We start from the raw sequence: 144,179 nt of genomic DNA on the forward strand, positions 1-144,179 counted from the left end.
ATTTGCTTATTTGAGCTGTTCTTGCCATAATATGGACATGGTCTTTTACCAAATAGGGCTATCTTCTGTATACCACCCCTACCTTGTCACAACACAACTGATTGGCTCAAACGCATGAAAAAGGAAATCAATTCCACAAATGTACTTTTAACAAGGCATACCTTTTAATTGAAATGCATTCCAGGTGACTACCTGATGAAGCTGGTTGAGAGAATGCCAAGAGTGTGCAAAGCTGTCATCAAGGCAAAGGGTGGCTACTTTGAAGAATCTCAAATATTTTTTGGCTACTACATGATTCCATGTGCTATTTCATAGTTTTTATGTGTTCACTATTATTCTACAATGTAGAAAATAGTAAAAAATTAAGAAAATCCCTGGAATGAGTAGGTGTGTCCAAACTTTTGACTGGTACTGTACGTTATACCAACGTTTTGATCCAACTATACAGAAAACAACGGTTTGATTTGATATCTTGAATTAATCAATTGTCCGTATAGGGACATTTATCAGAAGAACGTATTGCAAAACATAAATATTTGAATAGATCTCAAACAAAAATAGGGTTGGTGTAACGGCTGTCGTCTGAAGAAGTGGACCAAGGTGCAGCGGAGTTAGTGTTCATTATTAGAATTTAATGTAAACAACGTGAACACTATACAAAACAAGAAAATGAGCAAACCGACAGCAAACAGTCCTGTCTGGAACAAAACACTGACAGAAACAATTACCCACAAACCCAAAGGAAAAACATGCTCCTTATGTGTGACTCCCAATCAGCAGCAACGAGCTTCAGCTGTGCCTGATTGGGAGCCACACACACGGCCCAAAACAAAGAAATACAAAAACATAGAAAAAGGAACATGGAACGCCCACCCAATGTAACACCCTGGCCTAACCAAAATAAAGAACAAAAACCCCTCTCTCTGGCCAGGGCGTTACAGTACCCCCCCCCAAAGGTGCGGACTCCGGCCGCAAAACCTGACTCTGAAGGGGAGGGTCCGGGTGGGCCTTCTTACGGCGGCGGCTCAGGTGCGGGACGTGGCCTCTGCTCCACCCTTGACGTCGCCCTCTTCGGTGGCGCACCTGGCCGCGCCGAAGGTCTGGTGGGCGACACTGACTGCACCCGGCTGGCGGCCGGCGATGGTTGCGCCCGGCTGGCGCGCGGTGATGGTTGCGCCCGGCTGGCGGGCGGCGATGGTTGCGCCTGGCTGGCGGGCGGCGATGGTTGCGCCCGGCTGGCGGGCGGCGATGGTTGCGCCTGGCTGGCGGGCGACCCTTGTTGCGCCCGGCTGGCGGGCGACCCTGGCTGCGCCCGGCTGGCGGGCGGCGATGGTTGCGCCTGGCTGGCGGGCGACCCTGGCTGCTCTGACGGCACTGACCCAGGATTCACCAGGCTGGGGAGACATGACAGAGGCCTAGCCCTAGGCGTAGGCACAGGACTCACCGGGCTGGCGGGCGTCCCTGGCCACTCCGGCAGTTCGGGGCAGTCTGGCCACTCCGGCAGGTCGGGGCAGCCTGGCCACTCCGGCAGGTCGGGGCAGCCTGGCCACTCCGGCAGGTCGGGGCAGCCTGGCCACTCCGGCAGGTCGGGGCAGTCTGGCCACTCCGGCAGGTCGGGGCAGCCCGGCCACTCCGGCAGGTCGGGGCAGCCTGGCCACTCCGGCAGTTCCGCGCAGTCTGGCCACTCCGGCAGTTCCGCGCAGTCTGGCCACTCCGGCAGTTCCGCGCAGTCTGGCCACTCCGGCAGTTCAGCGCAGTCTGGCCACTCCGGCAGTTCAGCGCAGTCTGGCCACTCCGGCAGTTCAGCGCAGTCTGGCCACTCCGGCAGTTCAGCGCAGTCTGACCTCTCTGGCGACTGTTGACTGGCGGGCAGCTCTGACGACTGTTGACTGGCGGGCAGCTCTGACGACTGTTGACTGGCGGGCAGCTCTGACGACTGTTGACTGGCGGGCAGCTCTGACGACTGTTGACTGGCGGGCAGCTCTGACGACTGTTGACTGGCGGGCAGCTCTGACGACTGTTGACTGGCGGGCAGCTCTGACGACTGTTGACTGGCGGGCAGCTCTGACGACTGTTGACTGGCGGGCAGCTCTGACGACTGTTGACTGGCGGGCAGCTCTGACGACTGTTGACTGGCGGGCAGCTCTGACGACTGTTGACTGGCAGGGCTGGGGACACGCACCTTGGGCTTGGTGCGGGGAGCAGGGACGGGCCGGACAGGACTGTGGACACGCACCTTGGGCCTGGTGCGGGGAGCAGGGACGGACCGGACAGGACTGGGAACATGCACTGTGGACTTGGTGCGGGGAGCAGGGACGGGCCAGACAGGACTGTGAACACGCACTGGTGAACTGAAGCGTGGAGCCGGTTTTGCCACTCGTCCTGGCTGGATGCCCTTCCTAGCACGGCATGTGCTGGGCATGTCCACCGGACGCACCGGGCTGTGCGGACGCACTGGCGACACAGCGCGCAACTCCGCATACCAAGGCTCCTCCAGATCATCCATCTGCAGGTCCTCAATCAACTGCCTCATCATCTTCCTCTCTTCCTCTGCCGTTATCCCCCACGAGAGCAGTGGTCTGGGCTCCTCCTCTGCCCTTCCGGACCACCCCATTAGCCCCCCCCCAAAATTTTCTTGGGGGTGTCTTCCGGGCTTCCTCGACCGACGCCAGCGACCCCGTCTGCTGGCCGGCGTCTCCTCCATTGACCGGACCTCCCTCTTCCGCTGCTTGGTCCCTTGGTGGTGGGTAATTCTGTAACGGCTGTCGTCTGAAGAAGTGGACCAAGGTGCAGCGGAGTTAGTGTTCATTATTAGAATTTAATGTAAACAACGTGAACACTATACAAAACAAGAAAATGAGCAAACCGACAGCAAACAGTCCTGTCTGGAACAAAACACTGACAGAAACAATTACCCACAAACCCAAAGGAAAAACATGCTCCTTATGTGTGACTCCCAATCAGCAGCAACGAGCTTCAGCTGTGCCTGATTGGGAGCCACACACACGGCCCAAAACAAAGAAATACAAAAACATAGAAAAAGGAACATGGAACGCCCACCCAATGTAACACCCTGGCCTAACCAAAATAAAGAACAAAAACCCCTCTCTCTGGCCAGGGCGTTACAGTTGGTATCAAAAGTGGTTAAACAATAGCAGTTCAAAGACTACATGAAAAACAGTGGTCACGGTGAGAGTATGGTCTCTAGCGCCACCTGGCGGAATAAGACGGTCTCTCCTCCCTGTCCCTGGCCTGTCTGTCTCACCAGTGGTGTGCTTCTCTGTGTGTGCAGAGGGAATCCAATCTCTATTTTCAATGTTATGACTGTCCGTTCCTCCAGCACGTACCTGCCTGGTAGGTGGCACCAGCCTGCCCAATGCAGCACTCCGGTCCTGTCTATGGAATGAAAGCCCGGTGCTGAAGCAGGTCTGGGTTTGAGTTCTGAGATCAGGTTTCTGATGTCACTCTGTGGCCCGAACACTGTGGTCTGGAAGGCAGGCCAGGGCCTGGGAGAAGACAGGTGGTTCTATCAGGGGTTTTTGTTTTGGTTCTTGGCTGGTTCCTGATCTGAATCTGGTTCTGGCTGTGTGGAGGGTCTTGTTGGATGGGGCTGACAGGGATCTGATTACGGAGGGGTCCAGAGGGGTGTGTGTGGTGCCCCTGTACCAGGCCAGGTGGGAGTGAGGGGTACGGCTGTGTTGGGTCTGGTCCCACTGCTTAGACTCCTAGTGGAGAGGTGGGAGAGGGGTCTGGACCTGGGGACACAAGGGATCAAAGGTCACCTGGATTCTGTGTTTAAAACCCTAAAAGGACAAAGTTCAACTCTATTAGTTTAAGATTCTTTACTTGAGGTCCTGGGACACAACAAGCAACTCCAGTCTAGACCCCATGTTTTGCAGTTTGCTGTAGTTTATGTTCAATGAGTAGAGTGTTTATCATTTGGCAAGCGATTGCATCGGTCAGATATTCCCTTACCAATCCAGTTTCTGTTTGAGGTGTGGCTGAACTTTCAATCCTGCACTGGGTCTTACTGTTGTAAGTCTCTGGTCAGTGTGTGATCAGACCCCAGGAAGCACATGTACAAGTCCAGAGCTCTCTGCAGCAGTTCAACAGCCTCTCTACTCTTTGTATTACTGGGGTCCTGACACAGAAGCCTGCCCCCATTGGGATATTTAAATAGACACAATCGCAAGTCCACAGCACAGAGCAAAAAACACACAATCACATGGATCCAAAAACACACAGCAAAGGCAGACACAGATGGACAAACAACCTACTACTGATTTTATCCTGTGGATTAATGCTGAAGGACAAATAACATTTAGAATTAAAGTGTGAAAGGGGGTGGTAGCACTCCTAATTAGAAGCTGAGATAATGATCAAGTTTTTCTGTTTAGTTTCTTGTGGGCTTTTTACAATTTTTTCTCCCCAATTGGTAGTTACAGTCTTGTCCCATCGCTGCAACTCCCGTACGGACTCGGGAGAGGCGAAGGTCGAGAGCCATGCGTCCTCTGAAACACGACCCTGCCAAGCCATACTGCTACTTGACACACTGCTCGCTTAACCCGAAAGCCAGCCGCACCAATGTGTCGTAAGTAACACCGTACACCTGGCGCCCAGCCCGCCACAGGAGTCGCTAGAGCACGAAGGGACAAGGACATTTGTTGTGATGCCTCAAGCACTGCAGAGCCTTAGACCGCTGCGCCACTGGGGAGCCCGTTATTTTGGAAGTTATATCACAGGAGGCTGCTGAGGGGAGGACGGCTCATAATAATGGCTGGAATGGAGTGAATGGAATGGTATCAAACACATGAAAACCATGTGTTTGCTGTGTTCGATACCATTCAATTTTTTTCTGTTCCAGCCATTACTATGACCCGTCCTCCCTAAGTAAGGTGCCACTAGCCAGCCGCCTGTGCTGTATATACTGGGAACTATTGAGGCGAGATGGAGGAAGGAAGAGAATGCATAGACTAAATAACAGGACAAAATGATGTCCTCAATTTGAATGGATTCCTATTAGTGGGGTTATGGTAAAGAAGGAGTTAGAAGAACCAGAAGCAGAGGAGAGGTAGGAGGACAGGACATCCGTCTCACCCTGCTGTGTCAGCACTGGTGTCGGCCCAGACGTCTGCCAGGCATTCCTCCACCTCCACCACTAGAGGGTGTTCTCTACCATACCAGCGCCTCCTGGTCTTCAAGGCAACATGGAGGTGCTTCAGCACCATGCGAGTCATGCAGGCTATGTTGAACACAGAAGTCACCATGATCATTTAAGATTGTCTAGGTTGAGTAATAGCATATGTCATTCACATGGGTTTCACATCTTACTGATGGGAAGCAGGTTATGACTACTATAACAAGCAATCATGGGTGGGAGATGGATATGGCCTGCTTTAAGCCTTTAGTAAAACATAATTTAACTCCTGTAATCACACTTAAATCCCTGGACTTTTGTGAGGAAACAAATGTGGGAGACCTAGAGGCTCAAAGCCCTGGCAAATCAGCAGCAGTCATTTTCTCTGTAGTAACAAAATGGTTTACTGTTTTTTGGGGAACTACAGAATCAATGGTGGTGTGGCAACTTCAACATTAGGTCTCATGTGATTGGGAAACACACTTGCATCTCTCTCTGAATGTATGAAAGCTACAGTTCCATGATGCCACATACCTCGTATGTCTGGCCATGTTCACTACCCAGCTGGCACATAATGTTCTGAGAACCATATGCTTTTTACAGCTTGGTGAGAGTATGGTTGTCCTATGGTTATTTTGCATATAACCTTCCCACCTTCCTACACACAATACCCCATAATGTCAAAGTGGAATTCTGTTTTTCAAATTTTGGACAAATTCATAAAAAATGAAAAGCTGAAATGTCTTCAGTCAATAAGTATTCAACCCCTTTGTCATGGCAAAGCTACATGTTCAGGAGTAAAAATGTGCTTAACAAGTAAAATAATAAGTTGCATAGACTCACTCTGTGTGAAATAATAGTGTTTAACATGATTTTTGAATGACTACCTCATCTCTGTACCCCACAGATGCAAATATCTGTACGTCCCTCAGTCGAGCAGTGAATTTCTAACACACATTCAACCACAAGGACCAGGAGGGTTTACCAATGCCTCGCAAAGAAGGGAACCTATTGGTAGATGGGAAGAAAAAGAGCAGACATTGAATGTCTTGAGTCAATAAGTATTCAACACCTTTGTTATCCCATTGAGCATGGTGAAGTTATTAATTACACTTTGGATGGTGTGTCAATACACCCAGTAACTACACAATACAGGCATCTTTCCTAACTCAGTTACTGGAGAGGAAGGAAACCGCTCAGGGATTTCACCACGAGACCAATGGTCACTTTAAAACAGTTTCAACATTGTAGTTACTCTACAATACTAACCTAATTGACAGAGTGAAAAGAAGAGTGAAAAGAAATATTGCATACTGTTTGCAACAAGACACTAAAGTAATACTGAAAACAATGTGGCAAAGCAATTCACTTTTTGTCCTGTATACAAAGTGTTATGTTTGGGGCAAATCCAATACAACATATTACTGAGTACCACTTCATATTTTCAAGCATAGTGATGGCTGCATCATGTTATGGGTATACTTGTAATCAGGATAAAAAAGAAATGGAATGGAGCTAAGCACAAGCAAAATCCTAGAGGAAAACCTGGTTAAGTCTGCTTTCCACCAGATACTAGGAGATTAATTAACCTTTCAGGAGGACAATAACCTAAAACACAAGACCAAATCTACACTGGAGTTGCTTACCAAGAGGACAGTGAATGTTCCTAAGTCGTCGAGTTACAGTTTTGACTTAAACGTACTTGAATTTCTATGGCAAGACCTGAAAATGGTTGTCTAGCAATGATCAACAACCAGTTTGACAGAACTAGTGCTAGCTGGGTAAGTACTGTAACACCCTCTGGGCCATGTTCACTAACTACTGTAACATCCTCTGGGTAGCAGGGAGGTAACTTACTAGACTAGATCATAGTTGCCTCAGATTCCTGCAGGACAGAAAGATGATTGACTGTAATGTGTGGGTGGTGTCAATTTAGAAGTACAGTGTGTGCCGCATTGAAGTTTCCAATATTTTAAAACACATAGGCTCGTCCACATTGAAGTTGTCATTACATTTAAGTATGGGGTCATTGGAATCTGGTGTCATATTTTAACTTCAAGGAAAAATACACTCAAATACAATATTTTGGAATTTTTGTCATTAGTCCACTGTTGATACAGTACCAAAATGTTTTGCAAGACAAGTTTTCTTAGTTGACCCTCGAATCCCGATCGGTTGGTCTGAAATTCTTAGTTGACCCTTGGATCCCAGGTCGGATCCTGCTCGGTGGCCATGGACCTTGGGTCTGTGTGAAAATGTGAAATACGGACCAGTTTCAAAATTATATTTGAAGAGTTTGAATGCTGTATGAATGGTTGTACAACACTTTTGAATGTGGGTCAAAAGGGAAATAAAATGTTTTTTCGCCCATCTACCGGTTGTCCTCCCACAGCAGGTGGGAGGCTGGGGCGTCAGCGTGCACTAGCTAGATTGATAGTTAGCGACACCGTGTGCTAGCTTGAAAGTTAGCTATCACCCGGTGTCGCCTCCCGTCTGCTGTGTAACGGAGTCCTCTTTAGGACTAGCTGGCTCCCTTACAATAAAAGATTGCAGTTTTGAAACAGCAGTAAAAGTGCAGTATCTGCAGTCGACTGTGGTATTTTGGATGCAGCATAATTACTGCATAATTACTGCAGTAAAAAAAACGGTATTATTTTGGACGCAGTATTTGCAGCATACTGCAGTTATACTGCAGTGTACTGCAGTTATACTGCACTATGACTGCAATCTTTTTTGTAAGGGCAAAGTTACCACACAGTGTCCTTCGCTACCCGCCTGCCGAACACCTGCTTTCACCGTTGTTAACAGAACTGCGGGAAAACAGCGCGAAGGACACTGTCTACCGGTGTACAGCTAGCTAGCTATCATTGTTGCCCCCGCCAATTCTTCTGTGGGGTTTATAGGCTGTTGGCATCCAACATTATTGTGCATTAATTTTAGGGCTAGGCATTCCACTAGCGGGACAACTTCTGGTGAAACTGGAGGGCGCACAATTCAAATAAATAATCATAAAAATTATGGATATTAAACATTTAGGTACATATGTGTCTTACATCGGTTGAAAGCTTAAATTCTTGTTAATCTAACTGCACTGTCCAATTTAGAGTAGCTATTACAGTGAAACATGCCATGCGATTGTTTCAGGACGGCGCCCCACATAAAAATATTTTTCCACCTGCACAGGTTTCATAAATTCATAAATAGCGATTAAATATTCACTTACTTTTTGAAACTCTTCCTCTGATTTGTCATCCAAATGGTCCCAGCTATAACATGTAGTGTCGTTTTGTTAGATAAAATCCTTCTTTATATCCCAAAAAGTCAGTTTAGTTGGCGCCATCGATTTGAGTAATCCACTCGTTCAACATGCAGAGAAAGGAATCCGAAAGTCTACCCCTAAACTTTGTTTCAACTAGTCAAAATATGTTTCTATTTACTCCTCAGATACCCTGAAATGTAATTAAACTATAATATTTCTTACGGAAAGAAGTATGTTCAATAGTAAACCGATTTTAGCAAGTGGGTCCCGTCTTCATGGCTCGCGCAAACACGAATTTCCAAGACTGTGTCTCTGTACTAAAACGGATATTTCTTATTTGTTTTTGAAGTTACAAGCCTGCAACCTTGAACATAGACTGCTGACACCCTGTGGAAGCCATAGGAATTGCATCCAGGGAGCTAATTTTCAGTATGACCAAAAACTTGCCATTCTAAGAGGATGGACTCTCGCAAAAAAAGTTCTGGTTGGTTTTTCTTTGGATTTTCTCCTACTATATCTATTGTGTTATATTCTCCTACATTATTTTAACATTTCTACAAACTTCAAAGTTTTAACATTTGTACAAACTTCAAAGTGTTTTCTTTCCAATAGTACCAATTACATGCATATCCTGGCTTCAGGGCCTGAGCAACAGTCAGTTTACTTTGGCACGTCATTCAGACGGAAATTGAGAAAAAAGGGGCCTAGCCCTAAGTTAACAGCACCTTCTGTACTGGAGCACCCCCACCTCCCACCAGTCCTAACTTAAAAATTGACCAATAGAAGTATAAAGAGGGTTTCCTGCAGATGCAGGAATGCCCACATGCAGGAATCACCCGAAATGCGGGCTGCGATTGCACCATTCTCAATTGTTGTGGGATAGGAGGAGGATGCAGCAGAAAGGAGTGATAGTAGGCTTTGTAACATGAGTTTCTGAAACATGAAGTCGTTCTTTGCCTTTATGAAGTATAAACTGAATGAAAGAAAGTACAGGGAGGAAAAACCGACAGCGAAATCGTCTATATAAATCTCCCCTGTGAGCGAAATGACCCCAAAAATTAGACGTCCATCGGAGTCGGGCGGTGCTCACATGGTCATTTATATACATTGGATACAGAGGGGCAAAAGGTCGGTGCTGCTCTTGGCTCATATTTTCAAGACCTGAGCTATTAATGACTTGAGTCAAGTGTGATATTTGTCAGCATAAAGCTGAGTGACTCACTCATACACTGGTTTTGTGGCTTTAGTCCAAAATAAATATGCTGTACTATAATGCAGAGTTACCGACACATTCTTTGCGATCATCTTTAATAAATACAATTGTTGACCAATTTAAACTGCCCATGTCGTGTGTGCGAGAGGTAGATTGATAGCCTATCTAGGCTAGAGAAAATATTGTATCCTAATGTTGAAAGGCTGCCAATGTATTGACTGTGCAAGTCAAGGTGGATAGGTATAAGAAATCTCAGGAAAACTTCTCTCTTCACTTACGAATCTTTAACTAACTCTCCAGATGGTAGGGTACATGTTCGCTAGTATTCAGACCTGACATCACACAGAGCACTGTGCGCTGTGGCATGGATTATTATTATCAAATCAATCAAAACCAATCTCAGGCTGTGTAGACTAATACTGTAAAGCATATCTACATTTACTTTAGAACAAAAATATAGGCTATTATAATGAGTTAGACCTGAGTTAGGCCTATAGAAATAGCATACCAAAATCTATTTATATCCCTCTATAACACACAACACTCATCGCTGTACTACGTAAGTCGTTTCTTTTTGTTGGTATCTGTACTTTACTTTAATATTTGTATTTTTGACAACTTTTACTTCACTACATTCATAAAGAAAATATTTTACTCCATACACTTTCCCTGACAACCAAAAGTACTCAGTACATGTTTAATGCTTAGCGGGACAGGAAAATTGTCAAATGCTGAAGTTTAACAAGAGAACACGTGCTCATCCCTACTACCTCTGGTCTGAATGACACGCTAAACACAAATATATATTTTGTAAATAATTTCTGAGTGTTGGAGTATGCCCCTGGCAAATTGTGCCATCTGCTTTGCATAAGGAATTTTAAATTATTTATAATTTTTCTTTTACTTTTGATACTTAAGTATATTTTAGCAATTACATTTACTTTTGATACTTAGGTATATTTAAAACCAAATACGTTTAGACTTTTACATTCACTTTTACTTGAGTGACTTAATATTAAGGCATCTATACTTTTACTCAAGTGTGACAATTGGGTACTTTTTCCACCACTGCATAGCGGGAATATTAATCTAGACCTACAAATCCTAATCGTTGGGAATGCAGATGGGAGACTCCTGATCAGAATACCAAGCAGGCAGCCATTGCGAGTGGAGTTTACCAGTCAAATTGCTAGGGTTAGAGGTTCCAAATTCGTTCAAATGTTATATTTCAATAGTACATCCACCACCACAGAGTGGCAGTAGCTAGCTTTGGTCACAGTCACACACACATAAATTGTTAACTTGCTAATGCCGAAGAAGAGATGTACCTTTCCGGCTGTGTCGTTTTGGTCGCAACGGTTCCACTTTCCACACGTGTTCAACCAGGTGCACTTGTTTTTCTTTACGAGTTTTATCATATTTGATTTACGTAGCCTGCTAGCTAGCAGGCTAGCTAGGCTATTTGGGTGAACTATCACATGTTATGTAGCCGCTAGCTAGCTAGCTATAGTAGCTAGCTAGTTATCCCAAAATTGATCACACTTGTGCGCGTATGTACGAAAAAGTCAACTTGTGTTTTCATATGCACGTATTTTGCTAATCGAATTATGGTAACTAGTTAACGTTACATAGCTGCTAACGTTCATGCCTATGCATGCTGTCACATTTTAGGAAACAATGGAAAGACATTAATATTGTCTTTCTGTTACAGATAGAGAAAACAGGTTATGCTGTAGCCACCATGCTGAGGACTTCAACATCCACCGAACAAGGGGCAAGTGAGAATTCCATATTGCTTGAGATGTCTCGAATATCCCCTCTTCTATTTGAAGACACTCCTGAATTAATCTCATCAGTGGCACCTGATACAGTCGAGGGATGCAAAAAAGCCAAAAGAAGAAGAAAAAGACTAAAGCACAATCTGAACAGGGACCAGAAGAACCAGCAATTGAGCATAATCAAAAGGATGGTCATCAGTTGACAGTAGAGAAAATGGGTGAAGAACCTAAACATAAAGAGCAAACGGTGACCGAGCTGGAAGTGGTGGAGAAAGAGAGGAAGAAACTCAAAAAAAGAAAGCAAGAGAAGCAGCTAAATGTTGTTCAAGATGAAATGGAGGTACCAGATCCTGAGGAACAAACTGCTGGGAAAACAAAGAAAAAGTCAAAGAATCTTCCAACACAACAGGTGGAAGCGGAGGGAGTGACTGCTGATGAGAAGAATATGAATAGCCGGAAGAAAAAGAGAAGACATAATGACATTGAGCCAGAACCGGGGATAGACTGTGTCCTCTCAAAGGCTGCAGTAGATGTTTCAGCTGTAACTGCACCAGATGAGGCCAGAAAGAGGAAGAAGAAGCACAAGAACAGACAAACAGAACTTGAAGAGGGAGCAGAAAGCCGGACAGTTTCAAGAACAGCAGATGATCCAGAAATCATAGAACTGCACACTGAAACAGTCAAGAGAGGTAAAAGTATGGTAACTGAGGCAGAGGAGAATGTAAAAGAGAAGAGGAAACGAAAGAAAAAACACAGAGAGAGTGAACTGAATGATTGTCCAGATAAAGCAGACCTTCCAGGTATAAAAGAACAAACTGAAAGAAAATTGAAGTCAAAGAGGTCGAAAACAGATGGAGGGTCTACAGCTGTGGAGGGCAGCGGGAGAAAGAAAAAACACAGCAGAGAGTCAGACAAGGGACTGGACAGTGTCCACTCTGCAGCAGATGGTTTGGATTTAGCTGTTCCAAATGACCACAGGACTCATGATGCTGGAACAAACGGTGAGACAGAGGAGGGTGCCCATTCAGTCATGGTTGAGACAGGGACCCAACACAACAAACCCAGCCTAAAGGAAGAAACTCTATGGTGAGTAGAAGGAAACCTGGTTCACTTGTATTGAAGTGTGAATCTAGCATATTTTGAAAGAGTGATTTCCTAAGTGAACACAACCATTGACAGTAGGGCAATTCCACAATAAGTGTGATGCTGAGACTCAGATTTTATTTTAATGTATGCTCAACAAAAAATAATGTTTGAGAAGTTAAACGAACCATACAACTCTAGGCACAATGATAACTTTTAACCATTTCCCCTGAACATTTTACAAACACTCATTTAAGCTACTTGTTGAACAGTGCAGATGCAAATATTGGTTACAGGAGGAGGGCACCAGGTGCACAAACCCTCATTCTGTTACCAAAATTTGAACCTGCACTGTTTTTCAACTAAATGTGTTTTTGTAAAATTTTCTGTGGAACTTTAACTTTGCAATCATTGGTTTTTGTTTGACATTTTAAAATTGAAATCTGAGTCCCCGCATCACTCTGTTACTGTGGAGTCGCCCAGAGGCATTTGCTGGTGAAAACCAGATGTTTTGTGAATGCGGTGTACCAGAATTTAATTTAGAATTTTCGCCCCTCACAATGCTACAGTGTGGACGACTGGCATGCTCTGAAGGATCTCAAAGAGTTCATTCCCAATGTTGAGTCAAAGTCGGTTGACGAGATCAATAAGATGATAAAGTATGATCTTGATCGATTCAAGGAATTCCGAAGACGAGGTAAGTCTATTCTTGAGTCACTCATGGTTCAATATTTTAGAGTGTTTATCACGCTGTTATGTAATATTGTAGCAATGATATGTAAGATTTTACTGTGTTTAGAGATGAGACTGAATTGTATCATTTGTTTTATCATTTTAGACCTAATCAGTTAAACCCATGTGGAATGTTCTGTTGTTCCTAGGCCTTTCCCTGCGAAGTGGAAGATTCAATGCACAGGAGAACGAACAACTCAAGAGTAACGTCTACGACTTCCTGGCTCTCACTGGGATTCAGAGTGGCTCTATGCTCTTCCATCCACAGCGCTTCAAAGGGGAAGAAGGAAATATCAAGAAATTGAAGCGGCAGCACAGATTCCATGAAAGAATAGGTGTGTCATCTTGTAGCCAGGTTCATTCGATTAGAGAACTTTATCTGACACAACAAGTTTTATCGACATTACATCCCTGTTCTTCAGCATTGTCTACAGTGGTCCAAAAAATATGCTTAGGAATTTCCCAGAAAACTGATCTCACCTCTTCCTAACCTGTTGTTCCAGCTGAAGGAATACCCAGGCCTTGGCATCAAGTCTATATACGTGGGAGGAAATTATTTGATGGCAGCAACTACAAGGGCAGGTGAGACGGGGCTAGTTACTATAAGGAAATAAACGGCTATGATGGCTATACATTATGTTGCCTCTATATACAGTGTACGAAAGTATAGTAATATTGAATTTACATTTTCTTTAGTGTTCACAACTGTGCTCTTGTTCTGATATGAACCACTTTATGGTTTGCTAACATTTGCAGACACATTGAGGCACTTTGAATGCTTATTTCCTTGATTTCCTTACCAAAGGTTCACCGAAGAAGAACTTCACTCTTTGAAGAAACTGCAGACGTTGCACGGCAACAAGTGGGCGACGATCTCGCAGTTGACTGGCCGGAGCGAATCGTCCCTAGAGAAACGTTTCGCTCAAATGTGTAAGTCGTTGGGAACTGGACTCCGCATAAGGTGACTGACTCATCGCCAGTGTCCGTCCCCCCCCCCCCAGCGCCTTAGTTATTGTTTTTGTCTTGTTGATGAAACGGAAGAGAGGAATATCCAGCATCGTGGTAAAATGTTTTATTACAGTACATATTCTGCAGTTCTATCACGCGTGCAATGATGGCCGAAGGAAAATAACTGTGGTGTGTTTGAAGTAACTTCTTTGTTGTTGTTGTAATATCCCAAACAAATGTGGCAGTTTCACCAAGTACTGATTACAGCTTTAATATATTGACTCTGACATCCTTGCCGGACATCCTGCTCCACTTATCTTTTTGGGGAAAATGGTTGTTAGCTTTGTATGACCTGGGGCAATGCTCCCGCTTCGTTTGGTGTGTATTTCTCAGCTGCAAACAAAGGTGCGTGGACCGAGGAAGAACTGAAAAGACTAATGGAAGCTGTGCGGAAGCACCTGGTGGGACAGGCAGAGCCTGGCAGTGGACCAGCCACCATCAGGAAAGAGAAGCTGTACAGCAACATCCCCTGGAGAGATGTGTGCCAGACGGTTGAAACGCGCCACTGGTTGCAGTGTCGAATAAAATGGTGGGCAGGGGGTTTGAGGAGTAATTTTACAAAATAAACAATTCTCATTGAATTGTTTACACAAACGTTCAGATTCAGAACTTTTGTCTGACTTTTTAGACTTTGTCTTTGATCCTATTTTTCCAGGTTGGCTGTTTTGAAGCACAAAATGGCGTATGGACAACCAGTATTCAATGGCGGCACAAATTCCTTACAGGGCAAAGTGGATTTGATCAAAGCGTAAGTGTGTTTATTTCCATTCAATCTATGCGATGGAGAATCTGTTTTTTGCTACTTTGTTTTAAGATTTATTAGCCCAGTCTAGTGACGTTGACTTGGACCTTTCTGAACTGTTGTGATACACAGGACAAAAGGTAGACTTTTGGGCCTGATATCTGCATGTGAAACTGATGCATGGTGAATTTTTAACCATGTCATTTTTGACCTTTCAGGTTGAATGCAATGCAGATAGAAGATGCTGCAGATATCGACTGGGAAGAAATTGCTTACATAATTGGGTAAGAGGTTATTAAACACAGATTGTTGTTTTAGACAATGTGTCATGGATGACCTTGTGTTTGACATTTTCACTGAGGGAGGTTTGTATGGTGTTAGTATTCACTTTTAGGATTGTTTAAGTCTCTGAAAACAACGCTGAGATCAATGCATGACAAAGCCTTTCCAAATGTTTTCCATCTTCTAGGAGTGTGATGTACGTTTTTGTAATGCAGTGCTATGTGCTAACATTTGTATGTATTTCATTTAAGGAATGTCACGCCGCGCTACGTACAGACACACTACTACAGGCTAAAGGTAGCCAACGTTCCGTTGTGGGAGAGCATGTCCTTCTGTGGTAGGTGTAAGCTACTGTCATAAACACACTTATTTTACAGAGTAGGGCAGTCCCACTCCTTTTGTATTTGTTGTTTATTGGACAGGACAGAAAGTGCGAAGTAGAGGAGCGCTAGAGGACTGGGTCAGATTCAAACCCAGGATCACAGCGGTAGTACACAGTACCTGGGAGCTCGAGGCAGCGGCTTAGACCACTGGACCGCCCAATAAGCTCTATCGCTAGGTTTTTAGCATTTTGTTAGAATAGTTACGTGTGAATCACTATGATCAGTGACGACATTGTTTACATTTTATTTTACCTTAATTTAACTAGGCAAGTCAGTTAAGAACAAATTCTTATTTTCAATGGCGGCCTAGGAACAGGGCCAGAAGGACAGATTTTTACCTTGTCAGCTCAGGGATTCGATCTTGCAACCTTTCTGTTACTGGCCCAACGCTCTAACCACTAGGCTACCTGCCGCCCCAGACATAAAGGGAGAGGAAATGTTGCTATGTCCCCCTTGACCGTACTATTTAAATATATTGATACTTTGGGGAAGAGAGCTTTGACATAGTCCCAAATCACACCTATTCCCTATAAAGTGCACTCCTTTTGACCATGGTCAAAAATAGCACACTATATAGGGACTAGAGTGCCGTTTGGCACGCACATGGTTTGCTGGAACCATTTAATCTCTTATGTATTTTCTTTTCAGAGATCATCGACTACCTCAACAGTAGAGTTCTCCCCAAATTTGAAGAGCGCCTCCAAGTTCGGGTAAAATCAGGAGAGGTGGTGTCCAGAAACGATCCTCAAGAGCTCTTCCTCCTCTCTGAGATCTTTGATAATGAGGACAGCGACTACTACAGCGAGGTTCAGAACAGTTGATGAAAACAAAGCACATGGACCTTGCTTAAGGTCCCTGTGGGGGTAGCTGTCTGCCCCTCTGTCCCAAAATTAAGGATTCAGCTCGTTCATTGTGGTTATTGACGATCAACTTATTTGTAATTAAATGTTAATTTGGTTTTCTGTAAGACATTACAATGTCATCACCCCATAACGATTCACTTAGAATTTTTGGAGGGGGGGGGGGATATGGTGACCAGTTGTAATTATTTTGTGCGTTTGCAAAATCTGACAATGCCATTTTTACAGGTTCTTTTCTATTTTTGAGAATAAATGGCTTCTAGTTGCTCAGTCTTGATTGGCCGGTCTTCATCCATTGCGAGCGTGTTTATGAAAATCACTAAACCAAAACCTCTTAGCTATTGACTAAAATGAACAGAGCTGACAACTGGTGTCGGGCATCATACATTCTATTTAGTTATGTGAATGTATTTGACTGCTTCCAGTTGTGCTTTGTTGAAGCTTTTCTGTTTCTGTCCACTGTCGGCATGTTTGATAGACATGACATACCCTTGGGGTCGTTATGGAAACCCAGTCTGCACAAGATTCTCAAACAGGAATATCTGAACTCTGCTCAACAGGGCATTGTACAGAAGCAAAGAAATCCATGTCCCATTAATTACAAATGTAGTAATGTACTGCTAAAGAAACATGGGCTAACAGTATTAAGTGTGTAAGAAAAGGAAATTACATGATTCTCTCTTCCAGAAACAGCAATAGTGTGAAGATATTATCTATCACAAATTGGTATCCATGGGCAGTCTAACAGTTGAAAGGGGATACCTAGTTAGTTGCACAAATGAGTCAAAGGCTTTGGGTGAAGTTGCCCCTAGGGGAAACCTCACCCTGGAGTGGTTCAGACACACAGATCAGCCATGGCCCGTTCAAGGGGATCACTGCTCCAGTACCCATGGTCCCAGCCCAAGAACCAGCCAGTGAATGTGGGAGGCTCATGACCTTGCTTTAACTTCACTATGGGTGTACTGCTATCCCGCTTGGTAGGGTCCGTCTCTATGTAACAAACCGCTGACCACAGAACAGGAAATATGCAAGAGGAGTGAGGAAAAAAAACATTTAATTTAACGGCACATTTAAGTTCACATCGGCACTTTTATCAGGTAATTATGTGATCTTGTTTTAAACCCACCATTGCTTACCTGAGGCTATACCCTCTGTCTTCTCATGAGCTTCACCTCCGATCCAAACAAAGATCTGAAGGGTACATGGAAAATGTTTAGCGAATCAACAGGGGTGCATTATTGGCAACAACAAAACAGGCACGTTCAGCAGGATGCAACGTCTCGGAACATTCAGATCTAAATATGCTATGTAGAACAAACAAGCCCCACTGACATGTGGAATAAGGAATCGCATTGGTTCTTTCATGGGATTTCTACAATGTTCGGCTATGGAACGTGGCCCTGGTTGCACCTTGACAATCCCTCTACTAGTCACCCGTTCCCAGGTGTCCAAGAGCATGACATCATCTGGGGCCAGGTCTTCTTGTGTCATCTCCCCAGGCACCTCTTCAATCTGTGGAAATAGTATTGTGGCATTTTGACAACGGGCCAGGTCAGTGCACATTCAGGAGGACAAGGAAATGGTTTCCCACACTTACGTATAAAATGTGGATCAAAGGCTATTTCATTCGCAGAGGAAACTGAATTTGTCCAAACGTATATTCAAATCATGTCAAAAATGTAAACAGGAATGCAGCAAAGTAAGCTGGAAAATGCTATACTACAGTTATAACAGGGCAGACTCGCAACGAACTGGCCAGTTTTGTTGGAGCAGGCAAACAGGCGGTGGACGAACGTCCATTTTGTTTTTCAGTCTGGCTGAGGTACGGTAGTCCGCTTTACCTCCCAGAGCATCCCAAAAGTCATCTTGACACACAAACACATACAATTGTGGATCTGGAAGAAGATGGAGCGGCTGGATAAGCTTTGTCTTGTATCCTCATAATCAGTAACATTCTGTGGCTATTGGCTAAACATTTCCTAGTGAATTCGACTGCTGACAGGGAACGTACCTGCTTCTTCACCCTCGGCCAGCTCTGAGGCTGAGACCCCTAGAAGGTCACTTAGCTTTTGAGCTCCATGTTTCTCACTGTCACTTGTCCCCTTTCCCACCCATATGAAGGAGGATGCCGGGGTCACCAGCACAAAGACATCGTTGGAGTTCAGATTTGAGGCAGCAGCATCAACCTTGAGTGGAGAGAGGAAGAGAGGAGGCAGTGAAAATACTGTACACTGGAGGTACTAACTACAGTTCTGCCATGGCAAACGGACTGTAGTCAGCTTCACCAAGAAACCAACCGTACATCACAATGGATAGCAACTCAACTATCTACTGGGGTGTATTAGTGTAGTTTTGGCTTGTTTGCCTCCATTTGGATCCTAGTGAATACACCAAGAGTAACCAAATAGGTGTACCTACGAAACATCCTTTATTGAGCTCTTCCCACCTCACCTTCCATCTCCTGTTACTCGCCTCTATGGCACGTGCAGCCAGCAGGGTTGGACCGCACCTGGAACAGCTGTGTGTCTGCAGCCTGGACCTGGCCACCCTCTCTGGAGGTACCACCCTGGTGGGGTGGGCGGGCTCCGTACCCTGGATCACCCGCACCTTCATCACGGTAGAAACAGACAGAAATCAGAGTGAGTCAGATACCTGGCTTTTAACCTTCCCTCATTTCATTTTACAGACCAATGCTCTGACCCTGTTGATATCCGTGTCTGAATCCTGGCTTAGGCAGGCCACCAAAAATTCTGAAATTTCCATCCCCAACTACAAGATTTTCCGTCAAAATAGAACCGCCAAAAGGGGGCGGAGTTGCAATCTACTGCAGAGATAGCCTGCAGAGTTCTGTCATATTATCCAGGTCTGTGCCCCAACAGTTCGAGCTTCTACTTTTAAAAATCCACCTTTCCAGAAATAAGTCTCTCACTGTTGCCGCTTGTTAGACCCCCCCTTCAGTCCCCTGCTGTGCCAAGGACACCATATATGAATTGATTGCCCCCCATCTATCTTCAGAGTTTGTACTGTTAGGTGACCTAAACTGGGATATGTTTAGCACCCCGGCCGTCCTACAATCTAAGCTAGATGCCCTCAATATCACACAAATTATCAATGAACCTACCAGGTACAACCCTAAATCCGTAAACATGGGCACCCTCATAGATATCATCCTGACCAACTTGCCCTCAAAATACACCTCTGCTGTCTTCAACCAGGATCTCAGCGATCACTGCCTCATTACCTGCATCCACAATGGGCCAGCAGTCAAATGACCACCCCTCATCACTGTCAAACGCTCCCTAAAACACTTCAGCGAGCAGGCCTTTCTAAACGACCTGGCCCGGGTATCCTGTAAGGATATTGACCTCATCCTGTCAGTAGAGGATGCCTAGTTGTTCTTTAAAAGTGCTTTCCCTACCATCTTAAATAAGCATGCCCCATTAAAAAAATGTAGAACTAAGAACAGATATAGCCCTTGGTTCACTCCAGACTTGACTGTCCTTGACCAGCACAAAAACATCCTGTGGTGTACTGCATTAGCATCGAATAGCCCCGAAATATGCAACTTTTCAGGGAAGTCAAGAACCAATATACACAGTCAGTTAGGAAAGCTAAGGCTAGCTTTTGCAAAAAGAAATTTGCATCCTGAAGCACTAATTCCAAAAAGTTTTGGGACACCGTAAAGTACATGGAGAATAAGAGCACCTCCTCCCAGCTGTCCACTGCACTGAGGCTAGGAAATACTGTTACCACCGATAAATCAACGATCATTTCAATAAGCATATTTCTACGGCTGGCCATGCTTTCCACCGGACTACCCGTACCCTGGCCAACAGCTCTGCACCCCCTGCAGCAACTTGCCCAAGCCCCCCCCCCCCTGCTTCTCCTTCACCCAAATTCAGATAGCTGATGTTCTGAAAGAGCTGCAAAATCTGGATCCCTAAAAATCAGCTGGGCTAGACAATCTGGACCCTCTCTTATTAAAATTATCTGCCGAAATTGTTACGACCCCTATTACTAGCCTGTTCAACCTCTCTTTCGTATCGTCTGAGATCCCTAAAGATTGGAAAGCTGCCACAGTCATCCCCCTCTTCAAAGGGGGAGACACTCTAGACCCAAACTGTTACAGACATATATCCATCCTGCCCTGTCTTTCTAAAGTCTTCGAAAGCCAAGTCAACAAACAGATCACCGACCATTTCGAATCCCACCGTACCTTCTCAACTATGCAATCTGGTTTCCGAGCTGGTCATGGATGCACCTCAGCCACGCTCAAGGTCCTAAATGATATTATAACCGCCATAGATAAAGAAGACAGTACTGTGCAGCCGTTTTCATCGACCTGGCCAAGGCTTTCGATTCTGTCAATCACCGCATTCTTATCGGCTGACTCAGCCTCGGTTTCTCAAATGACTGCCTCGCCGGGTTCACCAATTACTTCTCAGAGTTCAGTGTGTCAAATCGGAGGGCCTGTTGTCCAGACCTCTGGCAGTCTCTATGGGGGTGCCACAGGGTTCAATTCTCAGGCCTACTCTTTTCTAGCATCACTACTCTGGACTGTTCTGACTTAGAATATGTGGACAACTACAAATACCTAGGTGTCTGGTTAGACTGTAAACTCTCCTTCTAGACTCACATTAAGCATCTCCAATCCAAAATTAAATCTAGAATCAGCTTCCTATTTCACAACAAAGCCTCCTTCACTCATGCTGCCAAACATACCCTCGTAAAACTGACTATCCTACCGATCCTTGACTTCGGCGATGTCATTTACAAAATAGCCTCCAACACTCTACTCAGCAAATTGGATGTAGTCTATCACAGTGCCATCCATTTTGTCACCAAAGCCATCCATACTACCCACCACTGCGACCTGTATGCTCTCGTTGGCTGGCCCTCGCTACATATTCGTCACCAAACCCACTGGCTCCAGGTCATCTATAAGTCTTTGCTATGTAAAGCCCCGCCTTATCTCAGCTCACTGGTCACCATAGCAACACCCACCGGTAGCACACGCTCCAGCAGGTATATTTCACTGGTCATCCCCAAAGCCAACACCTCCTTTGGCCACCGTTCCTTCCAGTTCTCTGCTGCCAATGACTGGAACAAATTGCAAAAATCTCTGAAGCAGGAGACTTATATCTCCCTCACTAACTTTAAGCATCAGCTGTCAGAGCAGCTTACCGATCACTGTACCTGTACACAGCCCATCTGTAAATAGCACACCCAACTACCTCAACCCCATATTATTTATTTATTTTTGTTCTTTTGCACCCCAGTTTCTCTACTTGCACATCATCATCTGCACGTCTATCACTCCAGTGTTAATGCTTAATTGTAATTATTTCGCCACTATGGCCTATTTATTGCCTTACCTCCCTACATTTGCACACACTGTACATAGATTTTTCTTTTGTGTTTTTGACTGTATGTTTGTTTATCCCATGTCTTGATTAAAAATGATCTGGACCGTATTATCGGGGCCAGACAGCGGTAAATCAAAACGATCCAGTCACCTGTATTGCCCCTCCTCCCAACTCGTCATCCAGCTGAGCAGCCAAGATGGCCAAAGCGCCAATTTCATCCTGGCTAGAATCCACCCTTTGCCTGTGAAAAAGGAGTACTTTTCAAGTGCTATTCACATACATTTATGCTTAGGTTATATCATACAGTATATAGTTGGTTTAGATGTGTCTAATACAGTATGTAACAAAAGCCCTGGTACACATAAATGATGAAGCCTACAGTAACGATAGAAGGACGATAGCAGTTTTTGCTGTAAGACTATGTAATAACACATAAAGCTTCCAGAAGGATAATCTCCATTGTCTTTACCATATGTAGATGACCTGTCCATTACAGCCTCCATGCTGGTAGTTGTAGAGGATGATGTAGCTGTCTCCCCCATAGAATCGCTCAAAAGTGGAGGGCTCCACAGGCACCTTGTCAGCTCCCTCAATACGCCAGATCTACGGAGGTTAACAGGTAAACACAGTTCTTACTAGTAGTTGTCCATGAATGGAAAAAATGGTAACACCCCTTGCAGTTCTTTTCTCAAAGGCTTGTTTGTGAGATTGACACTTTTTTGGTGGGTGTGCAGGCCCACAGTTGTAACCCTTAGGGGCTGTAAGTATCCCTTTACTGAGGACACATAAATATTGTGTTTCAAGGTTTAGGGTAGTTAAGGTTAACTACCATCGTACTACATGGTGTTTACTTAGGAAACCCCAGTATCCCCGGCAAAAAAAAAAGTCCTTACCTGCTTGTCTCCATTCCCCTCGTCCACCATCCCATGCTGAGCCGCCATGGCGTCCGAGTGATGGAGAGTAGAGGCATCGAAGGGCACCTTCTTGATCTTGGCGATTTTGTTGGACACGTAGGCGGTTCCCAACCCCACTGTATGGTCCGCGTCACGCCAGATTTTGAAGAACTGCTTGAACAGAGGGGTCTCCCCATTCTCAGGTAGGATCTGGACCTGAGTGTTTCGGGTAGCCCATCTTTGTGATAAACTGTTCGGCAGCACTCATCACCGCACTTCTCTCCTCTTTGTTAGCGTCCTTACCCATTTTTATTCCAAATAAACTCATGATTAAACTGCAAATGCTGAAGAACTAAGTGACTTCCAGGCACAACAGTTTTCAAAAGAAGTGTCTAATCAAAGGGAAGATAAAAGCTTCTGGGTTTTACAGTCAAAATAAGTCATAGAGACCAGCTGCTGAGAAGAAACCAATACCTTTCCAGACAAAGATCATGCCATTGGGGCCATTGTCCAAGATAAAGCAGTCACTTGACTCCAGGGAATTCTGTGAAAACGGGTACTCTGATGCTACCATATCCATGCCCATATCCCCACTGGCATTTGACACCTTTCGGAAAAACATTTCAATGTAATATTGGTATTTGAAGGTCTGCTCAAAAACTGCTTATTACATAGTATTTAACGATTCAATTGTTTATTTCAAAAATGGATCTGACCTTGTACAATTTCGCCAGCTTCCTATTGGACACGTCTGTATTTGTCATCTGCATTTGCCTCTGGCAAATCGGGTTTGGGTCCAAGAATCTGGAACGAGACCACAAGTCAGGCGTCTCACAGCAAATTATCACCATTATGTTAAAAGGTAACCAACTATAGATGTTTATTGGAAACATAAGCAGTTGCATGACATGAAGTGTATAGAAATTAACAATTTTTTCCGTCCCTTTCTCCTCATTGAAAGACTCACCTCCAGCATCTTCTCACATTCTGCCCCCTCGTCACATATGTACAACTCAGCCCGCCCACATCGTTCATTGTCACGGATATCCTTTGACACCTGAGTGGCCTTCAGCTTCTCAAAGTTATTGGCCTTGGAACCACACCATTGATAAACCTCCTGTAATACAGACGAGTGAAGATTATCAGTACAGTGGACCAAGTGTACTACTGTAGCTCTAACTCCTCTGCCTGTTGACTATGTTAAAGCATACTGCAACGTATACAAATGATCTTTTACATTATTCATGTGGATTACTTACAATAACAGCTTACTAACATGGGCAATGTGTCACAGTCATTGTAGGAATGAGAGGACCAAGGTGCAGCGTGTGTGTCGTTCCACATTTTATTTACTCTGTGAAACTATGCAATACATAAACTGAATAAACAAAACAACAAACCATGACGCAGAGGTGAAACAAACACAACTCAAAAATAATCACCCACAAAACCCAGGTAGAAAAAAACCCTACTTAAGTATGATCTCCAATTAGAGACAAGGACCAGCTGCCTCTAATTGGAGATCATACCAAACCAACCAACATAGAAATACAAAAACTAGAACCTAACAACATAGAAATAGAACACATAGAATAAACCCCCCTGTCACGCCCTGACCTACCATAGAAAATAACAGCTTACCATGGTCAGGAGGTGACAGTACCCCCCCCCCAAAAGGTGCAGACTCCGAATGCAACTAAAAAACTAAAGGGAGGGTAACTAGTGTCAATGGCGGCTCTGGTGCAGTACCCAGAACCTTATCATCCAGCGCATCCTCCAGAGGAGAAGGCGGCTCTGGTTCGGGGCGTAACCCCCGCTCCGCCCGCTGATCCCTCTGCTTCTGTGTCACCGGACCGTAGATCATCGCCAGAGGTTCCGGGCTGCAGGCCGCCGCCTCTGGACTGGGAACTGTCGCCGGAAGCTCTGGACTGGGAACTGTCGCCGGAAGCTCTGGACTGGGAACTGTCGCCGGAAGCTCTGGACTGAGAATGCGCACTGGAGGCCTGATGTGTGGGGCTGGCACAGGTGACGCCAGACTAGTAACACGCACCTCAGGGTGAATGCGGGGAGCAGGAACAGGACACCCCGGAGTGGTCAGGCGCACTGGAGGCCTGATGCGTGGGGCTGGCATAGGTGGCGCCAGACTGGTAACACGCACCTCATGGCAAGTGCGGGGAGCAGGAACAGGGCGTACCAGGCTGGATAGACTCACTGGATGCCGGGTACGTGGAGCAGGCACAGGATATACTGGACCGTGGAGGCACACTGGAGGTCTCGAGCGTAGAGCTGGCACAACCCGTCCTGGCTGGATGCTCAACCTAGCACGGCAAATGTGGTGCACGGGCACAGATCGCACCGGGCTGTGAATACGCACTGGTGACAGTGCGCAGCGCCGGTGCAGGATATCCTGGACCGAGAAGGCGAACTGGAGACCAGGAGCGCTGAGCTAGCACCACCCTTCCTGGCTGAATGCTCAACCTAGCACGGCAAATGCGGGGCGCGGGCACAGATCGCACCGGGCTGTGAATGCGCACTGGCGACAGTGTGCATCACAGCATAACACGGTGCTTGCTTCTTCACCCCCTCCACATGGTAAGCACAGGGAGTTGGCTAAGGTCTCCACCCTGACTCTGCCAAACTCCCCGTGTGCCCGCCTCTCGTGCTTCCGTCGTTGCCGTGCTAGTTCCTCGTAACGTTGCCGTTCTGCTCTCGCTGCCTCCACCTGTTCCCATGGGAGGCGATCCCATCCAGCCTGGATCTCCTCCCACGTCCAGGATCCCTTTCCAGTCAAAATGTCCTCCCAGGTCCACTCCTGATCACGCTGCTTGGTCCTTTGGTGGTGGGTGATTCTGTCACGGCTGTCATAGGAATGAGAGGACCAAGGTGCAGCGTGTGTGTCGTTCCACATTTTATTTACTCTGTGAAACTATGCAATACATAAATAAACGGAATAAACAAAACAACAAACCGTGATGCAGAGGTGAAACAAACACTACTCAAAAATAATCACCCACAAAACCCTGTCACGGTTGTTATAAGGAGCGGACCAAGATGCAGCTTTTTCGTAGTTCCACATATTTATTAAAAGTGAAACTGAATGCAATACACTAATAACTTGAAAATAGGAAAACAACCCGTGACGCAGAGAGGACAACACACTACTCAAAAGACAATAACCCACAAACAACAATGAGAAAAACCCCTACTTAAATATGATCTCTAATCAGAGGCAATGAGGATCAGCTGCCTCCAATTAGAGATCAATCCCAACATAGAAATAGAAAACTAGAATTTAAACATAGAACTAGAAAACATAGATCAGACACAAAACACCCCCCTGTCATGACCTGACCACTCTACCATAGAAAATAACAACTTATCATTGGTCAGGACGTGACAAACCCAGGTAGAAAAAAACCCTACTTAAGTATGCTCTTCAATTAGAGACAACGAGGACCAGCTGCCTCTAATTGGAGATCATCCCAAACAAACCAACATAGAAATACAAAAACTAGAACCCAACTACATAGAAATAGAACACATAGAATAAACCCCCCTGTCACGCCCTGACCTACTCTACCATAGAAAATAACAGCTTACCATGGTCAGGACGTGACACTTATTGAATGTCTTTCAACATTCCAGTAAAAGCATTAGCTGACGCACACCCCAAAATGATAGTGGAGGTGCTGACTAACGGAATAGCAAACTTAGTAAAAAATAAATACATTATCGCGTACTCGAAACATACAGTATGATTCCAACAATTTAACAGGTAAACCAACGTTTTGGTCCACAGTACCTTCTACCCAGCACACAGTTCCTTCTTGGGTAGAAGGTACTGTGAACACTGAAGAAGAGACTGTGACAAAACGTTAGTTTACCCATTCAATTGTTAGTAGCATACGTAGACTGTGTGACTTCCTTTGTTTCTTTTTACACGCTTTTGAACATTACCATGTACTTCAGTCCAGTTTTGAAGTAGCCTGAAAATGTTCTTGACTCATAACCCTGCACCTCACGGTACTGAATAGGTTTGCCACCCAGGTAGTCATCCATTTGGATGGTAAAGATGGCGGATGCTCCACTCTCATCTTGTGTACAGTCATCTCCTGCAGGACCAGAGAAATAATGATCGTTCACATTTCAAACATTTTCACAAATAATGGAATGGATTTCAATTGTAAAAGTGCATAAACACACATCAGTGGACTGAAATGTATAAACACTGTGCAACATTTCAAGAAATACAGTAATTCCAAACAGGTCAAGTTTTACCATGCCAGAAGTGAAGGTCATACTGTAGATGCCCAGAACGTTGCTTGATGGTATTAAGTGAAATCTCCACCAAACCGAGGCACCCTGTCATGCAAAACACTGGCCCATTGTTTCAGCTGCCAACATTTTTTTTCTTGTCTGGCTACCAATCCGCATCACCCACTAACATTTCTTCTCCATGATGACCAATAGAGCAGTCAAATTAAATTCCGTATGTGTCACCCCCCCCCCCACAATAAAACCACCTTCTGCATGGATGATGTTCTCATGTCAGCTGATAAAAAATGATTTTGCTCTGGTTTAATTAACAGATAGTTATAGCCTTCGTGGGTTAACCTACTTTCCCTTTACACTTTTCAGAAAACGAATGGACACAGATTAAGCCTGGTCCTGGACTGAAAAACACTTTAAAATGGAGAATCTCCATTGAAGACCCTTCTTAGTCCAGGACTAAGCTTAATCTTTGTCCAGGAAACTGGCCCTATATCATGCCTAAGGCTTATCTTGCAGTATATAAACTGCCCAAGAAACCTCTCATGATTATTGTGCAAGGGAGTCATTAATCATGAGAGAAGGTAATACTTGAGGGAGTGCCTCATGACTACCCAACGTCTCAAATTAACATTTGAGAAGATAAGTAATTCAATTAAGAAATATTCTAATGTAGAAAACAACTGTATACAATTTAAATTGTAACATTTATTCAACATCCTATTAGAACATCTTAACTTTGTTTTAACAAAAACAAAAATCCACAACGACATTTCATTGTTATTTCTGACTTTCAATTAGGAAGGTAATCAAGAGAATTGGAGAACATAATAAGCTATTCTAAAGTTGTAAACTTTTAATGTCAAAACAAATCTTAATTCAAAACAAAGTAGCCTGGTGTGTACCTGGTGTGCAATAATAAATAAACGATTATGCTTGTCGTTAGCGGCTGGTATCAAGAGGTTGCTCAGCAATAGAGTGACACCGCGCTTCCGTAGATTGTGTGGGATAAAATGACTGTATGGGCGACTCCCTTCTGCACCAGGTACAGGTAACTGCCAAAATAAAGGAAACATCAACATAAATCGTCTTAATAGATCGTTTGGCCACCACGGCTGCGTTTAGACAGCCCAGTTCTGGTATTTTTTCAACGAATTGGTCTTTAAAACCAATCACAAAATGTGTTTTTCAAACCTGATCTGATTGGTCAAAATTTGGGCTGCATGTGTAAATGCAGCCGATGACCCAACAGCTTCAATGCACATTGGCATAGATTCGACAAGCGTCTGGAGCTATATTGAAGGGATGTTACACCATTCTTCCACAATTTGGTGTTTTGTCGATGGTGGAGGAAAAGGCTTTCTCAGGCGCTGCTCCAGAATCTCCTATAAGTGTTTAATTGGGTTGAGATCTGGTGACTGAGACGGCTATCCATAGTAAAAAATATATATAGTATTCCAATAAAACTATTCTATTAGAATCCACAAGAAAGATCTATCAGATCAGATTGTATCCTTTAGGAGTCCAATAAGACTGGTTCCAAAATCTGATCGGATTTTCTTTTGGATTCAGGATTTATTATTGGAATCCTATAGTGTAGTACCCCGTATCATCAGCATATTCAACAGCATTTAAAACCTCTCTGGGCTATGCGAAAGCATACCATTAGATTATGTTAGGACAGCACCTAGACAAGAAAAACCACACAGCCATTTTCCAAGCAAGGAGAGGCGTCACAAAAAAACAGAAATACAGCTAAAATTAATCACTAACCTTTAACGAGCTTCTTCAGATGACACTCCCAGGACTCAATGTTACACAATACATGTATGTTTTGCTCAATAAAGTTCATATTTATTTCCAAAAACCCCATTTTACATTGGCGTGTAATGTTCAGAAATGGTCCTGTGTGGCTCAGTTGGTAGAGCATGGTGTTTGCAACGCCAGGGTTGTGGGTTCAATTCCCACGGGGGACCAGTACAGGGGGAAAAAATTTATGAAATGTATGCATTCACTACTGTAAGTCGCTCTAGATAAGAGCGTCTGCTAAATGACTAAAATGTAAATGTTTTGCCTCCAAAACTTCCTGTGAATGAGCACATCAATTTACAAAAATACTCATCATAAACATTGATAAAATATACAACTGTTATGCATAGAATTAAAGATAAACTTCTCCTTAATGCAACCGCTGTGTCAGATTTCAAAAAAGCTTTACGGCGAAAGCACACTTTGCAATAATCTGAGTACAGTGCTCAGTCACCAAAACAAGCCATACAGATACCCGCAATGTTGTGGAGTCAACAAAAGTCAGAAATAGCATTATAAATATTCACTTACCTTTGATGATCTTCATTGGAATGCACTCCCAGGAATCCCAGTTCCACAATAAATGTTGGTTTTGTTTCGATAAAGTCCATATTTATGTCCAAATACCTCCTTTTTGTTTGCTCGTTCAGTTCACTATTCCAAATGCAGAAGGCGCATGCACTAAGTCCAGACGAAAAGTCAAAAAAGTTGCATTACAGTTTGTAGAAACATGTCAAACGATGTATAAAATCAATCTTTAGGATGTTTTTATCATAAATCTTCAATAATATTCCAACCGGACAATTCCTTTGTCTTTAGAAATGAAAAGGAACTCAGCTCGCTCCCACGGCCGCGCGTGACTGAGTTCATGGCCTACTGCCAGACACCTGATACAAACAGCTCTTATTCTCTCCCCATTCACAGTAGAAGCTTGAAACAACGTTCTAAAGACTGTTGACATCTAGTGGAAGCCTTAGGAAGTGCAATATGACCCCACAGACACTGTATATTGGATAGGCAATCACTTGAAAAACTACAAACCTCAGATTTCCCACTTCCTAGTTGGATTTTTCTCAGATTTTCGCCTGCCATATGAGTCTGTTATACTCACAGACATCATTCAAACAGTTTTAGAAACTTCAGAGTGTTTTCTATCCAAATCCACTAATAATATGCATATATCCTAGCTTCTGGGCCTGAGTTACAGGCAGTTTACTCTGGGCACGCTTTTCATCCGGACGTGAAAATACTGCCCCCTACCCCAAAGAAGTTTTAAGAAATATATTACCTTCAACAGTGTTATCTTGTGAACAATCCATAAATGTTTTTGAATTATTGGTGTCATAAAACATTTTGCTAACGGGTTAGCAATGATCATGTTTGACATTTCAGTGGAAATACTGCTAGGCCTACGATCAGCTTTTTGATACGCGGTTTAACAAAAAAATAGGTCCCGTATTATCGGCATACGGTCCCCAGTTATTGGCCACCTTACTATTTTGTTCAATTACAAGATATATCAGTTTAATTTTGTCCAAAAAAGAGATACCAAACTCGTATCCGAAATGTTTACTAGATATCTGGCTAGCCTTCCAGTAAAAAAAATAAAATGACTTGCCCGTCAACTTTTCATTGCGTAGCCCAGTGCGCATTTCTGTAGACTCTTAAAAATGGTTCTGCACCAACATCTTCTTCAGTGTTGTAAACAAACCATGTCTCATTATTTGTTTTACAGATGAATCTTATGTTTTGAGAAAGTAGATAACAGTTTAATACTAACATATGAGTATGAATAATTTAGGTAAAAAGTTTGATATTAAATGATGTGGTCTGTCGCTCAGTCGAATTTTACAATATACAGCGTGTCCCACAAAATGTGTATTACATTACTGAAAACTCAAAACCTAACTTAACCTACATAAATTGCAATGAAAATCGGTGGTCAGCTAGCTAGAAGGGTGTATTTAGTCGCAAAACGTACCGTTATTTTCCAGGTCATTTAAAGGTTGAGCTCGAGTTGATTTAATCCTCCAACCGCTAGTGTCCGAAGTGAGTTTTTTTACTAGGGTAAAATGTTGTTTTTTTTTTAAAGGGAATCAGAGTTATGTTATAGTTTTTTTCCAGCAAGACAAATAGATATAGAGACGGATACAGAAAGTGGTTAATTAATGGCACAGACAATTGGCTGAGCTGTGGCTCAAACCCCTGTCACCGAGGGGGCATATCTGTTCCGGAGCCAGGAGTTTAGACCGCTACACCAGAATCCAGCACACTGCTATGATTTTTCTATTAGATTATTGACTATACAATCCAATAGGATACGCATAATCCTATTGGATTCTAATTGGATCCTTGTATTGGAATCCTATAGGAGTTCAATGTCTGTTTGTGTACGTGTGTGTGCAAGCGAGAGAGAGAGACCAAATAATGCATGCAGAGCAGAATTAGGCTGATACCCGCTAATTATCAAAATCCAGAAAAGAGCCGTTAAATTCTACAACCACCTAAAAGGAAGCGATTCCCAAACCATCCATAACAAAGCCATCACCTACAGAGAGATGAACCTGGAGAAGAGTCCCCTAAGCAAGCTGGTCCTGGGGCTCTGTTCAAACAGACCCCACAGAGCCCCAGGACAGCAACACAATTAGACCCAACCAAATCATGAGAAAACAAAAATCTAATTACATGACACATTGGAAAGAATTAACAAAAAAACAGAGCAAACTAGAATGCTATTTGGTCCTAAACATAGAGTACACAGTGGCAGAATACCTGACCTCTGTGACTGACCCAAACTTAAGGAAAGCTTTCACTATGTACAGGCTCAGTGAGCATAGCCTTGCTATTGAGAAAGGCCGCTGTAGGCAGACCTGGCTCTCAAGAGAAGACAGGCCATGTGCACACTGCCCACAAAATGAGGTGGAAACTGAGCTGCACCTCCTAGCCTTCTGCCAAATGTATGACCATATTAGACACAAATTTCCCTCCGATTTCACAGATCCACAAAAAATGTGAAAACAAACTCGATTTTGATAAACTCCCACATCTACTGGGTGAAATACCATCACAGCAGCAAGATGTGTGACCTGTTGCCACAAGAAAAGGGCAACCAGTGAAGAACAAACACCATTGTAAATACACCCCATATTTATGTTGATTTATTTTCCCTTTTGTACTTCAACCATTTGCACATCGTTACAACACTAATATATATATATATATGCATAATATGAAATTTATTTTTTATACTTTCTATAGAAGAAACTTCACGTCAGGATAGGCAACCGAAATGAATAATTCATGTATGTGTGTTATATTAAACATAGAGGAGGGATTAAAATGTAGGCAAGCAATAAACATTTCAGAACAACTACTAGTTGAGTAAGACATGGGAGAGATGACACATTTTGGCAAAGAGATTTATTTCTAGACTAATACACTTGAAACAAATAGGCAAACCGAAAACTGCAGACATTACTAGTGAAATCTCAACTAGCAAGCAAGTCGCAGCAATGAAGAATTGAGTTTGTGCACATTCACGCGAAGGGAGGGGGGGAGAATTCCGGCAGGGGGGAGATTTTCGGCACAACACCTGTCGGGTTCCTATTGGTCAGTTACCCCGCTGCCTGCCCGCAGCATGAACCATTCCGATCGTATTGATGTATTTGATACCATTCCACTAATTCTGCTTCAGCCAGTACCACGAGCCCGTCCTCCCCTATTAAAGGTGACACACACACACTCAATTCTACACAAGCACACACCTTTGAACTCATGACCCAAACTCTACATTACATGGTAAGGTCCAAACCGGCTTAGTCCTACTTCACAGCATCTGTAACGTGTTGCTCAATTAATGCTTTCACTCACATCGTTTACTAGTGCTTACAATGGTTGATTACATCACCCACTTTTGGGTCCTAGAAATACTATAAGTATTGCCTTCTGAGAGAAAAGGTCAATGTTGTTGCACAACAGGATGAGAAGCTAAACCATCTTACAAAACATTTGATCAATATTTAGATGCAACCCTACAGAAAACAAAAAAGGATCGATTCATTTGACAACATGAAGTGAAGTCAAATAATTATTTTCTGTACAAAATAGGGGCCATTTCACTCCATTTTAAACATGCAAAAATGATATTTTAATTTATATGGGAAAAAAAATTATTTTGACAAATTTCAATATTGAAAAGAAAACAGCTGATTGGTATCAAAAGTGGTAAAAGAATAAACACTCAAACAGTTCAGTGGTCACCATGAGAGCAGTCTTCTCTAGATCCTTCTCTTCTCTCTAGTGCTTCTTGGCGGAATAAGACACTCTGTCTCTCCAGCTCTGTTCTCCTCCCTGTCCCTGGCCTGTCTGTCTGACCAGCGGTGTGCATCTCTGTGTGTGCAAAGGGGATCCAATCTCTCTGTTCAAAGCTGTTACTGTCCGTTCCTCCAGCATGTACCTGCCTGGTAGGTGGCACCAGCCTGCCCTATGCAGCACTCGGGTCCTGTCTATGGAACGAAAGCCCGGTGCTGAAGCAGGTCTGGGTTTGAGTTCCGAGATCAGGTTTCTGATGTCACTCTGTGGCCCGAACACTGTGGTCTGGAAGGCAGACCAGGGCTTGGGAGAAGAAGACAGTAGGTTCTGTCTGTTGTTGTGGTTCTGGTACTTCACTGATTCTGGTTCCAATTCTGGCTGTGTATTGCGGGACTTGTTGGATGGGGCTGACAGGGAACTGTTTACGGAGGGGTCCAGAGTGGTGTGTGTGGTTCCCCTGTACCAGGCCAGGTGGGAGTGGATGGGTGCAGCTGTGTTGGGTCTGGTTCCACTGCTTAGTCTCCTAGTGGAGAGGTGGGAGAGGGGTCTGGACCTGGGGACCCGAGGCGTAAGAGGTCTCCTGGATTCTGTGTTTAAAACCCTAAAAGGACAAAGTTCAACTCTGTTAGGTCCAATGACCTGTAACTTTCTCTTAGATCCTATGAAAATGCAAGAAGAAAATTAGCATTTTAAATTGTGTAGGAGCTAAAGAAGGCTTACTGTTGTAAGTCCCTGGTCAGTGTGTGATCAGACCCCAGGAAGCAGATGTACAGGTCCAGAGCTCTCTGCAGCAGTTCAACAGCCTCTCTACTCTCTGTCTTACCGGAGCCATGAAATATCTGCCTGGCTGCCATGACACACACAAGCTAAACATATTACACTCTGTGCAGTTGCTAACAGTCTAGGGAAAAAAAGTGTAAGAATGATTGAGAGTTGTGGTGCTTCTGTTTGAAAAATGAAATAATTACCAAGTTTGATCAAGGTGCCTGCGAGGCTGCATCCCTTCGCCTGAAGACGTGGCGATGTGGGCGAACAACGCTTCATGTCCTGGTCTTTGACGTGCACCGTGTGTCGATACAGCTCCACTGCTAGCCTCTGCCTGAACACGTCACTCTTCACCACACTGTAACATTCATATACTGTCACTGACTGAGTTAACTACTGAGGAGGGGATGGGAGGAGGAAGAGAGAGAAGAGGGAGAACAATGACAGAGAAGAAACTACTGAGGAGACAATGGAGGACACAATTAATGACGAAAAAGAGGAGAAGAAGAACCAGAAGAACACTAGAAGAGATGTAGTCTCACCCTGCTGTGTCAGCGCAGGTGTCGGCCAAGATGTCTGCCAGGCATTCCTCCACCTCCACCACTAGAGGGTGTTCTCTACCATACCAGCGCCTCCTGGTCTTCAAGGCAACCTGGAGGTGCTTCTCAGCACCACGTGGGTCTTGCAGGCTGAGTCTGTCACATATACATTTTAAAAAATCATGACATTAATCTAAGCTTGCCTAAATTGAGACATACAGTACCAAAAGTCATTCACATGGGTTTAGGTCTAACAGCAAAAGACATAGAAACCCCTGTAGCTGAACCTATGAAGTATAGAAACGTCCCACATGAGACTATACCTATTTATGCTATTTAATACACACCTGTGTATCCCACAGAGCAGTGATACAGTGGCCTCAGCACACAGGTGGAGTTTGTGGTGTCCCATATTGATGATGTCACTGAGTATCTGAGAGGCCTCGATGGTTTGGTCGTCTGCAAACAGCAGCTGGCATAGTACACAAAGCAACTGACCTGATAGGGGTGAAACATGAAATACATATCATTTCAGCACACTAAAAGCATTTACTTACGTTGTGAATGAAACAATACATCAGGTTGATTATTTAAAAACATGAGACCCATAGTGCCCCAACACTCTGGACAGATACCCTTTCTAACAGTGATTCTCTCATGTCTCTCAAGGCAGGTAATGGTGAGAGTCTGGGCGGTCTCCAGAGCTGATCTACAGTATGTCTCTGCCTCCCTGTGCTGGTCCGTCTCCACATAGAGCTCAGCCAAAGTCTGCCGCACTGTCAGCAGTAACATCACACTCTCCCTGTCTCGGTCCTGCTCACCAGCCTGAAATGACAGGAAATTGGGAAGCAGAGCGATCATTTCAGCAGGCTGTATGAAAGCCTTTCATAATTGTGTGAAAGTCTATGCACTAAGAACATAAAATGGTATTACTAGAGCAATTACAGTGTTAAAGCAAAGTCTTAGCCTACTGGCTAGGTTTTAAAGGGATAATCCACTCAAAACTATCTTCTGGTATTTTTTTAAATTAGTCCACTGTTGATATAGTCCCGAAATGTTTTGCATGTCAGCAATTAAGTTTTATTTTGCATCATCATGATGATGTTGCCGGTATCAACAGTGGACTAATGAAAGAAAATAAAGTTTCCCTTTAAGAGTGAGCGGTGGGTCTAACTAACCTGCGTGAGGGTGTTCTCAGCCTGCAGTAGGATCTGCTCTGCTTCCCCCTTCCTGTTCAGACAGAGCAGCAACTCAGAGACCAACAACTCCACTCTCCCTTTCACACCTGGATCCCACTGACAACCATCTTCTACAGGTGGGGAACAAACACCAAAAACAGTCATAATCATCACTGAGACCATCAATAATCAAGTTGTTATCAGGGATGAATAATTACCTTTGCCGTCACTTTGGGACTCAGTCACAAAGGCCATGTTGCTGTGTACCTCTCTCTGCTCTGGGTTGAATGGAGACAATAGCTGCATTATTTACGGATGATATATCTACAGTTTTATGATGTTATAACTGATCGCCACTGAATGCGTGTTGAAATATGTAACCGTGATGATTTACCTGTATGTGTAGCAGGAGGGAATGCCCATCGCCCTGATTGGATAAAAGTAGGAGGGTGGCTTCCCTTACCCAGCAGGCTCTGGTACGAGGTGTTGGGGTCATAACCTCTGAGGATCAGGAGAGTCCAGTACCTGACAACATCCATTCTCAGCTGAGGAGACTGGCTCCAAGTTGTAGACAGGTGCTCTACAGTCCTAGGGTCAGATAGTAAGTGGATACCGTTATGTAAATAAATGATGGATAAACATCTGAATCTGATAAAAAGGCTCACCCAGTTTTGATGTGTTAGGTTAAATATATGATGACAGTTAATCTACGGCTAAACTATTTTACCCAACAGTAACTGTGTGTTCCTCTAGTGTCCTTATGTGTGAAGTGTATGTCCATGCTCTTACTGTGGATCTATGAAGAAGGTGTGTAGCTCCCTCCAGGCCTCACTCTGCTCCAGGTGCCAGGGGAGCTCCTCCAGGATCTGAGGCCAGCTACAGAGCTCCCTGCCCTGCCTCTGGAAGAACTGGGCCAGGCTGAGATGGTAGCCCTGTCTGGTCCTCCTCAAACCCCCTGAACCTTTACCGGGACGGACCCCTACAGATCAAAAAGTAGAAGACTAAGGAGAATTGGAAATGAAATGATTGGTCAGTTGGACTCTTTAGTGCAGAAGAGTTCCACTTACATGCAGATACTCCACTTTCATTGTTAGACAAAGATGATCAACCAAGTAAAAAGCACCACCATGTTGGAAGGACCAACAAATGAAGACCATTGTAGAATGTCCATTCTATGCTTTCTATTTCTAGGCTTGTAACTTCCACTCCCGTCTGCCACTCACTCAGCAGGAGGAGGTCCATAGCTTGGCCCATTGATTGATGGGTGAGGCACAGTGTTCCATTGGGTCTCTCCTGTACCCAGGGTCCAGCAGCAGTGCGGAACCGGGCCCACTCCATAGGTAGAACCCGTATGGACTCAGGATAACCAAGAACCTCCAGCAGGACCAGGACCTGCTCCTCAGTCAGCCCAGCATGGGAGAGGTGAACCAGGCATAGAGTGTCCCATACCCAGCCTCTGAGATCTGGAGAGAAGGAAGCAGTAAGGTTAGATGCAACAATTCATCATAGAGTGCCTACCTAACAATGTTAATTCTTCACCTTTATTAAGAAAACACTACAGTGGTTATTCTTGCTGTATGGCACTTAAAAAAAAAAATCACAACTGAATAACTAGAGAGGGTAAAGATGATCCCACCTATGTTGGACACCTGAGAGGTAGGTCCTCCTGTTCCTTTGGCTGGACTGGCTGTACCCTCACTGACCCCGCCATAGTCATTGATCCAGCGCTGAATCACCCTGGCCCACAGCTCCGCCATAGAATCCACTTCCACATACTCCTCTATCAACTCCTCCTCCTCCTCCTTCCCCCTCAGGATGCGGCACGTCTGCAGCTCGCTAGCCACCACCGCCAGGAACAGCGGCAGGCGGCCCATTCCCAGCCTGGTAGTGGTTCCCAAGATGAATTGCAGCAGGGTCCTGTGTGGCTCCTGGCACGGCAGGGTAAGGTGTTGGAGCAGGACGCTGCGGCGGACCCAGGGGTCTGATAGGCCGGGCCAGGGGAGGGTGTGAACGTCTGGGCGGAGGGTCAGCCTCTGGTAGGTTACGTCTGTGGAGGTCGCTGTGATGAGGATCTTACACTGGGGAGGCAGAGGGTCAGGGAGCCAGCATAGGTCCTTCACCTGACAATGAATGAATAAACGTTAGGAATTCATGTTCACTATATAAAATAATATGCTTTGTTTTTAATCTTGATTTATTTGAATGTAAAATACACTGTACACGAACCACCACTAGTAGTGGTCTGGGCAAAGTAAGGCATTACCTCCTGCATTGAGAGCTCGAGGGTCCCGGTAAGTCTGTCTAGTCCGTCCAGAACTAGAACGCAGGGTCCCAGAGCAGCCGCAGCAGAGAAGGCCTGAACCACAACATGACCTGGCTTTACATGGTGCTGCAACCCCTCACTCCACTCAGCCTGGGGCCCTAGTACAGAGACACAATAACAACCCCTCACTCCACTCAGCCTGGGGCCCTAGTACATAGACATAATAACAGTAAATGTGTAGCCTTAGCAACGACTTAAAGAGAAATACCACTCAAAAACAATATTTTGGTATTGGTTTCATTAGCCCACTGTTGATACAGTCCCAAAATGTTTTGCATGTCATCAATCAAGTTTTCAAGATATAGGACTTTCAAAATATGTGTCACAGTTTGATGAGTGCACTAATGAAACAAACACCAAAATATTGTTTTTTTGTAGAATTTTCATTTGAACAGTTTTCCTCCTGGGCTGCACTAAAAATAAATAGTAAAAGCACTATTAGCCTCTGTCTATGGCCGTCTGTTTATGCCATGGCCATGTGTGTCACTGAACCACAATGTATCTGCGTGTGTGACATGGTTGGTATATCTTGTAGTTTATTTTGTGCTGTTTTATTGTATTATCATGTTGATTTGTTTATTGTTTGTTCTCAGGGCACCATTGAGAATGAGACCCTGGTTTCAATTAGGTTCCCCTGAATAAATCAAATGTATATATCAAAAATAGAAATGCCACACTAGTTACTTAGAAGAGTGAGATGAGAGGGAACCATCGGTCTGTCTCACCGGTCTAGACCAGACAAGCGGTATGACAATGTTGACCTTGTTCCTTTCTGAAGAACAAGGTCTGTGTTTGGTTTCTCACAAAGTAAATACATATATATATTTTTAAAGTCAGTATTGAAGTACATCTTATCTAGCAGTAAAGGTTATATTCACAGGAAAAGTAATTGAGTGTAAACAAATGTCTGAATAAATGTCAAATTGGGAATGTAAGTACACAACAGTGCTATAACGGGTTACATTTGGAATTGACGGGTTAGATGACAAAGAAGAGAATAGGTTGATGTTATTGTAGTCGTTTCTATCCCTCACAGACATAGGCAATAACACTCCAGAGGGTTTACCATAATGGGCCAGGCGTAGCTCAGTGGTGATGCGTCTCAGTACAGATCTGATATCCACACTGGAGCTGCTGATTCCACAGAAGTGAGGGATGGCCGGGATTCTAGGATTCTTCGTCCGGAACTCCTGAAGCCACCTGGCGGCCAGTGAGGACTTCCCACAACCCCTCTCACCACAGAGTAGGAAAATAGACCCCTCGGAATCACGTTTTTCATAGTGGCTGAGGGCAAAAGGAAATAGGAAGGACAGTCAAAATATGTTTTTCATTGATAAAAAAATATCTGAACACTATGAATGCATAGCTCCATCTACTTTTAAGTATGGCAAATCTCACAGTAATCCGTCACTGATTCCAGCTTAATGTGGACACCAAAATTCTTACCCTGTTAACTTAATAGTTGAATTCCTTGAGGTTGCTAGACTCTGAGACGTGTCAGAATGAGTGAGAGAGGCAGTAAATGTGTTGAGTGCCTCCAGGACAGCAGTGGTCTGGGTGGAGGGGGCAAACCAGCGACACAGAGCCTGGACAGCACCTTCATGATAACATCTATCAAGGGAGTCCAGGAGGCCTAAAGAGCAGGGGAGAAAGCACTGCTTTAGGGCTTGGAAGATCAGGCAGACCACAGAAAAACACAAATATGAACCGGACTGAGCTACGTTAGTCATCTTCGACGTCTTTTCAAAGCTGGTTGAACTAAATGGAATTAAACAAAGTAGATGTAAACAGAACTAGATCAACTAACAGAACTGAGCTGCACTGGTTCACTTACCTGAACAGGTTGGCTGCAGGTCCAGGGACCCATAGAGCTGTTCCATGAGGCCCTTCCAGTCCCTCTTCACTAGGTCCCCCAGATCCTGCAGCGTTCTGAAAAACCTTACAGGTTGCAGGCTGTCCACTACCCTGTTCTTCAGCTCCCTGGCTCTGTGTCTCTCCTCCTCTGTCAGTTTGGAGAACACGCTCAGCAACGACCTCTGACCTTGATCTGTGTACCTGTCTTCATCCTCCTCTTCCCCCTGGAAAGAGTAGTCTCTGAAGTAGAAGAAGCAGTGTCTGGTGTCACCCATCAGGGCTGCCTGGGTGATCTGCAGCTCTGTCAGGGAGCACTTCTGGTTCCTCCCTGTGAGGACCCAGGGGTAGCCTCCCTCCGCTGCAACATGCAGGTTCCTCTCCACCACAGAGAGGGCTTCTCGTTCTGGACCAGCAGCTGGGAGAGGTGTGGGGTCCTGCTCCAGCCTGAAGGGGCCATATCGGTGACCCATGAGGCAGAGGAAGGAGGAGGAGCGGGTGATAAGGTCTAGGCTGATCTTCAACTGCTGGGAGGAGAGGGAGGTACTATTGTCAGGGAGGTCAGAGGGACGATGGCTCTCCCGGTCAACCCACTGGGTGTCCAATGGTCTGAAGCAGGTGCCTCTGGCCTGGCAGAGGGCATCCAGGTGGGGGAACACCTGTGTTCTCAGGTAGTGCCACTCCTGAGACAGATCTCCAGGTACGGAACACAGCACGGGCTGGAGAGGAGCAGTAACAGGAGGGGCGGTGGAGTATGACCCTCCCCGGCCTCCCTCCTGTGGTTCCATCTCAGGCCGTTGTAGCTGTGACCTGCTGTGCCTGTCTGAACAAAATAATGAAAAACAAGCATATCAAGAATAATCATCAACTAGATATCTAGCTACAGTGTTTGGCAAGTACATGGTATTATTGGTGTAAATATTAGAGGTTGACCGATTAATTAGGGCCGATTTCTTGTTTTCATAACAATCAGTAATCGGCTTTTTTTCAATGCCGATTATGGCTGATTACATTGCATTCCACGAGTAAACTGCGTGGCAGGCTGACCACCTGTTACGCGAGTGCAGCAAGGAGCCAAGGTAAGTTGCTAGCTAGCATTAAACTGATTGTTTTTTATAAGATAAATCTTCACATAATCACTAGTTAACTACACATGGTTGATGATATTACTAGGTTATCTAGCTTGTCCTGCGTTGCATATAATCAATGCGGTGCCTGTTAATTTATCATCGAATCACAGCCTACTTCGCCAAACGGGTGGTGATTTAACAAAAGCACAATCGTTGCATGAATGTACCTAACCATAAACATCAATGCCTTTCTTAAAATCAATACACAGAAGTATATATTTTTAAACCTGCATATTTAGTTAAGAAATGCATGTTAGCAGGCAATATTAACTAGGGAAATTGTGTTACTTCTCTTGCATTCATTGCACGCAGAGTCAGGGTATATGCAACAGTTTGGGCCGCCTGGCTCGTTGCGAACTAATTTGCCAGAATTTTACATAATTACAACATAACATTGAAGGTTGTGCAATGTAACAGCAATATTTAGACTTAGGGTTGCCACCCGTTCGGTAAAATACGGAACGGTTCCGTATTTCACTGAAAGAATAAACGTCTTGTTTTCGAAATGATAGTTTCCAGATTTGACCATATTAATGACCAAAGGCTTGTATTTCTGTGTTTATTATAATAAAGTCTATGATTTGATATTTGATAGAGCAGTCTGACAGAGGTGGTAGGGAGCAGCTGGCTCGTAAGCATTCGTTCAAACTTTACTGCGTTTGCCAGCAGTTCTTAGCAATGTTTGATGCACTGCGCTGTTTATGACTGTCGTAAGGAGAAGCGGACCAAAGTGCAGCGTGTGTGTCGTTCCGCATTTTATTTATACTGTGAAACTATGCAATACATAAATAAACTGAATGACAAAAAACAACAAACCATGACGCAGAGGTGAAACATACACTACTCAAAATGTATCTCCCACAAACCCAGGTGGGACAAACACCAACTTAAATATGACCTCCAATTAGAGACAACGATGACCAGCTGCCTCTAATTGGAGATCATCCCAAACAAAGCCCAACAGAAATACAAAACTAGAACATAACATAGAAAAACTAAACTAGAAAACCCCCCTGTCACGCCCTGACCTATTCTACCATAGAAAATAACAGCTTACTATGGTCAGGACGTGACAATGACGTCAAGCCTATCAACTCCTGAGATTAGACTGGCAATATTAAAGTGCCTATTAGAACATCCAATAGTCAAAGGAAAATGAAATACAAATGGTATAGAGAGAAATAGTCAACGCATCATAATTCCTATAATAACTAAAACCTTAAACTTCTTAACTGGGAATATTGAAGAACTGGGAATATTGAACCACCAGCTTTCATATGTTCTGAGCAAGGAACTTAAACGTTCGCTTTTTTACATGGAACATATTGAACTTTTACTTTCTTCTCCAACACGGTGTTTTTGCATTATTTAAACCAAATTGAGCATGTTTCATTATTTATTTGAGACTAAATAGATTTTATTAATGTATTATATCAAGTTAAAATAAAATTGTTCATTCATTATTGTTGTAATTGTCACTATTACAAATATATATATAAAACATTTAATAAAAATCTGGCGATTAATCGATATCGGCTTCTTTTGGTCCTCCAATAAATCGGTATCGGCGTTGAAAAATCATAATTGGTCGACCTCTAGTAAATATACACTGCAAATTCATGACATGCACGTAACAGTGCATATTTCCCACATAAAACTGCTCAGTGAATGGATATCTACAGAACTAGAGGGGAACATTTAAGAAAAAATAAGATCTAAATTAAGATTTACTCACACCTAATAAAACCCAATATGTGAAAACATCTAGCTTGATGTAGGCCTAACCTGTAACATAAATGAACACTTGAGTGTGTCAGATATGTCACATGTTTGGTGGACTGTTGACAGGACCCATTTGAAGCTGCATCGCGGTGTCTTCCTACTGGCCATTTTTCTGGCAGAAGTTACGGGAAGCGAAGGCATAGAGAAATGGATTCAGGCAACTGTTGGCATAGGTCAGTAATACAACAAAATACAACTTGGTAGAGAAGTTTTTCAAGTTTTCAGACTTGGCCAAATGTCCTGACATGTTTAGCATGATAACAACTTGGAATGGCACTGAACAGATGACAAAAGTCACGATGATGCTGGTCACCCTGGACTTTCGGGAAGAAAGCTGAATGTTTCACTGTCTTAATGGAGGTGGATGTAGGATGTTAGTAGGAGGGAGACAGATAATACTAATCCAAGTATCGCCATCACCAAACCTCCCACCCCAGGGCTATACTTTCATTTATTATAAGAGATGTTAACACAACGGAGATGGTTGTCCTCCCCTTCCAACATGTTGACTGTCAGGAACGGTGAAGATATTACAACCCCAACACCCTACAGTATGGGAAACAACCACCTCCCCAAACTCCCATCACGCCACCTGGCCCAGCACTGGGGTGCAGAACTTGGTAGTCGTGCTGGACACTCATCAACAGGACGGTCAGCAGGCTGGAGAATGTACAGCAGGAGGCAACGAAGACAAAGAGCTTGCAGAGACTGTTGCCCAAGTCCCAGCTGAAGAGTATTGCATAGACCAATAGCGGCACGCATATTAGCAGGCTCAGCATATCTGACACGCCAGGCTCAAGAACAGTTTCATACTCAATTTGTATCTGTACAGATGCCAACAGCCGATCACAGCCGTCACTGCTATGTTATGCCCAGAAGATAGCAGAGAGCCAGGACCACTCCAGTGATCATGGTGCCAGTCAGTGGAATCGGGGGAATCAGGGATTCCAGAGGTGCAGTTGAAGTTGGAAGAGTTACAGGTGGAGGAGTTGAAACTGTCAATCGTTGTGAGACTGAAGATGAGGGAGAAGGAGTTGAATTGAATGTAGACGAGCAGCTGAATGTTGTTAGCAGTCGAGAGGTGGGTTGGTAGTGTCTGCAACTGAGTCGAGGGCATGGTTTCAATGTGAGGAAGGAGAAAGACTCTGATCACATGAAAAAGAAAGGGGAGGGTCTATTCCAGACCAAATATGTTGTGTTGAGGTCTACAGCCTGTGACAATTGCACAAGCAAGTGAATGCTGGCATTTGAAATAGATTAGTAGCTATTCCTTATAGACGAATTTCATAAATCAAAGCAGAGATGCACACGCACGCACCTGTGGACACACACACACACACACACACACACACACACACACACACAGACACACAGAGAGAGAGACACAAACTATGCCACAACGTGTGAATGGACAATAGTTGACAAACAAAATTCCATAAGTGTTGATACCTGTACTAGCGGCCAATAGTTTGTTCCAGAGATGGTTTCCAGCTCACAAGGCTGTCTGCGTGATCCCGATTAAAATTAACGTTACAAATAAAATCCGATTTTTTTCCTTGCAAAATATATACATTTGGCAAAATAAAAGCATGTTTGTAGGTAGTCTGAGGTGCTTGATCTTTTTAGTACAACGTCGATGTCAACGCATGCCTAGCACTTCGCTGAGAAGTTGTGCATGACAAGCCATAGCAACAGTGGTAGTCAAGGTGAACGTATGGGCTTCCGGATGAGCCTCTCATAACTGTAAATGTGCTGACGAATGTATATATTTCTAATGACGTGTTGCAGTGTATCAGACGTGATCTTATCGCTTGTTATGATAACAAAATCCTTGTTTAACGTGTAATTCGGCCAATGGAAACTAGCCACGCTTTGAACATGTACAATCGGACATGTAATACTACGATTGTAAGATTGAAGCGGCCAAAGCTTCTGCCATTGGTTATTGTTGTGCGTGGGGAGCAGCTATAGTCCACTTCATCAATCCACCGCCTCTAAAGGGGATCAGATAAAGTAGTGTTCAACCCTGGACGCACACAGTTTCAAGCCTATGCCGGGGTGTAGGAATAAAGTACAATATAGTAAAATACGGGACTAGGACTATAGTGATATATTCTTTCTATTAAAATGAAGCGAATGTGGATTGTATGCCTCCTTTGTGCTCTTCTAGCTTTCAGTAAGTATGAGTTATAAATTGCATAATAGAATAGAATTTCAACTTCTTTGCTGCTACTTGTCATGTCGTGATATTTTCTTATAGTTGCAGTATAAGCAGCAGTAAATGTGCTAAAATGCCATCTTTTGATTGCAGTGCAATGTTTTGTTGACCGATAAGTGTGTCAAATGGGTAACATTGTAGAAGACCTAGGACTGATTTGCAAGTTTCTGGTACTTTCTCTTCATCTGAATCCTGTGGAGCCAGACTAACATTGAAATGCCTAATGCTTCTCTTTTTTCATTCATCATATCTGGACGTTATGGTTGTTTGCTTTATGGGCACGTTATTCAGATTTTTACTTAACATTTTGTACATATTGACACTGCAATGTCATACCTAAGACCTCTGCTTCCACAACCACACCGACTAAACAGAAGCAGGATTGTAAACAACCTCATCCCACACAGTTATGCTCTATTTGTTCCAGTTATCAACAACTAACTACCAATGGTGTAAAAAGTACCCAATTGTCATACTTGAGTAAAAGTAAAGATAGAAAATGACAAGTAAATATCCTACTTGAGTAAAAGTAATTGGTTTTAAATATACCTAAGGATCAAACATAAAAGTATAAATCATTTCAAATTCCCAGACGGCACCATTTTCTTTCTTTTTTTTTTATTTACGGGGAGCCAGGGGTACGGTCCAACCCATAATTTATACACGGAGTTTAATACATCCGCCAGATCAGAGGCAGTATGGATTACCAGGGATGTTCTCTTGATAAGTATGTGAATTAGACAATTTTCCTCTCCTGCTAAGCATTAAAAATGTAACGAGTACTTTTGGGTGAAGAGGGAAAATGTATGGAGTACAAAGTACATTATTTTCTTTCGGAATGTAGTGAAGTAAAAGTATAAAGTTGTCAAAAATATAAATAGTAAAGTACATTTACCTCCAAAAACTACTTAAGTAGTACTTTCAAGTATTTTTACTTAAGTACTTTACATCACTGCTAACTACCCATATACTAGTCTGTTTGCTTTGGACAGTGCAATCAGTTTGCTATGTGGGTATAAAGATGGAAACCGAAAAGGTATCAAATCTTTATCAGCAGTGAAAGTGAACTTTTTCCCGGAGCTTATCAGTTTATTAGTACAGTATCGGTCCGTTCTGAGATGGAAAAGTGCCATGCCCTCTATGGAAGGAGTCAATGAGATGTAGTATTGTGGCTGTTATGCTTCCAGATAGAGGGGAAGACTGGCTACCAGATGAACTTAGACCCTCAGTAGTGAATTTATGGCCCAGTGGTTGCTCTGTCACATGACATGGGTCAATTTAAGTTATTAATACAAAATAGTTGTGTTTTTACTGGGTATAAGTTTTTATTGTTTAAACCCTCAGATCTATGTTTAATTTTATTTCATCTACTGGTTCTGTCAGAGCGGAGGATGAGGTTGACGTTGATGGGACAGTGGAGGAGGACTTGGGTAAAAGTAGAGACGGCTCCCGGACAGATGACGAGGTAGTCCAGAGGTAAATGTGTTGAAATATTTCAGCAGAGTGTTCTGTCATGCAGTAAGTCTTGAGACTAACTGGTGACAAGAGCACCCCATTATAGACTTCTCTACTTCCTCCCTCTTTTCCAAAACACAACCCTTTATACTGACCTTACATGAACCATGGGAACTACTTGCCTCCTCTCCTTTCGGCTTGCTATTTTCAGTAAAAGATAAAACCCATGTACCATCCTTTTATTTGCACAAAGGCTGAGTGGAGATTTGTTGATGTACTATTTAATTTTTGGCTTTACATCCGTTCCTATTAAGCCTGTAGAAGTACACCTGATCATTCTTCAGTTCGTTAGAGAGCAACACACAACATTTATACGGGTTTTCCCTATTACCAGTCACGCAGATGAGGCCTCTATAAATATTCTCTTTGGGGAAATCTTGAGTCTATGTACCTTGTTTGTGCTGATCTCTGATTACACTTCTGTTCTTCCAGGGAAGAGGAGGCTATCCAGCTTGATGGCCTGAACGCAGCGCAGATAAAGGAAATCCGGGAGAAATCAGAAAAGCATGTCTTCAAGGCCGAGGTGAACAGGATGATGAAGCTCATCATCAACTCCCTGTACAAGAACAAAGAGGTTAGTGTCTGCTCCGATCTATATAGACAATGGCGTTTTGAACGTTTACGCTTATAGAAATAATAGGGCAATACAATAAATATTAGTTTCTTTAACTCTCATTAAGCAATATTTTGTCATTTGTTTAATTAGAAATTAGTTCACAACGAGTCCATCTGGTTATCTATCATAAACCTGAGAGGTTCAGCGAGGTAACTTAAAGTCATTGAATAAGGGTTGAGACAGTTAGGAATGTCGTTTCGGGGTGGTGCTTCGCCCTGCCGGCATCTCTGGGTAGGTGGGGGCGAGCGCACCAACTGACTAGTACCCCCACTGATGGGAGCGGCCATTAGTATTGTCTTTGTATTGTAGTTTTAATAAAAACATTTAAAAATACACAATTTTCAAAATAATCATTTGGTGATGTTTCTTTTTGTCTGTGTCCAGATCTTCCTGAGGGAACTGATCTCCAACGCTTCTGATACCCTGGATAAGATCCGGCTGCTGTCCCTGACCAATGACGAGGCACTCACTGGTAACGAGGAGCTGACAGTGAAAATCAAGGTCTGTTAAGGTACCTCAGCGTTAGCTTTCTGTGTAACGCCCCCTTTCAGTCCTCCGACTGTGGGCTAATTAGCAACCCTTCACTGAGCTATCTGGAGTGAAACCTGAGACCGAGAGAGTAGTTAGGATAACATCTCTACATTTACATCTCAGTTTTTGCTTTGCAAAAAGGGACATCAAAACTTTCAACACCTGCGGCAGGACATTGTGTGCTTTCCCTTTGAGTACATACAAATGAATAATAATTACTGTACACACTTTGTTTGCTTTTCTTTTATTCTAAATGTGCATAGATTAATAGTAATAAAACAAAGTTTCAAGCTAAGTCTGTCATGTACAATGCAAAGTAATCCAAAACCCAATATAACATTTCACTGTTTGTTTCTCCTCACCTCCAGTCTGACAAGGAGAAGAACATGCTCCACATCACCGATACCGGCATCGGCATGACCAAAGAAGACCTGGTCAGGAACCTGGGCACCATCGCCAAGTCCGGCACCAGCGAGTTCCTCAACAAGATGGCAGAGATGCAGACGGAGGGTCAGTCAACCTCTGAGCTGATTGGTCAGTTCGGCGTAGGCTTCTACTCTGCGTTCTTGGTGGCCGACAAGGTGATCGTAACCACGAAGCACAACAACGGCACGCAGCACATATGGGAGTCTGACTCCAACGAGTTCTCCGTCATCGAGGACCCCCGCGGGGACACCCTCGGCAGGGGCACCACCATCACGTGAGTTAGCAAGGCAACTGTCAGCAAGTAGCAACCATTCACTCAATCTAGCATTAGTGTAGGTGGATGATTTGTACTTACTATGGCAATTTTAGGCTGGATATGGACAGCTCTGTTAACAGTCTATGATGAAGAAGAATATGGTTAGTTGTTGTTTAGCAATGTAAACCCTCATAACAATAATACATGTTATGATGTAGTTATTGCCTCATTTGTTCAGATCTTTTTGGCATTACTGGCAGTGGAACATTCAATCAAAAGGCTGTCTAAATTAGACAGAGACCCAAATGTTAAACCAAAGCTGAACTAATAAATGCTCCAAATTTGGATTTCACTGTAATGGACATTTGTTTCATTACTGTGCTTTTATTTAAAGGTCAAGAAGTCTGTAGTCTCGCTCAGGCGGTACAGCCAGAGGAATCTACTTATGTTTGGAAAGGTTCACAACTGTAATGACTAACATGAAGCTCTTCACTGCAAAGCATTCTTTATCTCCCCTAGTTTGGTGATGAAGGAGGAGGCAACAGACTACTTGGAGCTGGAGACCATCAAGAACCTTGTGAGGAAATACTCCCAGTTCATCAACTTCCCCATCTACGTATGGAGTAGCAAGACTGAGACTGTAGAGGAGCCTATTGATGAGGATGAGACAGAAGCAGATAAGGATGAAGACCACGATGAGGTTGAGGTGGAGGAAGAGGACAAGGACAAGCCAAAGACGAAGAAGGTAAAACATTGTTTCGAAGACTAACTACTGTCTGTAGCAGCAATGGATCCCATCAAAGCGAATCTCAATGGAAGTGTATCTTTCAATTTTAACGACTGTCCTTTCTCCTTTATTTCTTTCCCCTCAGGTGGCAAAGACAGTGTGGGAGTGGGAGCTGATGAATGACATCAAGCCCATCTGGCAGAGGCCTGCCAAGGAGGTGGAGGAGGACGAGTACAAGGCCTTCTACAAGACCTTCTCCAGGGTGGGTGTCTGTCTAGAGTTTATTCAGACTCGCTCTCCTAGCAGACACTAATCCATTTAGTGGTTACACAGAAGTCTGTATTCCCATTTAGATTTAGCAGACACTGGTCTCAATGGGTGATCTTAGGTCAGATATGACTCATCTGACTGGACATGAACTGAAGTGGTCTTGTCAGGCAAATCTTCAGTTGCCAGGCAACTGGTTTAATGACAGATAGACAACCTCTATGTAAATAACTTCTCACTCTATTCTGCTCTTACAGGACACAGACGAGCCCATCTCCCACATCCACTTCACAGCAGAGGGGGAGGTCACCTTCAAGTCCATCCTCTTTGTGCCTGCCGCAGCTCCCCGGGGACTCTTCGACGAGTACGGTTCTAAGAAGAACGACTTCATTAAGGTGCCACAGCAATGATTTGGTTACAAAGCAACTATGGATTGGCATACAAGCGGTTCTCAGTGCAGTATTGATGTGTCGTAATAGTTCTCTGTCAGTAACAATCTTCCATCTCTCTCAGCTCTTTGTGCGTAGAGTTTACATCACTGATGACTTCCATGACATGATGCCAAAGTACTTGAACTTTGTGAAAGGAGTGGTAAGTATTATTCCTTAGTAGATGCAAAAACTAATCCAAAGAGCACCGACAGGGTTAAGTCTGGATACCAGTCTGTTTAGCCATCATTCCACTCCTTGCCACTCCTGTCATGCTAAACATTGGCATATGACAGGGGTACAATTAGTCAAATGTTAGCTAATCAGACTGGTACCCAGGCTATTAAAGTGCACCCATTGAGGATTGATTGAATGTTAAAGCTGCTTTTGGGTGACCCAAACGAATTCACGTAGAAAAGTGTGTTATAGATCTATAATTCTCATTTAAAGCAAGTGTAAGAAGCAGTAGATCTGGTTTGTGTGCTATTTCTATGCTTCCTGTTCTTAAGTTTAGTTTTACTTCTTTCGTTTTTTTTTACTCCAGCTTCAAACAGCTGAAAAACAATATTTTTGGTTATGGAAATATATTTCTCAGCGGTTTACATGGTACAGTAATTCTCTACACAATACAAACTTAGAATTTTAGCAACCAGGAAATGGCAAAGCAATTTTTGCATATTGCATCTTTAAATTTCTTCTCTGTTCCATCAGGTTGACTCCGATGACCTTCCTCTGAACGTCTCAAGAGAAACTCTCCAGCAACACAAACTTCTCAAGGTGAGGCTTGCTTTCAATTCCCTCTATCAAACAACGAAACCCACCTGGACCTCAACACTAAACTCAACCACTTTTCACTCAACAACTCTGCTAACAACATACTTAACATGCCTCTTCGGCCAGGTCATTCGCAAGAAGCTGGTGCGCAAGACCCTGGACATGATCAAGAAGATCGCAGAGGAGCAGTACAACGAGAAGTTCTGGAAGGAGTTTGGCACCAACATCAAGCTGGGTGTGATCGAGGACCACTCCAACCGGACCCGTCTGGCCAAGCTGCTGCGTTTCCAGACCTCCAACAGCAACACGGTGCTGGCCAGCCTGGAACAGTACGTAGAGAGGATGAAGGAGAAACAGGATAAGATCTACTTCATGGCTGGGACCAGCAGAAAGGAGGTGAGGGGCTGGATGAGAACACTGTTTTGTGACAGAAAATAGAATATGTAGGTTTGTAAATGTAGAGCATAATAGCGGAGTTAGTTATAAACCTTGTAATGAAGAGTCAGGATCTGTAAAACATAGTAGCCTCCTTCCTATATCAAATGTCCGACAGTTTGCTGAATCGTGCCCTGAGCTTAATTTCCCCTCCATATTATTCCGGTAGGCCGAGTAGTCTCCCTTCGTGGAGAAGCTGTTGAAAAGGGGTTATGAGGTCGTCTACTTGACAGAGCCTGTGGATGAGTACTGTATCCAGGCCCTACCGGAGTTCGACGGCAAGCGCTTCCAGAACGTGGCCAAGGAAAGCGTCAAGTTTGACGAGAGCGACAAGACCAAGGAGAAGAGGGAGGCCCTGGAGAAGGAGTATGAACCTCTCACAACCTGGATGAAGGACAGGGCCCTGAAGAACAAGGTTAGGGGTCTTCTCAATAGGCTCAATAGGAATGTGCATTGTTATTGGATAGACACTAGTCAGATGGCATCTCCTCTGTTTGAAAATGTTTGCCCAAGTGTTGAAAAAGCTTAAAGCTTAATCTTCTCTGTTTGATCGGTCTGTAGATCGAGAAGGCTGTGCTGTCCCAGAGGCTGACCAACTCTCCCTGTGCCCTGGTAGCCAGCCAGTACGGCTGGTCCGGTAACATGGAGAGGATCATGAAGGCACAGGCCTACCAGACAGGAAAAGACATATCCACAAAGTGAGCAATGTGAAACCATTTTAACCTAATGTTCAGTATATGTTCTGTGGGATAAGACATCACTCACAAGAACTCGTAGTGGCTCAAGTCCTAGAGGGTGTTGACATAGTTTCTGCTTATTACCATGTTGACACCTTTTATTTCTGTTGTCCAGTTATTATGCAAGGCAGAAGAAAACACTCGAAATCAACCCCAAACACCCTCTGATTAAAGAAATGTTGAAGAGAATAAATGTGAGTACCATTTAGAATTCAACACAAATTGCTTTTCCGGGCATACACCCTTCTATTTCAAATGTACGCAAATGAATCATACATACTGTTAGGAACCTATCAAATTCTCCTCCCTACCTCAGGAGAATGCCGAGGACCAGACGGCCTCAGACCTGGCTGTGGTGCTGTTTGAGACGGCCACACTACGGTCAGGCTACCAGCTGGCTGACACCAAGGCCTATGGAGACAGGATTGAACGCATGCTCCGACTCAGCATGAACGTGGACCTCAATGAAGAGGTACGCGCAATATAACTAACATTACCCATGTGTAAACAGGATCTGAATACTTACTGCTACTTCACCAATATAATAAACACTGACTATGCAAAGTGTGTTATAATGCAGTACATTATGGCTGGATTCTGTATACGAGAACTGATTTGGGGAATGGGCACGAAGAGATGATAAGGTATATCTTCGCTTATCTTAACTTCCTTACCTGTCACAGCCAGAGGAGGAGCCAGAGGAGGAGGTTAAAGCAGATGAGGAGGAAGATGAAGATTTGGTAAGATGGGAGGGGAGTCTAGCACAGAACTGGGGATAAGAGTATTAGTAATGTTAGTAAGACACGCAATAAATAGTGATGGTCCTTTTTGCTTCATGTACGGATGTGTTTTTCATTTTGCTCCTTCCAGGGAGCCACAGGAAGGGATGAGCTGCGAGACGGACTGAGCGAGGGGTGGGAGGGAAGGGTGAGGGAGCGAACTGGGGGGCAGAGCTTTGACTGGAACTAGGTCCATTTTCTCTGCTGAAAGGGATCGGGTGGGTGTTTGGATTTTAGGAGCTTCTGTTGATTATTTTCTACATTTCTACATGACTGTAAATTTGTTAATATTTAACTGAGCCGGTTATGGTTATGGAGTGCTGACTTCCTGTCACGAGAACCATTAAATGTTTCCGGAAAGGTAATCTCTCACCTGTGGCGTCTTCTTTTTACCTGTCATTTCTGTTCTTTATTAGCCAATAGTCAGCCAATTCAGATTTTCCACAGTCAAATTTCCAGCTTTTTATTTAGGAAAAAGCTTTAAGAGATCACATTGTTGAGTTTCAAGTCAAAACAACCAATACAATTATGCTCACTCATCTCACAACGACCATATACATTTTTGATTCTGTACATGTCTAGCTTGGAGTTCTTGAAGACGTTTTGATAGGAACCCTCAAAGAAATACCATCTCAAAAGATGTTAAAACAGCAATAGGATTTATCAGAAAGACGCCTCCACAATATTTACTGTTCACAGTCTGAAATGACCCTACACAACCTCTGTTCAACATCCCTCAGATTTTACCCTCAGGCCGTACCAACAAGAATTTCCCGGTGGGGTCTGGGATGAACCACTTCTCCCACCGGTCCAGGTGGACACAAGGGTAGTCCCAGAGCTTGAAGCGGCCGTTCCAGTGCAGCAGGTGGGCCCCCTGGAGGAAGGTCTCAGAGTAGCGGGCGTCTGGGCTCCAGCCTATAGGAAAAGAGAACAGAATACACAGTAAATCAGCCTCTAGAAGTAGCTCTATCCTACATTATGACACCCAGGCCTGTGTACCAGAGCCATATATCTATACGTGGCTCTGCTGTGCTATGTATGAGGTGTGGTGATGTCATCAAGGTGAGGCGATCTCACCCAGGTGTCGGACGTGCCACAGAGGATTGATGATTGTGTATTCGTCATGGAACACGATCAGCATCGGAGGAGTCGACACGCCCCCTGCCATGGCACTGCTGTATATGTTTTCCCTAGGGAAGGAGGGCATCAAAGTAGAATATTTATATTTAATTTCCCTTATAATATTGAAATGAAACAGAAATAATAAGCTTTCATAGTAATATCTGCTATTATTTATTATTGTTATAGACAGCAGGGTTCATTTCTTCTGGATTCACCTGGTCTTAGGTCAGTTTGGTGGTTATGTGGAAAGATATGATCACAGGTCAAACATACTTCTCTACTCACTTTAAGTTCTCCTGCAACCATTTCTCCAGCTGTTTGGTGATCTTCTGTTTCTTCCACTCTCCAATGTCGGCCACAAACACCCCAGGGTTGAAGGAACAGTCGCTGGGGTTGATCCCCAGGTCTCTCACTTCCTGTTTCCTGTAGTTCAGGAAGCCCATGTACGTTGTCTGGGAGACAGGGTCATTAGGGAAGGAATTTGATTTGGATTCAGAATAGGAGACTAACTAATAGTTTACTCAGCATTGAGATTAATGAGACAGCTTGTCGGGTTGTTATTTCAGAAGATAATTAGAGAGTATCTTCTAGGCTAGGTGTAGGATAAACTCAAGTTCAATATATTGTCCTTTTACCAGGATTGATTGTAAAAGAGGTACCTCTGATCTTATTTTGGCAAGAAATGCCCTCTTGTGGTAAAAAAAGAAATTACACTGACCTGCATGCCCATGCTGCGCACCATCTCGTGGGTGGAAGGCAGGTCAGTCTGTGGCGAAGGCAGCAGCATGGCCTTTCTCCAGCTTGGTATGGTACAAGTCCTTGATGTCACCTGTCGTTACTGAATGTAAATACTGAAAATGCAGACACCAATTCATGTCAACTACAGCTCAAGACAAAACTGGACTGTATGGCACAAAGATAAGGACACATTTCTGTACCTTGCACAATGACATCGTCGTCTAAGTAGATCACCCTCTTGTGGCTGGAGCGGCAAGTAAAAGCGCACAAGGTTCAGCTGCAAAACAATCCAAGCAGGGACTTTAGGGACAGTGACTGTGGTTAGGTTAAAATTACTTCCTATGTGAGTGTATGTGTGTACTCACTGGGTGCAGCAGATCTGGTCGGGAGGAGTCTGGTTTCACCTTCCCTTTCAGAACCATGGGGTTGAACTCCAGAATCTTACAGCTTGGTCTTCTCTATGTACTGTCTATGAAAACACACATGAACATAATGACAGTTCAACTCACTCCATTTTAAAGTAATTTCTCAGTTGTCCTTTGAGGCCTTTATTGAAACAATTCAGATAATCAATTCATTAAAACATCCTGGGTTGGTACTAGGAACTGAAATTGCTACACATCAAGCAGTGACAATGGAAGGGGGAGGGATTAGTGTGAAACACCTTGTCAGCTTGATGGAATCACGAAGAGTGACAATGTAGAAGAACACGCTGGCATCTGTGTTGCTGTAGATGCTGTTGATGGTTGCCATGGCACCGCCCATTCGTTCCTCCGCAGCACAGATGACCACTGGGATGTCATCCTCTCCCTCCGCAGCCTTCTCCACAAGACCTTTTGACGCACGCTCTGGGTCCTTCCTGGTTTCTGTGAGGGAAGTACAACCAGTTTGGGCTTGGTCAAGTTTGACCTAGATAGTTTGTGTGTATGCATTGATACGTAGGCTACGTGTGCCTTTTAAATTATGTAGTTCTGTCCTTGAGCTGTTCTTGTCTAATGATGTTCTGTATTATGTCATTCTGTATTATGTTTCATGTTTTGTGTGGAACCCCAGGAAGAGTAGCTGCTCCTTTTAACAGCTAATGGGGATCCTAATAAAATACCAAAAGTAGTCACATCTATTTTTAAAAGCTATTACAACTATTTCAATTGCTAAGTCATTTGCCCACTAAAAGCTATCCCATAAGAGGCAAAGGAAATGCTTATTTTTAAATCAACAAGCATTCATAGCCTCATGCCAACTGCTGTTCTTGGCAGGTTCTAGTGCTGCCAAGTCCTAGTTCCCTTCTCTTGCTGTGGCCTGCACCTGGCTCTCAGGTCAGCATGTCTTTAGAGTGGGACCTGTTAAAGAAGCTGGAGGGAATTACCTGTGCGTTTGAGTTTGGGCCGAGACGGGCCTCTGAACAGCTTACTGTGCAGGAGTAGACACACTATGAGAACCAGCATCATGAGCAGGATATGGTTTACTGTGACACAGCAGAGAGAGAGAGGGAGAGAAAGGGACCATTCAATAAAGTCAGATGCAAGGGAACTGAAGCAGAAGTCCTTCCAAACTGGATCAGTTCAACTTAAGCACAGTTTCCACTATAATGCTGTCACCTCTTATCCAATCATGGCAGATCACATATTGCTGAGATACTCAAACAAACGACTCATCCTCTAGGTGGCACGACTAATTCTACCTAATAAAATAGTTATACCTGCCCTTCTCTTCCTATCCACACACCTCAACCATGTGTCAGCTGTAGTCAACCTGAGTGGCATCAATCTTGTGCTGACACATTCACCCCTGGATGACCTAAACTGTCTGCCTCAACAATAACAAATAAATAGTCATTAAAATATTGCTTCACTTCTGGAAAATTTTAAAAGCCAGGCTACCAGCTGTACTCTGTGCCAAAAATCATGTGTTGTTTGAGTAAAGGCATCTGTTCACTTTCTAAGTAAAGTATAGACTGTAGAAAATAAGGGTGTAGAACAAGGCACAACTGTTGTGTGTAACGGCTGTCGTGAGAGAGAGTAGACCAAGGCGCAGCGGAGTTAGTGTTCATCATGATTTTAATTTAATTTAATAAAGAACACTACACAAAACGAGAAAACTGACAGCCAAACAGTCCTGTCAGGTGCAAAACACTCAACAGAAACAATGACCCACAAAACCCAAAGGAAAAACATGCTCCTTATGTGTGACTCCAAATCAGCAACAACGAACTTCAGCTGTGCCTGATTGGGAGCCACACCCGGCCCAAAACAAAGAAATACAAAAAACCTAGAAAACGAACATAGAACGCCCACCCAATGTAACACCCTGGCCTAACCAAAATAAAGAACAAAAAAACCCTCTCTATGGCCAGGGCGTTACATTGTGAAAACTAATTAAATACCCTTTAAATGGTTGCATCATGTATTGAATGTGAAGAACAGATGACTTAGATGATGAAATGGGACTATTTTACAGGCTCGCTTTCCTGGTTACCTCATCAGTGTTGAGGAACATTTGGGATTGGCAACACACACACAGAGAGAGAGAGTCTCAAACATAATTTATGGAGGTGTTGGAAGCGTTCCATCTCAGCTGAGGCAAAGTATACTCCAGAGGAATCTGGGGGGGGGTTGTGCTTTACCATCTCCGCTACAGCCACCACGTTTACAAGAGTATTTACATGCAACAATGTTTTATTACTCATTTAATATATATGAAACGGTAATGATGTCAAAACTAGTATATGCAAGGGTAATTACAGGGGCAATCCTGTGGTCACTCACTTTTCCTCAAAAGAGCCATTGTTCATGTTTCTTCCAGCCACATCTGAAAAGACAGAGAGAACCCAGAGAGCAGTGAGATTCAAAGGCAGACAGACACTAAGACAAATAGACAAAGAGTAAGCGAGGGAGGGAGTGCCATTTTCCTTGGCATTGGTGCACAGCTGAGGATCCAGAAGGGTGTCTTCACAGACATAAATCCTTCCCCAAGGTGCTCCCGAACAAGATCTGGCAGTCCTCTCAGATAGACACAGTCCTCCCCACTGCAGTTAAATACAGGAAAACCCCTCTGACAAACATACCTCCAAATCAACACTAATAGTTTAATATTGGGTTTCACATGAGCCTGAGTTGTTTACCAGTACCCCTCAGGGTACCTCGCCTATCCACAGGAGGCACTTAGGAAGAGTCATAAGAACATAGGCCTAATGATTGGCTGCAGATGATGAGGCAAGACGGAGTACTTCGGCAGAGTGAAATGTGATTGGGGGTACAGCTAACAAAAACAAATGTTGAGACCAACTGGTTTATAATATTAAATCATTTAGTGGGTGCTTATATTGTCCTATTTCACACATGTAAAAGTGTTTATTATACACGTGTGAATTGGAGATGTGTTTTTTTGCATATCCCAACTCCCCCTGAGACACCCTTAAAGAGTGGGGTCACGGCCAGGGTCACTATTGTCCATCGCCCCTGGAGCAATTAGGGTTAAGTGCCTTACTCAACAGCACATGGACCAATTTCTCACCTTGTCAGCTCAGAGATTTAAACTAGCAACCTTTCGTTTACTAGCTCTGGCTCAATGCTCTAATCGCTAGGCTACCTGCACCCTAGTCTGTTTCCACTGAAACATTTGCTGATGGAAATAAAGATCCTGCAACATTAGCATGTTTATGCTATGAGGATCACGTACCCTACACGGTATGATTGTCCACACACCGCATCTGCAGAACTGAACACACATGAGAATTGCATGTCATGACTTTTGTAACTGGTCACTCTCTATATTACTTTATCAGTATGGTAAATGTATACTGTAACCCAAGGTGTTGGCTAATACAGTTATATCTAATGTAGTATGCAGTACATATTGCACTGTTTCTCTCTGTGATATACATGGCACACTAAGGGCCTGGTGAATCAGCACGCATGTGGATCTGGTTTTGAAAAGACTCTTGGTGCTTCCTTCCTAGTGACATTTTTCAGTAAGCTTAAGTCTGTCTCTCCCTAGAGGCTCTTTCTATCCCTCTATTTCTTATGCTTAAATTCTAGCTCTCTCTCACCCACTGTCTCTTTTGGATGTAATGTGTAAGTAAACAGTAGAGAGATGTAAACTACTCTATAAACAATCAATAAAAGTGATATGACAAGTTGTGTTGTTTTTGGTGTTGGATAAACTAACAACTAGTTCAGCTGTGAGATCATCATACTGTACTCTTCTGCCCATTTTCAGAGAAAATACTGCCAATCCACTGACGTCAGATGGCAATAATAATATCTGTATTAGTTCAGACTTTTCACACATGCTGCAGACAGATTCTCTGGGCAAGTTCTCCTCCGTAGAAAGCATCACTATCCAAGACTGAGCCAGTATAAACGACTTGGTAATGTTTTTTAGTGGTTGTAAAATATCCATTAGGTGAAGCGTTTTGCGCCCTTGTCCAATTTCCTCTCTTATACAACATTAACATAAAAAGGGTTGTGTTCATTTGTTTTTTAAGGGGTTTCAGACTCTTTTCAGTGTTCTCTACACACATTTTAATGCTCTTTGGGACAACTTTCTCTAAATTAATCCAAACTAATCTCAATAATAATGAAATGTACAGAGATGGATAGTCATAGATATGGCTTAACCAGGAGTTTACAAGATTAAGTTGTTTTTAATAGCCTACTGTATGTGAGATTTAAAACATATAGAAGAACTAGGGAATCCTCATTAAATAAATATTTTACTATCTATTCTGGTAGATGAAATGCACAGTTTCTTCACAAATGTGAACCGTCATTCAGGGTGTCAAAGAAGTCAGTGCCAACTGTTATTTTACACTCAGCCTCTGCTACCACCACATAAAGAAAACCATACAACCATAGTCTGGCTTCATAACCACACAGGCTACCTCAACTATGATAATGGAACATCAAGTTGGCTCCTAAGTAGTCTAGTTGCTGCCATGTTGCACACCTTTTACATGGAAAGCGTATGTTTTTTTTCTTCATTATGGGCAACTACTTAGGGGATATCCAAACCAGGAAATACAGTAGCATTACATTAGTTTATGTAACAATTGCACAAATGAAATTAAAAATATATATCAGATGAACCTGTAGCAATCTTCTCAATGCATCACACATAGATTATGATAATGACAAAAAAAACATGTATGAATATTACCTTCTTAAAAAGGGGTGTGTCTCCTTTTCCAGCTTTAGAGCAATGCAAGCTATGGACAACAACGCACACAATCAAAGCAAAACTCTAAATTCAACAATGTGTCATAAAATAAATTAACTTACCGGGAAAAGGTGCCACAATTATTCTCAACGCTTAACTATCCACCGGTCTCTGCGCATGGTCTTGAATTAATGCTACAAAGAGAAGCTCCTTCACACACTCAACTTTACTTTTTTTTTTCTTCTACAGGAAGTTCTTTCCAGATGTTTCTAATCTTGTTCACCCATGGAAAGCTCCGCGGGTGCCACATGCCTTCTTGTAGATAATTCTTGAGATTGCGTTACACTCTACAATAGCAACTGTGCTTACTAAATTATTTCTCATAGGATGCATGTATAGCTTACCTTTACATGTTTTAGCCTATTGTAAAAAGAAAAGTAGATCTATAGGCCTACAATTGAATAACTTTACTATATAGGCCTACATAATTTGTGGCAACTACCATTGCAAGCAGAAGTTATTATTTACAAAGTCTAAATCAACCTATGCATTTTCATTCAATAGAAGTTATTTTGAGAGTAATGAATATCAAAAACTACAAGCCCCACTGCACAGTTCTGCTACAGGCTACTGGACGATCAGAGTGTATTACCGAATTTCTTGCAGGAACATACTGCAAGCTATTTTAGCCCATAGCCTATGGTAGAACAGTGTTGTGCATTGCTTTAACGCATTATTGTCAGGATTAAGTTCACATTTCCTGTCTTTTGAGTTTTTACGGTAAAAAGTAGAGTAGAACTCAATTGAAATGTGTAGGCGTTTGGTTGACCAACAATTTAACCTACTTGTCACCATTTAACCTACTTGTCACCCTAGCTTCTGATCAGATACATCATCAAGCTATTTTAGCAGTTTAAACGGTGTCAAATAGTTAATTTTATTTCATTATATGTTCAATGGATGATGAGAACGCATTGAAATATTTAATCAAGCTTACCCAGGATGGCGAATTGTGCACACTTAAAAAAGAACTTGGTGGCAACATTGTTGCACATTTTGTCAACAAAAAACATTTCGGGAAATCGGGTGATACATTGTTGCATTATGCCGCGCGTCATGGCCACTTGGACATTGTGCAATTTTTAGTAAAAGAGATTGGGATGGACATAGAGCTTTACAATACCGACTACAAAAGAGCTCTGCATGAAGCTGCGTCCATGGGACAGCGGGAGTGTTTGAGCTATCTGCTCACTGAAGGAGCCAAAGTAGACTGCTTAAAAAAGGCTGATTGGTGAGACACACATTAACACGCAAGCCATGTGCAAACATTAAGACAACGTTATTCTATATATATTTTATTACATTTTCAAGTGTATTTTAGGAAAAGATGTATTGAAAAACACATTTGTTTCTCCGCTTTTTATCCCCTTCGATAGCTCAGTTGGTAGAGCGGAGGACTGTAGAGGCTAAATGCTGAAATCCTTAGGTCGCTGGTTCAAATCCGGCTCGAAGGAAAATATTTTCTTTGGCCCATGTCATATCAATTCGAAGTTTTTTCGCCATGTGCATAAATGCTTACTCGCTAACTCTCCTCAACAATGCATTTAAATATCAATCAAGAATCAAATGCCAAGTCCAAAAATAATAATAAAGTAATAAAACTCGTTGTGAGATGTACGCAATAGAATAAATAGTATGATTTAAAAAATAATATATGTCCAATTATGATGACTGTTATATAAGTAGTAAAGTGAGAAGTAACTTGGTATAGCAGCTTAAAAATATATAGTAATAATAACTAGCAACAGCAGTGGTGACCCTGTGTGCGTGTGTGTCATGTATACCAAATAACAAATGAGTTGTTCTAAGATTCAATTAAAGTTCTGGTTTCAATTGATCATATAGGTACTGATTTATTGAATGACCAGAGTCAAATTCATTAGAGAGCAAATGGAAGCAATCGGCTGAAACGGGGAAGGACAACCAGAATTTGTCAAATAAGAGAGGCTTGTTTTTTTCAGTTGCTAAACGTTTTGCTACCTTGTGCACTAACGAATAGGATCATGCTTTTTCTGAGCACGTGTATCTCCCTTCGATAGCTCAGTTGGTAGAGCGGAGGACTGTAGAGGTTGACTGCTGAGATCCTTAGGTCGCTGGTTCAAATCCGGCTCGAAGGAAATTTTTTAATAGGTCCATGTAATATCACTGTGCCTGCATTGTGTACCATTATCAACACACTACTATGAATATAACAAATCATTAAATACTACACAAAATTGGGGTGGGAGGGTGAGTAAAAAAAATTATATATTGATTGTATTGCCTTTGTGACCCAATAAAAACAATTGTTCACCAAAAAAATTACCTCACAAAATGCAACATACGTGAATTGAGATATGTGCAATTCTGGTCCACCATCGTGACCCACCTCTACTTTCAGGACCCCTCTGATGATGGCCTGCACCCGGAGGAACCTGGGTGTGATCCAGGAACTGCTGTCCCACGAGGCCGATCCCACGCTGAAGAACAAGGACGGCTGGAACTCCTTCCACATCGCCTGCAGGGAGGGAGACCCAGCGGTCATACAGCACCTCCTACTGGCCAACCCGGAAGTCTGGAGGACAGAGAGCAAGACGCTGAGGACTCCTCTGCACACTGCAGGTAATCACAGAGCTAACAAATCAGACATGTCACAGGTCTGGACATATTCACAGGTATTTTGAACAATATGCATAAAATATATTTTTTCTGGTTCATTACCCCTTCTCTGTCTATTCTCTGTTCCTACAGCGATGCACGGCTGTGAAGAAGTGGTCAGCATCTTGGTACAGAGGTGTGTTTGTCTATGTTTGTGTGTGTGTGAGAGGCGGTATGAATTAGGATATGTCTCAGAGGATTTACATACTTGTGAGAAGGCATGTTAGAGTGTCAGTGTTGAGGCTCTGTGTGTTAATGTGATTATGTGTAATTGTGTGTGGGTGTAGCGCTAACTGACCCTCACTTCTCTGTTTACAGGTGTGGTTATGTTCCGGATGGCAGGGACAGCTGTGGGGTCACTCCCTTTATGGATGCAGTGAGGAACGGACACATATCTGTGGCCAAACTACTGCTGGAGAAGCACCAGGTACACTGGAGACTCTGAAGGAAAATAACATTTCCATCTATCAAAACATATCTGAGATAACTGAAATTTGCACCAAAAAATCAACTTGTCTGTATCTCACTTAAATTCCACCATAGTCCCCTTGGGAAAATGAATCCACCTCAGCCACTCCAGTAGCCCTGCACATTGAATAAGATACTGACCTGTATATACTTGTATTCTCGTGTGTCACACAGGCCTCTCCGACTGCAGCAGACATCCTGGGGGCCCAGCCGGTGCACCATGTTGCTGTCACAGCCCAGGAGGAGGCGCTAGAGTTCCTAGTGAGGGACCTCGGAGTGGACGTGAACCAGACAGCCACTGACATGCAGCTCACTTCCCTGCACTACGCTGCCAAGGTTTGCTCTATTCTGTAAACGTCTATTATCAGGCCTATCCTTTACATAAAGGCAAATTGTGTGCATAATATTATATCATGCCTGATATTTTATATTTTCAGGAGGGCCACACAAGCACAATCAAAACACTCCTCACATTAGGAGCAGACCTTCACGTCAGGGACAAAAAGGGAAGAACAGGTACTGTAGAGAAATGGTTCCCAAACTGTGGGGCGAGGGGTTGGCAGGGGGGGCACTGGTTCCCCCCCTCAAAAGTATATTATTACATTTTTTTTAAATGAACTCAATCCGGCTTTAAACTGAAAGTTTTAATAGTAGAATGCACAAGATGTAATTTCAAAATTGGGTAGTGCATCATCAGTTCCTCTTGTCATGTTAGTCTTCGCATACCTTAGAGCTATTTATAACTTGTCAAAATGTCCAAATCAACTAGCCCATGTCAGCTAAAGTTTTTAAAATTTATTTATCACATGAATACATATTAAACATGGGAAAATGTATAGAATTGCAAGAAAATTTGCTTTAAGACTGCAAAGTTTCTTTGCACCCCATGACAAAATGTGTAGAATTGCACAAAATAAGCTTTAAACCTGCAACATTCTCTCCACCAACAAGAGTGGTGTGAACAGTTTGTATCATGAACAGTGCTTGTGCAGGGGTGGCGCGGGATGTTTCCCAATGCTGGAAGAGTGAAAAAGTTTGGGAACCCCCGTGTAGAGGCTGAATGCTGTATAATTATACATTATGATAATTGCACTTTACTTGTAGCAATATACTTTAATCAAAACAACTGATTGGAGGCCAAATCTGTATTTGTGCAACAAGAAAAACTGGAAATGTAAGTTTACATAATACAGGGAACAGGATGTGTTCTAATTACATAACTTCTGTCTTGCGTATGCAAGTAGTTCTGGCACTAGACCCAATTCTCAAACCACTCTATTTAAAAAAAAAAAATTGTACTTTCTACTTAACTAGGCAAGTCAGTTAAGAACAAATTCTTATTTCAATGACGGCCTAGGAACAGTGGATTAACTGCCTTGTACAGGGGTAGAAAGACAGATTTTTACCTTATCAGCTTGGGGATTTGATCTTGCAACCTTTTGGTTATTAGTCCAACGCTCCAGCCTCATATAGTCACAAGTACAGTTGATCTTGAATGCAGGTCATTGAATCCTGCCCTTGGGCACCCTGTGTTAGGGGTCATCACAGGTCCAAAAAGTTGGACCCGTTCCAAAATGGATCTGGGGCTTTCCCACCCGACCTGATATGCATAAAGTAATTTTCAAAAAACCTGTTCAGATCAGAGAGTAGAAAGAGAGAAAGAAACCTCAGACTGGGCATTGCCAGCTCCATCAATAAAAGAGTGATATTGGCGAAATGATCCACATTTAGGCCCTATGTGTCCTTAAAAACTGCCTATTACAAATTACAAAAAAACTATTTGTTGTGTTTCGATGGGTAGCATATTCAAAACTTCATAGCCTATTGTTTCAATGGTTTTTACTGTCCTCAAACATTAACTGTCCAACTCACCGTTTAACTGTTGGAGATTTGAGCGCTAAATGCATCAGGGCATTGCATGCATACAGGCCTAGACGTCCACTAGAAAAGCTTAGGCCCTAGAGAGAAAGATAGAGATATGCTGGCGCCATGTTCCCAACACCGACATGCATTTCTTTATACTTGTCAGAGGGAACTTAATTTGGCCAACAAAAAAACACTTGTTGCATATTTAAAGAACTGGTTTAAACCTTTACAAACGTTTTTAACAGACTAGGCCTATATTGTAGCAACTACCTATCAAATGACAGCAATAGGCTAGAGCTATTTATTTTAGAACAGGAATACTTTTAACCTATGTTAAACTAAACACGGAGTACAAAGTTAAAAAAGTCAGTTAACTTAATTTAGCCAACAAAAATGTCTCAACATAATGAAACAAAACACTTTTTGCATATTTAAAGAACTGGTTTAGATTCCTAAACAGGCCTACAAAAATAATAATGATATACAATAATAATAATAAATATGGAAAATTGCATCAAACCTGAATAGCGAGTTGCACTCAGTCCATTTGGCCATGCCAACTTTCTTCTCATCTTTGTCCACTACAATATTAAAACTTGTCCCTGAGGACATTCCCCTTGTCGCCTTCTTTTCATTATACTATTTCTCCTCTAACTTTCGTTTTACTTGAATGAAAAAGGCCTCCATCTTAGCAATCAACAGTAGCCTAGTTCAAGGCTCCTTTCACTCCTTTCGCGTGTGAGGTGAGCAGGGGTAACCAGTTTCCACTGGACAAAAGCTACAAGCTCATTCAGTTCTCATCGCCTCACACACATTAAATTAGCAGAGGACGGATCCACCCGAGACCCGTGGCAATTATATCAGACCCGACCCAGATCTGAGACAAAACTTTGGGTCCTGGGTTGGATCTCTGAATTTTGGGTCTGTTGGATCCGTGAAGACCTCTACCCTGTGTGTGCACTGTGCAGATCTCTGCGCCAGCAAGTATCTAACATTGATTAATTAATCTACTGCCTGTGTCTCTCTGTGCTTCCCCCAGCTCTTCATATGGCGTGTACAGGGCAGCATGCAGAAGCGGTCAGGACACTCCTACAGCTGGGGCTAGTAGACATGGTAGATGCCTCGGGCACCACTGCTCAACAGCTTGCCAAAAAAACAGACGTGCTCAGAGTGTTTGATTGTGATTTGACATAAACTACTGTCTGAATGGAGAATCAATAAATTATGGACATTAATGGTATTCTGGATGGCAGAATAATAACTTCATATAATTTCTTTCTGTGTGGATTTTGTTGATGAGGATGAAACAATACAGTGCCTTCAGAAAGTATTCACACTCTTTTACTTTTTCCACATTTTGTCGTGTTAAAACGTGGGATTAATAAAATAATTTTAAAAATGATATATCTTGAGTAGATAAGTAATCAACTCCCTGAGTCAATACATGTTAGAATCACATTTGTCAGCAATTACAGCTGTGAGTCTTTCTGGGTACATTTCTAAGAGCTTTGCACACCTGGATTGTACAGTATTTGCACATTATTCTTTTTTAAATTCTTTAAGCTCTTTCAAGTTGGTTGTTGACCATTGCTAGACAGCCATTTTCAAGTCTTGCCATAGTTTTCCAAGCCAATTTAAGTCAAAACTGTAACTAGGCCACTCAGGAACATTAAATGTTGTCTTGGTAAGCAACTCAAGTGTATATTTGGCCTTGTATTTTAGGTTATTATCCTGCTGAAAGGTGAATTTGTCTCCCAGTGTCTGTTGGAAAGCCGACTGAACCAGGTTTTCCTCTAGTATTTTTTCCTGTGCTAAGCTCTATTCTGTTTCTTTTTATCCTAAAAAAACTAGCATACCCATAACATGATGCAACCACCACCATGCTTGAAAATATGAAGAGTGGTAGTAAGTGATGTGTTGTGTTGGATTTGCCCCAAACATAACACTTGTATTCAGGACAAAAAGTGAATTGCTTTTGTTGTGGAAATTCTTTACAGGGACACTCGAATTCAATCTTAAATTAATCATTCTTTATTATCAGCATGCTGGAGAGGTTCCAACCAACTCAATGCACCAAGTACACATGCCGATCAGGAGCTCTACCCGGGGCAGTCCCGTTAGTTCTCTTATATACATACAAGTTATATTTGCATGATTTATCTTATTCATAATTCATTCATCATTAACGTTTGCTTCATTCATGTGACCAACCAATACTGGGTCATGCATGTGACAGACTAATACCTCACGAGGCTTCTTCTCTCGAAGCTGAGACCTTGAAACTGAGATATCCCTTGTTCAAAACAAGGGTCTGGGCGTACTGCCAAATTGCAGATACTGATAGTGAGGATTCATTCAATCACTTGCATGAACACAGAAATTGGTTATTAGAAAAGCACAAACATAAAATGTTCCATCCCACTTTGCCAAATTTTTTGCACATTCACTTTAGTGCCTCTTGCCCGCACCTCCAACAACACTTCTTTCAGCATCTGGTCCCCCATCCAGGGACTGACCAGAACTAAGCCTGGTTAACTTCAGAGGCAAGCCAGCAGCAGAATGCAGGGTGGTATGCTGCTGGCTCTTTGTAGGGACTGGGTGTATTGATACACCATCCACAGTTTAATTAATTACTTCATCATGCTCAAAGGGAAATTCAATGTCTGTTTTATTTTATTTTTCTCCTACCAATAGGTGTCCTTCTTTGCGAGTCATTGGAAAACATCCCTGGTCTTTGTGGTTGAATCTGTATTTGAAATTCACTGATTGACTGAGGGACAGAGATTAAGTAGTCATTCAAAAATCTTGTTAAACAATATTATTGCACACAGAGTGAGTCCTTGCAACTTATTATGTGACTTGTTAAGCACATTTTAACTCCTGAAATGATTTAGGCTTGCCATAACAAAGGGGTTGAATACTTATTGACTCAAGACATTTCAACTTTACATTTTTATTAATTAGTAAAATGTTTGGTAGTGTGTAGGCCAAAAAAAAAAATCTACATTTAATCCATTTTATATTCAGGCTGTAACACAACAAAATGTGGAAAAAGTAAAGGGGTGTGAATACTTTTTGAAGGCACTGCATGTGGCAGTTTGGAATATGAAGGATTCAAGAAAGGATTAGGAGAGTTTTTATGTTGTTATGATTGTGTGAGTTTGTCACCTGACCTACTGACTCACCAAAGCAAACAGAGGATGCAATGTGGACTGGATCCTGTCCATCCGGGAAAGACTTGCTAAGTGAACCAAGGTGATCTATGCATAGCAAACGCACACAGATATATATACACACACACGGGAGAAAACATACACACACCGAGCTATTGGCAATGTCACAAAGAGGACACCTCTGACAAAATAAATACTCAGCATAGGCAGTTGGTGGACTACGGTAGCTACAGGAGACTTTTACAAATTACAAGACGAATAAAAGCACGATTCTTACGAAAAATATATTTCGGGAAATGTCCATTGATAAGTACATAATCGATTCATTATCAATACCCAGAAATGTGAGAAATGTTCTCCGTTATTGACAGGCTCCTCCCCTACAGTGAAGCAGAATCTCTTGACGTTGAACCGCAGCCCCTTTCGTTTCCAGCTTTGCAGATCTCCATTTTCTTCGGGCCACTATTCAGGAAAAGAGGAGAAAATACTTGGGAAAATGAATGAAGAATACGACGTTATCGTGCTGGGTACCGGACTGACGGTGAGAATCATTTTTACCATGCCAGTTCGTTCCTTGAATAATCTAAGCGATGCTCAGAGGCAATATGTTCCTTCAATTGCCACTTTGTGTGCGAGCTTTGCTAACCCGCTAGCTAGCGTAGTTCAACTATCGTCTGGGCCTAATAAGCTAGCTAGCTACTGTCAGTGGTCACGTCTGTCAATGTTTGCATTCACAAATATTTTTCTCAATGAACTTAACTTTCGGTAGCTAGCTAGGTAACTACTAATACGTTTAACGTCATTTAAGGTGGTGCCTCAGTCTCATCTTCATGCATGCTGTTTATCAATCAAGTTGGAAAATCTAGCTGGCATTGGTAGCTAATTGGTTAGCATGATAGCTGGATAGCCATTGTAGCTAATGCCAGCTTTGTTTAGGCTAACGTGTCCCAGTTTGACAGTGTATTGTCCTTTTTTTAGTTTGAAAAAGTGTGCATATGCTCTCATGTTGAATGTGATACGAAGGTAGTGTAATTTTCGAATCGGATACTAATTTATGTAACGTTACTATCACCATGCGATTAAGCTTTATTCACGAGTGCCTGGACTTTTCAACAGGCGGTGGTTTTGGTTTGTTTTGTGGAGGAGATTCTCCCCGCGAGTATTAGTTTAGCTACTGTAGCTAACTTGTAACTAGTTTGCTAATCTAACTGATGTACCTATAGTACACTGTTAGTACACTGAACACAAATATAAACGCAACATTTTCAACGATTTTACTGAGTTACAGTTCATATAGGAAATAAATCAATTGAAATAAATTAATTAGGCCCTAATCTATGGATTTCATATGACCCAGAGTACAGATATGCATCTGTTGGTCTGGTTTGACCACCATTTGCATCATGCAACGTGGTTGATTGTGGCCAGTGGAATGTTGTCCTACTCCTCTTTAATAGCTGCACAAAGTGTTTGGATATTGGCGGGAACTGGAACACGTTGTCCTACACGTTGATCCAGAGCATCCCAAACATGCTCAATGGGTGAGATGTCTGGTGAGTATGCAGGCCATGGTAGAACTGGGACATTTTCAGCTTCCAGGAATTGTGTACAGATCCCTGCGAAATGTGTCTGCATTATGCTTAAACATGAGGTGATGGCGGTGGATGACTGGAACTAAAATGGGCCTCAGGATCTTGTCACAGTATCGCTGTGCACTCAAATTGCCATCAATAAAATTAAATTGTGTTCATTGTCCATAGTTTATGCCTGCCTACCATAACCCCACCACCATCGTGGGGCACTCTGTTCACAACGTTGACATCAGCAAACCACTCGCCCACACAACGCCATCTGCCATCTACAGTTGAAACCGGGATTCATCCATGAAGAGCAAACTTCTCCAGCGTGCCAGTGGCCATCGAATATGAGCAGTTGCCCGCTGAAGCCAGTGACGACGCCGAACTGCAGCCAGGTCAAGATGACGAGCACTCAGATGAGCTTCCCTGAGACGGTTTCTGACAGTTTGTGCAGAATTTTTTTTGGTTGTGCAAAACCCCAGTTTCATCAGCTGTCTGGGTGGCTGGTCTCAGACAATCCCGCAGGTGAAGAAGCCGGATGTGGAGGTCCTGGGCTGGCGTGGTGGCCGGTTGGATGTCCTGCCAAATTCTCTAAAACGGTGTTGGAGGTGGCTTATGGTAGAGAAATTATCCTGCAGCTGCCCTGGTGGACATTCCTGCAGTCCGCATGCCAATAGTACCCTCTCTCAGGACTTGAGACATCTGTGACATTGTGTTATGTGACAACTGCACATTTTAGAGTGGCCTTTTATTGTCCCCAGAACAAGGTGCACCTGTGTAATGATCATGCTGTTTAATCAGCTTCTTGATATGCCACACCTGTCAGGTGGATGGGTTATCTTGGCAAAGGAGAACTGCTCACTAAAAAGGATGTAAACAAATTTGTGCACAAAATTTGAGAAATAAGCTTTTTATGCATATGCAACATTTCTGGGATCTTTTATTTCAGCTCGTGAAACATGGGACTAACACTATCATGTTGCATATATATATATTTTTGTTCAGTATAAATAGCTAGCTAATTCAGTGTTTGTAAAATGATTGGGTAGTGAACAACAGACACACCTGCAATTTATGAACCTTACTCCACCAAACCCGAACGTAGCGAGCTAATGTTACATAGCTCAGGGTTTCCCAAACTCTGTCCTGCCCAAGCACTGCACAGCTCACTCAAGTTATCAAAGCGAAAACCAAAACGTTCACCCAGGGGGAGCCCAAGGACTGAGTTTTGGAAACCCTGATTTCGCTAGCTAGTTTCTCAAGTTGATTCTGCAGTACTAGTTCATTACTTTGTATCCACTAGCCAGCCAGCAAATTATATTTTTATCAAAGGATATTCTGTCACAGATATTAGTTCTCGTACATTTTGTAGCTAGCTCACAAGAACATGCATGGAATCATTGAGAGAACCAAAATGACCGATAGTATGTTGTTCCCACTGCTTTACTCAGCTGTAAAACACTTGGTTGAGGCATGACAGGAAAAACTTGATAGAATTTACTGTACTCTGAGGCCTCACTCAGATCTATTTACAGTTTCCTGTCTGTCTCGCATGTCTGACTCAGGTGGGGGAGTGTGTTGTTAAAAATAACAGTTCAGCAATAGATCACACACGAAGACAATCATACTGTTACATTGGGAAACAATCCATTGCCAAGGTTTGAAAGCAATACTTTCACTGATACAGGTCCAGCTAGTTCCTTTGCTGTCAGTCACACTGACTGTGACATTCCATGATTACATAACTTAGGAATTCCATATTCCATCCAGGAATTGTGTGAAATTGTTCAGAATCCTGTGCAGCCACGTTTTGTGTAGTCCACTCCAACAGGATGTGGCAGTCAGGAAGGCATTTTGGCTTGTCAGCAGTAGGGGTGGGCAGCCTGGTTGAGAGTGTTGGCTTTTGGGTTGGTGACTCCTGTGTTGTTTTAGACTGCAGATGGGTGTGGTTCGGTCGCGGAGGAACTGAGAGTACAGTGCAAGTTTAAGTTCTGCAAAAGCAAGACAGACCGTTGGCAGAACTCTGAGGCATCACGTATACCTAACTGGCGCCATATACTATGATACAGTGGTATGATACGAGAGATGGGCTTAGTTCCAACTGATGCAGGTCAACCCTAGCACTATCCAATTCTGTTTGGCATTTATTCAAGCATCTCCCTGCCCGCCACACACTCCACCCTGATTGTGGTCCATGTGGTTGAGAAAGACATGGTGGGGAAAGGAGAACTTGCTGTTCTGGGATATGCTTTTATTGTATGTATCCTCCTCCCTCTGCAGCTGGGGCCTAGCAAACATCTACCTCTATTCTCCAGCATCTGGGACTTGGCTGGGGGGGGATGGTGGTGTCCTTGTCCGTCTGTCCCCATACTTAAAGGATGGGGGCGGCAGGTAGCCTAGTGGTTAGAGTGTTGGGCCAGTAACCAAAAGGTTGCTAGATCGAATCCCCGAGCTGACAAGGTAAAAATCTGTCGTTCTGCCCCTGAACAAGGCAGTTAACCCACTGTTCCAAGGCCATCATTGTAAATATGAATTTGTTCTTAACTGACTTGCTTACTGTAATTTCCGGACTATTAAGCACACCTGAATATAAGTCGCACCCACTGAATATTTTTTTTATTTTGAACATAAATAAGCCGCACATGTCTATAAGCCGCAGGTGCCTACCGGTACATTGAAACAAATTAACTTTACACAGGCTTTAACGAAACATGGCTTGTAACAAAAATAAATAGGCTTTAACGAAACACGGCTTGTAACAAAAAATAAAAAATTTGCAGTAAGCTTTAGTTGTCTTTTTGCACTGAGTCAATTCCTCACGCTGCTGTTTCCAACATCTTATCATCGACTCATTAAGACCAAGCTCCCGGGCAGCAGCTCTATTTCCTTTTACAACAGACAGATCAATCGCCTTCAACTTGAAAGCTGCATCATATGCATTTCTCCGTGTCTTTGCCATGATGAGGGTGACAAAATGACTACCGTAATCAGAATGCTGGGAAGTTTGAGAGCGCTCGATTTAATCTAAACAGTAAACAAAAAAGTTGTTTGACCCGTTCGGCAATTTCATTGGTCTAATGAAAGCTTCATGCCGCCAAAAAACTGAGGACGTCACAGAATGTGTTTTTTGGAGAGAAAAAAAATGAAAGCGGGAAAAATCCATATATTAGCCACGTCATTGTTTAAGCCGCGAGGTTCAAAGTGTGGGTAAAAAGTTGCGGCTTATAGTCCGGAATTTACGGTATTTAAATAAAGGTTAAATAAAACAAATTGAGGCCCAGGAGGGCGTGGTCATCAATATTATGGCCCCTCTTTTACACCATCACTTGATACTGTTGGTTGTCATGTGATGCCATTATTGTGATGTCATTCATATGATGTCATTTGAGAGTCCTGGCCAAGCTAAACTTTTTCCTGATAGAAGGATAGAGGGCTGCAGTAGTAGATGAAACATGGAGGCGTTAGATTTAGGTAATAACTTTGGGTGTCATTCAATTAGAGCTAGAGAAGAAGATGAGTTGATGGTTCTAGTACTGTGTGTGGATCCTGAGAGTGTGCAATGACATTACAGATGCAGTCCAGATATTGGATCCCAACCTTTTGGAGTCACACATGAAGGAGTTGTGGGGAAATGTCAGCCAGGGTGGCACTGGCACACAGTCACTCTTGTTCCCAGCGTGACTCACACTGTGGCCTTTTGAACTTCAGAGAGCCGCCCAACACTTTACCGTCTTCAGAGTGGGCCTCAGTCAGTCACTCGTCATAAAAATCCACCTGCTTGTTATAGGGCTGCTATGTTAAAGATTAAACTGTGAAATCCCCCCCCATCCATTTACTGCCATATTCTTCTGGAAGTTACAGCACCAAAAGAAAATATCTTTTGTCACACACCAGATAGTGAAATGTTGTTTAACAAGGTCAACCATAGTAGAACGGCGCCCCCGGATCAAATTGGGCTTAACTGCCTTGACAACCTTGACACGTCGACAGGTTTCTCACCTTGACGGCTCGGGTATTCAAACCAGCAACCTTTTTCCTGATTGGCCCAACACTCTAACCACTTGGCTACCTGCCACCCTCCATGTATATTTAATGGATTTACAAAACCGTGATGAGAAACAAGGACAATTTTACGCCACACAACCAAATTGAACATGTCTCCAGCTTTCCTCTGATTGTCTTCCTAAATGAATAGGGAAATATGAACAGCTTGCCTTCCCACATGGTGGAGTTTAGACATTTGCTGAGGTATTTTTCTCTAATCCGAAATCCTCAAGACACGTTTGGACTTTCAGTTGCACCTTTTATGGTGCCCCTTTCCCACAAAATAAATACATCTAATAATTGGTACTAAAATGGTAAATTGGTCATTATGGATGGAACATCAAAGGCATTACCTGCACCTTTTTCTAAGATGCCTTTTATGAAACAGACATTCCTCATGTGCTTGTGGTAGACTACCAGTCAGTGAGATGAGCACATGCTTCCACTGCGGATGTGCAGCACAGGCAGTCCTGCATCTCTTTAATCTCATGTTGAGTGACATCAATGCTTCTCTCTGAGAGTGGACATTGATTTTGTTTCCCTGAGAGACCTGACCGGTCAGTGCTTTTTTTAGCTCAGTAAAAGTCCCTGTTTTGTCTAACGTTAAGGCCCATGGTCAGAAAATGCAGTGGTGAGGAAATGATACTGTTCTTAAACTTGCCCAGCCCCAGACAGAGGGGTTGGCTAGGGCTAGCATGGGGCAGGCAAGTGGGTCAGGGACCCTGTATCCCCATGATGATGGGAACAGCAGAGGCAGGGTGCTGTTTTTGTACACCGGAGCTCTGTCCTAAGTTGCCCTGATCTGAATGGGGTTGACTCTAGGGAGATGGAAACTGAAACAATAGCAGAGTCACTTCCTGTGACACAATGCATTGTGTCAGACCTGGCAGCAGTGCATACCAGGAGTGTGGAATCATGATGCTGTGGTGTCCTGTTTGTCGTATTATTAGTCATTGTCAACACAGTGTAGCCTATAAAATGTCTCTCCCACAAACACAATCTGTCACCTCTTTTGCCCCCATTATATTAAATCTGAGTCATTCCACGGTCTTATCTAGGGTGATTTGTTACAGTAAGATCAAATATTGCGGATTCAATATGTAGGCAGAAGCTACTGGATGAGGTAAACATCTGTCAGCACAGTGTTCTGAATCAGGCCGCATTTCAGTTGAACTTTTTTTCTGAATAATGTCCACGGAATCACATGACGCAGAGTGTATTGCTGCTTCTACAAACCAGCTGCCGTGATCTTAAGGTCTTTTGAAAGACGGTGGGAATTCGAGTCAGTCACGCGCGCACCTTTTCCTCTGGCCGGCCGGCAGTACTGTACCAGGCAGCCCGTGATTCTTGACTAACTTTGGAGAAACTATTGCCTTGACAGAGAAACTCTAATCGCAGCCTAGCACTGCAAAGGGAGAAACAGAAAGCTGCTGATCGGCAGCTTGCTTGTCCTATCTAGCCTAAATTCCGTCTTTTAAATGGAGCGTGAGTTGAATTGGACGCTCAAACCTACTCCCCTCTCTGCATAGCTCTCCTCTTCAGTGGCCGTTGCTAAAACCCTTTATTTTGTGGTGACGCTGTCACTACAGACTAACTCTACTCTAGAATGCCAGAGAATGTTGAATAGAGTTCTGTGTTGTAGATTCTGGAATCTCCTTCTCTACTGTTAACCAAAATGGAGATCATACTGAATTAACTCTGTGACTCTGGTCCCACCCACACACCCCCCCCCCCTCTCCTCCACTGCCCTCTTATCAAAAGTGGCGAACACACACACCAGAACTGAGGCCATCTTCAGTCACAGCCTTAGCTGGTCATGGTAGTTAGGCTACATAAGTCTACTCTCCCAGAGGATTCATCAGTAGATTTAATGTTTGTCTGTTGTGTCATATCAATCCTATTTTTATGAAATTCCTGCTTATTAGGCTAAATGATTGCTTACACTATATAATCAGTGTTAATCCATCTTAAGTACACACATGGCTAGCAGAGGGGAAGCATGAGTAGACCACTAGCATAAGCTATCATTATAGAGACCCTGCCAGCTGGACTGGTCCACTGTCGCCGGCCACACAGTCAGTTATCAGATTGGAGCATGAAAAGACGGGGCTAAACCAGACAGGGACTACATTCATTACTTTGACTACATCTGCGACAAAGTCTCAAATGTTTCCTTGTCTAGTTGAATCTGGGCTGTGTGAAATGTGAAGCTTTTAGTGCATTTTCTGCCGTAACAAGACCGTGACTGTCTGTGCGTCTGCCATTATGAAACACAATCCTATCTGGAGAAGAACAAAACTGATACCAGCAATATTCATACAACAATACAATCTCAAACATGAAAATCAATATCTAGGATTCAATTATCATTCCAAATGTTTGACTTGTGCGATATTGGCAACTATCCAGGTTTAAGTGATTTGTGTGATGCTCAACCCCCTCTCCTTCCTGTCTCTCGTCCAATAGGAATGCATCCTGTCAGGGATCATGTCAGTGAAGGGGAAGAAGGTCTTGCACATGGACCGGAACTCCTACTACGGGGCAGAGAGTGCCTCCATCACTCCCCTGGAGGATGTAAGTCAACCTCTGACCTTTACTGCTTGACCTCTGAGGCGCTGACCCCTAAGACCAACCTCAACAGGCCACACAAGACACAAACTAAGACTGCACCATTCTCTTACACAAGATAACAGGCAGGATGCCTACTCACCCATTTCCCAGAAATGTTTGTAACCGTATGAATCTGAATGATGAGGCATGAGGAAGAGAACAAGGAACTAGTCATACTAATCTGAATATCCTTAAAAATGGGTGACAGCACATGATCAATATAGTCAGTTGCTGCTTATATATGCACTCTGTTGTATTCCTCTTGGCTAAATTGCTGCTTCAACAAAATGGCAAATGATTCTCTCTTTTAGCTGTATAAACGCTTCAGTCTCCCAGGCGCCCCACCGGAGTCCATGGGAAAAGGCCGGGACTGGAATGTGGACCTCATCCCGAAGTTCCTCATGGCCAACGGTAAACACTAATCACCACTTTTTATTATGTATTATATTAACTAGGGCCAGGAGTTTTCCTGACCATGTCACCAGACAAGGAAAAACTCTGGACCTTAGATATAACACTTCATCCTTGGTCTCAGGGGAAAAGAAGGGATGAATACCAAAAATGTGATTCTGGAATATTCGGTAGTTGGGTCATGGCCATATTTGATAGTGCGACTGATCTCGTTGCCTAGCAATGATTGGATGTGGTTGACGGGATGAGGCAACAGAGAACTTTCAATTGGAAGATTAATAAAGCTGTATATGTAAAAGTGATTTTGAATTGATTGAACTTTATTCTCATAACCTGTCTGGGAAAGGTAACACTGATTTGTCTGTCTCACCTGTGCAGGTCAGTTGGTCCGCATGCTGCTGATCACACAGGTGACGCGCTACCTGGACTTCAAGGTGATCGAAGGCAGCTTCGTCTACAAGAAGGGCAGCATCTACAAAGTGCCCTCCACCGAGACCGAGGCCCTGGCATCCAGTGAGTGGTACAGGGGGACTATGGGAAATAGAGGAGAGGTTGGGTTTTGTAGTTTTTATGTCTGATAAGCTCAGGTTGTCTCTGCATACAGTAAACTTTTAATCAAGTCTAATATCCATCCGGCTTACAGCAGTCTAAAACGGTGAATTGTTGACATGTCATACGTCAAAATGTCTTACTGTCATCACAGCTCCTTACAAATAACCTCTTCCTGGTTCTGTATTGTCTTGCTTTTCAGCTCTCAATCATGTAGATAATTAGCTACCCCTGAATAGCACAACTATCTCCCCTACAGGTCTGATGGGGCTGTTTGAGAAACGGCGCTTCAGGAAGTTCCTGGTTTTTGTGGCTAACTTCGATGAAAACGACCCCAAGACCATGGAGGGCGTGGACCCCAATAAGACGACGATGAGGGACGTGTTCAAGAAGTTTGATCTGGGCCAGGATGTCATCGACTTCACAGGACACTCCCTCGCCCTCTACCGGACAGACGAGTGAGTCACCTGCATCATCTTATTGGCTGAGCCAGAGATGGAAGGTGTTCGGCCATTTTGGGGTTAACTAAAAAGCATCAAGAGTTCCAGGTCGTCTTGTTTGCAGTTGCACTACGTTGATTATCAGATTTCAGGATATAGCTATATTCTGAGACTGTGAAAAAGGTGACCTGGAATGTCACCATTATGACACCTTTTAGATGACATGGCAGCCTCACAAGCACAGGGTGTCAAGGATAGTCATCATATTTTACAGTCTTTCAAGAAACTTGGTTATATATTCAAAGAAAGCACTATATTCATTCTTGTCTCTCCCCTCTCTCTCAGGTACCTGGACCTGCCTTGCATGGACTCGCTAAACAGGATCAAGCTCTACAGTGAGTCTCTGGCCAGATATGGCAAGAGTCCGTACCTCTACCCCCTCTACGGCCTGGGGGAGCTGCCCCAAGGGTTCGCCAGGTAAGGCTCAACTCTGACCTCTAACATATGTCATTTTCCGTCTAGCTACCTTTTTGTTTCATCCGTGTTTTGGCTTGTTGACTTTCACTATGCAAATAAAAGTTGGACTCATTTGAATCCAAATACAATGTTCAGCAGTATGCCCAATGATTACTTCTTATTTTGCTGTTGGACTGTTCGAATTTAGATGGGTCTTTTTCAAAGTGTGCTATTTCTTGAAAGTATACAATAGAATTCTGAACCGTGTGCTTCTAGTTAAAATTGACATTGTCAGAGAATTGAACATGCTTTACAGAATCTCTCCCTCTCATTCCCTGTCTCCTTCCTGTAGACTAAGTGCTATCTACGGAGGAACCTACATGCTGAACAAGCCCATTGAGGAGATCGTCATGGAGGATGGAAAAGTAGTGGGAGTCAAGTCTGAGGGAGAGGTAAAAATCTTATTTCTCCACGGCTTATATAGAGGCCATACTCTGAGGACTAGAGGAAGGCATGTGTAATCTTGGCGCTAATTCTTAACCCCCCCCCCCCCCCAGATCGCCCGCTGTAAGCAGCTGATCTGCGATCCCAGCTATCTAATGGACCGCACAACCAAGGTCGGTCAGGTGATCCGAGTCATTTGCATCATGAGCCACCCCATCAAGAACACCAGCGACGCCAACTCCTGCCAGATCATCATCCCTCAGAACCAGGTCAACAGGAAGCACGGTGAGCCCCGCTGCAGGAAGTGATGTCACCACGCAAGGCCCCTATGGAAACAACACATGAGATTTATAAATTGAACATGAGAGACCATCTTCACGCTCAACTACCCAAAAGTATTGAGTACTTAAGACTAAGATGATAACTAACAAACGTAGCGGGTGTAAAAGAAACGCCTGAGGGGGGTCCCCACATCCGGGTTTAAGGGACCCCGATGAGGGTGAGATGATGGTGAATCTTTAAAGGGTGGACCTAACCATATCACTGCCCCAAATCGCACCCAACTCGGACAAGGAGTGAAATATTGAATTTGCTAATATTTTTTTTCTCCCCCAGATATCTACGTGTGCATGATCTCCTATACTCATAATGTGGCAGCACAGGGGAAGTATGTGGCCATCGTCAGCACCACAGTGGAGACGGACAACCCTGAGATGGAGGTCAAACCAGCCATGGACCTGCTGGAGCCTGTCGAGCAGAAGTACGAGCCTCATCACTAAACTGTTGATGGTGGATGTCTCCCACTAGTCTTTACTACGGTCATGTTGACTTTGTCATTTCTCTCTGCAGGTTTGTGAGCATCAGTGACCAGTACGCACCAACTGACATGGGTGCTGAAAGCCAGGTGGGTCCATTACTTCTGTTTGGTTCTGCTTACCCCAGTCAAGTCCAGTGACCTTGTGTTAACAAAAATACAACTATTGCTTGTCTTGTTTGCCTGTGTTTAACCATCTCTTGTTTTCTTTTTGTTGGCGTAGATCTTCATGTCCCGTACCTACGATGCTACCACCCACTTCGAGACCACCTGCGACGACATCAAGGACATCTACAAGCGGATGACGGGAACCGAATTTGACTTTGCCGAGATGGAGCGCAAGAAGAACGACATCTTCGGCGACGCAGCTGACCAGTAGAGAAATGAGCGAGTCTGCAACACTCGTGAATATCAGATATTTGCCACCGACAACTGAAATCATAAAAAAATAAGGAAAACCATCCAAAAATATAGATAAATGGGCTGGCTGACGATCCAAGTATATGTTTTGCCCTTTATGGAAGTTCACCCTATATATGAAGTTACAATATAGCATCGCTGGAAAAGGGGGCCAGGTGGGAGTTATGCATTTTATAATCACATTCAGACAGTTGTTGCACTGAACATTGGTATACATACGCCCTACGTTCTTTTTCATAATGTAACTGATCATTTTCTCTCCTGGATGAGGGCGTTTAGTCCAAATATGTCAAATCAATTGATCAATCAAAAGAAAACAGTACCACGGTGTGGGAGGGTCAAATCTATTTTGTTCAAATACTAATAATAAATAATGCAACCATGTAAAAGCATAAGTGTTTTGGGGAAGTGAATCATGAAATGTGATCAGATCAGTAGTATTTTTCTTGTCAGGTGTTTTTGTTGTTGTGAGGGAGGTAAGTAAGTGAGTGGCTTGGCTTGTTCCAGTTATAATGAAGCACTATTCCTAACAAGCTGTAACCAAAAAAAGGTTTGGCCAGCAAAGCTTCATTTGACCACCAAAACCATGTGAGAGAGAGGAAGCTTTTAATTGTTTCCTGTTACCAGCTAATATAAATACTCCCATCGATTGTGATTGGGGGGGGGCCTTGTTTTTTTGTTTTCATTTATCAGCTCCCTTGTCCTAGCGGCTCATCTCCAGGCCAGCCTCTAGTAGCCAGCCCTGGGCAAGGCATCTTACTGTACCTAGGCCAAGCCACTGAACGAGCAAGTGTAGTCAAACTACCTGGACCTGTTTGCAGCAGCTTGAGTAACCATAATGTAATAGAATACTGTTATTTCCTTTACTATTAAAAATGAGCAGACCCAAGCAGACTGAAGCAGGTTGGGGATTTGTGGTGAGGTTGACTAATTGCTTTAAAAGGACCAAATGTCTACTTTGGCAGTATTGATATGACAAGGGCCCTGTTTAAATGTCATCAATGTAAAAAAAAAAAAAAGATTACAAAAAGACGGTGCTCAAATGATTTCTGTACTGCAAAGTAAAAATTTACTTGTGAAAAAACTAAAGTATGTGTTGTCCTTATTCAGTAGTGAGTCGATGTGAGTATTGCTGTATGATGGGCTTTTGTGTGGTCATTTGAGTATCGGGAGCTTTGCCTTTGACACTTCCTCTTTAATACTATTTTATGATATCATCAACCTAAACTATCTGCTGAACCATCTATCAACTTTGCACTGAAGAGCACCTTTTGAGTTATTTATTGATGCAGAACTAAAAACAGACAAGAACAGTCTGATTCTTATGACAAAGACCATCCTTTAATGAAGTGCAAAGAGTACTCTGGATTTGGTGAATTCCTGTGTTGGCTGGTTGGTATTAATATGGCAGCCTATTTGTAACCGTTTCAATATGTAATGGTAAAATGCACTGTTAACATGGCATGTCCACAGAATCAAAAAGCTGTTACATGTTTGGTACTTAAGTCCCAAGTTAATCTCAAGTTTAGAACTACAACTCCCAAAAGGCTCTGCGGCTTCCCTGTCCCTATCGTAACATATATCGTCACATGGACCCTGTTCCTATAAATAAACCCAGTCTACTCATGTTGATTTTGTTTCTGTCACGCTAATATTTCTCAATGGAAAATCCTGCAATAATGGAAATGACAGCGCCACGGCTTTCTAACTTTGGAAATATGGGTGAGTCTTCGATTTGGGCAAACAGACTATCAATTTTTCAATCTGAACTACATACATTCCAATTATTGACGGAAAGGTGGTGAATGTAAATATGTTCGCTTTTATTCATTGCCCAACAATGTTCATTGGATGAACGCATAATTGCGCAACCAAAGGGTAAATACGCAGGAGGTTGCGTTTGTGCCAGAGCCTCTCCCCTTCCTGCTAGGGTTTTGGCCAGACAGGACCGTGTTTCATGAGGCCGCGACCTTAGGCAGGGCCCTTCAGGTGGAACAGCTGATTGAGGGTGGAGCATCTGTAAACATGGTGACAGTAGACAACATCACTCCGCTCCATGACGCCTGCATCCAGGGACATCCAAACTGTGCCCGACTGCCACTAGATGCAGGGGCTCAGGTGAGGCAGCTACAGTAGGGCTAAATATATAGAGCTGTAGCAAGACACCAATACACCCACAGCATGTGTAGCAGTAGTGGTCCCCCTCCCTCTATCTCTTCATCCCTTCCTCTTTACCCCCTCTCTCCCAGGTGGACATGAGGACCATCCATGGTAGCACTCCTCTCTGTAACTCCTGTGCTGCGGGAAGCCTGGAGTGTGCAAAGATGCTGCTGGAACATGGAGCCAAAGTCAACCCCTCCCTCACAGCACTCACTGCCTCTCCCCTGCACAGGCCTGCATAAAGGGTAAGACTAGGGCATGATGATGGGGTATATGACTGGGGAAATAGTGATAAGGCAGGGTCAGGTGGACTGGAGGAGGGAGAAAACAGAGCAGGAGAGGGAAGACTGACCAGGATAGGAGGGAAGAGACTGGTGGAATAGGTTTTAATCAGGAGAAGGAGAGGTAAGAGGACTGGAGGAAGAGGTAAGGCGATAAGGGGTAGCAATAGGGCAAGTGAAGTAGGAGTGAAGTAGGGGTGGGTGTGAGGAGGATGCACCATATGTGTATAGATATGTGTGAGAACTTCATATCTATACCGTTTGGTATCCGTCTATATACTGTAGGTAATGCAGATATAGCGAGGCTAATGATAGAGCATGGAGCCTTGCTAGAGGCCTTTGACCTCCAGTTCGGTACCCCGCTACATGCTGCCTGTGCCAAGGAGCATGTGGACTGTGCCAGGGTGCTGCTCAAAGCAGGTGAGGATGGGGACAAAGAGGAAAACATTGTCTCAGGCGACTGCTGTATTCATATCAATGGCTCTGTATGACTATACTGTGTTTATGAATACGTTTTACATACGAGTATTTGTTATGCTGGGCGGACACTGGAATTTAATTCACAAATCTGCCAAAAGGCCACATTTTCCTGAGGAAATGTAAGTATTGACTGTAAACAGAATGTGTTTTCTATTCAGGTGCCAAGGTGAATGCAGCTAAGTTCCATGAGACGGCTCTCCACCATGCTGCCAGAGTAGAGATGGTGGACATGATTGAGTTACTGGTGGACTTTGGAAGCAACGTGTATGTCACAGACAACGACAACAAAAAGCCCATAGACTACACCAAGCCTGGCTCTCCCACTGAACAATGCTTACAGTATTATGAAAGTAAGTCCAGAGGCAATAATATTTTCCATTTGTGTTTCTCCATCCCTATGTGACTTTTGTCATTGTGGCTGTCTGATTATCTCTAGGTACTCCTCTGAGTCTGCAGCAACAGAGTGGCTCTGAGGACGTTGCTGGGTACCAGAGCTCTGGAGGTCGTAGGTCAACTGGACATATCTCAACTTACCATCAGCTACATTCTCTGAGACATTTACATTTTTACATTTACATTTTAGTCATTTAGCAGACGCTCTTATCCAGAGCGACTTACAGTAGTGAATGCATACATTTCATTTATTTATTTATTTTTTTTCTCCGTACTGGTCCCCCGTGGGAATCGAACCCACAACCCTGGCGTTGCAAACACCATGCTCTACCAACTGAGCCACACGGGTCACACCGACATGAGGGGTGCTGATGCTGCCTTATGAACTGACTCATGGATGGATTCCCAAAGGAATATCAGGGAAAGGAGAAAGCTTGAATAATAAGTTGGGACACATCATCTTCTTCTGAATATGTTTTGTTTACTGTGGGACACACATGCAATATGGTGTGATGTATTACTACGTTGTAAGCAGTAACAATACATTGTAAAATACATTTCAAGAAGGCCTGCAACAATGATGTTATAATATTGTATAGAGATGAAAGCTTGTTTTAATATGGTTAGGGGAAATAAAGCCAAACAACTTCAGTTCTCTACTTTTGCAGTAATATGAACATTTTGACAAAACATTTGTACTACAACTCCCAGCATGCCCTTAAATCCGTCAAAGGCCATGTCAAAATCAGTCACGTGATGTGTCAGTGCCGCATGTACACAGCTCAAATGTGTTTGTTTACATCTCGCGGGACGTAATTTACAGTTTTTCAACATAAAACGGGATTTGACCAAATTATGGAAGTTGAAACTGCCAGACCATACTTCTTTGGAGACATAGGTGCGTAAAAAAGCATTTCGGCTCCTTGAAATTGTATGCCAGCTAGCTAACATTCATTTGGTTACTGCATGTCATAGCTCACAAGCATGTGTTCATGATATAACAGCAACGTAAATCAGCTACATATGTGCCATGTTGTGTTTTAGTCCATATCGATTGTCAAGTAAAGGTTTACGATGGCAAAATGTGATGTCAACACAAGAGATTATCTAGCATGCACTTACCTAGCGCCGGCTGATTATGTAGCAATAGGTATTCTCTTGCTGTTTGCTCTCTGGCTGATGACTGTGTGGCTTGCCCCAGGCTGCTGGTCGGAGAGGACCGAGGTGCACAAGGCGGCCTCTGAGGGACATGCTGCCCAGCTGCAGAAACTCATCCAGAGCGGAGCCTCCGTCAACATAGTGGCTGTGGACTCCATCACCCCCCTCCATGAGGCATGTGAAAGGGGGCAGACCCAGTGTGTCAGGCTGCTACTGGATGCTGGAGCACAGGTGAGACTGTCACAAAGTTGAGAGAGAGATGAGAGAAATAACGTCAATAAATTAGGTAGGTTAGCCATAGAAGAATACAGGATTGTCAACACACACTCTAGTCATATCACAGGAGAAAGGTGTGAGCCAGATTCAACACAGGTTAAAGATCAACAGAAGAGAAAGTAATGTGTTAATTAGGATACATACATACATATAATGGCAGTGTTGTCCTGTAGGTGGATGCCCGTAACACGGACGGTAGCACCCCTCTGTGTGAGGCCTGCTCGGTCGGGAGCTTTGACTGTGTGAGGATGCTGCTGGAGCATGGGGCAAAGGTGAACCCCACCCTCTCTTCCCGGACCACCTCACCCCTACACGAAGCCTGCCTGGGGGGTAAGTGCGTGGCAGGTGTAGGATGAGCGTGCATCAAGATTGTTTGAGAACTTGTGACTTGGTCTGTTCTTGTGTCTCAGGAAATGCTGACGTTGTGAAGATCATGATCGCTAAAGGTGCCAGTCTGGAGGCGTATGACCTGTACTATGGGACCCCACTTCATGTGGCGTGTGCCAACGACCACACAGACTGTGTCAAGGCACTGCTCAACGCAGGTGAGCATTAGAGAATAGCACTATCTAACAACAAATGATTTGATTTTGAAGAAGAAGAGCACAATGAAGATAGTCCTGAATAGAGAATAAAACCCTGGGTTTGAGTTCCCAACTCTGAGGTGAACCTTTATTAATAACCTCTTTTGTGTGTCATTTGTTTCCTCAGGTGCCAAAGTGAATTATGCTCGGCTGCACAAGACGGCCCTGCACCATGCTGCTAAAGTGAAGAGTGTAGACATGATCGACATGCTGGTGGAGTTTGGGGCGAACATCTACGCCAAAGACAAAAACGATAAGAAGCCCATTGACTACATCGAACCCGGTTCTCCCGCTGCACTCTGCTTAGAGTTTTATGAAAGTAAGTCAGTGTGTGAGAGGTTTTTATACTACAGTTACCAGTTATAATCAATAGACATGTACTGTACCCATATGTTTTTTTGTGGATTTCTAAGCAATGTCACAGTGTCACCAGTAGGTGGTGCCCATTGCTAATTTTTCAGGATCAAAAAGTTACAGGTAGTGGAAAAGTATATATTTTTTTAAATAATAACTTGATAATGTTGAACCCATCAAACAGCTGTTTGAACACTTCTTAATTGGTACACAATACTCGGGTCAAGGTAGATTTAATTTCTTCCTGGTACGGGGCCTCTTTTTTTTATGGGCCTAATTTTATTTTATTTTTTTTCCCATGTCTGTTCGACAAGCTAGTTTTTTAGCTAGCTAGCTTATCAGGCTATCTAGTGTTGTCGCAAACTTCGTTTTAGAGGTGAATAACTTGCAGAAAGTAATCAATTACTTTGGTAAATAAACTAAACCATATTCATACAGGGTTTTATGACAGTAGAAATAATCCAATGATCATAATTGGGTAAGGAAATCCAATAATTCCTTCAGCTACCAAAACAAATTATCTGCACTGACCGCCAACTTGCGCGTCATCCTTTATGGGCCTAATTATAGAATGACATATAAAGTAGCATCCATATTAATTTAAAATCAAACTTTATTTGTCACATGCGCCGAGTACAACAAGTGTAGACCTTACCGTGAAATGCTTACTTACAAGCCCTTAACCAACAGTGGAGTTCAAGAAGAGTTAAGAAAATATTTACCAAATAAAAAGTAATACAATAATGTGAAGTGACTACACATAGATAATAAACAGCGAGTAGCAGCAGTGTACAAAATAAATGGAGCGGGAGGAGGGTGTTTGTCAATGTAATTGTCCGGTGGCCATTTGATGAATTGTTCAGCAGTCTTATGGCTTGGGGGTAGAAGATGTTAAGGAGCCTTTTGGTCCTAGACTTGGTGCTCCGGTACCACTTGCTGTGCGGTAGAAGAGAAAACCGTCTATGACTTGGGTGACTGGAGTCTCTGATAATTTTATGGGCTTTCCTCTGACACCACCTATTATATAGGTCCTGGGCCGTACGCACTACCCTGTGTAGTGCCTTACGGTCAGATGCTGAGCATTTGCCGTACCAGGCGGTCTTGGTGTGTTTGGACCATGATAGTTCGTTGGTGATGTGGACACAAAGGAACTTGAAACTCTCGACCCGCTCCACTAGAGCCCCGTTGATGTTAATGGGGGCCTGTTCGGCCCACCTTTTCCTGTAGTCCACGATCAGCTCCTTTGTCTTGCTCACATTGAGGGAGAGGTTGTTGTCCTGGCACCACACTGCCAGTTCTCTGACTTCCTCCCTATAGGCCGTCTCATCATTGTCGGTGATTAGGCCTACCACTGTTGTGTCGACAGCAAACTTAATGATGGTGTTGGAGTCGTGTTTGGCCACGCAGTCGTGGGTGAACAGGGAATACAGGAGGGGACTAAGCATACACCCCTGAGGGACCCTAGTGTTGAGGATCAGCGTGGCAGACGTGTTGTTGCCTACCCTTATCACCTGGGGTCTGCCTTTCAGGAAGTCCACGATCCAGTTGCAGAGGGAGGTGTTTAGTCCCAGGATCCTTAGCTTAATTGAATAGGATCTCTGTGGTTCTAGTAGTAAAGATTTGTCATTTAACTAACTAAAATGTATTACCTTTCAATGTGGCATAAACACAACCAGTCATGATGTTTTCATCTGATGTCAAACCATAAAAGGCTCATGTAGGCTACACGCGCACATTTGTCCACTCACAAATTAATTCCAACAGCCAAACAGTGCTCTGTGCCCCAACCATTTGATGAATGGAAAGAAACATCTGTTAAAACACCAAAAAGGGTAATGACATTCTGCGATTGTCATTCTGCCTACAATTGTAGCCTGAATTGATGCGTCTACTTATAGCCTGAATTGATGCGTCTACTTATAGCCTGAATTGATGCGTCTACTTGTAGCCTGAATTGATGCGTCTACTTGTAGCCTGAATTGATGCGTCTACTTGTAGCCTGAATTGATGTCTGTGCGCGTCAGTCTTGGCCAGTCATCTCTGCCTTGGAAAAATGTCAGTGTTCTCCTCGAACCACACCGCATTTTGGAGTGTCGATAATATGCCACCCAATTTCAAGTCCATTTTTCATGCCGCTGACGGGGTCATGATAAATAATGTTGTAAAAGCTTACAGTTTTTTAGTCATTTTGTTTTAGTTGTTGTGATAGGCTCATGATTTACCGGTATGGTTTATCCCATCTATTTCTTTTTTTAGGATGCAATACCGGACCGTACTATCTTACTTTAACCCCTGACGATACGCAGGCTTACGTCAGAAAGATATTTCTCCAGTATTTTGAACATAGGCTAAGTCACTCTGTCCTGTCCCTCAAATGAATGTCTATCCTATTCAGGTTCCAGGAGGCGGATTAAATTAGTACCGGTCTATAACGTTCAGCTTAGCTACCTGTCAGTAACTGACGATGAGACCCAAACCCAGACAGATTCCTCTGCCACAGAGCCACTTGTGGAATGTGAGACCAGGTCTTTGTGAGAAGCCACACAGCAACAGTATCCTAGGCATCAGACACAGACACCTCTTGTAAGGAAAAATATTAACTTTATTTCATGAAGTGCAAGGACATTGTGACATACAGTTTTAAACATTTGCTCAACTCATTGAGTCCTATTGTTGGGTTATGCAAGCAAACGACAACATAATATCCCTGCTCAAAAGCGCCAGTCTTTAAAGATACTAAATAGGACCCATATCTCTGACTGTGTATTGACACTTGAGTACTCTATTCCTGTGTTCTATATATTGTGGCTAGAGACTACATCTCCCATAAACCTTTGCGGTTGTCTACCTGTAGGTACTCCATTGAGTCTGCAGCAGCTGAGCAGAGTGACCCTGAGGACGATGCTGGGTATCAGAGCTCTGGAGGTCGTAGTTCAACTGGACATACCAAAGCAAATCATTAGCTTCCTCTGTTACCACTGACACCATTATCTTACTAAGGAGAAGGAAGGAAGCTCAGACATTGAAACCTTTCTATAAAACATCACAATTATCATAATGCTACAGTCTGAACTTTAGATACCACTCGATTAGATGCATAAAAATAATATGCATACAGCAAAGCACAGGTTTCCAAACAGTATTTTTAAGCAGAGCACTTTTTTCTTTGTCTTCAGAATGTGTGCCATATCAACACATTAGATGCATATTTAAAGAACAGAAGCATAGGAGGTTTTAATGGGGACTTTTTACATACAGTTTATTCTTAACTCCCATATCTTGTAAACCTACATGAAAGACAAATGGAGGGAAAATGAGGAAGTGGGGGAGAGTAGAAAATAAATGGAGGAGAAGAAGTGATTTTGGCAGCTGATCCTGCCCACTCTGCAATACCATCTGTGTACACTACACCAGCATTTTAGTCGCCATGACAATGCGGCAGCAACACATCCCAGATCTCCGGGACATCCTCAGGGATGAGAAACGGCGTTGCAGCAGGAGGATGAGCGGCGTTCCCGTTGACACGCTCCAGATGTCACTGTGTATCCCAGATTCCTCCCTGACATCGGAACGGAAACCACACCTGACAACTGGATGTGTTTGAGGCGGACATTGTGGAATCCAGGCAACAGAGGAGCACCATGGAAAACAATCCGGCTTTTTTACCGTTAGCGTCTCTGATCTGTTGCATCCGCTATAGCTGAGACGGCCCAGGCCTGAACACGTTGTCTGTTTTTGGGGTATGTGATGGATTCCTCAGATTCCTTTGGGGTTTATGGATTCCTCAGAGTTACACGATGTCTCTCTGGTCACTATTGGTACTGTTATTTGACATAACCCATCTTAATAATGGGAACAGAGGAATATCTCTGTTATTATCAACAGGATGTATATGTAAGGCAATGTGCATTAATCAAAAAATGTGTTTATAAAAGATGATGACCTATTTAATCTCTCCCCACTGGCGACACCACCTCATTTCAGTGTGGATAATTGGGTAATATTTGGTTGAGACGTTAATCGTTGTCACCCAAATATTTATCACTGCGCTTTCAACCATTTTAAAGCACAGCAAAGCTCAAATGGGAATACAATGTCAGATATTGATAAATCCCTGTGCTTAATCTAATAGCAGAACCAAATTACCTGGATTGCAGTTGAGATTACATTAAAAGTACATGGGTGCAAAAGATCAATGCCGTTTTGAGATTCTGTGCAGATTATTACAGCAGTTGTTGTGATCTCCACAGACCTGTGACCTATGCATGCTATCTTACACATGCACTCTTTTATATGACTACAGTAACCTCAAAATGTGGTCATGGATGTGTTACTCTTTTTTAAGTTTGAATGTTACATTCGTTTTTTAAGATAGTCTAAAGTTAAGGCTATTTACTGTATTACAAAGTAATATTGTGTTTTGTTGACAACACAACCAAATATCAACATTTTAAAGGAGATGTATCTTGTGCTTGGATAGTTCCATCTGTGCCACTGACTTAGTCTGGCTTTAATTCCAATTTGTCTACAAATTAATGATTGCTATGTTGGATTCATGACTCCATCTAACCGAAGACAAATTTATTTTCCATATAGATTCCACGTCACAGTATGTTGACAAATTGTTGAAACAACGTTTATAGTACCAAGTACAGCGCAAGTGACTATCCTTTCAGATAATCCATCTGTTTTACCCATTTTGGGAACTGTCAAGTTTTTGAATGCACTCGAAAGCAAAATATGCTCTCGAAAAGTAACTTAAGTCAGTATCATCAATAAGCTCAAGCAGCTCCCCCCCCCCCCCATTTAGCCTCTTCCAAATCTGTGCTGAGACAGCATGTCTGCTGGACTATTGAGTAAAAGACATATCTGTGTCAAGTGTGAAGGTTGTCAGATCATCGCTTGCGGCGTTCGAGAGCTTTTTACCAGGACAGGAACCTATTGGAAGTGTTTTCTGTGGAAACAACGCGGCCTCATCCATTACCGTCTTAACCGTTCAGAACACAAACATAAATAAAGTCAGGAGCAGAAATAGCTGGAGCCCTCCCTGTTCACATGAAGGAACGAGGATAAATGCCCTCTTTAAAATAGCTTGTTAAAATAACTGACCCCGGTTCAGAAGGGATCTGCTACTGCTAAGTCTTAAAATAGGCTGACCATGTAGATGATGGTTTGAAAGCATTTTTCTCAGTCTTAACATTAAGATGAAACAGACGGAGGAGACGAGAACAGGCATGAGAAGAATGTCCAGTTATAAAAATAAAAAAAAGGTGCAATTTGGGGATTTTGGATCAGCCTTTAAAAGGAATGATACACCTGTTTCAAAAGCTCTTTCTCTGGCTGTTCAGATAAGGCAAAACCAGTCAAAGGTATCTGCACAGGGATTTTAAACATCAGGTATTTGGTGCTGTGTCGACAACAGAGGTTATTTTTCAATCAAGCAATGTAACATCAAAGTAGACTGGATCTAGCATGCTGCTTGCACACTTGATACAGTGTATTCATGAATCAGTATTGGGTACTAAGAATGCTACAAATACCTATTTATTATGATACATGTTTATGTAGCTGTTTAAATCTGTCAGAGTCAAATACTATTGTAAATAATATATCCTCCACAGAAATGTATGTATAGATGACTGTTGCTCTGTATACTGTAAGACTGGCATTGTGTGTTAATGAACGACATTGTTGACATGCTCGCTGCCGTTTGGATTTTATTACGATAAGTTCGATTCATTCATCTAAATTGGGTCAACTGTTAGAGTAGGCCAATATCATGATGAACAGAAATGGAAATGAGGAACAAGATGGATCTCCAGCCATAATTTTGTCCAGTGTCCACTAGGATGTGCCATAGGTTAGGAATTTGTTTTACAACAATCAGTCTCCTCGCTCACTCGTCATGTTACAAAGCAGCTGCACTGCCAGAGCATCAGGCCATGTTGCGTCTCTGAGACAAGGAAAACATGTGCTCCAACACTAGTAGACAAGAGGCTCTGAGTACATCTGTTTTCCTGAGTTGTCTGAGCTGATATGGAGATATAGTGAACCTTGAACTGTCCATTTGAAGACATTGATTTATAGGCTAGCATTTGAGACAACTACATAAAATGATTAAAATGTGCTCATTCTTGAGGGAGGCGAGAATACACTCATTCACCCCCCCTCTTAGATTACAGAATAGAAGGCTAATCGGTTAGTAAGAGTGAGATGGATGGGACTACTGTATTCCCATGTACTTCCTCTGTTGCTCTCCTAACACAAAAACAACAGGTCACGCTGATGTGCTTTCCTAGATGACATCTATCTGTACTATCTCAGAGATATCCCAAGGTTTATACGCGGAGTGGAGTTAGTCTAGTTAGCTTTCAACCTTTGGCATATCTACTGAGAGGTTGGAGTTCAATGTGTATTATCCTCACATTTTTGTTAGCAATAAGAGACAACTCTTCACCTCTTTGTAGACAAGTTTGTAAACTTCCTCAGGGGGGGAGGGGAGAGATTAAGGATGGATGTAGATAGATCAGGCAGGAATCTGAGAGGCTCAGTGTGTTTCAGAGGAGAGATAGACTTGATGCTGTGATGGACTGCTAGGCTTTACTGGGAGAGCTCTTCAACTCCAGTTAGGAATCCTTCCCCCACTCAACGAGGAGCAGATGTGAGACAGTGTTTGTGCCAAGCTGGGACTCTGATAGTTACTTTCAACTATGAGTAACTGATTTAGGACCAGCCTGTCCTGCACTCAAGTCTTCACCTTAACCATAATGGGACTAACAACAAAATTGGCCCCGGACCAGTTATTAAAAGCTTGGTGTAATTATAGCTTCTCCACTCCCATATAATTATAGCAATGGGTTAGAAGTTCATATTAAGGACAATCTCTACCACACCATAACTCAGAACTGGTCAGGCACTACAACACACAGCACACACAGCCTCTGTCTGCTTGTTAGAGTAAGAGGCAGTGAGGCACAATTTTGGGTGTTTTGTGTCTCCTAAATCTGCTTTAACGGTGACCGGTGGGATTGAATTATTCCTCTGCACTGGTAAATAAAGCACGGCGAATGGGAGGAGAATACTGGTTTGAAAGCAGCTCTTCTTTGAAGTGATCCTAATCTGTATGACTGAATGGACGTGTGTTTGACTGAAAACATCATCAAACGCATAGGCACACCTGTTTATGGCCTTGGTCTGAAATCACGTGGGACCTCTTCAGCGGTTCACTGCAGTATAGCTACAACAGATTGGTACTCAAAACATGGTTAGAATGATCAACTCTTCATAACTATAGCTTTAATACCTTTTATTACCTTTTTAGCACCATCTAGCTAGTCCACCTAGCTAGTCCACATCTAGCAAGCTAGTCCACCTAACACGTCATAAATTAAAAGTCACTAAATCAGTATTCCAGAGGATTTATCCAGAAGGCCTCTGGCTGGGCGTTGTCATTCAGACTTACTGTAAAACAGCCTGGTCTCCTCCAGTCTGAGAAAATGTGCACATCTGTCTAGTCAGCAACACACACACACACACACACACACACATTGCAGAAGCACAGCGAGCAGCCAGATGACCACACCATCTGGTTATATTTCCTAAAGGGAGTCTCCAGGCCAGCTCTACCCCACCCTGCTTCCTAGTCTTACACAGTACTACTCCAGTTCAGTCAGCAGTTTCTTCTTCCCAGACAAAGTCTCTCTCCAATGACACGTACGCCTGGTCAGCAGTAGTCAACTGGCCCACACCTCAGACAGACAGGAGGACCCAGACGGACAGACTGTCCTGGGCTAGCCCAGGGAGGACAGGAGGGCCCAGACGGACAGACTGTCCTGGGCTAGCCCAGGGAGGACAGGAGGACCCAGACGGACAGACTGTCCTGGGCTAGCCCAGGGAGGACAGGAGGACCCAGACGGACAGACTGTCCTGGGCTAGCCCAGGGAGGACAGGAGGACCCAGACGGACAGACTGTCCTGGGCTAGCCCAGGGAGGACAGGAGGACCCAGACGGACAGACTGTCCTGGGCTAGCCTAGGGAGCACAGAAGGGCCCAGATGGACAGACTGTCCTGGGCTAGCACAGGAGGGCCCAGACAGACAGACTGTCCTGGGCTAGCCCAGGGAGCACAGGAGGGCCCAGACGGACAGACTGTCCTGGGCTAGCCCAGGGAGCACAGGAGGGCCCAGACTGGCACTATGACTAGAATGCAGGCAAAAAAGTACACATGCATGCACACACTTTATTTTTCTCACAAACACTTTAACAGACTGATTGTGTATGAGTCTGTCATATTCTTACACACACTCTCTCCCCATCTCTCCAATATCCAATTTTTCTTTGTAAGCAAGTCTCAGCTTCTCGTGCTTCAAGCCTGCACTCTATTGAAAGATAAAGAAAAGCTAAATGCTGATTGGATTGGTTTGACACCTCGGGGGCCTTTGGCAACCACAGTACAACAGACATTTAAGAAAGAGCTGTGAGCTTTTTCAAGAAGACAAAGCAGCAAATGTGGAAGCGGTTATTTCCCTCCTCAGAGGCCTTCATCTACATCTGCAGTTGCGTTCACATGGTGCCTTTTGTCAAAGCTATTGGTTTTGGGTATTTGACACCTTAGGGGCAAAATTCACATGCACACCCGACATATATGCAAACACACAAATAGACACAACTACACCCTTCTCACAAAGCACATTAAATATCCACACATTCTCAGAAGTCGAGTATTTAAACTGGTCTGATTTCCTTTGCGCACCACAAGAAAAAGAACAATGTTCTTTGTGAGCAGTCAAACACATATTTGGGTGAAGGATAAAAATGCTAACACGTTGTACAGTGCCTTGCAAAAGTATTCATCCCCCTTGGCGTTTTTCCAATTTTGTTGCATTACAACCTGTAATTTAAATGGATTATTATTTGGATTTCATGTAATGGACATACACAAAATAGTCCAAATTGGTGAAATGAAATGAAAAAAATAACTTGTTTCAAAAAATTATTAAAAATGTAAAAGTGGTGCATGCATATGTACTCACCCCCTTTGCTATGTAACCCCTAAATAAGATCTGGTGCAACCAATTACCTTCAGAAGTCACAATTAGTTAAATAAAGTCCACCTGTGTGCAATCTAAGTGTCACACGATCTCAGTATATATACACCTGTTCTGAAAGGCCCCAGAGTCTGCAACACCACTAAGCAAGGGGCACCATGAAGACCAAGGAGCTCTCCAAACAGGTCAGGGACAAAATTGTGGAGAAGTACAGATCAGGGTTGGGTTATAAAAAAATATCAGAAACTTTGAACATCCCACGGAGCACCATTTAAATTCATTATTAAAAAATTGAAAGAATATGGCACCACAATAAATCTGCCAAGAGAGGGCCGCCCACCAAAACTCATGGACCAGGCAAGGAGGGCATTAATCAGAGAGGCAACAAAGAGACCAAAGATAACCCTGAAGGAGCTGCAAAGCTCCACAGCGGCGATCTGAGTATCTGTCCATAGGACCACTTTAAGCCGTACACTCCACAGAGGTGGGCTTTACGGAAATGTGTCCAGAAAAAATCCATTGCTTGACGAAAAAAATAAGCAAACACGTTTGGTGTTCGCCAAAAGGCATGTGGAAGACTCCCCAAACGTATGGATAAGGTACTCTGGTCAGATGAGACTAGAATTGAGCTTTTTGGCCATCAAGGAAAACGCTATGTCTGGCGCAAACCCAACACCTCTCATCACCCCGAGAACAACATCCCATGTTTTTCATCGGCAGGGACTGGGAAACTGGTCAGAATTGAAGGAATGATAGATGGTGCTAAATACAGGGAAATTCTTGAGGGAAACCTGTTTCAGTCTTCCAGAGATTTGAGACTGGGATGGAGTTTCACCTTCCTGCAGGGCAATAACCCTAAGCATACTGCTAAAGCAACACTCAAGTGGTTTAAGAGGAAACATCTAAATGTCTTGAAATGGCTTAGTCAAAGCCCAGACCTCAATCCAATTGAGAATCTGTGGAATGATTTGAAGATTGCTCTACACCAGCGGAACCCATCCAAGTTGAAAGAGCTGGAACAGTTTTGCCTTGAAGAATGGGAAAAAATCCCAGTGGCTAGATGTGCCAAGCTTATAGAGACATACCCCAAGAGACTTGCAGCTATAATTGCTGCCAAAGGTGGCTCTACAAAGTATTGACTTTGCGGGGGTGAATAGTTATGCACGCTCAATATTTCAGTTTTTTTTGTCTTATTTCTTGTTAGTTTAACAAAACATATTTTGCATCTTCAAAGTGGTAGGCATGTTGTGTAAATCAAATGATACAAACCCCCCCAAAAATCGATTTTAATTCCAGGTTGTAAGGCAACAAAATATAAACAATGCCAAGGGGGTGAATACTTTCCCAAGCCACTGTATGTAACCCAAATATCCCTGTATCAATCAATCAAATGTATTTATAAAGCCCTTTTTACATCAGCATTTAGAAGGAAATGATGGGTCTGGTTGTATGGCTGTAGAATAAGGTCCTGAAGCTACTGTCTCCTGCGTTGGTTGGTGGAGCTGGCCAGAGAAACAATGTGATCCAGAACAGAATGTACTCCAGGTTGTTTCCCTGTTGCTAATAGGCCTGTTCTCTTTCTCTCAACCATCAATTTGACATTTTATCGCCCACAATAATGACACGGTGTGACAGGCTGCCCAACCTGGATTTACTACTGCTTCTTACGTTATGAAACACTTTTACTGCATGTTCCTATCTGGCGGTTTGACCTTATTTAGACTAGGAAAGCAGTGTCAACTAGACCGGTTGTTCTCTGTACAGGTGAAATAACTATGTTAGTGGGGGAACGGGAGGACGAGAAGGAGGGAGATGTGTTTTTTTGGCTGTAGAAGAAACTGCGCAGTCAGACATTGTGTGGACCGTTATGTTCTTCTAAGGTCTTGTTTATTACCTGCTGATTTAATGCAGATGATAAATAGTTTTCGGGGAAAGTCTCTTGCTCAAACAGGACAGGTACTATATTACCCTGTCCTTCTTCACTGACCTAACTAAAGACCTTAGTGATCAAGGACAGTACAAGGACATGATCCTATCATTTCCACAGTAGTATGTATCAATGAGCCAAGCTAGTGAACAACAACAGAGGTAGGAGGGTAATAATCAAGTTTGAATCTGAACTTTCCCACTCTGGGATTTACAACCAGTTTGTTATTTTGGGCGAATAGGTGGATTATAACACTCAGAACGATCATGCCTTAGTGCTTTATAATTTGTGGGTGTTTGAGAGGAAAAACATAAGAAAGAGTTGAGTAAGTGATTCTGTGTCTAGTTTGTTTTCATACCAGTGTGTGTGTGTTTTGGTCCATTGCGTGGCGACGACAGTAAAGAAGAATTCAAGGTTTGATTCAACACAGCATTTTTCAGTGGCCTTAATTCACGGCTGTTGCTTTTTAAGGCTTGTTTATATGGAGATAAGATTAGCCACTAAGTAACAATGTGGCGCCTGAAAGGTGCCGAGGGGAAATATTTACACCTGTGACTGAGTTTCTGTCTCAGTTTAGTGGTATCACATAGTTCTTCTATTTTGGGCTTAGTGCCGTGACTGGTCCTTTCCCCACTTCATTCAGGGTCTGGTCTGTTTATTTTGAGGTGATTGTGTTGGTTAGTGCTCAGATATTCAGGCATTGGAATTCCTGACGTTCTTCAGGCACGTATCTCTCCTCTCAGCTCACCTTCCCTAGCTGATTCAATGGCATGTGGCTTATATCAAGAGTGATAGGAGGAAAATGGCTTTGTGTGCGTTCTTGTGAACGTGGGTCTGTCTGATTTAACAGGATGCCTCCCACGGGCTAACTGCACCATACATCCCCTAACTATGAGTTTTATGGCGTGGGTCTCGTGCTGTGTCCTCAGAGCCCTGACCTTTGACCTGGAGACCACAGAGACCAGCTCAGATCCTCTACCCTGGCACTGCTCAACCATGACCCCCAAGACAGGACAACCTTTACCTCATCTCTACTCCATCTGTGTGTCCCCGCCCCTTTCTCTCTGACTCACACTTGTTACCGTACTAGAGATATTTGAACAAATCAGTTGAAGATTTCCGATTTTCCATTTGAAAAGTTTACCTCATAACCTCTCTCTTAAAAAGTGGTTCTGATGAGAATAGGTTAGGGGCTGATTCCTGGAACTGACTCTACCCCCCCAGACCCTAACCCCATTTCTGCCACAGTGACCCCCTTTATGACCTCCAGAAGAGCTGTGTCCTAGGAGCCAGAGGTGAGGGGTCAGTAGGGGGTGCCTGTCGTGTGTGGCGGCCTGAGTGAGAGGGTGACCCAGCTGCTCTAATCAGTTGGGTCTAGGACGACCCTATGGGACATCTGCCGCATGCCTCACATTCCGATATACACACACATAGTGGTGTAAAGTACTTAAGTAAAAATACTACTTAAGTCGTTTTTTGGGGTATCTGTACTTTACTTAACTATTTATATTTTTGACAACTTTTACTTCACCTCATTCCTGAAGAAAATAATGTACCAATAATGTATCAAATGGTGCCATCTGGTTTGCTTAAAATAAGGAGTTTGAAATTATTTGTACTTTTACTCTTGATACATAAGTGTATTTTAAACTTTTGTTCAAGTAGTGTTTTACTGGGTGACTTTCACTTTTACTTTAGTTCTTTTCTATTAAGGCATCTTTACTTTTACAATTGGGTACTTTTTACACTACTGTGTATATACACACACGCACACAAATTGCAATACATTGTGAGAATTGTCTCTAGCAATTCCCAGCCCTCAGTTAATTGTGCTTATTCATTCCTACACACTACAGGCAACCTTGGACCATGAGAAGCCAACATCACGTTTATACCACAACCCCACACACATGTATCAAACAAGCAAAGCGTCAATAAAGGATTAAGATTGAATCCTACTACACCGGCTCTGACGCTCGTCGGATGTGGAAGGGCTTGCAAACTATTACGGACTACAAAGGGAAACCCAGATGTGAGCTGCACAGTGACGGGAGCATACCAGACGAGCTAAATGCCTTTTATGCTCTCGTTGAGGCAAGCAACACTGAAGAATGCACGAGAGCACCATCTGTTCTGGATGACTGTGTGATAACGCTCTCGGTAGCCGATGTGAGCAAGACCTTTAAACAGGTCAACATTCACAAAGTCGCGGGGCCAGACGGATTACCAGGACGTGTACTCAAAGCATGCGCGGACCAACTGGCAAGTGTCTTCACTGACATTTTCAACCTCTCCCTGACTGAGTCTGTAATACCTACATGTTTCAAGCAGACCACCATAGTCCCTGTGCCCAAGGAAGCGAAGGTAACATGCCTAAATTATTACCGCCTCGTAGCACTCACATCGCTAGCCATGAAGTGTTTTGAAAAGCTGGTCATGGCTCACCCTCCTGTACTTCCTGTTCACCCACGACTGCGTGGCCAAACACAACTCCAACACCATCATTAAGTTTGCTGTCGACACAACAGTGGTAGGCCTGATCACCGACAACGATGAGACGGCCTATATGGAGGAGGTCAGAGAACTGGCAGTGTGGTGCCAGGACAACAACCTCTCCCTCAATGTGAGCAAGACAAAGGAGCTGATCGTAGACTACAGGAAAAGGCGAGCCGAACAGGACCCCATTAACATCAATGGGGCTCTAGTGGAGCGGGTCGAGAGTTTCAAGTTACTTGGTGTTCACATCCCCAACGATCTATCATGGTCCAAACACACCAAGACAGTCGTGAAGAGGGCACGACAAAACCTTTTCCCCCCCAGGAGACTGAAAAGATTTAGCATGGGTCCCCAGATCCTCAAAACTTTCTACAGCTGCACCATCGATAGCATCCTGACCGGTTGCATCACCGCCTGGTATGGTAACTGCTCGGCATCTGACCGGCATCTGACCGTAAAGCGCTACAGAGAGTAGTGCGTACGGCCCAGTGCATCACTGGGGCCAAGCTTCCTGCCATCCTTCCTGCCACCCCCCCCCCCACCCCCCATTTGTACACTGCTGCTACTCGCTGTTTATTATCTATGCATAGTCACTTCACCCCTACCTACATGTACAAATTACCTCTAACCTGTACCCCCGCACACTGACTCGGTACCGATACCCCCTGTATATAGCCTCGTTATTGTGTTACTTTTTATTATTTTTTACTTTAGTTTATTTGGTAAATATTTTCTTAACTGTTCTTGAACTGCACTGTTGGTTAAGGGCTTGTAAATTAGCATTTCATGGTAAGGTCTACACTTGTTGTATTTGGCGCATGTGACAAATAAAGTTTGATTTGATCAGAGCGAAACTATACCTTCCTCACATAAATATTGACAAAAGTCTGGTCTGCTACATCACACGTGTAGGATCGATAAGCACTCCTCCACACCTCCCCTGGTGGTTTTAAACCCCCTACAACCTACACTCTAAGAGAAAAAGGTGCTATCTAGAACCTAAAAGGGTTCTCCTATGGAGGCAGCTGAAGAACCCTTTTGTCTAAGAGTGTAGACCTGTCGGACACACATAGAGTATCAACATGTCTGCTAATCTACAACATAGTCCCCAGGAATCATACAGGGTATTGGGTAATGTCTGGATTCCTTACATGATGGTTGACTAAAAAAAATGCAACCACGCAGTATAGGCTGTCTCAGTCTGGTAAGGTTGTCTCAGTCTGGTAAGGCTGTCTCAGTCTGGTAAGGTTGTCTCAGTCTGGTAAGGTTGTCTCAGTCTGGTAATGTTGTCTCAGTCTGGTAAGGTTGTCTCAGTCTGGTAAGGTTGTCTCAGTCTGGTAAGGTTGTCTCAGTCTGGTAAGGCTGTCTCAGTCTGGTAAGGTTGTCTCAGTCTGGTAAGGTTGTCTCAGTCTGGTAAGGTTGTCTCAGTCTGGTAAGGTTGTCTCAGTCTGGCAAGGTTGTCTCAGTCTGGTAAGGTTGTCTCAGTCTGGTAAGGTTGTCTCAGTCTGGTAAGGCTGTCTCAGTCTGGTAAGGTTGTCTCAGTCTGGTAAGGTTGTCTCAGTCTGGTAAGGCTGTCTCAGTCTGGTAAGGTTGTCTCAGTCTGGTAAGGTTGTCTCAGTCTGGTAAGGTAATAGTCTTGGAAATGAGAGATATTGGCATCCCAGCCACCAAAAATATGAAATAATAATAACTTAACCGTCCATAGTTTTCCGTTAAAGGCAACTTGCCTAATGTCTACTGCGGGTGTCTGAAAGCTCCAACACCAGGCAAGTGAAATAAGAGACCCTGCTATAAGTGTGTTTGTGTGTGTGATCATTTTAACGTTTCAGCACGGCCAGCTGGCGGTCCTAAATGTTATTGGGATTTTATTGCTCAGTCTCATTTTTCAGGAGGAAAACCCACAATGAATATTTTACAAGACCGTTAAAATACTTCAGACAGATCACAATGGTCATAGCAGAGTGAGTTTGATGCCGGACACATGCATACACACAGAGGGCCATGCGCACATTCACCAATTCACACAGACAGACACAAACACACACACAAACTGTTGAGAGATGTTCTGGAGTGTGTATGTGTGTGCCATGTTGAGGTGTAGGGGCCAGGGCTCTTAGAAGATCAGGTGTGGGTATTCAGGCTTTGAACCCAACGAACGAAAGGTCAAAGGTTAAATTCTTAAAAAGGAGGTCAGTAGCAGTTAGTTTCAACAGCTTGTCCAAGAGCTACAAACATGGTACATTTTCATAGATCATGCAAGTCGAGTGGTTTGTGTCAAAGGACTTGAAACAAGAGTATCAATAACATGGATTTTTCAACACTACCTGCTTAAAACTCCCTCAGAAGTTCTCAACAATATTTCTTGAGCTTTCCAACTATCTTTACGTAACATGTCATTTTTTGACACTATGAATTTGAGATAAACGATGGAATAACCTCTGGCTGTTATTGGACTGTTTTACATATGAAACGACCACAGATAAGATCCACAGTAAGAGGTCCCCTTCCCTGTAGTTAGTCCATAATGTTTTTTAGAAGTGCTGCTATCAGATTATGCCAGATCTTGGAATGACATACGTTGCTTTTCCCCTCCAACATCTCTTTTGTTACTGTGGTTATATAACCCTTTTCCGGGCAATCAGATGAAGCAACTCTCCAATGGTTTCAGTAAGACAAGACCTTGGAGAGAGAGAGAGTGTGTGGTGGGAGGAGCTAGGAGGACTGGCTCATTGTAATGGATGAAATGGAATGAATGGAACCGGATCAAACCCATGGAAACCACGTTTGACTCCGTTCAATATATTCCATTCCAGCCATTACAATGAGCCAGTCCTCCTATCTCCTCCCATCAGCCTCCTCTGACACACACACTCTTAGGTCTTCTTGTACTGATTGCTTTGTCTAAGTGTCTGGAAAAGGGTTATACAAAAGAGATGTAGGGGATTAGTCTACCCATATGTGACTTTCTCTCTCTCTCTCTTTTCATCACCCTATCCTTAACATTTAAATGGAAAACATCTTCCTAACTAATGGGTCTTTCCAATCCAGGCCTCCTTTGGAAGACTCCCTTGTCTGTGGCTACACCTGCTGCTGGTTTATGGACCTTACCGTCTTGATGGAAACAGTGACACCAACATACACATACAACCCGCTATTCTCCTGGAGCCTTTGATCTGACGCCTGGACCAACTCTTTCCCAGGCCTCCCAACACCCACCATACATTGACATTATACTTTCCCAGTCCTTCACTACTTCCAGGCAGCGGTCCACCTCCACCCAACCACCCTCTCCCTGCCCCCTCCAACCTGTGTCTCACATCTGCTTTGCTGGCTAGACGTGTAATTTCACCTGTTACGTCATAGTCTTACACTCAGGCACTCCGGACACACATACAGACAAAGCTATTAGAACCGTATGCTCAACAGGGTCTGGCACTACCAGACAAAGAGCCTTTTCATGCAAAACGTCAGCCTCTCCTTCCCAATACCAGCAAGGTCATCTCTACTTTATTGCTTGTTAATGTGTATGGTGTACGGGGAGACTATTGAAAACAGGGGAAAACGCACACATACAATTGAAGCACAAGATCTGGACAGAAGATGAAACACATAATCCATGATCAAAATGTCTTCTTTTTAATTGTTTTACATGAGACATTTCTTATTATATTGGGACTAGTCCGCATTCACTCAAACAGCTGCACTGTTGCTGCCCTCTAAGAGGTGAGTCACCTACTTTAGACTACATTGGCTTTGAAAGGGGACCTGGCACCTGCTTGGGAAGTAAATGAACACCAGAGCAGGATGACAGTAAACCCTCTCAGAGGAACTAATGAGAGCCCTTCCTTAGTTCCTGCTGGTTCAGGTTGCTGCTGAAGGAGTGGATCTGTGGCTCTGGAGAAGTTGTGACCATCCATGACTCACCAGTGACAAGACCGTCTATTCATCACCTGTGCTGATCACAAGTACTGACTGCTACTATTCTGTTGTACTTCTACAATAGCCATAAAGACAAATTCACTTTTATAAGGACTTTTGGATCCAAAACAATGACTTCTCTTATTAGATATTCTTATGGGAAATAGATTGGGTAAGTACAACGTCTAACAATTCAAGTGCGAAATGAGCGTTCCAGTTGAGTAAAACACATTTTCATTACAGATTGGCATCGCGTGAGGAAAATGCCCTGCATGATTTAACTGATTTCATGGAGTATACACACCTTGTTGCTGGGGCACGTGAGACCCAGCGGGCCAGAACATCTGTGGGGCTCAAAGGGACAGACAGGCTGGGGTCAGACGTCCTGGGCTAAACGCTTCTGGGAAAGGGTGAGAGATTTAGGGAGGGGAAAGCGGTTAGGGGGGGCAAGAGGAAAGATGGAGGGAGAATGTACATTAAGTACACTCTTAGAAAAAATGGTCCCAAAAGGGTTCTTTGGCTGTCCCTGTAGGATAAACTTTTTTTAGTTCCATGTAGACCCCAGTACCTGGAACTAAAAGGGTTCTACCTGCAACCGCAAATGGTTCTTCAAATGGTTATCCTATGGGGACAGCCGAAGAACCCTTTAAGATTATAGATAGCACCTTTTTTTTCTAACAGCATACCACCAAACCAAAGGGAGAGAAATGTAATAGGTGAGAGAAAAGGATGGAAGATAAAGAAAGGGAGGAGGGGAGAGAAAGAGGGCAGAAAGGTATGGGGAGGAAGAAGGGAGGAGGGGAGAGAAAGAGGGCAGAAAGGTATAGGGAGGAAGAAGGGAGGAGGGGAGAGAAAGAGGGCAGAAAGGTATGGGGAGGAAGAAGGGAGGAGGGGAGAGAAAGAGGGCAGAAAGGTATGGGGAGGAAGAAGGGAGGAGGGGAGAGAAAGAGGGCAGAAAGGTATGGGGAGGAAGAAGGGAGGAGGGGAGAGAAAGAGGGCAGAAAGGTATGGGGAGGAAGAAGGGAGGAGGGGAGAGAAAGAGGGCAGAAAGGTATGGGGAGGAAGAAGGGAGGAGGGGAGAGAAAGAGGGCAGAAAGGTATGGGGAGGAAGAAGGGAGAGGGGAGAGAAAGAGGGCAGAAAGGTATGGGGAGGAAGAAGGGAGGAGGGGAGAGAAAGAGGGCAGAAAGGTATAGGGAGGAAGAAGGGAGGAGGGGAGAGTAGGGGGCAGAAAGGTATGGGGAGGAAGAAGGGAAGAGGGGAGAGAAAGAGGGCAGAAAGGTATGGGGAGGAAGAAGGGAGGAGGGGAGAGAAAGAGGGCAGAAAGGTATAGGGAGGAAGAAGGGAGGAGGGGAGAGTAGGGGGCAGAAAGGTATGGGGAGGAAGAAGGGAGGAGGGGAGAGAAAGAGGGCAGAAAGGTATAGGGAGGAAGAAGGGAGGAGGGGAGAGAAAGAGGGCAGAAAGGTATGGGGAGGAAGAAGGGAGGAGGGGAGAGTAAGGGAGCAGAAAGGTATGGGGAGGAAGAAGGGAGGAGGGGAGAGTAGGGGGCAGAAAGGAATGGGGAGGAAGAAGGGAGGAGGGGAGAGTAGGGGGCAGAAAGGTAAGGGGAGGAAGAAGGGAGGAGGGGAGAGAAAGAGGGCAGAAAGGTATAGGGAGGAAGAAGGGAGGAGGGAAGAGAAAGAGGGCAGAAAGGTATAGGGAGGAAGAAGGGAGGAGGGGAGAGAAAGAGGGCAGAAAGGTAAGGGGAGGAAGAAGGGAGGAGGGGAGAGAAAGAGGGCAGAAAGGTATAGGGAGGAAGAAGGGAGGAGGGAAGAGAAAGAGGGCAGAAAGGTATAGGGAGGAAGAAGGGAGGAGGGGAGAGAAAGAGGGCAGAAAGGTAAGGGGAGGAAGAAGGGAGGAGGGGAGAGAAAGAGGGCAGAAAGGTATGGGGAGGAAGAAGGGAGGAGGGGAGAGAAAGAGGGCAGAAAGGTATGGGGAGGAAGAAGGGAGGAGGGGAGAGAAAGAGGGCAGAAAGGTATGGGGAGGAAGAAGGGAGGAGGGGAGAGAAAGAGGGCAGAAAGGTATGGGGAGGAAGAAAGGGAGGAGGGGAGAGAAAGAGGGCAGAAAGGTATGGGGAGGAAGAAGGGAGGAGGGGAGAGAAAGAGGGCAGAAAGGTATGGGGAGGAAGAAGGGAGGAGGGGAGAGTAGGGGGCAGAAAGGAATGGGGAGGAAGAAGGGAGGAGGGGAGAGAAAGAGGGCAGAAAGGTATGGGGAGGAAGAAGGGAGGAGGGGAGAGAAAGAGGGCAGAAAGGTATGGGGAGGAAGAAGGGAGGAGGGGAGAGAAAGAGGGCAGAAAGGTATGGGGAGGAAGAAAGGAGGAGGGGAGAGAAAGAGGGCAGAAAGGTATGGGGAGGAAGAAGGGAGGAGGGGAGAGAAAGAGGGCAGAAAGGTATAGGGAGGAAGAAAGGGAAAGGAAAGTCATCACCAACTAGGACGGGAGGGAGTGAGCTGGCTGGTGTGTTTGAACTGCCAGAGCCCTGGGCCCATTAGCTGTACTAATGCAGCGTTTGGAGGGAGGGAAACCGAGCCCACAGAAAACCTTTTAATGTCTGCCATAACTCCTTTACCATGTGGAACATCTAGAGCCTTTTTAACATGTCTGCTGTATGCATTTGGAACTGAGCCAGATAACTGTGCCACCCCAACCCTCTCCTACTAGACCTGCTATTAGAAGGCGTTTGTGTGTGTGTGTGTGTGTGTGTGTGTGTGTGTGTGTGTGTGTGTGTGTGTGCGCGCGTGTGCGTGTGTACGTGCGTACGTGCATGTGAGCACGCTTTAGGAAATTAGTACCAATTAAACTGGGCAGTGTCTGCCTTATTAGAAAAACTGTGTTTGTACAGGGAGCACTGGAGAGAAATAAAAACAGCCAGCTCTGTGAAAAAAGTGCACTGATCAGCAGCACAGACACACACACACACACCCACACACACACACCCACACAAAGACAAGACAGAGTCAATCATTTAGGGAAACTCCCAGCCTCCCACACCTACAGCTATAGGAACTTAATTTGACCAACAGTATCAGTCAAAAGTTTGGACACACCTACTCATAGAAGGGTTTTTGTTTATTTGTACTATTTTCTATTTTATAGTGAAGACATCAAAATTTTGAAATAACACATATGGAATCATGTAGTAACCAAAAAAGTGTTTTATATTTGCGATTCTTCAAAGTACCCAACCTTTGCCTTCGACGACAGCTTTGCACACTCTTGGCATTCTCTCAACCAGCTTCATGAGGTAGTCACCCGGAATGCATTTCAATTAACAGGTGTGCCTTGTTAATTTGTGGAATTTCTTTCCTTCTTAATGCGTTTGACCCAATCAGTTGTGTTGTGACAAGGTAGGGGGGGTATACAGAAGATAGCTCTATTTGGTAAAAGACTGAGTCCATATTATGTTAAGAACAGCTCAAATAAGCATAGAGAAACGACAGTCCATCATTACTTTAAGACATGAAGGTCAGACATAAAGGTCAGGGTATATGCCTTATGATTAACGAGACGTGGTGTGATCATAACAACATACAGGAAATCAAGTCCTTTTGTTCACCTGACTAAGAATTCCTTACAATCAAATGCCGACCGCATTATCTACCAAGAGAATTCTCTTCGATTATAATCACAGTCGTATATATTCCCCCCCAAGCAGACACATCGAAGGCCCTGAAAGAACTTCATTTGACTCTATGTTACCTGGAAACCGCATATCCTGAGGCTGCATTTATTGTAGCTGGGGATTTTAACAAGGCTAATCTGAAAACAAGGCTCCCTAAATTTTACCAGCATATCGATTGCGCAACCCGGGCTGGCAAAACCCTGGATCATTGTTATTCTAACTTCCGCGACGCATATAAAGCCCTCCCCCGCCCTCCTTTCGGAAAAGCTGACCACGACTTCATTTTGTTGCTCCCAGCCTATAGACAGAAACTAAAACAGGAAGCACCCGTGCTCGTGTCTGTTCAACGCTGGTCCGACCAATCGGATTCCACGTTTCAAGATTGCTTCGATCACGTGGACTGGGATATGTTCCGCATAGCGTCGAACAACAACATTGATGAATATGCTGATTCAGTGAGCGAGTTTATTAGCAAGTGCATCGGTGATGTTGTACCCGCAGCGTCTATTAAAACATTCCCCAACCAGAAACCGTGGATTGATGGCAGCGTTCGTGCAAAACTGAAAGCGCGAACCACTGCTTTTAATCAGGGCAAGGTGACCGGAAACATGACCGAATACAAACAGTGTAGCTATTCCCTCCGCAAGGCAATCAAACAAGCTAAGTGTCAGTATAGAGACAAAGTAGAGTCGCAATTCAACGGCTCAGACACGAGAGGTATGTGGCAGGGTCTACAGTCAATCACGGACTACAAAAGAAAAAGCAGCCCCGTCGCAGACACCGATGTCTTGCTCCCAGACAAACTAAACAACTTCTTTGCTTGCTTTGAGGACAATACAGTGCTACTGACACGGCCCGCTACCAAAACCTGCAGGCTCTACTTCACTGCAGCCAACGTGAGTAAAACATTTAAACGTGTTAACCCTCGCAAGGCTGCAGGCCCAGACGGCATCCCCGGCCGCGTCCTCAGAGCATGCGCAGACCAGCTGGCTGGTGTGTTTACGGACATATTCAATCAATCCTTATCCCAGTCTGCTGTTCCCACATGCTTCAAGAGGGCAACCATTGTTCCTGTTCCCAAGAAAGCTAAGGTAACTGAGCTAAATGACTACTGCCCTGTAGCACTCACTTCCGTCATCATGAAGTGCTTTGAGAGACTAGTCAAGGACCATATCACCTCCACCCTACCTGACACCCTAGACCCACTCCAATTTGCTTACCGCCCCAATAGGTCCACAGACGACGCAATCACAATCACACTGCACACTGCCCTAACTCATCTGGACAAGAGGAATACCTATGTAAGAATGCTGTTCATCGACTACAGCTCAGCATTTAACAGCATAGTACCCTCCAAACTCGTCATTAAGCTCGAGACCCTGGGTCTCGACCCCGCCCTGTGCAACTGGGTCCTGGACTTCCTGACGGGCCGCCCCCCATGTGGTGAGGGTAGGTAACAACATTTCCACCCCACTGATCCTCAACACTGGCGCCCCACAAGGGTGCGTTCTCAGCCCTCTCCTGTACTCCCTGTTCACCCATGACTGCGTGGCCATGTACGCCTCCAACTCAATCATCAAGTTTGCAGACGACACTACAGTGGTAGGCTTGATTACCAACAACGACGAGACGGCCTACAGGGAGGAGGTGAGGGCCCTCGGAGTGTGGTGTCAGGAAAATAACCTCACACTCAATGTCAGCAAAACAAAGGAGATGATCGTGGACTTCAGGAAACAGCAGAGGGAGCAGCCCCCTATCCACATCGACTGGACAGTAGTGGAGAAGGTGGAAAGTTCCTCGGCGTACAAATCACGGACAAACTGAAATGGTCCACCCACACAGACAGCGTGGTGAAGAAGGCGCAGTAGTGCCTCTTCAACCTCAGGAGGCTGAAGAAATTCGGCTTGTCACCAAAAACACTCACAAACTTTTACAGATGCACAATCGAGAGCATCCTGTCAGGCTGTATCACCGCCTGGTACGGCAACTGCTCCGCCCACAACCTTAAGGATCTCCAGAGGGTAGTGAGGTCTGCACAATGCATCACCGGGGGCAAACCACCTGCCCTCCAGGACACCTACACCACCCGATGTCACAGGAAGGCCAAAAAGATCATCAAGGACAACAACCACCCGAGCCACTGCCTGTTCACCCTGCTATCATCCAGAAGGCGAGGTCAGTACAGGTGCATCAAGCAGGGACCGAGAGACTGAAAAACAGCTTCTATCTCAAGGCCATCAGACTGTTAAACAGCCATCACTAACATTGAGTGGCTTCTGACAACATACTGACTCAACTCTAGCCACTTTAATAATGGAAAAATGTATGTAATAAATGTATCACTAGCCACTTTAAACAATGCCACTTTATATAATGTTTACATACCCTACATTACTCATCTCATATGTATACACTGTACTCTATACCATCTACAGCATCTTGTCTATGCCATTCGGCCATCACTCATTCATATATTTTTATGTACATATTCTTATTAATTCCTTTACACTTGTGTGTATAAGGTAGTTGTTGTGAAATTGTTAGGTTAAATTACTTGTTAGATATTACTGCATGGTCGGAACTAGAAGCACAAGCATTTCGCTACACTCGCAGTAACATCTGCTAACCATGTGTATGTGACAAATAAAATTTGATTTTGATTTGATTTGGAAAATTTCAAGAACTTTGAAAGTTTCTTCAAGTGCAGTCGCAAAAAACCATCAAGCGCTATGATGAAACTGGCTCTCATGAGGACCGCCACAGGAAAGGAAGACCCAGAGTTATCTCTGCTGCAGAGGATAAGTTCATCTGCACCTCAGATTGCAGCCCAAATAAACACTTCACATACATCTTAACATCAACTGTTCAGAAGAGACTGTGTGAATCAGGCCAACATGGCCGAATTGCTGCAAAGAAACCACTACTAAAGGTCACCAATAATAATAAGAGACTTGCTTGTGCAAGAAACACGAGCAATGGACATTAGACCAGTGGAAATCTGTCCTTTGGTCTGATGAGTCCAAATTTGAGATTTTTTGTTCCAACCGCCGTGTCTTTGTGAGACACAGAGTAGGTGAACGGATGATCTCCGCATGTGTGGTTCCCACCATGAAGCACGGGGGAGGTGGTGTGGGGGTACTTTGCTGGTGACACTGTCAGTGATTTATTTAGAATTCAAGGCGCACTTAACCAGCAAGGCTACCACAGCATTCTGCAGCCATACGCCATCCCATCTGGTTTGCGCTTAGTGGGACTATAATTTGTTTTTCAACAGGACAATGAGCAAACACATCTCCAGGCTGTGTAAGGGCAATTAGACCAAGAAGGAGAGTGATGTAGTGCTGCATCATGACCTGGCCTCCACAATCACCCGACCTCAACCCAATTGAGATAGTTTGGGATGAGTTGGACCGCAGAGTGAAGGAAAAGCAGCCAACAAGTGCTCAGCATATGTTGGAACTCCTTCAAGACTGTTAGAAATGCCTTCCTCATGAAGCTGGTTGCGAGAATGCCAAGAGTGTGCAAAGTTGTCATCAAGGCAAAGGGTGGCTACTTTTAAGAATCTCAAATACAAAATATATTTGGATTTGTTTAACACTTTTTTGGTTACTACATGATTCCATGTGTTATTTGATAGTTTTGATGTCTTCACTATTATTCTACAATGTAGAAAATAGTCAAAATAAAGAAAAACCCTTGAATGAGTAGGTGTGTCCAAACCTTTGACTGGTACTGTATATTGTCACAGAAAAATAATCCTGCAGCAACAGGATTTTAACGGTTAGTCCATAATGTTGCTGGATCGGTGGTTAGGCTATGAGCTGGCCAAAAGTAGGCTATGTAAAAAATGTACAATACTGTTAAAGGGATACTTTAGGATTTTGGTAGTGAAGCCCTTTATCTACTTCCCCAGAGTTAGATGAACTCATGGATATCATTTTTATGTCTCTGCATCCAGTATGATGGAAAAGAGGTAGTTTTGTGAGCCAATTCTAGCTAGCGTTAGCACATTGACTGGACATCTATGGTATCTACTAGCATGCTAGCAGATACCATAGACTTCCAGTCATTGCACTAACTCAAGTTAGCAAGTGCGTTAACGCTAGTTGGGTCATTCCTACTCAGCGATACCTTTTCTGTCCCCAGCAAATATAATTTCTTATTTAGTGGAAAAAAAGGTTAAAATGTGGACTCCAAAAGGCTTTAAATATAAGGTCAGGTGTTATTTACCTTAAAAATCACAAAAATATGGATCTTGAAAGGGAATTGTATGTATTTTGATCACTTTCTTTCACTGGATGTAGACATTTTTGCCATGTCCCCAGGTGTTATTCATCAACTTCTACGATAAATATATGCCATAAAAAAATAACTTATTAAAATGTTTCTTTATTATTTTATAGTCCTAGTTAAAATCTCTCATCAAAAAATGTTTTGTTCATTATTATTATTATATTACTTTTGTGTTTATAATTTTCTGTGCTCCCTGATTTAGCTTTCCACCTGTTACCTTGTAGTAATATCCCTTAAAAAAAAATAAACAGCCCCTTCCCACAATTACATCACATTCAGCAAGTGTCATAATTTTTTGGTTGGGAAAAGAACGGTGCAAAGCTGAAAAAATATAAACACTCGGCTGTATCTATTTTTCCATGTTTCATGCTGTTAGTCTGTTTGTATCCACCCTGTTAGGCTAAATTATAGAGAACATGAATTGCATTTCAAAATGTCAAAACACGTTTGATATAGAAGTTAAAATCCTCTTCAAGTGTCAAACAATTATGCTAGCTCAATCTCAATCACCCACAGAGCGATGGCTAATTAGGTTCCACCCTGTTAGGATTATGCACCTAACAGTGGTGAATTGTATTGTTTTTTTAGGTGCCTGACCTTGACCAATATGTTGTTCTGAAAGTCAAAGATGTCCTTTTTGTTGTTGTTGTTGTTTTGTTATGAGGTCCAGAAGGCACCGGACCGTAGGAATGACCCGTCTAGGAACTTCCTTCAAACTGCACGCAGAGAGATACAAATGGTATCCACAAGTTCATCAGACTCTGGGGAAGTAGATACATAGCTTCATTGCCAAAATCCTGAAGTATCCTTTTAATATAAACTTGTGTTTTCAAGTGAATTTACGTAAATCACGAAGGTCAACTGCAGGAAAATTCTCAGCATCAAAAGAATGATCAAATTAAGATCCTTCATTTGTAAGGGCAGGGTTTAACCAGATGAGCTGATAAACAGGAAAGATCATGGAAAAGGTATGAAAATGGGTGTGGGATTTTTTTGGTGAGTTTGTGTATGTGTGTGTGAGAGAGAGAGAGAGAGAGAGAGAGAGAGAGGCAAAAAAGATGAAGGTAAGTAATGAGAGAGAGGGTGACGCAGAAAGAAAAGATGGAGAGATAAAAATTGGCTATCCAAAAGGTACAAAGTATTAATGTAATGATGGTTGGCGTCTTCTTGTTTGAATGGCATGTTCAGCACTCTCCGCATCCACTCGTATAATAACCAAACCCTGGGATGTCTGTTTCCACTCCAACACACTAGAGTGCACTTAAACAAACACCCAGACTCCAATCTCTTCTGCTGTTATTAACGACTACTGTTAGACAAGCTCGTGGACAGGGGAGACCATAAATTCCAGGCCAGCGAGGTCATTTGTGCGGTTGTTCGCATTCACGACACACGTTGACCGCAAGCTGCCAGAGCAGCAGCAATGAAGCTGCCAGAGAAGCAGGAATGAAACCCACTCAGCCACCCCCGCACGAGGAACTAGGAACTCTGGGATACTATAGAGCAGGTACATGGGGTTTCTTTCTCCAATCCACCTGGCCTGCACCTCTCATACAGTACATACCCCTGTAACTGAGCCACCATGTTTAATCTAGACTTTTTCCTCCAGTTCAGTCCCAATCTGAAGGAGGCCATTGTTGCAGAGAAGCACAGAGGTATTTTTGGCAGGTTCCTATCTCTCCAACAGAGGACAGACAAATTGTACCTTTGGCTGCCATGGTTCATATACACAAAGAGAGGATTAAAGTTCAGTTGATTGCTTGGTTTACTGCCCACGATGAGAAGGAGAGCGAGAGAGAATAGGAGAGACCATGGGGAAATGAAGCTCTATCTTATCTGGTAAGTCATCTAGCCTACACCTTGAGCATGCCAAGCCATTATACAACAGGCAGGCAGACACACACGCGTGCAGGCACACACGTCTTACAGAACTTTTGCATCCTTTCGGTGAGAACAGAAGAGAGAACATATCTGTAGCTATATTTAAACATCCGAAATGTCCTACGTCAAGTAAAGGTCGGCCATAGAAATGGAATTATTAATTATATATAGTTCAATGAGATCAACATTCTTGCTAGGTTGTGACTTTTTCACCTCAGACACACCTTGTTTACTAACTTTAATCCACCAGAGGAGACAGACAGAGGTAGACAGAGAGATCCCCCGGCATCAAATGACAGATAATAATTACACTATTACTCAATACAGAGTATCCCAGCCAGCGTGTTACAGTACTTCTACCTCAACTCTGCCCAGCTACTGCCTGCTCTGCAGTCCTGTTTAGCAGGTATGGTTAGGGCATGGTGAAGGGGCAGCTCAGCAGCAGGGTTGCGTGCTAGCGGTAAATCTAACCTAATTGGCCGTCATTAGACTATATCACACTTCATCACCCAGTCACCAAGAGGTGAATCAGGGTGCCAGGATGCCTGAATCTGGGCCAACGACCTGTCACATACACCCCTGGAAGCTCATTGGATGACACGGGAGCCTGAAGTACACACAACGTGTGGTCATGACCCCTGATGAGAGAACAAAGGACACACATGAGAGGTTGTGACCCTGTTGGGTAGAGTAAAGAAAAAACATGCATGGGGGTTTGAGTGACACATGAGGTGTCCATTAAGTTTAACGATGAGCACATCCCAGACAGCCTCTTTATAGTCCCCATCGCCACTCTGTCTGATAACGCACGCCGCCTTACAGTCACCAGCCTACAGGTTAACACACACATCAAATATAGAGCGAGGCAGATCTGGAGATCAAAACAAAGTGCTGATATATGAGCGTGAGATGAATAAGACAAAAAAGAGAGCGATCAAAGTGGGAGAGGAGAGGAGAAGAGAGAGAGAGAGAGAGGAAGAGTGAGAGAGGATCTGGAGAACATCAGTGTAGTGGACAGGGTACAACTCAGTAAGCACCGCAGAGCACTGCCAGAAGAACCCAGGAGCGCTCTGAGGGTGTCTGCGTATGTCAAAGTGTGTAAATATGTCTGCATGTGTGTGTGTGTTGAGTGTGTGTGTCAGCAACTTGTTCCTACAACGTGTTAAAGTTAGACGTTCTGGCGCCTGGAGAAACATCAGACAGTGGAGAAACAGAGCAATATCAAAAGCAATAACCACACAGAGAGATATGTAGATAGAGGGGACAGACAGATACAGAGAGGAAAAGAGACAGAGAAGGGAATTTAGAGGGAGGCTGAGAAAGATGTGAGTGGTGGGGTCATTTCTGCCACGTGCATACTGTACAGTCTGCAGCCTCAGACTCAGATAAACACATGAGCTCTTTGGCTGCAGGGAGAGACAAAGGCTAAACCACCGAGTCAGCCAAATACAGTCTTAGGAGGAGAGGAGAGCCAGAGCAATTAGAGAAAAGGAGAGCAAAATAAATCAGAAGAGGAGAGAGTCAAAACGGAGAGAGAGAGAGAGAGAGAGAGAAAAAGTGAGAAAAGGAGAAAAGTACAGCAGGTTGGCCAGTAGCAGTAGCCCCCGTCTGGAGCTGGGGAACCTGAGAAGGTCCTCTCAAGCTCTGCTGGCCAGATCTGGGTTGACAGTATACCAGACAGGAAAGGAGAGGAAAGACCCAAACCACTGGTCTGCACACTCTTCTCACTTCAGCATTTCCTCAGGAAACATCAGAGGAGAGGGGAGGGGAGGGGAGGGGAACTGGGACCTGGTCAACCAGCCAAGATGAGGTGCTAATTGAGTTCATGGTAGATGAGTATCAAAAGTAGAGGTCCCTCACTTTTGTTTCAAATGTCTTTTCGAAGGCTTCCTGGTCCCATGTTTCAGCAGAGCGTGCACGTTGTCAAAGCAGTGGCCGGTGATACTGAGTTGAAAGGCTGTACAACAGCTTTCGAGGTTCGGGGTGGGGACGAAGCCGGGGAGGTTTTACAAGGTCTAAGCGATGGAAAAATGCTGAGGGAGAGATTTTCCTAAAGCCCTAGGTTGAACTAGTTCCAAATTCAGCAAGATAATTATTTATTTCACTTGTGTAAGCTGTTTTACCATCGGGCCAGTAGTATCCGAGGTCTAGGATTACTGCACAAGGATAAGGTGAGGTACAAGACAAGCCATTGAATTTTAACGAGACACTGCAACGTTTTTATAATTTTGCAATGGACTGCAAAAGCAACACAAAGTTCTTTTAAGTTAGTGTTATTTTAGTGAACGATACAGCAGCCGTTTTTTCAAGACAGCATCTGTAAAATCAATTCACATCATCGTGCTGGTCATTTGAAATGTGTAGCACGTGCAGCTCTCTTTTCCTCTGCAAACAGAGGTACACCAGAGGTATACAACTGAAAACTATAACCCCTTGTATTTCCCATTCCCACTAATTGAGGACATTTGTTAACCTGAAAGTGTGTGTTTAAAATCCGCCGTGTTTGCTGTGGGCCTTTAGAAGACACTGTATTAAAAGCTTTAAAGATCCCATCTCTCTTCTCCACTCTGTTTATAACTCTCTGATGTGTGTTTGCAGGCGGATAAAGAACGACCTCTGGAGCAGGTCTAGAAGCAGGGCTTACAGATCTGATTGCTGCCTGCCTGGGTGGCTCTATCTATGTTTGACTGGCTCACACGGGTGTTTGAACGGCCTTCACGACAACCCGGGTTTGATGAGTGTCAGAAGACAACTCCTGGCCCGGGTTAAGAGCGCTGTGGCACGCAGGTCTGTTGTTTGGTGAGGATTAGATTTCAGCATCAAGCTTTTAGCTAGTTACTCCTCCTCTCTTCCCTTCTCTCCATCACCCCCACCTTCCTTACCCTACGTTATGCTCTTATAAAAGAAGGTGCTATATGGAACCGAAAAGGGTCCTTTGGTTTTCCCCATAGGAAACCCCTTTGAAGAACCCGTCTTCAGGTAGAACCCTTTCCACAGAGGGTTCTAGCTGGAACCAAAACGTGTACTCAGTATTCCCCGCAGTTTGTTTTCTACCAAAACTGTGCAACCCCTCCTAACCCTCCCGCTCTCCCTTCATCTTGCCTTTTGACCCGTTTTGACTGGGGAATCAAAGGCTTTGCTGGGTTAACAACAGGAGCAGGGAGGCTGGAGGATCATTTAAGAGGAGAGCGGACATGAAAAGAATGTGTGAGTGCGATAAAAGAAGGGATCCTGCATCACGACCATCAGTTTAAAGAGGAAGACAGTCAGTCTGGTGATTAGAGCGTGCATCACGGATCACAGACCTTACTGGTGCTCATCATCACAGAGAACTGCGTGGCCAGGAGTTGTTTCACAAAGCCTGACTTACAGCTCATCACAGAGAATTGGCAAAGGAGTTTTTTCTTGAATCTTGATCTAAATGGGTTTGCGTACGAGGGATTATGTGTTAGTAACAGTTCACATAAATAACTGGTCAGGCTTATCACATAGAGAACTGGCATAGGGGTTGGCCCTTGACTTTAAAGGTGCTTGCATGCGAGCATGTGACTATGCTTTAATGCTTTTGACCAACTCTCAAAATACAATGCATGCATTGACTGCACCTCAAACTGCTGTACTGTCATGTGTTGTACAAAATAATCATGTTAATTCATAATAATTAATACATTTCTGCTACTGTACTGCAAAGGAAAACAAGGTTAATGAATGACTCTTTCACTCATGCCTTTCATTCTACCCTTCTTTGCCTCCCACTCTACCTTTCTCTCTCTCCCAGTCCTCTCTCTCTCTCTCCCTCTCTCTAACCCACTCTCTGTCGCATACTCTCTCTTCCAGTCCTCTCTTTCTCCCTCTCTCTCTCTATCCCACTCTCTGTCACTTTCTCTCTCTCCCAGTCCTCTCTCTCTCCCTCTCTCTATCCCACTCTCCGTCGCTTTCTCTCTCTCCCAGTCCTCTCTCTCTCTCTCTGTCCTTTCTCCCCTTCACGCTGAGGTAATAGGGGTCCTAGCTGTGTCGATCTCCTCTGGATTCGGCAGGAATGCAGCTTCACATGGAGGCTTCAACTGGACTGTTCTTTTCTAAAGCGTCTCCACCTCTATCAATAGCTGACTGCAACGGACCCCATGCCTGAATACAAACTGACTGACTTAGTCTAGGCTTAATACTGCAGTGGCTGGCTACTGTATTTAGAAACCTTTCCTATAACCCAGTTGGCCAGAAGAGTCCACACGTACATATACACACAGAACCACAAAGGCAGATAGATTGTATTCTAAGTCTGGCACCACAGAACTATCACCCTATTTATCACACGTATCACACGACTAATGCAGTTATGACATCATTTGGCCTCCTTTTAAATCCAGGTTCCCAAACAAAGCAGTGTAGCTATACTTATTTGTGGTATTGTAAAGCCTAAGGCCTCAGTGCAGCACTACACTGACATTCAGTGGGGTGATCGTCACTCAATTGTCGTCACTCAAACATTTTATCATTCCACTCTCCATCTCACTTCACAGCAGTAGGACGCCCTTCATTAGCCATTCAATTCTGTCAGTCTCAGCTGTAATCTTTAGCTGTCTGCTAGAGAGTTGTTATCGCTTCTGACAATTCCAGCTCCCCCAGGAGGGTGGAAACCATAATGTTACATCACTACATCGGAGGGCCAAGGTGTTGTCCTGAAGCACACATCCATCAAACCTCCATTGGCAGCCTATGTGTTTTCTTCCTCAGGGAGAATTAGAATCACCTCTCTCTGTTGACTCTCCTGCTCTGTCAGACCAATTACCCTTTAACCCAATGAGATAAGACTAGAACTGAGTTTCTCAAGGACACAGTCAGTTTGCCTAAGAAAATTAACCATTTCCTCATTCTTCACCAGGGCAACTTCATGTTTCAAAAAATGCTTTGGTCTTTATCAGAGTCACAGGAAGAGAGCAATGTTCACACAACCACTTGTAATCTGTTGACTCTGTTCTCTGTTCTTCTTGACCTCACCTTTCCCACTCCGGTTTAACCCATAACAGTCTAAGCCCTGTCTAAGCCGGGGAAGTGTGTGTGTATGGGGGGGGGGGGGGGGGGGGGGGTTCTTCTAAGCTATATGGAGTTGATTTAAGGTCATACCAAGGATCATTTTGCTGTTTGATTTTGAATTTTAAGACCACTTGAAGTATAAAAATAAAAACAAATATTCGATGCCAATTTTTATTTGGCCTTAGTGCTATTAGCCTTAGCCCATACAAATGCATCGAACAACAGATAGTCCCAAAAATGTAACATGTATTTAACCCCTTATTTTTGCCACTTAACAGTCTCCATACATACTGTACTTCCATAAATGTTTTCAACTGGTACAGAGGGACCTTCAGACGAGTCTTGTGAGGCCTGTGGGAGTCCGAGACATGTACATGTTTGTGAGAGTCATATTAGTGTGTAGCCTAAACTATTCGGACGCTACAGACAGAAGTTGGCAGATCGGCTGTACCGACTTCAGACGAGTCCCAAGGCACTTGTGGGGGTCATAGAGCAAAATGGAGAAGACCACCATGTTCGTAGGAGTCTCGTCTTTCCATAGGTGGATGCAGTGGATTGAGAAGCATCCAATGCAAAAAAAAACAGATATCTCGTGCTTAAACTGACCCATTTTTTTTTGTATTATGCTAATTTGATTTACGAGGGGGCGTGTACATCAACCTTATTTCTTTTTTTAAACAAGAGTAAGAGAGATATCTAAAACATAAAAACCTAATCTCTTGAATTTTAACCTATAAAAATCAGCCACCGTGAAAAGTCTAGAAACTAAAGTGGGTAGCCAATAAGTGTGTTTTGATGCATTCAGAAGAGTTTAAAGAGGGATCTGTGAAGAGTTGTGCACAGCCCAACAATAAAGAAACAACAACCAATGAATGAGCTCATATCCAAGGATAGTGTAGTGACATCAGCAGGGTATCATCAAGGTGTAAAAAAGGGCCATTAAACTTTCTGTGACAGACAGGCCGTACTTTGGTCAAAACACTACTGTCACACTATAAAACCCTAGCCTTCTCCTTCATGGGAAAGCTTTAATTCACACAGATTATACCTCTCTAAAAAAGGTAAGATGAGCTCTGGGGCTATCAGTGTTGGCATTAGCCCACTAGCCCGTTACTCCACCTCTCCTGTCTCCAGTCCCCCACCATGTGTAACGTACAGCGTGTGGCAGATTTGGAGTTTACAAGAGCGCATAGCTTTCAACTGGGCTAACCTCTGAGCTGAGCTCTGGGATGCTTGGCTTGTGAGGAGGCACTGTAGGCAGACGTATTGCACCATCAGGCAGTACAGTCTCCTCAAACACCCACCCTGCCTCAACTCTGGACCTCAGCTCTCAACGGTCCAGCGCAGGGCCCCAATGCTAAAAGCTAACAGGCAGGCCTGACGTCAACCCTCCAGATGAAAGGTAATGATCACTGACACATTATGGGAATGTAATATGTTACTTTGGATGCTCAGTGTTTTTTTATTGGTGGAATATTATATATATTTTTTGGTGTTTTAATTTCATTGTGTTGTCGTTGTAAAGATATAATTCTATAACACTGTAAAAAATAACTTAATAGAACAACTTCTGGCTTTGGTCCATGAGTTCATTACAGGTTCAAGACACTGGTGACTAGTCCAATATTCAATATGGCAAAGAAACATGCTATCAACAAATGTATTCTGAAAATAGCATTCCAAAGGCCTAATTTTTCTTCCAGTTAGCTACCTGCACTAAGTGAGAGGAGACTTCTTGACATAAAACACTGTTGTTCATTCTTCAGCGATTCACACTGGTTCACATGGGATCAATGGTTGATGACGAATGGGACAGATAATGAATGATAAATGCCCCGGTTCACTCTGCTAAGGGAAACCACATGTGCTCTCTCTCTCTGGCCTGATCTGAGTCCCCTCACTTGAGCCAGAGAAACAGAGAATAAAAAATGTGTGTGTTTTCAGAAGCACAAAAGGGTTCTTTGTTGTCACCCTAGCAACCACAGGTGAATGACATCATCCCCCTCTCTGACTGCGGCAAATTGGAATTAAGCGGTCTGGTATGTGTGACTCTGTGTGTGTGTGTGACCTTGGTGATTGAAGCCATATCTCAGTGTGTGTGTGTGTGATTGTGTGTCTCGGTATCAGTTTTCCCATGAGAGAGAAACAGGGAAACACATTACCAGGTAACTACTGACTCCCTACCCCCAACCATTGGCCCAGCTACATTCAAATATTTTACCTAGAGCTAAAACAGGACAGTTAATGTTAAAACACAGACGCAGACCTTTAATGGAGATGAAGAGACATGAATATATTCACATACATTCATGACATCATGCATACAGCTTCCACCATGAGGTTGGGTTACACACTGCGACCATAGACAACACACCGTTCTCACGTCCCCAGGACTGTTTAACACACACGCTACACACATGATAAACACACTGCACGGAAGCACTGGGGTTACGTTAGCATGTTAGCTACACACATGATAAACACACTGCACGGAAGCACTGGGGTTAAGTTAGCATGTTAGCTACACACATAAACACACTGCACGGAATCACTGGGGTTACGTTAGCATGTTAGCTACACACATTATAAACACACTGCACGGAATCACTGGGGTTACGTTAGCATGTTAGCTACACACATGATAAACACACTGCACGGAAGCACTGGGGTTAAGTTAGCATGTTAGCTACACACATGATAAACACACTGCACGGAATCACTGGGGTTAAGTTAGCATGTTAGCTACACACATTATAAACACACCACACAGAAGCACAGGGGTTAAGTTAGAATGTTAGCTACCCTCACAGAATGACAGAGGAGTGTGAGAGAGACTGTTGGCAGCGGTGGAGGGCTATAGGGTTACCCCTGCCAACAGAAGCCAGTGTTTGCATGTCCCTTTGTGTCCCTTCTCTCTACAACACGTGACACAGAGACACGTGTATATCGTACACACACACACACACACACACACACACACACACACACACACACACACACACACACACACACACACACACACACACACACACACACACACACACACACACACACACACACACACACACACACACACACACACACACACACACACACACACACACACACACTGAGGAACAGAGTGTTTGTCACAAAAGTAATTTGGGAAGTGGAAGCAGAATATCTTAGCATGACACAGATTTCAATAATGTGAATGCATTGGTTGGTAGAGTGTGTTGATGTACAGGTGAGTATGCTTTTTGCAGGCCTTTATACTGTATATGGGAAAGACAGAGAGAGTCAGATTCAACTACAAAGACCAGGGGGGGTTTCCAATACCTTGCAAAGAAGGGCACTTATTGGTAGATGGGTAAAAGAAAGCAGACATTGTATATCCCTTTGAGCATGGTGAAGTTATGAATTACACTTTGGATGGTGTATCAATACACCCAGTCACTACAAAGATACAGGCGTCTTTCCTAACTCAGTTGCCGGAGAGGAAGGAAACCGCTGAGGCCAATTGTGACTTTAAAACAGTTACAGTTCAATGGCTGTGATAGGAGAACACTGAGGATGGATCAACAACATTGTAGTTTCTCCACAATACTAACCTAATTGGCAGAGTGAAAATATAGAAAGCCTGTAGAGAATACAACAATTTCAAAACATGCATCCTGTTTGCAACAAGCCACTAAAGTAATATTGCATTAACTTTTTGTCCTGAATACAAAGTGTTATGTTTGGGGCAAATCCACATTACTGAATACCACACTCCATATTTTCAAGCATAGTGTAGGCTGCATCATGTTATGGGTATGCTTGTAATCGTTAAGGACTGGGGAGTTTTTCAGGATAAAAAATAAACAGAATGGAGCCAAGCAACAGCAAAATATAAGAGGAAAACCTGGGTCAGTCTGCTTTCCACCAGACACTGGGACATAAATTTAATGTAATTTTCACTTGCAATTTCACATGTGAAACTGCAATTCACATTTGAGGTGAAAACATGGTTCTCATCACATGAGAAAAGGTGGCGTTAACATGTGAACTCTAATTCTAATATGTGACATTTTAGCTCAACAGGTAAAAATGTAAAACTGCAAATGTAATGTTGTTTTTTAGTAAGAGTGATGCCACCAGCCGAGATTGTACTTGAACTACTATTGGCAGAAAGCCAATGCGGTCCAAGAATGCAGCAGAAATCAGATTACAGTCACCTGCACAGCGCTTTATCAAAGGAGCCTTTCTCAGTTGGTCTGAGGTCAAGATTATTGCAGGTGGCAAACGACATTTCTTCATTCATTATCTCCACTCAGACTGGGACTATTGTTCATAATCTACCCCTGCCTGGAGGCTGAAAGTCCAAGCTATGAGGGATGGAAGGCAGTGACAGTTTCAACCATGGCAGTATGGTATGTTTAGAAGCACACAAACAGTAGTCTGCCAGACAGCAGAGAGATGAGAGGAAACGATAAGAGTCGACAGACAGCGTCAACAAGGGGAAACTCCCACTACACATCCTGCCTGGTGACAGAGGAGTGTCAGAGGACATCTTGGTTGAATTTATTAACACTGATGTCATGTCAGGGCTGTTTGTGTCTGAAATGGCATCCTATTCTAGTCTATAAATATAAAGTACACTACTTTTGACCAGGGCCCATACGGCTCTGGTCAAAAGTAGTGCACTATATAGAGAATAGGGTGCCATAGAGCTCTGGTCAAAAGTAGTGCACTAGAATGCCATTTTGGACTGTCCTTTGGGACTCCATTGTTCGAAACACAATTCTAATAGAATTGGAGGGGTTCTAAAGATAGAATGGAAGTACTTTTCATTGGGATGTATCTACTTTTGTCAAGGTGCCCCTTGCTGACATCGCTAAAACAGGTTCATGAGGCATAGGCTCTATTTTGAAGAGACATATTTTGGATTTATCCCGTGTCACGCTGAGCTGAGGGAATGATTCCAGAATAAATGCTGTAACTTTTGTTTCAGGGCACTCGTAATATAAAAACTGAAAAGAGCTGCTGGGCTCGACTACAAATAGTCACACAAGGTACAGTATCAAAAGCTTCACCCCGTAATAGAGGAATAAAAATAACAATATATATTTTAATATCTGCTCCAGTAGTGTTCAATACATCACTGGGCCCTCTCTCGCTATCTCTCTCCCCGCAGGGCATAATGAAATGGCCTAAATAGATGCAGGTTGGCATTTATTGTCATCAATCTTTCCCTGAGGCAGATCTGCAGAATGGTCTCTAGCTGGCACAGCCGCAAAGTCATAAAATCTGATTTTAAACCACACTGCTAACCATAATGCCAAACCCTAACCTTAAATTAAGACCAAAAAGCAAATTTTTGTTTTCATGAATTTTTACGATACAGAATATTTTTTACTTTGCTGCTGGCCCATCTAGTGGAAATCGCTCAGTTCTGCCTTGAGGACAATAAACGTCAACGTGCTAAACAGAGGGCCAATCTGGCAACCTGCTGAGCCAATCAGACTGTGGGGTTAGAACAGTACGCAGCAGTGCTCTTGGGGAGAATCTATTGTCTAACCACAGATGGAGTAATACCATCAGTAAATAACACTAATAATAATCATGTATGAAAGGCTGTGGGCTCTTGGACACACAAGCGGTGGTGTTCTTTCTGAGGAAACAGACAACCTAAAGTAAAGTCAATATTTAGGTTGGCCGTGTTTTATCGCAGTCACCCGCCTCACCATTTTTCCCTGCTGCTATAGAGGCTAATTATGGAATAAGTCATAGAGAGAGAGTGAAACAAGGTGGTGTAGAGTACAACGCATCACTCTAGGGGAGCAATGCTTTCCCTTGTGATGCCACAGCTCGCACACACACACACGCACCCTGTGAGCAAGGTTGACAGAGGTTGGTGGACACAGACACAGACAGAGCTCCCTGGTCTGTAGACAGTGGACATCCTCAGTAGAGGGAGTACTGGTGAGTAAAGGGAGAACTGGTGACCCTCTCATATGACTCAGACTTAATGAGTGAAAGTACATTTATACCCAGACTAACTACTACACATAGTAACTACTACACATACTAACTACTACCCAGACTAACTACTACACATAGTAACTACTAACCAGACTAACTACTACCCATACTAACTACTACCCATACTAACTACTATACATACTAACTACTACCCAGACTAACTACTACCCAGACTAACTACTACCCAGACTAACTACTACACATAGTAACTACTAACCAGACTAACTACTACCCATACTAACTACTACCCATACTAACTACTACACATACTAACTACTACCCAGACTAACTACTACCCAGACTAACTACTACCCAGACTAACTACTACCCAGACTAACTACTACACATAGTAACTACTACCCAGACTAACTGCTACACATACTAACTACTACACATACTAACTACTACACATTAAAAGGCAACGATGGAAAAGTCAAATACTCAATCAAATAAACTGTCTGAATGAATTTTGACTAGAAAATGAAAAATGTACATATATTACGTGATAACCCAATGACAAAATACATTTTTCTCCAAAATTTGAATCTAACTAATGCATTACAGCAATATAGGCCACATCAGTATTTTTCACCATCAGTGTAGCTGAACCAAATCCACAATGTGTATGATGTATGCATGGAGTATCACATCTGGGGAGTACTAATTATGATACCTACTATTATATAGGATGATAGGATCACACAGAAAGTGATACGCAGCACACGTGACTTAAGCAGACAGGCTGTTGATAGACACAGCTAGAGACACAGCTTCCTGTTTAGTAGACTCTCAGAGGGAGTATTCTGATGTCCCCCTCCGATGAATCACAGTGTTTAGAGAAACAGCCAGAGGAATACAAACCCAGACTTTTGTAGCCTCATCCTATCCCCGCCAGTCACCCAGACAGTGACAAACAGTCTCAACATCATCCTACCACCCCTCCGCATACTTGAATGAAAACAGCAGTTCAATAAAGATTGAAACAGCTGTTACACAACGGTTACATAAGCTGCTATAAGTAATGAGCCGAGTGGAGACACGACTGACCCATTAAAACCCAATTGTGACTAATGTGGAAAAGAGAAGGGGACAAACATTAGGCAACAGTATTCAAATGAGAAAGTGCATTCGCTAACTAACATACGAAGACCTCACCCTCATATCAAGTTTAACAAGAGATGAATAGAGCGCGATATCCAAGTCAGGTAAAAGTCTGATTTTCCTATATGGGTCCAGTTTATCTCAATGTACAACCGAAAACCCTCAGCTGTAGGGAGTTAAGCAACATAGAGAACCAATTTCACCTCCCACCCGTTTCCCTGCACTCCTCCCCTCGTCCCCCTGTCTCTCCTTGTACACAACCTTCCCTGTATTCCTTGAATAACAGAGCTCTGCGGTCGACAGCGGCTTCTCATATTTCGGTAATTAACTTCATCAAGGGGTAATCAGGCGACCTCGCTCAGTGCAGCAGGGAGTAAAATAATACCGCGACCGCCACCTCGCTCCTGGCAGGCAGTCAGACAGGAAGTGCTTTAATCAGGGCTTCCTGTGCAGCTCGCTGCGAGAGGGCCTTGTTTTGTCTGAGAAAGGGAGAGTAATGCATTCACCAGCTGTTGCTAGGACCCATGGCTGCAGCTGGAGGCTTAGGGCTTAGGGCCCGGGAGGAAGACTGAGTGTGAAGTTCAGCACTGGCGAATAAGGGGAGCATCAGAAGCGATATACTACTTTTTATGAGCCAGAATCCCGTCATATATCATTTCCAGGTAGTGGGCCTAGTCAATCTTTAGCATTATGTTGACATGGGTTAACACTACACAGTTTGTCATGTTTGCATGGGGCCTCATTTTGACTCTCACATCCTCTTTCTGTAGCCTCATTCAGTGTGTTGGTTGGCCATACTGCAACCCTTAACACCCACACAACAACAACATAACAAGAAAGTCATGTATGAGTTACAAGGCATGCCCAGCTGGACAAAAGATGCATTAAGGACGAAACATGAGCTCACTAACAGTCACATCTATGTCTACAAACCGGTTTTCAGGCACAAACAGTTCTGTCAAAGTCTCTGGAACAATAAAGGAACCATTCTGGAATGTGATGCGTCACCTTGTCTTCAATGTCCATCAGGCATGGATATCGATAGCAACCATCAGGAGCTGTTTTTTTTGGTAACACAAAACAAACCGTTTAAGGACAGCCGAAAGGACAGATTAGAGGGTTCAGCATTGTTTCAGCGTGAACCAAGTGATAGACAGGGTATGAACTCACCACAGGAAGGCCACTGTTTGTTCTCTCTCTGTGTGTTGATACCAAACCTCACGACTTTAGGGGTCTTTATCTTATCATATGATGAGGTGGCCATGTCCTTGTCATGTCTTGCTCTTTCCCTCACTCTCTCTCTCTCTCTCTCTCTCTCTATCTCAATCTCTCTCACTTTCTCTGCATCCTGAGTCACAGTCGATAATGCGAAAGTTGTCCAGACATTTGTCACACTGCAAGGGATTTTTTGTTGTTGATTGTACATACCCAATGGTGGAGTATTGTCAAAAAAGACAGAGAATGCCTGTGTGTCTGACATCACTGTATAGTGCACATACAGTGAAATACATTCATATCTTGATATCTACTGTAACTGGTGGTATTTGATATCTACTGTAACTGGTGGTATTTGATATCTACTGTAACTGGTGGTATTTGATATCTACTGTAACTGGTGGTATTTGATATCTACTGTAACTGGTGGTATTTGATATCTACTGTAACTGGTGGTATTTGGTATCTACTGTAACTGGTGGTATTTGATATCTACTGTAACTGGTGGTATTTGATATCTACTGTAACTGGTGGTATTTGGTATCTACTGTAACTGGTGGTATTTGGTATCTACTGTAACTGGTGGTATTTGATATCTACTGTAACTGGTGGTATTTGATATCTACTGTAACTGGTGGTATTTGATATCTACTGTAACTGGTGGTATTTGATATCTACTGTAACTGGTGGTATTTGATATCTACTGTATCAGTGTTTTCTTTTCTTTTCAACACTTTAGAACTTCTGCTGGTGTTACTGTAAATGTAAACAAACAAAAAATGACAGTCCTTATTTATTTTCAACTAAGTCTGCTGTTCCAAACAAACACTAACACCACAAGCCTCTCGGTCTCAACTACAGAGTTAAACTTTCAGGGGGCTTGTGACTACGCTGTGATCTGCGCAGTACTGCTGGTGTGCCACAAGACACAGGTAAGGCGTGTCCCAGTGGAGCTGGGTCTGAGGGGACAGGAGCGGGCGGGTTGGGTGTTTGTGAGAGGAAGTCCAAATACCCCCTGCAGGAACAACTGAATGTCCCTGTTCCTCAGATACTGTTTCCTGTGGGGTTTCCACTTGTATACTACCACCCGAAGCTGTTCCATCTGAAAACATGGCATTTTCTTTGTCATAGCGCAGGCCAATGTGGTCCTGGTGTCTGCGCATGACTCGCCCATCAGTCAGTTTGACCACTCTGACTCAGAATGGTACCTTGCAACCAACGTTGGCTACTTGTGAAGTTGCGGATGTAGACAGTGCCATTGGGTTTTAACTATCTCTCCTTCACGTGGTGTTCATGTCTCTCTTTTTGTTTCTCCTGCTTCCGTTCCACTCATGCTTTGATATCCGGACGCAGTAGATCCAGGTGAGCTTTTGGCTTTCTGCCCATCAACATCTCAGCTGGATCCTGTCCTGTTGTTGTTTGTGGCGTAATGCAGTACTGGAACAAGAACCAAGAGAGCTTAGTTGTGATGGTTCCCCCAGTCATCTTTTTGAGCCCCTCTTTCTGTGTCGCTAAGCCGTTCGAGGCCGGGTGAAACGGCGCACTGCGGACATGGCGAATCCCGTTTTACCGCATGAATTCTTGGAACAAATCAGAGGTAAAGGTTGCTTCATTGTCGGACACAAGAGAGTCAGGCAGGCCATGTGTTGCAAACACCTGCCGAAACTTTTCGATGGTTGTGGTCGCTGTGATGTTGCTCATGATGTGAGCCTCCAGCCACTTGGAGTGCGCGTCCACCATGACAAGGAACATGTGGCCCACGAAAGGGCCTGCAAAGTCTATGTGCAGCCTGGACCATGGGCGATCAGGCCACTCCCACAGATGTAGTGGCACGGGTGGCGCCATCTTCTGGTTGATCTGGCACTCAGAACATGATTTCACTTTGTTTTCTATTTCCTGATCCATGATAGGCCATCAAATGAAAGATCAGTCTAAACTTTTAATCCGGGAGGCACCCGGGTGAGCCTCATGGACCTCATCCATGACTTGTGAATGGCCAGGGTGTGGAACAACCACTCTGGACCCCCAGAGTATGCAGCATCCTGCACACTCAGCTCCGTTTTGCGCTTGGCATAAGGTCTCAGTCCATCATCCTCTATTACAGGAGGCCAGTACTGCATAAGGAATCTTTTCACTCGGGCCAGGATCCCGGTCTGTCCATTGTTTGATCTGTTTGGCATTCACAGGTGAGTTTGACAATCTCTCCATTAGGAAAATTGTCTTGGGAGGCACCACGGTTGTGGCGGGTATCTCTGGTAGCGGGAGACGGCTGAATGCGTCTGTTTTTGCATTGTCCTTCCCCGCTCTGTACACGATAGTGTACTGGTAAGCTGACAGTGTGAGGGCCCAGCGCTGTATCCTTGCTGAAGCCATAGGAGGAATGCATCTTGATTCACTGAAAAGGCTCATCAGTAGTTTGTGGTCAGTGCATATGGTGAAATGACAGCCGGAAAGGTACTGATGAAAGCGTTTCACAGCAAAAACTATGGCCAGACCTTCCTTGTCTAACTGTGAATAACCCTTCTCAGCACTCGTCAGCGTGCGTGATGCCAATCCAATGGGTTTCTCTGACTCATCCTCCATCTGATGAGAGAGTACTGCCCCGACGCCATAGGGCGAGGCATCACATGACAGAATGATCTCTTTGTCTTGGTCAAAATGAACCAGCAGTTGTGCTGATTGTAGTAGTGCTTTCACTTCCTTGAAAGCTTTCTCTTGAGCTGGCCCCCACTTCCATTTACAGTCTTTGTGGAGCAGCTGATAAAATGGAACCAACACTGTTGACAGCTCAGGGAGGAACTTACCATAGTAGTTGACCATGCCCAGGAACGACCTGAGCTCAGACACGTTCTTGGGATTTGGAGCATCCTTGATTACCCTGACTTTGTCCTCCACAGGACACAGACCCTGTGCTGTGATCTTGTGACCTAGGCATGTCACACTCTGTGCTTGTGCACTTACAACGCTTTAGGTTCAGCCCTGCCTTGGAGAATCTCTCTAACACCTGGTCCAGATGGTGGAGGTGCTCCTCCTCCGTCTCCCCTGTAACCAGGATGTCATCCAGGTACACTGCTACATGAGGGATCCCCTGCAGCAGATTGTCCATTGTCCTCTGGAAAATGGCAGGACTGGATGCCACTCCGAAAACCAAGCGGTTGTACCTGAACAAGCCTTTGTGCGTGTTGACTGTACAATACTCTTTTGAGTCCTCGTCCAGGAGGAGCTGTTGGTAGGCGTGACTCATGTCAAGCTTTGAGGACGTCTTGCCTCCAGCAAGCGTCACAAACAGGTCCTCCACCCGTGGCAGCAGTTAAGCATCCAGCTTAGAGGTCCTGTTGATGGTGAGCTTGTAGTCCCCACACATATGCACCGTGCCATCACTTTTCAGAACGGGAACAATTTGAGCTGCCAAGCGGGAGAACTGAATGGGAGTAATGATGTTTGTTTCATGCAGCCGCTCCAACTCATCCTCAACTTTCTTTTTCATGGCGTAAGGCACTGTCCTGGGCTTGAAAAAGCGAGGCTCGGCCTGAGGATCCACAAACAGCTTAACTGCAGTGCCCTGCAGTGTGCCCAGTTCATCTTTGAAAATCTCAGGGTACTTTTGAATGACATCCTCAGTCACTCGTGTGTGTTTTATCTCACCCCAGTTCAGTTGTATTTTGGTGAGCCAAATAGTTCCAATGCTCTCTTGAAAGTCAGTGTGGCTTCCCCGAGCAACCGGCGCTGTATGCCGTCCTCATTAATGCCACAGACTAATCTGTCACGGAGCATGTCCTCTAACATAGCCTCAAACTCAAAATGTTCAGAGCGCTCACGTAATTCAGCAACAAAGTTAGCAACAGACTGACCTGTTTTTTCTGAAAATGGCAGTTAAATGTGAACCTCTGGACAATCACTGAAGGCTTTGGATTGTGGTGAGTCTGAACGAGAGCTACTAGATCCACAAAAATAATTTCTCCCGGTCTCCGTGGCATAGCCAAATTCCTCATTAGCTTGTAGGTTTTAGCCCCACACACGCTGAAGAGAATAGAGCTAGCTTCATCTGTAATTCCATTTCTAATAAAAAGTGTCCCAACCTTTTCACATATTCCGTCCAGTCCTCGCTGTCTTCCACAAACTCAGTGATAGTCCCAAACATTGCCATTATAATGCCAACTTGTCCTTGATCCTCATTAGCGATTTCCACGTGCTGCTGGTTGTCACCGTCAGCGTTGCCCTCCAGCGGCAGCTGCTCTCTGTCGCTCATTAAGCTAGCTAGCTAGCTAGCTGACTACCTCCATTGTTTCTTAGCTAGTTAGCACATCACCCTGTACATGCTGATCCAGTTTTATCCTCGTCGCCAAAAAGATGTAGTAACTTGACAAGGAATGCCCACACGCAATTCAATATTACTTTCCTTTACTAATAAATAAAAGGTGTACAGCCATGTACAAACGGTACAAACACAGCAAAGTGACACAGCCCACTCAACCTGTGGTAGAGTCGCATTGAACAGGTACAACTCTGGGTGATGACATCTCAAAGGGGAAAGGTCACTGTCAAGGCCAATGCCAATAATAACCATGAACACATGAACAGTAATCATACTATACTGCAGGTAAGTACAATAACATATTAAATGTAATTATTTATATAGTGTCCACATTATAACACACATCAACTCTTTCTCTGTGTGGATTTTCCTAACGCCCCATTGGGACATTAAAGAGTTAAATAATATGATTTTTTCCTTCACTTAGACTTTCTTACTTAGTTGTTTATGTCCAAGCAGGGGCATTTGGTTTTCTCTGAAAATCACCTACGTCGTGCTTAAATTTTCTACGAATTCACTGCAGGAAAAACAGAGTGCCAAGTCTCTCTGTTGACAAACAACATGCCATGCAGACGTTTCTGCTGGCTCGCATGGCACTGCCACACGTGGTAGCTCCTCTCTATGTTGTCATAGGATCCTGGCAACCAACGACACAGCGCAGACCAGATAAACAAACTCCTGACATCAGCTCTGAGGTGAAATGGGGTCATGCAATTTCAAGATTATCACACATTTCACACTGTGTCCCTACCAGTCCAGTTTTGCCCCTCCCCTACCAGGTCTGAAGCATGTTCTGACCTGCTTTGGGAGTTTAACCCTACCTTACCCCACCTTGCCACTGACACACAAGCAATCAATCTCTAATCAATTCAACAAAAGCTTGACATTTTTCTCAAGCGTTCTCTCACTGCTTGAGGGGTAAACCAACCTGCCCTCGAGTTGTCATGCTGTAATATTGTGTCTGATAAACCATAATGAGAAGGGGAGTTTTCCCTTTGCCTTTCTCACGCCGGTCATAGTGTATGTATTGAAAGCCCAGCGGATCAGCTTACCACTGAACTGAACTGTAAACTCAAGTGGAGTTGGGTGTGTGTAGTACGGTGTTGCGTGTTATCCATACCAGGCGATCATCCCTCAATTGAGCGTAGTTGTGTTTTACAGATGTAGCACACTGTAAAGGGGTGTCCCCCATAGGTATGGGTTACAACATGCAGTAAACAAAAGGCTAGATATAGATTACTTATTGGAATACAATATTTGCTGTTCCGAGGGCTTTCTGTTTAGTTTTAGGCAGCTGACAGGTCTTACTAGGGGTTGATCTGACTGCTGTTCCGAGAGCCTTCTGTTTAGCTTTAGGCAGCTGACAGGTCTTACCACGGCTTGGTCATCTCAAATGTATTTTTTTGTGCAGATTTTTTTTTTTTACATGTCAACATCAGGATACTGTTGTCAAGGTTCCACTTTGGAAAACCTTTCAGTTAGTGGAAAACAGAGGAAACAACTCCCTCTTTAAAAGGAAAGATAATAAAACCTTACAACCATGAAAAATAATATCTTACGAAGCATTATGTTAGCAGAGAAATGTACATCCTCCTGTGTTTTTATGGTAATACTTTAGTGCCCTCTGAAAATACCCCCCACTTTACCCCCACTGGATAATGTATTACTATTAATGTCTTAGTGGACATTGTTACTAGCCTGATGAGGGCTTCGCGATTATTGCAGTGGAATGTTTCCATTTCATTTTGCCTTTGGCTCAGTTAAATTGACTCTTCTCACAAACAGCTTGATTTCACTGTTCTGGTTGACTGCCTGCTTCTGACATTTTAAACTCACAGGGATTATTGTTTTATTTATATAGGAACTTTGGATAGATAAAAAAGTATGTAATTTATATTGATAGTTTATTTATTGAAATGTATTTGGAAGCTATGTGATCTCTCATCTACACTCTTAGAAAAATAGGTACTTTCTAGAACCTAAAATAATTATTTGGCTGTCCCCATTGGAGAACCCTTTTTGTTTCCAGGAAGAACCCTTTTTTTGGTTCGACCTGGAACCAAAAAAAGGGTTATCCTATTGAGACAGCTGAACAACCCTTTTGGAACCCTTTTTTCTAAGAGTGTCCTATTTTCCATACACTGGGTCATTTTTCATACTCACCTGTTTACCTCCTCTGTCCCATACATGCAAGAGGTATCAGTCTGGAGAAGGCATGCAAAGACAAAGAAGACATGATCTAAATCTGTCCTAGAAACACCTCAGTAAGCTTCTGAACAAGAGGCTTATGGGCCCCAAATCCTAGTAAACCAAACCTTAACAACCTGATCCAGGTGTAAGCCTGATGGCTTTAGAGTGGAGACATTGGACACCTTGGAACAGGTTGGAGAGTGCATGGTTCTGCCAGGTGTTCTGGTTTACATTCCCTGCTCGTAGGGCCTTCATTGTAAATGATCCGAGTGTTCAATCCAGGTTAAATAAAGGTAAGTATTACAACAACTTTGAAGAGCATACCAAAGTCAATATTGCACCTAGATAAACCACGCAGCAGTTAGGCCTATAATACACTGGGATGGATATCCTAAAACCTCCTTCCCTCCAAGTCAGTCTGCTAGAGGGCCAGACAAGGACTGGTATGCACAGACAGTACAGTGGGCCCTCCGTCAAGCTCAAATGTTTTGACCACCAGGACTAAACCCAGACAGTTGCTATTGTCGCCTGGGGGCTGAAGAGAGTACAAGAGACGAGGACCAGTGTTTTCATTGGAACACTCCTGTGGAGAAAGACAATATTGTCATGTTTGAGCTTCTTAGCCTGCTGAGAGATGTAGTACTGTACCGCGCTGCAGCTGTTTGATGTTTCAGCTTGTCGGCCATGATTGTATTTGGGGTGAAGAGTTTTGTTATTGAGTGTAACCTGTGTTACCTGTGTTGTTGTAATTCAACTTGAAGTGCTCTGTTGAGGCGTGCTGTCTGACGTGTCGCCGGCAGCCTAACGGATGGCACAGCTCTGTATTCTCTCTCTGTTTGTCTCCGTAGCCAAGTTGACTGTTGGCAAGGGGTGACTCAACCAGTGTTGTCAAAGGAAGGCCGGACCACAAAAAGGTGTCAGGCCGAAGTGTGTACTGGAGAGTGTACCGCTAGGCCCGAGGTAAACTGAGTGAGTGAATGAGTAACACAGTGAATAACACCTTGAACAACACATGTGGTTCCCTGAGGTCATGGATGAGATCCAGATGGCTGGGCCTCTCACACGCGATCGGCTGCAGGGAACGGGTTGACCTGACCCAGGTAAGGACCAGACCAGGCCCAGTGACTCTCTGGGAGGGGTTTCCCAGCTCCAGAGAATATAGAGACAGAAGGGTGTGTGTTTGGGAATCGTGTGCAGAAACTTTCAGAGCAGAGAGTTTGGATACTGGACACACCTCAGTGCCCAGACGGCTGACCGACACCGACGTGTCTGTCATCGGTGGTTCAGAAATCCAGCACTCCACCCAAACCTGCACTCACACACACACACGCACCCACAGACACACACACTCATTGTTAATCGCTCACTTAGAAACACATTGTTACTCAATCTCTTTCTTGTTGACACACAAAAACAGGCTTCTACCACATATTGCGCAAAAAAGAAACACACACTTACTCATTCTGTCTTAGGAACACACTCACTCTCACCTTTCAACCTCTCACCTGACAGTGCCTGTGCTGCTGCATTGCAGCAACACTATAGGACATTCATGGCTTCTGGTTTGGGTTTGTGGAACTCTTATGAAACACCCCCATGTAGAGAGCATATATGTGTACCGCTATGTTCTTTTAGGTTACGGGTGCAAGTCGAAGCCTCTCTCTGCCTCATCGGCACAATCGACCTGCTGTCTATTTTGACAGGTACAGATCTAAGTAGCTATGTTCTCCATGCTACCATGTCAGGGACACAAAGTCAAGAACATGTGTTATTACCTGCAGGCTGACGTGATCATTAGTTATTTGCCCTTAAGTAGCGATTATGAAATATAATTACAGTCAAATTAGCGTTTCATAAGAGCACACGCCATTATTTTAACATTGCATGTGAATGTAATTTCTAAGAAATATGGATAATAGTTTAGGAGGATGATTACATTCACATTTTAGTCATTTAGCAGACGCTCTTATCCAGAGCGACTTACAGTAGTGAATGCATACATTTCATACATTTTTTTCCCGTACTGTTGATGCTAGTAAACTGAGCGTCGATTTTAACGAGATGTTCCCTGTCCGGATGACCCTTTTGAGACAAGAAAGAAATGAGAGACAGACATAGGTGTAAAAAAACAGATGAGAAGAAAGACATAAGAGAGACATAGAGGGGATTAAAAAACAACCTGCTGTGTTGGAATCAAAGATATTAAGTTTCCCAACAGTCAGAAAAGGGAACACATCATTCAAGCGTGAGGACACTGTCTTCTCGCTTTGTTGTTGGTGTGGAGTTAAGTGATGGTATGGAGGTAAATCAAGGTCTTGACTTTACAGAACTCGCTCAACTCGTTTATCAGGCAGAGGACAAGTTGGGGAAGAGGGCGGGAGGGAGGACGGAGATGTTTGTACAATGATGGGCTGTGGGTTGGTGTTTGTATAGTCTAGCTGTTTGACGCTACAGACTTGGATGTTGTTCAGAACGCTATCAGAATACTTTACATGACAGGAGACACTGATTCTCAGAAACCAGAAGGTAAAACCTACATAAAATGGCCATTCAGAATTCCTTAATTTTTAAAGGAATGTTTTTGTTTTTGTTCACTATGGAAAATTATTCAAATTGAACCAAACTAGATTACAGTGTTCCTGTACAAAAGCAATAGTTGTCCAGTGTATCCCCTATATTCATTTAGCAGCGGCGGCCGTGGCCTCCACTCCAACAAATATGATATTTAAAATCATTTTTGGGATGATAAAACACTTTCAGAGTTAACTTAAAGAACTAAAACCAGACATAGGGTGGGGGACAGATGGGGGATTTTTCAACAAGGCTAAATAACTCAAGCTAACCACATAGCCTCAGGGAAGGATTTGAGTTCACACCCACCCATCCACATAATCCAGAACCCACCTCTTCCCCAGCTCTAAGAGGGTTCATGTCATTTTATAAATTTTTAATTTCTGACACCGTTTTGGAAGACTGACAATTCAAAGGGAGATCAGTCTCAACGATCCTGAACTTAGCTCATAAATATCACCATTTTTTTAATAGATATTTATTCCTAGACCACACAGCTAGGGGGAAAGGCCTCGGGATACAATCCTACAGATTTCCTAGCAGGTCAACCATCCAGAAATGTAACTGTATGGTCCTCCTGATTGAGAGACTCAAGACCTCCAAAATACCTGAGTGGAGTACTCTTATATACCATACTTCCAAAGTCAGTATATCAATTTTAGAAGAGTAAATTTTTTTCAAAATAACCATTACATTATCCTGAAAACAGAGAACAGGGGACTACTGAAGGTGGGATACTGGTGTATGTATGAAGAAGAGGTAGAGTTGCCTAGAGCCGTCCGAATGCTTCGGTTCGGCTGAAGCGAACAAGTGTATAAAGACCCCTTAAGGCCGTAGCCAGTATACTTTCTCAAAATTGTCTAAATTAATCTAAGATAACTCAAGAAATCTGTCATTAATTTTGACATTTTTGCAGAGGAGATCTTAGTCACTCAAACTAAGATGTTATTGTAGTATTTCTCGCATGAAAACCTTTTGTCTCTCGCTGAATGACAACAAACACTTCATTGAAGAATCACTACTGTTGACCAATCACCGATGATGGGGCATAGACTTCGGCTTGCCTCGACAAAAAGATTGCCAAAAACCTCAAATATACTTCAAGTTTTACATTTCCTGCATTGCAGGAAAGTTCTCCTACATCTTTAACAAAAGGCTGCTAATTCAAACTCAGTTGACTTTTTTTTAAGTCGTACTCCAGAGAGGAACACAGAAACTAAAGCCTTAAGGTAGTACGGCAGGAGGTTGGTTGTGCCAAGTCTTCATTTAAAGGTCCATGTTGTGTACACAAATAGAACTGTGTAACTCAGGACACCTATAAATCACTATCCCATTCCTCTGTTTATGAGGCAGTCTTCTCTAGCCCAGTCAGTATCTGGTGTGGCCACCAGCTGCATTAAGTACTGCAGTGCATCTCCTCCTCATGGACTGAACCAGATTTAGCCAGTTCTTGCTGTGAGATGTTACCCCACTCTTCCACCAAGGCACCTGCAAGTTCCCGGCCATTTCTGGGGGGAATGGCCCTAGTCCTCACCCTCCGATCCATCAGGTCCCAGATGTGCTCAATGGGATTGAGATCCGGGCTCTTCGCTGGCCATGGCAGAACACTGACATTCCTGTCTTGCAGGAAATCACACACAGAATGAGCAGTATAGCTGGTGGCATTGTCATGCTGGAGGGTCATGTCAGGATGAATTTGCAGTAAGGGTACCACATGAGGGAGTAGGATGTCTTCCCTGTAATGCACAGCGTTGAGATTGCCTGCAATGACAACAAGCTCAGTCCAATGATGCTGTGACACACCGCCCCAGACCATGACAGACCCTCCACATCCAAATCGAGCCCACTCCAATGTACAGGCCTTGGTGTAACGCTCATTCCTTTGACGATAAACGCAAATCCGACATTCACCCCTGGTGAGACAAAACCGCGACTTGTCAGTGAAGAGCACTTTTTGTAAATCCTGTCTGGTCCAGCGACGGTGGGTTTGTGCCCATAGGCGACGTTGTTGCCGGTGATGGTCTACAAGCCCTCAGTCCTCCCTCTCTCAGCCTATTGCGGACAGTTTGAGCACTGAGGAAGGGATTGTGTGTTCCTGGTGTAACTCGGGCAGTTGTTGTTGCCATCCTGTACCTGTCCTGCAGGTGTGATGTTCGGATGTACCGATCCTGTGCAGGTGTTGTTACACATGGTCTGCCACTGCGAGGACGATCAGCTGTCCATCCTGTCTCCCTGTAGCGTTGTCTTATGCGTCTCACAGTACGGCAATTTATTGCCCTGTCCACATCTGCAGACCTCATGCCTCCTTGCAGCATGTCTAAGGCACATTCACACAGATGAGCAGGGACCTGGGCATCTTTCTTTTGGTGTTTTTCAGAGTGAGTAGAAAGGCCTCTTTAGTGTCCTAAGTTTTCATAACTGTGACCTTAATTGCCTACCATCTGTAAGCTGTTAGTGTCTTAATGACCGTTCCACAGGTGCATGTTCAGTTAGTAACATTTAGCACAGTTAGTAACAGACAAACATGCACACACACACACACACACACACACACACACACACACACACACACACACACACACACACACACACACACACACACACACACACACACACACACACACACACACACACACACACACACACACACACACACACGACTCCCTCCTTATCTGGCGACAGTAGCAGAGCATGAGATATGGAGAACCAATCTTACATAATAGAGTAATGAAGTGCGGTTTACCTAGACAGAGACACACTAACACTGGGCCACAGCTCTGGCTTAGTCTCTCCGGACCATCATCGAACCTGTCAGCAGAAATCTATAATGAATCGGTGATCTTTACACAAGGAGAGCCAACTCTGATGAGATTAGGGCAACACTTGTTGATCATGTGATCAACCACGGTTTGACCATGAGAGAGGCTGGACTGAGAGTCCAGCCCAACTTGAGTGGATTTACAATGGCATCCATAATTCAAACCTTCAGAAATGAGAACAGGTATGCAACTATCTAATGACTATTTTAGCATTATAGTAATGTACTGTAAAATATGTATGACTGCATAGTATTGCATAAACATTTGTAACTCTAAACCATCCATTTACTGCACTGCATTGAATGAATGAGGTTGGTTATCATGCTGTACTACCTTTTTTTGTACATTGTTTACAGTTCCTATGCTGAACACATACTGTGTTTGAATTCTGTACAAAGTGGAAAGACATGGAGGACGAAGACGCTTGTTTACAGTTCCTATGCTGAACACATACTGTGTTTGAATTCTGTAGAGTGGAAAGGCAAAGACATCATGGAGGACGAGGACGCTTGTTTACAGATGTAAAAGAGACTGCAATTATAAATATGGTTTTGGCCAACAATGCAATTAGGATTCGAGAGATAAGAGAGCATATCTTGAATAATGACACCATATTTAACAACATCAATGCTGTAAGCCTGTCGACCATACAACACATCCTCCTACGGCACCGAGTGATGATGAAACAATTTTACAAGGTGCCATTTGAGAGGAACTCTGACAGAGTCAAGAATATGCGACATGACTTTGTAGAGGTATGTATGCAACACTACTTCCAGTACTTCAGACATACCATATTTACTCATCTGTATATCCTTTTGTCTGTTACAGAGAGTATTGGAGCTGGATGCCCATGTAATTCGCCATGAATTTATTTATGTGGATGAGGTTGGCTTCAACCTCACCAAAACCAGGCGCCACGGAAGAAATGTAATAGGACAGAGGGCAATTACCAATGTCCCTGGACAGTGTGCGGGTAATATAACTATGTGTGCTGCCATCACTCAAAACATTCTCTCTTTCTCCCCTGACCCATCTGTCTATCTCCTCATTTGAATTCCATGCTGTCACAGTTACCAGCCCTTTCAAGCTTAGCATCCTTATCATTTATCGCCCTCCAGGTTCCCTTGGAGAGTTCATCAATGAGCTTGACAAGTTCCTTTCCTGAGGATGGCTCACCTCTCACAGTTCTGGGTGACTTTAACCTCCCCACGTCTACCTTTGACTCATTCCTCTCTGCCTCCTTCTTTCCATTCCTCTCCTCTTTTGACCTCACCCTCTCACCTTCCCCCCCTACTCACAAGGCAGGCAATACGCTTGACCTCATCTTTACTAGATGCTGTTCTTCCACTAATCTCATTGCAACTCCCCTCCAAGTCTCCGACCACTACCTTGTATCCTTTTCCCTCTCGCTCTCATCCAACACTTCTCACTCTGCCCTTACTCGGATGGTATTACGCCGTCCCAACCTTCGCTCTCTCTCTCCCGCTACTCTCTCCTCTTCCATCCTATCATCTCTTCCCTCTGCTCAAACCTCCTCCAACCTATCTCCTGATTCTGCCTCCTCAATCCTCCTCTCCTCCCTTTCTGAATCCTTTGATTCTCTATGTCCCCTATCCTCCAGGCCGGCTCGGTCCTCCCCTCCTGCTCCGTGGCTCGACGACTCACTGCGAGCTCACAGAACAGGGCTCCGGGCAGCCTAGCGGAAATGGAGGAAAACTCGCCTCCCTGCGGACCTGGCATCCTTTCACTCCCTCCTCTCTACATTTTCCTCTTCTGTCTTTGCTGCTAAAACCACTTTCTACCACTCTAAATTCCAAGCATCTGCCTCTAACCCTAGGAAGCTCTTTGCCACCTTCTCCTCCCTCCTGAATCCTCCTCCCCCTCCCCCCCCCTCCTCCCTCTCTGCGGATGACTTCGTCAACCATTTTGAAAAGAAGGTCGACGACATCCGATCCTCGTTTGCTAAGTCAAACGACACCGCTGGTCCTGCTCACACTGCCCTACCCTGTGCTTTGACCTCTTTCTCCCTCTCTCTCCAGATGAAATCTCGTGTCGTGTGACGGCCGGCCGCCCAACAACCTGCCTGCTTGACCCTATCCCCTCCTCTCTTCTCCAGACCATTTCCGGAGACCTTCTCCCTTACCTCACCTCGCTCATCAACTCATTCTTGACCGCTGGCTACGTCCCTTCCGTCTTCAAGAGAGCGAGAGTTGCACCCCTTCTGAAAAAACCTACACTCGATCCCTCCGATGTCAACAACTACAACAACTACCAGTATCCCTTCTTTCTTTTCTCTACAAAACTCTTGAACGTGCCGTCCTTGGCCAGCTCTCCTGCTATCTCTCTCAGAATGACCTTCTTGATCCAAATCAGTCAGGTTTCAAGACTGGTCATTCAACTGAGACTGCTCTTCTCTGTGTCACGGAGGCTCTCCGCACTGCTAAAGCTAACTCTCTCTTCTCTGCTCTCATCCTTCTAGACCTATCTGTTGCCTTTGATACTGTGAACCATCAGATCCTCCTCTCCACCCTCTCCGAGTTGGGCATCTCCGGCGCGGCCCACGCTTGGATTGCGTCCTACCTGACAGGTCGCTCCTACCAGGTGGCGTGGCGAGAATCTGTCTCCGCACCACGTGCTCTCACCACTGGTGTCCCCCAGGGCTCTGTTCTAGGCCCTCTCCTATTCTCGCTATACACCAAGTCACTTGGCTCTGTCATATCCTCACATGGTCTCTCCTATCATTGCTATGCAGACGACACACAATTAATCTACTCCTTTCCCCCTTCTGATAACCAGGTGGCGAATCGCATCTCTGCATGTCTGGCAGACATATCAGTGTGGATGACGGATCACCACCTCAAGCTGAACCTCGGCAAGACGGAGCTGCTCTTCCTCCTGGGGAAGGACTGCCCGTTCCATGATCTCGCCATCACGGTTGACAACTCCCTTGTGTCCTCCTCCCAGAGTGCTAAGAACCTTGGCGTGACCCTGGACAACACCCTGTCGTTCTCCAATAACATCAAGGCGGTGACCCGATCCTGTAGGTTCATGCTCTACAACATTCGCAGAGTACTACCCTGCCTCACACAGGAAGCGGCGCCGGTCCTAATCCAGGCACTTGTCATCTCCCGTCTGGATTACTGCAACTCGCTGTTGGCTGGGCTCCCTGCCTGTGCCATTAAACCCCTACAACTCATCCAGAACGCCGCAGCCCGTCTGGTGTTCAACCTTCCCAAGTTCTCTCACGTCACCCCGCTCCTCTGCTCTCTCCACTGGCTTCCAGTTGAAGCTCGCATCCGCTACAAGACCATGGTGCTTGCCTACGGAGCTGTGAGGGGAACGGCACCTCCGTACCTTCAGGCTCTGATCAGGCCCTACACCCAAACAAGGGCACTGCGTTCATCCACCTCTGGCCTGCTCGCCTCCCTACCTCTGAGGAAGCACAGTTCCCGCTCAGCCCAGTCAAAACTGTTCGCTGCTCTGGCACCCCAATGGTGGAACAAGCTCCCTCACGACGCCAGGACAGCGGAGTCAATCACCACCTTCCGGAGACACCTGAAACCCCACCTCTTTAAGGAATACCTATGATAGGATAAAGTAATCCTTCTAACCCCCCCCCCTTAAAAGATTTAGATGCACTATTGTAAAGTGGTTGTTCCACTGGATATCATAAGGTGAATGCACCAATTTGTAAGTCGCTCTGGATAAGAGCGTCTGCTAAATGACTTAAATGTAAATGTAAATGTAAAATGGGGTCCTCCATCATAATGCCACACTGGGTCCGTACAACATCGGCCATATGCTCACTTTCTGGATGCAATTTACACAATGCTTGTCCCTGATCCAGATCAGGAGCCTGCTAGATTTGTGGTTTTATGGGATAATGTTAGTTTTCACCGGGCTGTTCTGGTCCAAAACTGGTTTGCCACCCATCCACAATTTGTAGTTTTGTACCTACCCCCATATTCACCTTTTCTAAATCCCATAGAGGAATTCTTCTCAGCCTGGCGCTGGAAAGTGTATGATCGCCAACCCTATGCCCGCATGCCGCTTCTCCAGGGAATGGAGGACGCATGTGGGGATATAGAGGTTGGATACGCCATGCTAGGAGACACTTCCCTCGATGTTTGGCAAGAGAAAACGTATCTTGTGATGTGGACGAAGTATTGTGGCCAGACCCAGCCCGGAGAAGAGATGAAGCGTAGCTTAGCACTGGTGACTGCCGCCCCTACCAATTCCTGGACTGCCCCCCCCCCCCCCGGGACCCCACACACACAATTGTGTTCTTTACTGTATTCTAAAGAATATACTTTTGTTTTACATATGTTTATGGTTTTGTTGTATGCTACTGTATACAACAGTAACGTTTGGCCTAATAAATACTTTCTGTTTCTACATTGCATTGGTGTTTACAGTGTACTTGTTACCCCTCTCAGCAGATTACTTTCACTGTAGAACATTGTATTGAAATGTAGATATAAGCCTATGAAAGACCAAAGAGCTTTAGGTTTAGAACAACAGTGTTTACATGGTATATCCAAAGATTTACTATTATGAAAGCAGTGTTTGCCATTTGATGCAAATGCTTCATTCTGACGTGTTTATGGCATTTTGAATGCAGTGTTACATTTTGAAGGAGAAGTGAGGCATTTTGTGTGTGCAGTTTTGGGAATTGTGTGTAGAGTTTTGAAAAAAGGAGACAGTTTTGAAAACGTGTGTAAGCAGTTGGAAAAAACTGTAACAAACATAAGGTTTGGTCATTAAAATGCTGTATGCTGCCCCACCTGCCCTGAATGACGGGTCGCCACTGTCACTGAACCATTCATATAAGAACCCGCAGGGAGGGCCAAAGCCAAGGCAAGGCCAAGACACCATTAGCCCAGTCTGAGCCTATAGATATTGAAGGAAATGTAGATTTATTTTTTGGGGCCTCCGTGATGTGACAGACAGAGTAAAGTAAAATGAAGGGGTGGATTTTTTTTATCACTTCTCACAGATCATAAATATATCTTATCTGCAGTGTGCGTGCCTCTAAAATAGTATGATGTGAATCTAGATCCTCGTCCTCCATGATGTCTTTGCCTTTCCACTCTGTACAGAATTCAAACACAGTATGTGTTCAGCATAGGAACTGTAAACAAGCATCCTCGTCCTCCATGTCTTTCCACTTTGTACAGAATTCAAACACAGTATGTGTTCAGCATAGGAACTGTAAACAATGTACAAAAAAAGGTAGTACAGCATGATAACCAACCTCATTCATTCAATGCAGTGCAGTAAATGGATGGTTTAGAGTTACAAATGTTTATGCAATACTATGCAGTCATACATATTTTACAGTACATTACTATAATGCTAAAATAGTCATTAGATAGTTGCATACCTGTTCTCATTTCTGAAGGTTCGAATTATGGACGCCACTGTAAATCAACTCAAGTTGGGCTGGACTCTCAGTCCAGCCTCTCTCATGGTCAAACCGTGGTTAATCACATGATCAACAAGTGTTGCCCTAATCTCATCAGAGTTGGCTCTCCTTGTGTAAAGATCACCGATTCATTATAGATTTCTGCTGACAGGTTCGATGATGGTCCGGAGAGACTAAGCCAGAGCTGTGGCCCAGTGTTAGTGTGTCTCTGTCTAGGTAAACCGCACTTCATTACTCTATTATGTAAGATTGGTTCTCCATATCTCATGCTCTGCTACTGTCGCCAGATAAGGAGGGAGTCGTGTGTGTGTGTGTGTGTGTGTGTGTGTGTGTGTGTGTGTGTGTGTGTGTGTGTGTGTGTGTGTGTGTGTGTGTGTGTGTGTGTGTGTGTGTGTGTGTGTGTGTGTGTGTGTGTGTGTGTGTGTGTGTGTGTGTGTGTGTGTGTGATAACCATCTATGAAGTTGTTTGTGTGCATTTATGCCAGTCTTGACAGACAGTTGGGCAGACAGAACTCATAGCTCCTCTCCTTGCTGGCCTCAGTATCTCGGCATATAAGGGTCGGTCGATTACACTCTCACTACCACAGGACAGCGTTACAAATGACTGGGAAAGAGAAATGCTTGACGTAGCTGTGCAGGCATCCAAGATAAACTCCACTTCAGTCTGAGCAGAGTGAGTGGTTTAGACCCCTAAAGCCACAGGCTTTCACAGAGGAAATTAAAGGACTGCTTCATGAGCAATATGTAGCTTACCTGGTTGTCACACCAGAAATGGGCAGAATACTGGGGGAATAAACACATTTGAACTATAAGGCATCTAATAATGTTCTGCCTCAAAAAGCATGCATGTACTGTCTGCACTAATTGGCTACACTACTAGTACATTCCCAAGATGCAGTAGGCTGGCAATACTGTACCAAACTGTATCCCACCTCAAAATCAAACGGTCTACATACAGAAGTAGGATCTTAATTTGATCACCCTGTTGCAGTAGAACTTTCCTGCCATGCAGGACATTTTAAACTTGAGGTTTAAAAAGTCTTCGTAAGCTTGCAATATCCACTTTTAAATTTCAGACTTGATTTTCCCTTACAAAAAATGTATCAACCGCCACAAAAATGTCCATTAATTATAATACACATAATAATTCACACTGCGTCATATATGTGCAGATAATGTGCAGTACATTATCTCGCTCTCCCTCTGCTGTG

General features: G+C 43.9%; 5 protein-coding genes, 2 long non-coding RNA genes, 2 other non-coding genes and 4 pseudogenes across 11 annotated transcripts; 9 read left to right on the forward strand and 4 right to left on the reverse strand.

Annotated features, from left to right (window-relative positions):
• The first annotated feature begins 10,883 nt into the window (after positions 1-10,883).
• On the forward strand, positions 10,884-16,750 carry LOC115180588 (transcription termination factor 1). Of its 2 annotated transcripts, none has more exons than XM_029742781.1 (11): positions 10,884-10,995; positions 11,321-12,473; positions 13,040-13,167; positions 13,352-13,537; positions 13,706-13,784; positions 14,008-14,132; positions 14,544-14,739; positions 14,866-14,958; positions 15,171-15,236; positions 15,486-15,571; positions 16,266-16,750. In XM_029742781.1, the coding sequence occupies exons 2-11, from the start codon at positions 11,488-11,490 to the stop codon at positions 16,436-16,438; spliced, it is 2,118 nt and encodes a 705-aa protein (XP_029598641.1). In that variant the 5' UTR covers positions 10,884-10,995; positions 11,321-11,487; the 3' UTR covers positions 16,439-16,750. The 2 variants fall into 2 exon arrangements, with proteins under 2 accessions (XP_029598641.1, XP_029598642.1); XM_029742782.1 differs by lacking the exon at positions 10,884-10,995 and adding an exon at positions 11,006-11,219.
• Positions 16,751-17,312: 562 nt separating this feature from the next.
• LOC115180166 (gelsolin-like) lies at positions 17,313-26,795 on the reverse strand (annotated as a pseudogene).
• Positions 26,796-32,937: 6,142 nt separating this feature from the next.
• Positions 32,938-46,938, reverse strand: LOC115179971 (tetratricopeptide repeat protein 41-like). 2 transcript variants are annotated; one of them, XM_029741795.1, is made up of 17 exons: positions 46,818-46,938; positions 39,765-40,604; positions 39,377-39,563; positions 38,997-39,214; positions 37,871-38,028; positions 37,244-37,727; positions 36,831-37,070; positions 36,397-36,586; positions 36,002-36,195; positions 35,826-35,885; positions 35,608-35,738; positions 35,065-35,254; positions 34,777-34,927; positions 34,433-34,585; positions 34,094-34,248; positions 33,846-33,972; positions 32,938-33,726 (listed from the first exon to the last, which is right to left on the reverse strand). In XM_029741795.1, exons 2-17 carry the CDS (start codon positions 40,567-40,569, stop codon positions 33,111-33,113), a joined length of 4,059 nt encoding a protein of 1,352 aa, XP_029597655.1. In that variant the 5' UTR covers positions 40,570-40,604; positions 46,818-46,938; the 3' UTR covers positions 32,938-33,110. The 2 variants fall into 2 exon arrangements, with proteins under 2 accessions (XP_029597655.1, XP_029597656.1); XM_029741796.1 differs by lacking the exon at positions 46,818-46,938 and adding an exon at positions 44,143-44,709.
• LOC115179972 (endoplasmin-like) lies at positions 44,790-52,767 on the forward strand (annotated as a pseudogene).
• A 78-nt stretch (positions 52,768-52,845) lies between these two features.
• LOC115179973 (glycosyltransferase 8 domain-containing protein 2-like) lies at positions 52,846-61,931 on the reverse strand (annotated as a pseudogene).
• Positions 59,957-65,843, forward strand: LOC115179974 (ankyrin repeat domain-containing protein 16-like). The gene is given in 8 exon segments (XM_029741797.1): positions 59,957-60,479; positions 60,482-60,710; positions 61,860-62,080; positions 62,210-62,252; positions 62,435-62,543; positions 62,759-62,920; positions 63,022-63,100; positions 65,490-65,843. Coding segments are annotated over 8 exon segments (1,056 nt in total). The 5' UTR covers positions 59,957-60,421; the 3' UTR covers positions 65,645-65,843.
• On the forward strand, positions 60,846-60,933 carry trnay-gua (transfer RNA tyrosine (anticodon GUA)). The gene is given in 2 exon segments: positions 60,846-60,882; positions 60,898-60,933. It is a non-coding gene; the product is annotated as a tRNA-Tyr (tRNA).
• Positions 61,509-61,596, forward strand: trnay-gua (transfer RNA tyrosine (anticodon GUA)). Its single transcript is given in 2 exon segments — positions 61,509-61,545; positions 61,561-61,596. It is a non-coding gene; the product is annotated as a tRNA-Tyr (tRNA).
• Positions 63,997-65,507, reverse strand: LOC115179975 (uncharacterized). Its single transcript, XR_003873017.1, has 3 exons — positions 64,971-65,507; positions 64,457-64,542; positions 63,997-64,214 (listed from the first exon to the last, which is right to left on the reverse strand). It is a non-coding gene; the product is annotated as an uncharacterized LOC115179975 (long non-coding RNA).
• A 2,165-nt stretch (positions 65,844-68,008) lies between the features above and the next one.
• Positions 68,009-80,390, forward strand: LOC115180360 (rab GDP dissociation inhibitor beta). The gene is made up of 11 exons (XM_029742406.1): positions 68,009-68,164; positions 75,711-75,818; positions 76,166-76,265; positions 76,644-76,778; positions 77,074-77,272; positions 77,600-77,731; positions 78,063-78,162; positions 78,268-78,439; positions 78,770-78,914; positions 79,004-79,058; positions 79,192-80,390. Exons 1-11 carry the CDS (start codon positions 68,120-68,122, stop codon positions 79,345-79,347), a joined length of 1,347 nt encoding a protein of 448 aa, XP_029598266.1. The 5' UTR covers positions 68,009-68,119; the 3' UTR covers positions 79,348-80,390.
• Positions 80,391-80,512: 122 nt separating this feature from the next.
• On the forward strand, positions 80,513-82,928 carry LOC115180362 (ankyrin repeat and SOCS box protein 13-like; annotated as a pseudogene).
• Positions 82,929-83,442: 514 nt separating this feature from the next.
• On the forward strand, positions 83,443-90,772 carry LOC115180361 (ankyrin repeat and SOCS box protein 13). The gene is made up of 6 exons (XM_029742407.1): positions 83,443-83,600; positions 83,904-84,091; positions 84,310-84,466; positions 84,547-84,681; positions 84,848-85,039; positions 87,929-90,772. Exons 1-6 carry the CDS (start codon positions 83,558-83,560, stop codon positions 88,054-88,056), a joined length of 843 nt encoding a protein of 280 aa, XP_029598267.1. The 5' UTR covers positions 83,443-83,557; the 3' UTR covers positions 88,057-90,772.
• A 46,744-nt stretch (positions 90,773-137,516) lies between these two features.
• On the forward strand, positions 137,517-137,937 carry LOC115180455 (uncharacterized). The gene is made up of 2 exons (XR_003873077.1): positions 137,517-137,722; positions 137,897-137,937. It is a non-coding gene; the product is annotated as an uncharacterized LOC115180455 (long non-coding RNA).
• Positions 137,938-144,179: the final 6,242 nt, after the last annotated feature.

The sequence above is a fragment of the Salmo trutta genome, chromosome 40 (genome assembly GCF_901001165.1).
Source record: "Salmo trutta chromosome 40, fSalTru1.1, whole genome shotgun sequence".
Lineage (NCBI taxonomy): Eukaryota > Metazoa > Chordata > Actinopteri > Salmoniformes > Salmonidae > Salmo > Salmo trutta.

Coding starts and splice junctions, on each gene's coding strand:
- LOC115179971 (XM_029741795.1), bottom strand. CDS start 40,569: ATGGAACCACAGGAGGGAGGCCGGGGAGGGTCATACTCCACCGCCCCT. Junction 39,215..39,376: donor TCAACTATTAAGTTAACAGG/GTAAGAATTTTG, acceptor TTTTGCCCTCAG/CCACTATGAAAAACGTGATT. Junction 34,928..35,064: donor GAGAATCACTGTTAGAAAGG/GTATCTGTCCAG, acceptor CACCCCTATCAG/GTCAGTTGCTTTGTGTACTA.
- LOC115180361 (XM_029742407.1), top strand. CDS start 83,558: ATGGAAGTTGAAACTGCCAGACCATACTTCTTTGGAGACATAG. Junction 83,601..83,903: donor ATACTTCTTTGGAGACATAG/GTGCGTAAAAAA, acceptor GGCTTGCCCCAG/GCTGCTGGTCGGAGAGGACC. Junction 85,040..87,928: donor CTGCTTAGAGTTTTATGAAA/GTAAGTCAGTGT, acceptor GTCTACCTGTAG/GTACTCCATTGAGTCTGCAG.
- LOC115180360 (XM_029742406.1), top strand. CDS start 68,120: ATGAATGAAGAATACGACGTTATCGTGCTGGGTACCGGACTGACG. Junction 76,779..77,073: donor GACCGAGGCCCTGGCATCCA/GTGAGTGGTACA, acceptor TCTCCCCTACAG/GTCTGATGGGGCTGTTTGAG. Junction 79,059..79,191: donor ACATGGGTGCTGAAAGCCAG/GTGGGTCCATTA, acceptor TTGTTGGCGTAG/ATCTTCATGTCCCGTACCTA.
- LOC115180588 (XM_029742781.1), top strand. CDS start 11,488: ATGCAAAAAAGCCAAAAGAAGAAGAAAAAGACTAAAGCACAATCTGAA. Junction 14,740..14,865: donor TTGCAGTGTCGAATAAAATG/GTGGGCAGGGGG, acceptor CTATTTTTCCAG/GTTGGCTGTTTTGAAGCACA. Junction 15,237..15,485: donor GAAATTGCTTACATAATTGG/GTAAGAGGTTAT, acceptor ATTTCATTTAAG/GAATGTCACGCCGCGCTACG.